This window comes from Elgaria multicarinata, chromosome 2, assembly GCF_023053635.1.
Source record: "Elgaria multicarinata webbii isolate HBS135686 ecotype San Diego chromosome 2, rElgMul1.1.pri, whole genome shotgun sequence".
In the NCBI taxonomy this organism is placed as follows: Eukaryota; Metazoa; Chordata; class Lepidosauria; order Squamata; family Anguidae; genus Elgaria; species Elgaria multicarinata.
This window is the reverse complement of record NC_086172.1, coordinates 166,405,264-166,542,381: the sequence shown is the minus strand read 5'-3', so window position 1 is coordinate 166,542,381 and position 137,118 is coordinate 166,405,264. Positions and strand designations below refer to the sequence as shown.

The following is a 137,118-nucleotide window of genomic DNA, read 5'->3' as shown; positions in this document are numbered from 1 at the left end:
TCCCGCTTAGGCCTTTCATTTGTCACCCTGATACAAGGATAGAATTATAGAACCATAGAATCAGAATAGTAGCGTTGGAAGGGGCCTATAAGGCCATCGAGTTCAACCCCCTGCTCTATGCAGGAATCCACCTTAAAGCATCCCTGACAGATGGTTGTCCAGCTGCCTCTTGAATGCCTCTAGCGTGGGAGAGCCCACGACCTCCATAGGGAATTGGTTCCATTGTTGTACTGCTCTAACAGTCAGGACGTTTTTCCTGATGTCCAGCCGGAATCTGACTTCTTGTAACTTGAGCCCATTATTCTGTGTCCTGCACTCTGGGATGATTGAGAAGAGATCCTGGCCCTCCTGTGTGTGGCAACCTTTTAAGTATTTGAAGAGTGCTACCACGTCTCCCCTCAATCTTCTCTTCTCCAGGCTAAACATGCCCAGTTCTTTCAGTCTCTCTTCATAGGGCTTTGTTTCCAGACCCCTGATCATCCCTGATCATCCTCATTGCCCTCCTCTGCACACGCTCCAGCTTGTCTGCATCCTTCTTGAAGTGTGGTGCCCAGAACTGGACGTAATACTCAAGATGAGGCCTAACCAGGGCTGAATAGTGGGGAACCAGTAACTCGCACGATTTGGAAGCTATAATTCTATTAATGCAGCCCAAAATAGCATTTGCTTTTTTTGCAGCTACATCACACTGTTGGCTCATATTCAGCTTGTGATCTACAACAATTCCAAGATCCTTCTCGTTTGTAGTATTGCTGAGCCAAGTATCCCCCATCTTGTAACTGTGCATTTGGTATCATTTTCCTAGATGTAGAACTTAGTATTTATCCCTATTAAATTTCATTCTGTTGTTTTCAGCCCAGCACTCCAGCCTATCAAGTTTGTTTCTGTCTTCCAGGGTATTCGCTATCCCACCCAATTTTGTGTCATCTGCAAATTTGATAAGCGTTCCCTGCACCTCCTTGTCCAAATCATTAATAAAAATGTTGAAGCGCACTGGGCCCAGGACTGAGCCCTGTGGTACCCCACTCGTTGCCTCTCCCCAGTTTGAGAAGGTACCGTTGATAAGCACTCTTTGAGTCTGATTCTGTAGCCAACTGTGAATCCACCTAATAGTTGTTCCATCTAGCCCACTTTTAGGTAGTTTGTTAATCAGAATATCATGGGACACTTTGTCAGAAGCTTTGCTGAAGTCAAGATGTATGACGTCCACAGCATTCCCACAGTCCACAAGGGATGTTACCGGATCAAAAAATGAGATCAGATTAGTCTGACAGGATTTGTTCTTGACAAAGCCATGTTGGCTTCTAATAATCACTGCATTGTTTTCAAGGTGCTTACAGATTGACTTCTTGGGGGCAGGGGCGTGGAATGCAGAGGATGTCAGGGGGGATGCAAATGTGGGAGCGGCTAGTAGGCATGTCCACACACACCCTATGCATAATTTGTACACATGAAAGAAGTTTGTTTGAACACTCCTGTGACTAGCATGGCAGTCAAATGATTACTTACACATTGGAGCATTTGGATTTGAGATGGGGAGCAGAGCCATTCCTCCAGCGCTGCTGAAAGACCACGTGCTTCTTTTTTCCTTTTCCCTCCTCATTCCTTTTTCCTTTTGCGTTGCATCTATTTAGAGTGTAAGTAGAAACTCTTGTTTTTATTGATTATAAAAACAATCAATCACAGGAGCCTTGTGAGCTGGCAAGCAGGATGAAAATGTTTTAAAACAACAAGAGCTGAATGTGTGAACGGAGTCCATTATTCCCCAGTTAGACATGATCAGTTTTATTTTTTGTGTTGCACCTTGTGGATTAAATTTTTGTATCTGCTCACAGAACTTTGGCAATTGGGCGGTATAGAAATGAAATGAAATAAATAAATGGGGGTGTGGTGTAGGGCGCAAGATTATGCACGCTCTCCCAGTTCCCGGTCTCCAAACATTCAGCTAAATGTTTGCATATGGACATCGGAAATCATAGAATCATAGAATAGCAGAGTTGGAAGGGGCCTACAAGGCCATCGAGTCCAACCCCCTGCTCAATGCAGGAATCCACCCTAAAGCATCCCTGACAGATGGTTGTCCAGCTGCCTGTTCATTAATCAGACACATGGTCCATCTAACCCAGTACTGTGTGCTTTGCCTGGCAGCAGATTTCCAGTGCTTGTTTACCTGCCCTCTTGAGCATGCACAGAGTGACAACGGCGAAGAGATGGAGCAACAGCAAGCACTTGCTTTGCACTCTCCCTCTGGATGGTTGTGCAGATGGAAAAGGCAAGCGAAAGGACTCTAGTGGCAGTGATATCAGCCTGCCGTCACTTTAAGATCACAAAGAGAGGCCCTTTTTGTTTGCCCATGCATGAGAGCAGTTACGTGGGTGATTACATGTGACAGAGCCTTCTCTGCAGTGGCCCCATACCTTTGGAACATGCTGCCATTGGAGTTCCATCATGCTCCATCATTGCTTTCAAGAAGGACTTGAAAACATATTTACTGTGACCTTCTCTTGATATGACTGCTGTTGCTGCTGATGTTGTTGTTGCTCCTGGTTTTATTGTTGGCTTTTATTGCCATTTTATAGCGTTAAAACATCACGTTTAATATTTGAACTGTTTTTATGGTTTCTATTGCTGTAAGATGCTTTGGAAGGGCTTCTGCTCTGAAAGGTGGCCAAGAAATATTTTAAATAAACAAATTTAAATAAAAATGAGGAGGAGAGGGAGCCATTCAGGCTGGGGCACTGAGGACAGGGGGTCATCCCATGAAGCTGATTGGTGGGAGATCCAGGACAAATAAAAGGAAGTACCTCTTCACACAGCACATAGTTAAATTATGGAACTCCATCACAAGATGTAGTGATGGCTTTCAAAGGGGGGTTGGATAAATTCCTGGAGGCAAAGGCTATCAATGGCTACTAGCCCTGATGGTTGTGTGCTATCTCCAGTATTTGAGGCAGTTAGCCTGGGTGCACCAGTTGCTGGGGAACATGGACGGGAGGGTGCTGTTGCACCATGTCCTGCTTGTTCATCCCTGGCCGATGGCTGGTTGGCCACCGTGTGAACAGAGTGCTGGACTAGATGGACCCTGTCCTCCTTTTCATATGGTCACCCTAATAGAAACATTGTACATAAATAAAATAAAGTGACAATCACATAGGGCTCATCTACACCTGCAGCCATTTGGGGAGTGGGGGCGGATGATCACAGAGTTTTCCACTTCTGGGATAATCTGTCAGTGGCCACACACCGGCGAGTTGTCCCATTAGTAAAGAGGGACATTCTAGAGCGACATTTGTGCAATTGTGCGGGCGCGATCCTGCGCGTAGATGATGTGTGTGTTTAAAAACACACACACAACGAACTCGGTGCTGGAAGACGCCGAACACCATCCCAAAGATGGAGAAAATGTTCTCCCCCTTATCCCCGATGCCCATGGACTCACCCCACGCAGCTCTGGGCCTGTTTCCTGAGCCCTGCTACTCGTGGGGAAGAGTGAGGACCCTGGGAGAGAGAGTCACACCGCCCGCAGAGCTCAGGATGGTCCCAAGATGGCAGGAAAAAATGGGGGAAAAGCAGTCCCAGCTATCCCAGGAGAACTGAGTTCTCGTCCCCAGTTCACCCCGGGATCAGCTGTGCACGACCTTATGACTACCCCGGGATAAGTGGCATGTGTAGATTAGGCCATTATTAGCAGTGGTCATTCACAGTGCAGTTGTTCCTGATAACACAAACATCCTGTTGTTAGGAATTTGTTAGTCTTTAAGGTGCTGCAAGACCCTTCCTTGAACTATTTAGAGTTCCTGGGGATGACAAACATGTAAGTAGATATGCTCAACTGGCAAGTTTCTCTTTACCAGTGACCACTGAGGTCTTGTAAGTCAGATTCGCTTGTGCCGTTTTATGTTCTGTGAAGCTTTGTTACTATGAGTTGGAAAGAAATTGAGCTGTCTTGTTTGCTCTGAAGTAGCAGGCTCATTTCTTGGGGTTGTTTACAAGTAACCGGGTTCAGGGAATTTTAAGGAAGGTGAAACTGATCAAAGCAATGTCAAAGCCATAATATGATTTCAAAGAGGGGGAAAGGGAGGCCAGTAGTAAAATACCTTTCCTCTCAAGTGATGCTCTGGGGAAAAGCTGTGCCCCGTCCCCGTCCCCCCTCCAGATGAGAAAGTAAGTCCAGGTTCATTCAGATTCCAACCATACGTTTGTGCCCAGTTGAAGAACTCTCACCGCAATGGATCAAAGCATTCAAGATACATTCTGTTTCTCCACATTTGCTAATAGTTTTCTGCTAGGTGTGGTATCCTGCTATTTCATGCCTCCCAGTTGCTCAGCTTCTAATGCCAGGATGTGATTGAATGCCATGGATATGGCAGCTGCCAGGGTTGCTTCCTCTCACCCTGCATTTCTTTTCCTTCTCAGGAGCAGTGGTTGAAGGAGCAGCACAGCAAATAGAGGTGGCAAAGCAGAATTATTAGAAATATTCATGAGTCACGTCATGCCTCCTATCATAGTTTAACCCTAATATGATTTATTAGGGAAGCTTGCAAGCTCACACAGCACGGGTGGTGGTGAGCCTTTTTTCAGCCCAAGGACCAAATTCCTTGGAAGGGGTAACAATCCAGCAATAGGTGGAGCTAAGGACAGGGCATGGCCAAGGCCAGAGAAAGTAAAGTGGGCAGGGCCAGTTGTAATTCTTTAGGCTGACCATATGAAAAGGAGGACAGGGCTCTTGTATCGTTAACAGTTGCATAGAAAAGGGAATTTCAGCAGGTGTCATTTGTATGCATGCAGCACCTGGTGCCATGCCCTCTTTTAAATCTGGTCACTCTCGTATAGCTCCTGCAGCTTTAACTGTGGTGATGAAGAGGGAATTTCACCAGGTTCTCCCTATATACAAATGACACCTGCTGAAGTTCCCTTTTCTATGCAACTGTTAAAGATACAGGAGCCCTGTCCTCCTTTTCATATGGTCACCCTAAATTCTTAACAATATGGACATTTTCCCACCAAGCATACAAAGCATATCTCCGTTCTAAGCAAATCTACTCAGGAGTAAGCCCCAGTGAAACAGCTCTCATTCCTGCAAAGCACAGCTCAATTCTAAGCAAGCCTATGCAAGTGTAAGGCCTGTACAACAGCCAGGGTGACCATGTGTAAAGGAGGACAGAGCTCCTGTATCTTTAACAGTTGCATAGCAAAGGGAATTTCAGCAAGTGTCCTTTGTATGCATATAGCACCTGGTGAAATTCCCTCTTCATCACAACAGTTAAAGCTGCATGAACCCTGCCCTCTTGACCAGATACAAAAGAGTGATGAAGAGGGAATTTCACCAGGTGCTGCCTGCATACAAAAGACACCTGCTGAAATCCCCTTTGCTATACAACTGTTAAAGATACAGGAGACCTAGCCTCTTTTCCATAGGGTCGCCCTAGTACAACAACTTTCATATTTGCAAAAGCACAGGTCAGTTCCATGCAGGGTATTTAAAGTTTAATTGCCTTTAAATAACCTGTTATCTCTTGTCGCTGATAGGAGATAACAGCAGAAGTTTGTGGTAGTCTAGGGAAGCCCATGGGCCAGACATTTCCTATCTTTGTCAGGGCATCAACCTAAATTGGTACAGTAAAAGATTTCATTTTACCAACACTGCATCTTCTATGAGAGAGTATTTAAGGCAGAAGATTGCTTGGTCATATGCGTGCCCATGGGTGGTGGTGGAGGTCTTGATTCTGCTTCTTCCTTTGGTGGCTATTTTCATTTTTTTTAAAAAAAAAAATGTGCATGTTAATTGCTTTCACCCAATGGCCCACGTCATTTGCCCTTTCCAGTGCAATCAGTTGATTCTTTTTTGTCCTTTTTAAAATTCCAGTTACACTGTCAGTAAGAAGTAGATTCCCAGCAATGAATTCCTAATTATCAAAGGGTGTATTGCATAGTTCAACTTTCCGAGATGGCAGTATGCTATTAGTTCTCTTTTTTTTTTTCAAACAAAAGGCTCCTCAACAAACTAATTATAAAATCGTAAGGGATTTCATAAACGCTGTCATTAATTCAAAATGCTTGTTCTTTTAATGGATTTAATTTGTTATATTTTAAAATGGCAATTGTGATTTTTCTGGGCAAGGTTTTTGCACCCAGTCTGGATATAAACCTCCATATCCCCCCTCCCAACACTTTGATAATAATCATAGTGGTTCTGTGAACTACAGTTTTAGAGAAACTGTTCTGGAATCTTCCTACCATTTCAGCACATTTCCTGAGTTTTACAATTTGTATATAACATACCTTTGGAGCTCATTGCGCACAAGCACAGCTTCCAGGCAATTCACAAATACTTATGACAGAGAGGCATGAGATTACACCACAAATATTAAAACCTACAACGAGGGAACTGTGGATTTAGTAAAATCCACACTGTCTCCATTTTGCAGAATATCAGGTGCCTTTCGTTCCATTGTCCCCTCGTTGATGGAATTGAGGTTTTTTTACAGTTTCCAAAATTGGCGCAAATTTACATTTGCAAAAATGCGCAAATCCCCCCAAATGTGCAGTTTCATACAAAGAGCTTTATCACACCAGCGTTATACTGTGCAATCACTGCGAATTGCATTCAAAGGGCTCAGAAGTTTTCCACCTTATAATCTGCTTTGATTGTGAAGTACTCCCATGCATCCTGCCTTAATTGTGCTATAAAGCCAAAAGATTCGCCATATTTAGTCCCTACATTTTGAGCGTATCTTTCGAGCCACCGCTGGGTCGCAGGAGCAGGATTTTAAAGAAATGCTTACATCTGTGTAAGCTTTAAAGATAAAGACACCAAAATTGGCACAGTAATAGATTTTGGGGAGAGCTTTAAGCATACCAAATTTGAATTGAATTGGGTCATCCATTGATTTTTTAATGATTTTTTACATTTCCCCCCTTAAACTCACTTCCTGGTATGCAAAGGATTGCTGTCGCCCAGTAGCAACAACAACCGCGAAAGCTTAGCGCTACGGGGATAATCCAAGGGAAGCAGGTACGTGGGATGAAGCTTAAATACTATGCGATATTCTTTGTGCTTGTATTTTAGCATAACATAACAAAGCATACTAGGCTATGTTTGTTTGTTTGTTTATTTATTTATTTAATTTTTATACCACCCCACAGCCGAAGCTCTTTGGGCGGTTTGCAACAGTTTAAAATTTGAAACATTAAAAAGTATACAAGATTTAAAAAACCATCAGAAACTTAAAAACAACAGTATCCATTTAAAAGACAACAATTCTGGGGTCCATTTAAAACAAACTTAATGTTAAATGCTGTTAAAATGTTAAAATGCCTGGGAGAAGAGAAAAGTCTTGACCTGGTGCCGAAAAGATAACAATGTTGGTGCCAGGCGAGCCTCATCGGGGAGATCATTCCACAGTTGAGAAGGCCCTTTCCTTGTTGCCATCCTCTGTGCTTCCCTCAGAGTAGGCACTCGGAGGAGGACCTTAGATGTTGAGCGCAGTATACAGGTAGGCTCATGTCGGGAGAGGCGTTCCATCAGGTATTGTGGTCTCAAGCCACGTAGGGCTTTATAGGTTAAAACCAGCACCAGCAATGTTAGGGTTTTGCTATCAGATTTCTGTGGTTAGGTTCATGTGTTTCCTTGCAACAGTGGTTCTTAAATGTCTAATTTCACTTGTTGCCTTGCAACAGTGGTTCTTAAACGTATTTTTCATGGACAAACTGGAAATTGCTGGAGGTCTTGCTGGGCTGATTAACAATCTTTTAGTTCTACATATCACAGCTGATATGTAACTCGTATGTTAATTACATTTCTTCCAGATACAAAAAAGAGCCCTGCCTTCTTTTGTATCTGGCCACTCTAGTGTAGCTCCTGCAGCTTGAACTGTTGTGATGAAGAGGGAACTTCATCAAGTGCTGCTTGCATACAAATGGCACCTGCTGAAATTCCCTGTTCTATGCAACTGTTAAAGATACAGGAGCCCTGTCTTCCTTCCCATATGGTCACCCTACACTCAATACAAAGAATGCCTTTGGGTGCTTGAAAAATGTCACCTTCCATCTGACGAAAAGCCCCCCTTGGCTGCCTGGAATGGACTGGCACTTGATGGGTGTGGATATCTACTAACCAAAGGAAGGGATTAATGTCGTCTTCCTCCTTGGGAAGACTGATAACCATCTGAAATGCAGACGTGGCTTCATCCGGAGTGGAGCAAAGTCCTGCCACAGGATAATGTGTAGATTGTTCTTAGTACGCCTTGCACTTCCAGTTTCTTGTCCCCTAAACAAGGAAGTCACTACAATAGGAGCCAGGGGTCACAGGGAAATGGCAGTCGGCTTTGGACTGTGACTGTGAGCATTTTTGCTAGGTATTGCGCAGCATTTTGTACTTGAGTTGTGTGATGATACTTGTATGTGTGTGATGTTGTTACTATGATACATGGCATTGTTAAGCACTCAAAAGGTTCTGGGCCTAGGCCCATCGGACACAAATCAGTGTAAAACCTGCATATGCTCATTTATACCTATGTTGATTTTACTATAAAATTTTGTTGAAATCCATCACCTTAACCTTTTTGGTTTTCTAGTATATTGTTTATGGTTAAGGCCAACACCTGTTTTTTGTGCACGTGTTATTTTTATCAGACCATCTCTGCTTATTTTAAAAAGTAGAAGCACCTTAAATAGTTCCTTTAGTCTTCCACCCCACTGGCATCAGAGCCACCAGCCTCCACTGGATCTTGGTTGTGTTAGGGGAAAAACACCTCCTTGGCAAAGCAGAGGCCTTCTAACATTTGCTCATGCCTGGAGTGTTTGTGGTAACATTTCAATCTCCACCAAAATATTTCCAGGCTTCTACCCACCCTGATGTAGAATGTGGGTATAGAATGTACAAATGTCGAGGCAATAATTGGGTTGCTCAGCCGTCCCGAAGCTGGCACCCTCCAGTTGTGTTGGACTACAGCTCCCATGATCCCCAGTTAGCATGGCCAATAGCCATGTTGGCTGCTGCTGAGAGTCATTGTAGTCTAACACAGGTTGGGAAAAGCTGAGCTGAAGACTGTGAAATCATGAGTGAGGAGGGATACATGGGCCTAATCTACACCAACCAGGATATTGCACAATGAAAGCGGTCTATAAAAGTCAGGAGCCACACTACTGCTTTATAGTGGTATTGAAGTGCACTGACAACTGTTGGGGCCCACTGAAACATACCATATATCACTTTCATAACACTATATCCTGCTTGGTGTGGCTCCTGCCTTTTATATACTGCTTTCATACCACTTTCATAGTGCAATATCCTGCTTGGTGTAGATTAGGCCATGGTTTTAAGCTCCTGGCAGTGTCAGGTTTCTTTTTACTCTGCTTGTATTTTTCGTACTCTTTCGATTCTCTTAGAAGCTGAATGCTCCCTAGCTGTATCCTTCGAGAGCATGGATGTTGATACAGCCCTTCAAACAATAAAACAAACAAAACAATGCCGATAACATCAGCCCTGCTATTTGTAGTCATCCCCTTTAAAAAAAACTTTTTTATATATTATGGGCCTAATAATTCTGGGCTACCTTACAGGGCTGTACCTCATAGGACTCAGTAAAAGATTACTGAGAGTATATAATTTTAACACCCCAATGCTCCAGGTGCTAAATATTATAATTATATTGACTCGACAGACCATGCTTCAGCTGCTTTTAAAAGAAAGAATTTACCCTCTGACTGAAATGTTACCTGAAGCCCTGCTAAAAATAGTTTTACACTAGAGGGCATATATCGCTGGGAAAGTGGAGGCATTTTAAGTGGCAACCTGCTTTTGGACTGGAAAGAAATGCTAAATTTACAGTGGTGACGTTTTGAAACCTCTATAACTTCCCCACACACAAACACACACGCTCTTTGAAATATTGCTGTTTATGTAACTATCAAAGCTTGGCTTGCACTCTGAGGACTGGGTTGAGGGTGGGGGGAACGACCTAAATTTAGAGCTGACAAAACACAAGCATTGATTCAGAAAGGTCATTGGATCCTGTGTAGGCTATAGCTAGATTGGGGAATCCCGCCAGATTCATGCAGGAATTCCTGGCAGAGACGTGATGGTTCTTTGGGAAGTGTGTATGTGTGTGTGCCTGTGTTTTGGTGGTGGTGATGGGGACAACAGTGAGAATTGATGAAAGGTAGCTGGCAAAGAATAAGGAGTTGCTTCACATGGAAAGGGAAACCAAGGGCTTGTTTAGAATATTTATTTGCAGAGCCTGGTGTAAGTGCCCACGTACTGTGGAGGGCGATCAACAGATTAATTATGTTTGTGCTGTGGAGAACCACTTGCACCAAGGTAGCGATAAAGCCCACTCTAGGCCGCTGAGCACCTCATGGAGTTGAAGTCAAGTCGCAGTCCTGATAAGGGCAGGTGCTGGTTTTGCAGGGGACGATGAAGCCCATCAACAGGAAGGCTGGTCTGGAGGCAGAGCTGATACTAGGCCAAGGCCTAAGCCGAGACTTCTGTCTGAGCCCGGGAAAGAGGGGTAAGAGACAGGGGGAGGAAGGCAGTGTCTAGGGTGACCATATCGAAAGAAGGACAGGGCTCCTGTAGCTTTAACAGTTGTTTAGAAAAGGGAATTTCAGTAGGTGTCGTTTGTATGCATGCAGCACCTGGTGAAATTCCCTCTTCATCACAACAGTTCAAGCTGCAGGAGTCCTAGTAAAGTGACCAGATATAAAAGGGGGCAGGGCTCCTGCAGCTTTAATAATGAAGAAGGAATTTCAGTTAAGCTCAGAGTTAAGCGTCAACTGTTGTGATGAAGAGGGAATTTCACCAGGTGCTGCATGCATACAAATAACCGCCCAGAGAGCTTCGGCTATTGGGCGGTATAAAAGTGTAATAAATAAATAAATAAATAAATAAACCCCCTGCTGAAACTCCCCTTTTCTATACAACTGTTAAAAGATACAGGAGCCCTGTCCGCCTTTCCATATGGTCACCCAAGGTAAGCTGGCTAAGCTGGCTGGTGGCCGAAGGGCCAAGGAAAGTCCCATTGGAGTGAAACCACGGCTGTTTACTGCTTTCCCCACATCACTATTTCTCTAGGACCGTCTTCACATGGGGGAAATATCATGTTTGCTTACTGTCACTTCTTCACCTGAGCTTTTGTCCCTCATTACTTCCTCTTATGAAAGAGGAAGTAAACAATGTGCATGTGGCCCATGGGGGTGTCTTTATCACGCTGCTTCTCCTGGACAAAGCAGAAGACAGCGGCAACTTCTTTAAAAATAAGTTGGACTTACTAGGGGTATTATTTTGTGGTGTGAAGAAGGCTACAAGGGGCAGGAGGCACACAGGAGGCAGATGACGTCCTGAGAGGGACCCGCAAAAATCTATGAGTGCCTTGCGATAAAACACTTATCTGATGGAGCTCTAGAAGTCGAACCTTTGAATGGGGTAGGTGTCCAGCAGTGCTGGCACTTGCTCATTAGCAGAGACACTGATGTCATCACCCACGGATACCCCTGAGACTTCCCTGTTTCCTCTGAGCTTAACTGCGATCCTCACAGTAGCTAGGAGGAAATGAATTTCCCAGCAATAAAATATTGTTCCCTGTTGTAATGCAAACTATTTTGAGGTAGCTTGGTCTTGAATGAGCAATCAAGACCCATTAGCTTTATCTGATGGAGATGAAAGTCCTGATGGAGATAAATATTGCTAGAACCGCTTTGTTGTTATGGATTTTTATTTTATTTTTTGTTTATTTATTGCATTTACACCCCACCTTTATTTCTCCAAGGAACTGAAGGTGTCATTCATAATCCTCCTCTCCATTTTTTTCCTCACGAAAACAACCCTGTGAGGTAGGTAGGGCTGAGAGTCTGTGACTGGCCCAAAGTCACCCAGTGGGTTTTCATGGCCGAGTGGGGACTGGAACCCGGATCTCCCGACTCCTAGTCCAACGCACTAACCCCTGCACCACCCTGGCTCTCAATACAGCTGTCTGAATTTTTGCACTCTTTTTGGGGATGTGGCTATGAGGACTGTCATGATGAGGGCTTGCACTTCAGAATTTACCATGATACCCCTGGTGGCTGGGCAGTAGGTGCATTATCACAAGCACACAAGAGTATCCCCATTTTCATCTGTGAAACAGACAGTATGTGTCTGACTGAGGCTGATTTGGGCTACGCTAAAGCATATGTTTATTCAACGGCACTTAATGGGAGGACTGTGGCTCAGTGCTAGAGCAGCTGCTTTGCATGCAGAAGGTCCCAGGTTCGATCCCCGGCATCTCCAGGTAGTGTTGGAAAAACTCCTGTCTGAAACCCTGGGGAGCCGCTGCCAGTCCGTGTCGACAATACCAGCTAGTGGAACATAGGAAGAACATAGGAAGTTGACTCAGGCCATTGCTAGATGAGGGTTTAGCCCGGACTGATACCCGGACTCACCCCTCTGCATCCAGATGACGCACAGGGGATCCTGGGGTCAGCCTGGGCTAAACCCTCCCTTGGCCCGGGATAACCGGCACCAGTTGTGGCTCGGTATTTCCGCAGCCCTGGGCTGAGCCCAGGGCTACGGAAGGTCTAGCCCGTTCCATAACTTTTCTCAGCTACGCGGCTTACTTGTGAGTAGCCAGGAGAAGGAGCGCTGTGCCCATCATGCTGGGGGGGGGAGAGATGGGGGCCGGGGGGGAATAGCGGACCCGGCGGGAGAGATGGGCTTGCAGGCATGGCGGGCGATTGAGCAGGGGGGCATCGGACATGGCGGGTGGGCAGGGGAAGGAGAACGGGGCCAGGGGGGGAGATCGAGGATGGGCGGAAGGAGAATGGGGCCGGGGGGGGGGAAGATAGCAGACGGGGGGGAAGGAGAACGGGGCCAGTGGGGGAGATCGCGGACGGGGGGGAAGCCCATTCCATAGCTTTTCCCAGCTAAGCGGCTTACTTGTGAGTAGCCAGGAGAAGCCGCGCACTGGGAGAAGCCATAGGAGCGCTGTGCCCATCATGCTAGGGGGGGAATTGTGGGTGGGGGGAGAGACAGGGAGAGATGGAGGCCAGGGGGGAAGAGCGGACCCAGCGGGAGAGAAGGGCTGGTGGGCGGGCGATCGAGTGGGCGGGCATGGCGGGCAATCGTGCAGGGGGGCATCAGACATGGCGGGTGGGCAGGGGAAGGAGAACGGGGCTGGGGGGGAGATCGAGGACGGGGGGAAAGAGAATGGGGCCAGGGGGGGGGAGATTGCGGATGGGGGGGGGAAGGAGAATTTAAAAACAAAACAAAACCCTACTTACTGTTCCTGGCTCCTACACTGCTGACACCACTTTAAAACTAAAACAAAATGGCGGCCGCGAAAGCTCTCCTCCAGAGCTCGTCGCAGCTCGTGTGTGAATAAGGGCGAGATCTCGCGTTATTCATAATGCGAGGTATCCCCTCCTATCCCCCGGATTTTCCACCAGGTCTAGCAAAGGCCTCAGTATAAGCCAGTTTCCTATGCTCTTCCTGTGTTCCACTTAGGGCTCATCTACACCAAGCAGGATATTCCACTCTGAAAGTGGTATGAAAGCTGTATATAAAAGGCAGGAGCCACACGACTGCTTTATAGCTGTACTGAAGTGCACTGCAGGATCTACACTACTGCTTTATAGTAGTACTGAAGTGCACTGGCAACTGTTGGGGCCCATGACACACATTTCTGTTCACCACTCTGCCGCAAAGATCATCTTCTTAGCACGCCGCTCCGACCATGTTACTCCGCTTCTGAAATCTCTTCATTGGCTTCCAATTCACTTCAGAATCCAATATAAACTTCTCCTGTTAACCTTCAAAGCTTTTCACGGTCTAGCTCCTTCCTATCTCTCCTCTCTCATCTCACACTATTGCCCCGCTCGTGCTCTTCGCTCCTCTGATGCCATGTTTCTCGCCTGCCCAAGGGCCTCTACTTCCCTTGCTCGGCTTCGTCCATTTTCGTCTGCTGCCCCTTACGCCTGGAACGCTCTACCAGAACATTTGAGAACTACAAGTTCAACCACAGCTTTTAAAGCTCAACTAAAAACTTTTCTTTTTCCTAAAGCTTTTAAAACTTGATGTTGTGCAGACTTCTACTGTTACTTTCTACTGTTAGTTTTTCCCTACCCTGTGCCTGCTTACCCTTCCCTGTACCTGTTGGCATTCTCTTCCCCTCCTTATTGTTTTACTATGATTTTATTAGATTGTAAGCCTATGCGGCAGAGTCTTGCTATTTACTGTTTTACTCTGTACAGCACCATGTACATTGATGGTGCTATATAAATAAATAATAATAATAATAATAATAATAATAATCTACACCAAGCAGGATATTCCACTATGAAAGTGATATGAAAGTGGTATATGGTCATGGGCCCCAACAGTTGTCATTGCACTTCAATACTGCTATAAAGCAGTAGTGTGGCTCTTGCATTTTATATACCGCTTTCATAGTGGAATATCCTGCTTAGTGTAGATGAGCCCTTACTGTAATTAGGGTGACCATATGAAAAGGAGGACAGGGCTCCTGTATCTTTAACAGTAGAATAGAAAAGGGAATTTCAGCAGGTACCATTTGTATATATGGAGAACCTGATGAAATTCCCTCTTCATCACAACAGTTAAAGGTGCAGGAGCTATACTGGAGTGACCAGATTTAACAGAGGCCAGGGCACCTGCAGCTTTAACTGTTGTGATGAAGAGGAAATTTCACCAGGTTCTCCATATATACAAATGACAGCTGCTGAAATTTCCTTTTCAGTGCAACTGTTAAAGATACAGGAGCCCTGTCCTCCTTTTCATATGGTCACCCTACCAGAATGGATGGGAAAATGTTAAGATCTTCCATCGAGGAACTTCTCAAAGTGCCACCACCATCCATGAACATAAGCAGGTGGCAAAAAAGGAAAGGGTGTTCTTACCTGTGGCACCTTGATTATGGAATTCCCTCCCCAAAGAGACTCACCTGGTGCCCACTTTTAGGGGTCAAGTGAAGTATTATCCCAGGGATTTTAACAGTTTGTACATTAAGTATTGAAAGAATGTTGTATTTTAAACACTGGGGTTTGACATTTTCACCTTGATGTTGTACCTGATATTTAACTATGTGGTTTGTTTATTGATTTGTTGTACAGTATAATCCTGTGCATATTTGCTTGGAAGTAAGACCCATTGTTTCCAATGGAACTTGGTTCCAGGTAAACGTACATAGTATTGCAACCCCAATGTATATCTTGTGGTTTTTGTTTTAATTTGTGTTGTAAACCACCTTGGGATCAATTTGAAGTGTTCCTGTATATAAACATCTTAAATACATACATACATATTTATTTATGGGGTGGTTGTACTTTAGTGGATGGTTGTCTTAGCTCTGTTAAATCGTGTATGTTTTAATTTGGTTGTTTGAGTCCTTTTTGGAGAAAGTTGTCTAAGAAATCTAATTAAAAATAAAAAAAATGTTTTTACAAAAAAATTGCCAGGAAAGCAGTCCTTGTGTGTAATGCATTTGAAATGGGGGCAGATTCCTGATCATTAATTACCAGCAGTACGAGTGAAAGTCATTCAGTCTGAATAGCAGGAAAACACTTTCATCACGAAGGGGTCTAGCACATGACTGCACACATAAACAAAAGCGCAGACTTCTCGGAAGTGTCTATGCAACCTTTTTTTTTTTTTTTTTAAATGATCTCTTACCCTTGATGAAAATGCCAAGAGTTCTACAAAACCCTGTCAGGAAATACTGTAAACGTGCCTTGCTGTGGTTTTACTTGCACGCAGATTTCCTTTGGATTATCAGGGGCTTTGTTTGCCTTGGCAGGATCTACACTACTGCTTATAACGGTTTATAATGTTTATGACAACTGTTCAGGCCCAGGACACTTTGGGCCGATCTACACCAAGCAGGATATAACACTTTAAACGATATGAAAACTGTATTTGTAATGTGCCCTGGGCCTGAACAGTTGTCATAAACATTATAAACCGTTATAAGCAGTAGTGTAGATCCTGCCACTACATATAACATTTTCATACCATTTTTAAAGTGTTATATCCTGCTTGGTGTAGATTGGGCCAAGGCGCCTCTGGCTGGGGCCACAGCTAGACCTAAGGTTTATCCTGGGATCATCCAGGGTTCGCCCCTGCCTGAGCACTGGATCCCCTGTGTATCACCTAGGTGAACAGGTTTGACCCCTGGACGATCCAGGGATAAACCTTAGGTCTAGCTATGGCCTGGGCTACAAACATTCCCCTGTACCTAGCAGGTAACTGTCTTAATCAGTAAGTCAGACGTAATTGTGTGTGTGGATAACTGTAACATTGCAGGTCTTTGGTGATGAATCACCAGGCAGCCGCTGCTGTGTAAGTGGATGCTTAATTGAGCATAAAGTCCTTTGGCTTAAGCACAGGCATAGCAATGTATTGCTCAGTGCTAGAGCATTTGCTTTGCATGCCAAAGGTCCCAGGTTGAATCTCCAGCATCTCCAGGTAGAGCTGGAAAAACTCCTGCCTGAAACCCTGGAGAGCTGCTGCTGCCAGTCAGTGTTGACAGTACTGGGCTAGATGGACCAATGGTCTGACTCAATATAAAGCAGCTTCCTATGTACTTATTTATGTACTTATTTTTGACATTTCTGTATTGCCTAGTAGCCAAAGCTCTCTGGGTTCTTGACAAAACAAAAATTTAAACCATTAAATAATTAAAAAAGAAGAAGATAAGACATAATATAAAAACCTGAAAGTCTAAAAGATGTGAATAAAACCAAAGTAAAAATCAAAGTAAAAGCCAGCAGCAGCAGAAAAATGATGTAAGGAACACACTCGCATAGTTTTTAAAGCCAAAGGACTTAAAAGTCTAGGAGAATGAGAAGGTCTTCACCTGGTGCTGAAAAGACCACAACTAGGGCCATAGCTAGACCTAAGGTTTATCCCTGGATCATCCAGGGGTCAAACCTGTTCATCTAGGTGACACACAGGGGATCCAGTATTCAGGCAGGGGCGAACCCTGGATGATCCCAGGATAAACCTTAGGTCTAGCTGTGGCCATGGGTTTCTAGGGTAGGCAAAATCCACACCAAAAAGGCCCCGTCCTTAGTAGTCAACTGCCTCAACATGTAATACAGAGAAAAGCCTGAAAACAAAATACATTTAAGGAAACTGATTAGAAGCAATGGGCTCATCTACACCAAGCAGGATATTCCACTATGAAAGCGGTATATAAAAGGCAGGAGCCACACAAGTGCTTTATAGCGGTATTGAAGTGCACTGACAACTGTTGGGGCCCATGACGCATCTACACCAAGCAAGATATAACACTATGAAAGTGGTATGAAAGCGGTATATGGTATGTGTTATCGGCCCCAACAGTTGTCAGGGCACTTCAGTACATGTATAAAGCAGTAGTGTGGCTCCTGCCTTTTATATACCGCTTTCATAGTGGAAAATACTGCTTGGTGTAGATGATTCCAATATGTCAAATTCTGGTGTGACTATGTCTGTTGAGCTCTGGCAATAAATATAGAAATGCAATAAATAAATAAATATAAATAAATAAAAAATCTTGTGTCCATAGAAAATATATTTAATCATAAAACAAATATGTACACTTAAATTGTGAACAGAACGGTCCACAAACATACAACAAACATAAAACCCAAACGCGTTCGATGTGGTGCATTGTATTACTGCAATTAGGTTGGATTACAGCAATGTGCTCTAGGTGGGACTTCCCTTGTGACTGGCACAGAAACTGCAAATTTTGACAGCTAGGATGCTGAATGAGGCAGCCTACTGTGAGCATAGAGACGTTTGGATTTTGAGAAATACATCCCATGTGTGTTTCCTGGACTGAGCAATGTCATTTGTTCTGGAGTCAATTCAGAGATGGATACTATTTTTCTTCTTATGTGGAAAAATAAGTAAGTAATTCCATAAGAGAATTTACAACAGTTTACATAACAATTTACAATATACAAAATTTAAGTTAGTATGTAACATTTAGCATATGCTAAATTATCCCAATTCCATTCAATTTTTCGCCACATATATTTTTCAGGATGGCACATGTCTCAGGACAGACAAACTTCTGTATTTTCTGGCAAATAAATTTGTGTAAATTTCAGAAAAGTTTTAAAAATAATAATCCAGAAGTCCATGGAGGAGGAAGCCAGTCTGCACAGGGGAAGAGGCCGGTCCACAGTGCATTCTGCAGGTTGGATTCTTAGAAATCCGAACTGATTTTAATGCATCTCAAATTTCTCAAATATCCCTATGTGAGCATGTTACACCCTTGTTCAAAGAATTGCACTGGCTGCCAATATATAACATGGCCAGTTTCAAGGCGATGCTATTGACATATGAGGTCTTAAATAACTTGGGACTTAGGTACTTGATGGAGCACCTCCTTCCATATCAACCTGCCAATTCGCTGAGATCCACAGATCAGGGCCTCCTGGTTGTCCCGTTGCTTGCACTGGTACCTCTGACAGCAACCCGTGGGAGGACCTTTTCTGTTGTGGCCCCTGCCTTTGGAATTCTCTCTCCCCTGCAATGCAACAGGCACCATTCTTGACGGTGTTTAGGTACACTGAGGCCTTAGCTAGACCTAAGGTTTATCCCGGGATCGTCCCAGGGTCGTCCCTGCCTGCTCCCGGGATATCCTGTGTGTCAGTTACATGAACAGGGATGACTGTGGGACGATCCTGGGATAAACCTTAGGTCTAGCTAAGGCCTTAGAAGACTTATCTGTACACCCAGGCATTTGCTGATTTTAATACCTAGCTTGGTAGATTTTCTTTGTTGCTGTTTTTTATCTTTGTATTTTATTTTAATTGTTTTTAATACATTTGGTACACTGCCCTGTGATTTAATAGTAAAGGATGGTGTGGTGTTATCCCACAATTGAGTATATTGTATATGTCTAGATTAGTATGTCTGGTAAGTATGGAAAGTTAGAATTGAGTGTGTGTGGTTTATGATGTAATAGGGAAGGAGTATATAAGGAGAGTGATGTGAGTTTGGGGGTTGAGTGAGTGTGTGAGAGAGTTGTTTATTGAAGAGTTTGGATTCTAGGGATTTAGGACTGGTGTAAAGAGAGTGAGGTGGTTGGTGTGTGGAGAGTTTAGATTAGGCAGGACTGAAAGTATTTTATTTTTATTTCAAGCTTTTAAATAAAAATAAACTTATTATTTTGTTAACTACCAAATACCACGTGCCAGCTTGGCATTATTTACCTGCCTTACAGTTATTAAACACCTACACCAGATTATACCCCACAGTATATTCAGAGAGATCCTATATTAAACTTCCCCCCCCCCCCCTCATAGCTGGGGAAAGGTTTTATTTAACCCTCCCTCAGGTTTTCAAGTGGTGCCGCTTGGCCTGAGAAGGGTTTATGCAGCGGGCCTAGTGTAAGGGTGTGTTACATCCCAGATGGTACACAAACATTTTAAATAAATAATGTGTGTGTGTGTGTGTGTGTGTATGTGTGAAATGCATCAAGGAAAGTGACGCAGGTAAAGTTGCTTCTGCTTGCAGAAGTTTCCCTTGCTGGATCGAAGAGCAGAACTATAAAGAAATGAACTTCCTCCATCACAGGGAAACTGTGGACATTCTTTTGGAAAGATTCATTCTTTTCTAGTTAACCGATGTGATTACACATTACACATAAACCCCGCTGTCCCCCTAGGACCTTTGCAGGCCAAAGAAGTGCTTTAGCAAATACACGTTCCTGTGCAATGATCAACAACACACATGCAGCTGGTGTTGAATATAGAGGCAGAGACGCATTGCTTTTTTTCAGTCCATTAAGTTTTCTTTAGTCCATTAAATTGCTGAGATCAGTGGGTGTGAGGTCTTTTTATTGGATTCCTGCACAGTAGTAGTAAACCAGATGGATCTGGCCGTGAGTTTATGTAGTTGGGAAGCTTTTGCAATCTCTGACGCCAGCCGTTTCTTGTTAATGCGATGAGTGTGTGTGTGTGTGTGTGTGTGTGTGTATGTAAGGCTATCACTGAGTACCCTAGTGAAATGCATGCAATGTATTGAAGTAAAAGGGAACATTCAAACTCATTCAATTGTCAGAGTCCTGTTCATTTTGATGTGGGAGAGTGAAAGTGCAATCCCAGACATCTCTGCTCAGAAGGAAGCCCTGTTGAGTTCAGTGAGACTTATTCGCAGGCAAGTGCATTTAGATAGGATTGCAGCCTTAAGCATGTGCTGAAATTAGCAGGATTTTAAAATGCACAACTTAGTGTCTTTGGTATTTTTTTTTATCTGACTAATTCTAGGCCGCCTATTTCTAATTCTAAGCTTGGCACCGACTCTGACATTTTTTTGGCATCAGGCAAAGGCTACCCTCTACTCCCAGGCATTTAATGGTGCATTATGAGAGCTTTATTTCTGCTGTTTTACAACAGGTCTATGAGGGGAAAAGTCATTTATTTAGCTGTTTACATTGTTTAATTTTTTCATTGTTAAAATTGAAGACTATTTTTATTATGCTGTTTTTTATTTTATTTTTATTAATGATTGCATTTATTTATTTATTCATTTATTTCATAGTTATACTGCCCAACAGCCTAAGCTCTCTGGGCAGTTTACAACTAAAACCGTAAAATCCAGACTAAAACTTTAAAATCACATAAAACCAGAATAAATTACAGTCCAGGGAAGGCTTGTTAATAAGATAGGTTTATAAGATATGTTTTTAGGAGGCGTTTAAAAGTTATTACATTTTCCGCCTCCTGAACCGCACGAGGGTGGGTTTTCCAGAGGGTGGGTGCTGCTACAGAGAAGTAGGTATGTGCTCCGCTCCGATTAGGAGCGTAGAAGCAGTAGCGGATTGGCCTGCTCCGCCTTACCCAGAGGCGGAGTAGGAGCAGACCGCGGACCCCTAGAAGCAAGGCGAAGAGAAGCGACCATTTTTCGGAGCTCCTAGTTCAGGCGGAGCGCTCCGGTCGCCATCTTGAAAACATTTCGCCCATAGGATTGCATTGCGGCAAATAATCGCGGTTAACTACGTTGTTTTTGAAGCTATCATTCTGGAAATTCTTGTGCACAGAGAGTCGTGGATGGGGGTCATTTTGAGACTACTCTCACCTCTCTGCGTCGTGCGGGTCGCGCGCTAGAATTTTTTTAAAATCGGGTCAACAGCGCGGCTCAAACGGTGATTTTCGGCTTTTCGCCCATAGGATTGCATTGCGGGAAAGAATCGGGGATAACTGGGGGGGGGTTTAAGCTATCGTTCTGAAAATTCTTGTGCTTAGACAGTCGTGGATGGGGGTCATTTTGAGACTACTCTCACCTCTCTGTGTCATTTGGTTTGCGTGCTATATTTTTTTAAAAATCGGGTAAACAAACATTACAAACAGGGACAGCGCGGGTCAAACGGAGGTTTTCGCCCATAGGATTGCATTGCGGAAAACAATCGGGGATAACTGGGTTGATTTTTAAGCTATCGTTCTGAAAATTCTTGTGCACAGAGAGTCGTGGATGGGGGTCATTTCGAGACTACTCTCACCTCTCTGCGTCGTGTGGGTCGCGCACTAGAATTTTTAAAAAAATCGGCGGGAAAAATACCTTTTTCAAAGGGCTGAGGGGCAGAGTCAGCTCCCAGTCATGATCATCACATGATCCCAAAGTTAGAGGAGGGCATAGGCAAAACGGGTAATTTGGGATTCTGGGAAACTTCTCTTTCTTCATCTGAACGGGCTTTTCCCAGTGTTTTTTAAAACAGTAGCCCCACCAAATGCACAAACACAACCTGAAATCATATACTAAGCCAAGAATAAGAGATAGAAACACAGCACTGCTACCCACCCTAACTTTGGGGAACAACTGAAAAGATGTGGTGCAAGGGGATGAGCTCCCCTAGGGCATCTCATCGTGGACGTGCCCCCACTCTCTCCTGCACTGGAAGGCCATTAGAGCCTTCCAAAGAGAGTAAAATGGTGGAGCAATGCCTATCATGAGTTGAAGTGAGCGTTTACTTCTTAGTGGTGGAGCGATGCCTATTATGAGTTGAAGTGAGCGTTTACTTCTCAATCTCAGAGCTGTTGGTGAAGCAATGGCTGTCTTGAGTTGAACTGGCAGCTACTTCCCCCTCCCCCGGGCACGTCCCCCTATTGCTGGTAAAAGACAGATATAGCCTTTTTAAAAAAAATCTTCTTGCTGTTTATTGAGCAACACTGCTGCTTTTAATTCCACCCCTCCTTTGTTTATTTATTGATTTATTCCATTTTATATGCATTACTGGCTTATCCTTGGCTCACTTCCTTATGCCCCCAGAAATGCCAGCTGCATGCCTACCTGCCTTCCCTCCCTCCTCCCCTGCCCACCTCGCAGGGATGTTGTGTGTGTGTGGCTTTGACTCAGGGGAGAAGTCCTTCCTGCACTCACTTGGAGTTTTGGAAGTTCCAAATTTTGCAGGTTTAAGCCCCGCCAAAAAACAGGGGGTGATGGGACTGCCTTGAGTCTCGGCGTGCGTATGTATCCCTGGATAAGCTGTCATGGTGGTGAGTTGAGGTTTTTTTTTAACGTGCAAAATTGACGGCGCTATGGAAAGGGGTGTTGGATTTTCATAAATTCCCCAAAAATCAGGGGATGATGGGACTGCCTTGAGTCTCGGCGTCCATGTGGACACATGGATAAGCTGTCATGGTGGCGAGTTTGAGGTTTCTAACGTGCAAATTGACGGAGCTATGGAAAGGGGTGTGAATGGGGTGCCCGATTTTCAAAAATTCCCCAAAAATCAGGGGATGATGGGATTGCTTTGAAACTTGGCGTGCATGTGTATACCCCCATGAGGTGTCATGGTGCCAAATGTGAGGTTTCTAACTTGAACAGAAAAAAAGTTGTTTACTTTTTTAGCTTTCAATGAAAGCCTATGGGGGGGGGAAAAACGGAGCTCCGATCCGGATCCGGAGCTCCGAGCGGAGCGGAGCGGAAGTGGGCGGAGCGGGGGCGGAGCGGCCCGATCCGAAAAATGGCGGATCTGCAAGTGAAGCGGAGCGGGGGGTCCGTGCACACCCCTACAGAGAAGGCCCGCCGTCGAGGTTCTTCATGGTGACATTCTCTTCGTGTTGGGATGACAAGCAGGGCCTCCTCTGAAGATCGCCTATGTCGCCTGGGTGTATATAAGGGAAGGTGGTCTGCTGGGTATCCTGGTCCCAAGTTGTTTAGGGCTTCGTAAAATAATAGCATAACCTACATGGCTCAGTAGTTAACAGGCACCCAGTGCAGTTCTTTTAACACTGGTTTTATGTGTGCAGAGCTAGGTGTCCCAGTGAGCACCCTAGCTGCTGCGTTCTGCACAAGTTGCAGCTTCCGAACCACATACATGGGTAGCCCCACATAGAGCACATTACAGTAGTCTAATTGTGAGGTTACCAGTGCATGAATTACCGTGGCTAGGCTATCCCTGCCCAGGAATGGGCGTAGCTGGCGTACCAACTGAAGTTGATCATGGGTGCTCTGGGCCGCCCAGGCCACCTGAATCTCCAGTGACAAAGATGGATCCAGAAGCACCCCTAAACTATGGACCTGCTCCTTTAGAGGGAGTGCAACCCCATCCAGAACAGGCAAACACCAATTCCCGGACCTAGGAACAACCAACCCACAAGGTCTCTGTCTTATCAGGATTCAGCCTCAGTTTATTGGCCCTCATCCAAGCCACAACTGTATCCAGGCACCGGTTCAGAACATGCACGGCCTCTCCCAATAAAGGTTTGTCCAAATCGACTAATTGTTGGAAGTGTCCCACACAGCTAATGCTTCTTTTGTTCATATGTTCCGGTAAATGTTCAATAGTCACTGCCTTTTGGGAGGAAATTATCAGATGCATAAATTTTGTAATAGAAAGCTCTTCAATATCTTCAGATGCACATGTCATCTTAAATTATGTACCGGCTTCTTGAAAAATAACATACGGTCAACGTAAATGGATTTTTTGTGTCCTTTTGACCGCCAAAAGAATTATTATACAACATTGGAAAGATAAAACCACACTCCCTATAATGCCATAGATTTAAGATTTAAGAACATTAACATTTGAAAGAGTGGTATACAGGCACCATTTACAAATGGTCTTCTACTCAGACATTTGGTCTGTCTTTACGGATGTTTATGTGTAACTTATGCTACTTTTCTTTTTTTAATTTAGAAATTGTGATATTTGAAACTAAGGCTTTTGAAGTATGTAGTTGTATATGTCAATTTTTTAATTTTTATTTTCTTTTATGGTTTTTGTTTTGTTTAAAAAGTCACAATAAATTTTTTTAAAAAAAAATATTGTAAAATTCCCAGAGAGCTTCAGCTATGGGCTGATACAGAAATAATAATAATAATAATAATAATAATAATAATAATAATAATTATTATTATTATTATTATTATTATTTGGGATGAACACCAAGAGGGAGGGATCTTCACAAGAGATTTTTTACCAGCATTGTCATGCCTGGCTCACTGGCTAGGGTGATGAGATGAAAAGGAGAGCTTTTTATTAAAGATACAGGAGCCCTGTCCTCCTTTTCATATGGTCACCCTAAAGTTATGGGTCACACATTAAGCCATAATGTTTAGCACAAAATGCTTAACATGTTGTTTAGCAGGTTGTCCGAAGAGAGTCATTATGTTCTTGTGTTTATTTATTTATTTATTATTGCATTTATATCCCACCTTTTTTTTTCCTCCAAGGAACCCAAGGTGTCATACACAAATTTTATCAATGGCTTTCCCCCCACCCCAGATTACTGCTAGAATTCTTCAATTTCTAGGTTACAGAAATCCACAGTCCTACTTCCTCCTCTGTGAAAAGGGCTTTTGTTGATCTGCATAGACTCCAATTCTTTGAAGGTTAGTTAATGTTTATGCAGTGTTTAAAAAATGGAAATTACAACACAGTGGCCTTTCCCCCCCTACTCTGTGGGACTTTTCAGAATATGTGGCAGTGTTGGATGGTTCATTTAGCAAAGGTCTATAAACACTCGCATTGCTTGCTGCTGCTTCCCCAAGGGCTTTCCCTGAATACCCATTTTGTAACATTCACTCATGAAACACTCATTCTCTTGAGCTCTCTGAAAATTCACCGATTGTTAAAGAAAGCTGTGAAAAGCACTCTACTTTATATTGGGCTTCTTCACACAAAATAAGGCACACTCGTGACTGGCCACTCAGGTTAGTTCACAGGTCCTTTTGACACATCGGCAACCTCCAGCACGTCTCCTGTGCCTTCTCCTGGTAATTCCGTGTTGTTGTTTTTTAAAAAGCTGGCTATCCCAATTCTGCTGAAATATCTTGGGATTTCCTATCATGTACAGGGGAAGTTGTGCTACAGATCACCCACTAGAGGGCGCTGTCCTATTCAGGGCCATGAGCAGTGAGAGGAGGGGAAGTGTTCCATTAAAGACCATGTGGTTGCCCTTCTCTGGCCATGTAATGCAGCCCCATTACAATTGCGCAAAGAAGCAGGAAGCAAAGCGCTGGTATGGAAACACAATTTCCACTTAATCAAAAGAAGCCCATTGTTTAATATCACTGTTTGTTAATATGGATTTCCCTCCCCAAAGAGGTGAGACCAGCCCAGGGTGAGACCAGGGTGGGGTGGGAGCGCAAGAAGTGAGAATATTCTTATTCTGCTTAGCTTTTAATAGTTTTTAATATACGATTGATGGTTTAACTCTGCCTCTTTTCATTTAAGGTTTGTTTTTATTTTTTGTTACTTGATGATGTTAGGTTTGGATTTTCTGGGGTTTCTTATTAGGGATGAAAAGCAGGCTAAACATGCTTTTATAATTAAATAAAAAATAATATCAAGCTCAAGGTGCTAAGAATGATTATTATGTCATAACACTATCCTTTATAGAGCTCATTTCACTGTTCAACGTGCTTTGCGTATATTCTTGCAGGATCATATTGGACTTCTATTTGCTGAGCTCTGCATAAGTGGGGTATCTGAAGAACTATCTTCTACGTTGAGATTGTCTGCACCCCTGCCTCTCCGTTATCCATCTTCCAACCCTATCTATATACCCCATTTACTGGGGAACGTGGGTGGGCGGAGGGTACTGTTGAATCGTATTCTGTTTAAAGATCCCTGGTCAACAGCTGGTTGGCCACTGTGGGAAGAGACTGCTAGACTAGATGGACCCTTTGTCTGATCCAGCATGGCTCTGCTTATGATGTTTTCGTTCTATGGAGAGCTTCGGGGAAAATGTACCAATTGTTGGAGACCCACCGTCTATGGCCAGATCTACACCAAGCAGGATGTAGCACTATGAAAGTGGTATGAAAGCAGTATATAAGAGGCAGGAGCCACACTACTGCTTTATTAGGGTGACCATATGAAAAGGAGGACAGGACTCCTGTATCTTTAACAGTTGTATTGAAAAGGGAATTTCTGCAGGTGTCATTTGTATATATGGAGAACCTGGTGAAATTCCCCCTTCATCACACCAGTTAAAGCTGCAGGAGCTATACTAGAGTGACCAGATGTAAAAGAGGGCAGGGCACCTGCAGCTTTAACTGTTGTGATGAAGAGGAAATTTCACCAGGTTCTCTATATATACAAATGACACCTGCTGAAATTCCCTTTTCAATACAACTGTTAAAGATACAGGAGCCCTGTCCTCCTTTCCATATGGTCACCCTAGATTTATAGCAGTATTGAAGTGCACTGACAACTGCTGGGGCCATCTGACTCGTACCATATACCTCTTTCATGCTGCTTTCATGGTGCCACACCGCTTTCATGGTGTGGCTCCTGCCTCTTATATATCACTTTCATACCACTTTCATAGTGCTATATCCTGCTTGGTGTAGATCTGGCCTGTGTCTCTGGGTCCTTCCAAATCCAAATTGTGGGGAAAAAAATCTTCAGGAGTGTTCCACTTTGGATTCAGGCTGCTGCAAAGGAGCCCTACTTCTTCAATTCGGATATCTTCTGAATCTGTCAAAATCAGCCCAATTTTGTTTGTGATTTTGCTTAATTTAGAAGGGCCCCCCTAGCATTTAGTAGCTGTGTTTCTACAATAGTGCCCCCCAAACCCAAGGAAATATTGCAAGTGAAGATAATTTGATGGGGAAATCTTCGATTGCTCCATTGCTATGTGTCAGGGTGCTCTTCAAGAGCAGTTATTGTTAAAATAAGCCCAAAACGAAACAAAACATACCGGGGGACTGTCGTTAATGTAACAACTTGCCAAGTTAAGCAAGTTAATGCTGCAAGACAAATGCTGCAATTCAGCCGGAACTGCTTCGCCTTCTGCTTTAGCGGTAAAATAAAGAGAGGGGAGTGTTTCTTTCTGATATACTTCTGCACACACAGCTCATGGTGGTTTCCAAATTGGTTTCCAAGGGCATTGGAGAGGAGTTACATATGGCCTTGGGAAAAGCGAGAAAGACAGTTTCTATAAGGGAATTTCCTCAACTCTTTCACAAGTCCTGGAAAAATCTCTTGCAATGCTGGTAATACCTTTGTATAAACAGGGCAATGTTTCCTGATGTTTCATCAGGTAATAGTTTGGTTACTATGGTGACCCAACGTGATGGAGGACAGGGGCATTCAGCAGCAGTAGATGGCTTTCCTCCCCACCCCCTTACATGACAAGCTGACCTAACTAAAATGTCTCCCCCCTTCACAAGTATTCAAGATAACAGGAGCCTTGTAATCCTCCATGGCATCTGGTCACCCAGAGAAGAACAAACCTAGCAAAATGAATGATGTTGCATATGCTCTCTAGTTGATTGATCCATTGATATGCTTTCTAGATTGATTGACTGCTTTGCTTTTTAGGTTGATCGATTTGTTACATTTATATCCTGCCTTTTCCTCCAAGGAGCTCAAGGTGATGTACATGATCCTCCTTCTCTCCCGAGAGGATAGTTAGGCAAAGGGGAATAAGCAACTGGCCTGAAGTCACTCCATGAGCTTCCTGGCCAAATAGAAACTTGAACCCAAGTTTCCCCAGGCCTTTGCTAGACCTACCTGAAAGTCCGGTCGGGAGGAGGGGCGAACTCGTGCTGCAGCTAGCGCGGGGTGTCACCCCAGTCTATACGTCAGACGCGATGGGCTAAAGGAAAGCCCTGTCATGTCCGCCATTTTTTTTCATTTTTAAAGGGTGGGGTGCGCAGGAGCGCACGATCAACAAAGGTAACTTTTTTTTAAAAAAAAAAGGTTCCCCCGCTCCCCCCTGCCCCCATCTTCCCCCCTGATTGTGATCTCCCCCCCCCAGCCGCGATCTCTCCCCTGCCCCATGCGTGGCTTCTCCTGGCTACGCGCGAGTAAGCCACGTAGCTGGGAAAAGCCGCAGAACAGGCTAGACCGTCCGCGGTCCCAGGCTCAGCCCGGGACTGCAGAAATACTGGGCTACAAGTGGAGCCCATTACCCCAGGGCAAGGGAGGGGTGACCCCTGCCTAAACCTGGGATCCCCTGTGCGTTATCTGGACGCACGGGGGCAATCCCAGGTATCAGCCCGGGCTAACCCCTCGTCTAGCAAAGCCCCCAGTCCCAGTCCAACACTGACCACACCACCACACTGGCCCTTGCTAAATCAGCATGATAAGAGGGCAGATCCCGATGGAAAAGTCACTTGTTTCTGAATTTCGTATAGTGTGGAGTTGGGCAAGAAATGGGTTGCACATCTTGTACTAAGCACTGAAATGACTACCAATATTCCTTAAGGGAACAATCCTATGGATGTTTAGAAGGGCTCTGCTTTTGTTTTATTAGACCCAGTTCCAGGATTGAGGGGGTCCTGGGCACCGTGCCCTTTGGTGAGCCCCCTCCAATGTACCTGTAGACAGTGCCCAGCAGTTGAGTCCATTTTGATTTTCCCCAATAGCCCCAAGGCTTTGTAGGGGAATAAAATGGCAGGTCTGTGATCCAGGCATTTTTTGTGTGCTGCCCTCAGGCCTGCTCTTCATTTGCAGTAAGGAAAGAGGTACGATACTTCTCATCACCAGGCAGGACTACTCAGTGACTCACTGGCTGACCCTTTGAACTTCCTCCCCTGAAATGTATGGCATGGGTGGAAATATTAAGTAAAACAAGAGCTCTCCCTGTAATCTTGTATGACTCTTTTCAGGTTCCACATCCCACCCTGGAATGCTGGTGTGACATTGGTTCAAATGAAAGCAAGGAAGTTAAGGAAACAGGTTAAAAATGCAATTTTATGAACTAAAATATCATGTTAAAAGTAACACACACAGAGCATTTCACATGTACAATAATACAACAAAACAATCAAACTGCTAGACAGAAAATGCTCAGTAGACTTAATCAATTTGGCCTGACGCGTTTTGACCCTTGGGGGGATTCTACACATCGTACTGAGGGCGCTTCCATGCGCCCCCAGTGCGGCCCCAAAGCGATCGTGTAACTTGCTTGGAGAAGAGACGAGGAAGAGGCGTCCTTGCCGCCGCCGCCACCACCCACCTACCTCCTCGCTGGCCGGGTCGGAGAGCTCGGCAGACCCCGCCTTCTTCCGCCGAGCTCTCCGACCCGGCGGGGTTGGAGGTAGGTGGGTAGCGGTGGCGGCAAGGACGCCTCTTCCTCGTCTCTTCTCCAGGCAAGTTACACAATCGTTTTGGGGCCGCACTGGGGGCGCATGGAAGCGTCCTCAGTACGACGTGTGGAATCCCCCTTGGTCTTCCTCAATGGCCAGTGTGCCAAGCTGATTAGTACCGTGGGCTAATTTTTCTTGGGACTGACTTAAAAGTTCCAAACAATATAGATAATCAGATATCACTTCACACAATATACATGTTGGAATCCTGGAACGGATCCTGGTTATGTTTCCATTGATTTGCTAATTGCTGAGGAGCTGGAAGAAACAGAAGACTTAGCAGAAAACTTAAAGGTCAACTTTGCACCTAGACATTGATGTCATAATTGAATAATTGGTAAACTGATTGTCTTCAATTAAGGGTTGCAAGAAGTTGCATCCGTGTACAGATAGTCTATAAAAGTAAATGTATTTCCATGTACATGTAGCACTCAGAATATATCACTCAGAATCACTCAGAGATGTATCAGAGCTGTATTGACTGACCGTGTGTAAGTATTTGTTATCTGTGATTGCCATAACTAAATTATATTTTTATATGCCAGTAAAGGTTTGTTTAAACCAATTCAAATCTCAGTCTTAATCTGTGTCTTTGCTGACTTGGCTGGAAACCGCTGTAATACTCTGCTACAAAGTTATTGACCAGAAGTCTAGTCTGTGCAATAACTAATGAGGTTGGAAAATCTCCCATAAACCTCAATCATAAAACCTCAACAATACAGTATAATTCCAAATATTCAAAGGAAGCCCATAGAAGGTATTCTAAACAGCCACTGTTCGCAAGCACGATAATGCCAGTTACCTTTTCAGTTTGGCAAATGTTTCTTTATTTTAAAATCAACAAGAAAACATGAAAGCACCTCTACCAACTTCTATTTACTTGTGGAAAGACACAAAATACTAGTCAGAATAGTAACAAAGAGGCCAGGCTGGAAGTTGGTCATTGGGCTATTGACATCTTTCTTTGCGGCAGTGAGCCTTCTATGAGCAAACGATATGAAAGAAACTCAAAACAGACACACGGAGAGAGTTACTGTTGCAGTGTTTATATAATTCTACGATTTATGAAAAAAGTAAAAGATTGCACATACACAAAAAGACTAAGCTGGGAAGCCCACATTTTAAACAGGATTATTTGTTTATTTTATGTCCTACCTTTCCTCCAAGTGTATACAGCTTTCTATGCATTTTATCCTCACAAGAACCCTGTGAGGAGATTAGGGTGAGAGAGATAGCAATGGGCCCAAGATTGCCCAGTGAGCCTCATGGCTAAGTGGGATTTGAACGTGGGTCTCCTCAATCCTAGTCCGACACTTTAATAGGGTGACCATATTTTGGAAACAAAAAAGGAGGACAACATGGTCGGCCCCCAAGGGGGCGTGTCCAGCACCAAGGGGGCGTGCCCACCTGAACATGGCCTTGGGCACATGTCTGATTTCACAGCACACAATTAAGCCAAACCTGTTCTACATAGCATCTTAATGTTAAAATCACTGAAATAAAGAACAAGTGAGAGATTTAATGTATCTGAAATTAACTTCACTCACTCCTACTTTTGTAGGTTTTGCAGTACTTTGAAGCTTTTGCTATGCTTTGTGTGATACAGTCTCCCCTTCCCTCAAATATATTTTCTGACTGTGTCTTCACTCATTGCAAGCTGCTATTGTTGTTAACAGGGTTTGCTACTGGCCAGCCGGTACTGGATGGCTGGCTTTTTAAAATTTCAATTTTTGAAAAAAGCTTGTGTATAATTGTCACAAGTTTCTCTACTCTAACATTAGGGTGGGTGTTGTGGCAGTTTACCTAAAGACTGGAGATCCCCTTAATGCCAAGAGCAGAAACTGCTCAATACGCAAAACTCCAAAGAGGAGGTTTGACAACCTGAGTTCAAAGGATATGGCTCCAGCAGTTTTAAAACACAATAATTTTAAAACTTTGAACTTTTAAAAAAATCCCCCCAAAAAACAATGGATGAACAGATCTGATTCAAACTTGGCATGGCTAAATCTCTCCTTAAGAGCTATCATGGTGCCAACTTTCGGCCCTTTATCTTTTAAAAATGTCATTTTAAAAAAATAATTTTAAAACCTCAATTTTTTTTAAAAAATCCTAAAACTTAGCTCTGCATTTCATAGCTGCAGATTTTTAAAAGCACAGGATGGTGTTTCCAAGCTCAATTTCAGCAAAGAGTGTTTGGTGAGATCCAGAGTCTAATTCTTCTGATGGCTGGTCCACATGGTGAGCGATGGAGTTTCTCCTTTTCCGCGATAATCCTCGGAGCGCAAGGACAGCTAAAATATGTTCCTTTCTGCAAAATGAGAGGAAAGGAATTCTTCATGGATCAAAAGGGAAAAAAATATGCTTGTAAAACAAGGGTGGAGAGCTCATCACCCTCCAGACGTTTTGGCCTACACCTCCCACCAGCTCTAGCCAGCAGAGGCAATGGTGAGGGATGTCAAATGGGGAAATCCACGGTCCTAGTTATCCTAGGGAAAGTCTCTGGTTGTCCCTGCTTGACCCCAGGATCCCCTGTGCATCATTTGGATGCATAGGGAGATGACCCCAGGATATATGCATGGTATAGACATGCCCTTGGACGGCAGACTGAGCAGGCACCCAGGTCATATGGTCCCAGTTTCACCATTATTTATTTATTTATATACTCATTGCATTTCTATACAGTCCAAATCAAAACCATAAGTACATATTTATGGTGAGATTGGATATATTTGATTGCTCTTTAAATTATAAAAGCATGCTGCGTTTTGTGAACCGCCCAGAGAACTTCGGCTATTGGGCGGTATAGAAATGCGCTAAATAAATAAATAAATTAAATCAATTATAGTCCTGTTTTCTAAATTTGCATCTATACCTATAAATTAGCATATGTATGCAGGGTACAACAATATTTGCCCCAAGCAATACAGAAACCCCACCCCCCTAAATTACAGCCATTTGTAACAGCACAAGCATACCTGATGTCTGGATAGTCTGAAGTCAACTTATCAATATAGTCTTTGATTCTGCTTTTCTTCTTCTCACCGATTATGTCAGCAATGTGTGGAATGGCAGGAAAGAGCCAGTCAGAAGTTGAACCCTAGAAAAGTGTTAGAATATATCATAGAATCATAGAATAGTACAGTTGGAAGGGGCCTATTAGCCCATCGAGTCCAACCCCCTGCTCAATGCAGGAATCCACCCTAAAGCATCCCTGACAGATGGTTGTCCAGCTGCCTCTTGAAGGCTTCTAGTGTGGGAGAGCCCACAACCTCCCTAGGTAACTGGTTCCATTGTCGTACTGCTCTAACTGTCAGGAAGTTTTTCCTGATGTCCAGCTGGAATCTGGCTTCCTTTAACTTGAGCCCGTTATTCCGCGTCCTGCACTCTGGGAGGATCGAGAAGAGATCCTGGCCCTCCTCTGTGTGACAACCTTTTAAGTATTTGAAGAGTGCTCTCATGTCTCCCCTCAATCTTCTCTTCTCCAGGCTAGACATGCCCTAAACATGTTTAGGCTCTTTTCTTTTATGACTTTCTTACCCGCCTCTCCGATTGGATGGAGGCGGGCAACAACAAGAAGCATAAAATACACAAAATGCTGATTAAAAACATAGCATAAACTGTTAAAAAAAATCCTAAAAACATCCTAAAAGCCTATTAAAAGTATCCTAAAATTCTACTGGATAGGTCTGCTGGAAAAGATAAGTCTTGATAGTTTTCTTGAAAGCTAAAAGACTGTTAAGAGGGAAATATTCAGTTTTCAAAAATCCAACTGTATCTCACTGTATTTTTTTTGTGTATTTTTAAAAAAGTCTTTGACACAACATGCTAACTGAATGTGAGTTGTTTGTTAAATGCAGGTTGTTTGTTGAACCATGGGTTAGCATGTTATCTGAACCTGAGCCATTTTCCAAAGGGTGTCTTGTTAACCATGCAGTGTGACTTATTTTTCTTCGAATAAGCCACCTTGAGAACCCATGGTTTGTTGTGGGGTCGTTAACAAGCCACACTGAGTGGTTAACACAACCAGAATGGCCACAAGCCTCGAAACTGCGTCTTTTGTGGGTTCTATTGTATTAAAATGGCTGTTGGCAATTTCACATCAATCCACCTCCACATGAGAGATACACATTGCAGAATTTACTCACTAGTAGGGATGTCAGAGAAATCCATTCATGGGGTAGAGTACCAGGAGTTTTCGTGAGCTCAACACCACCCCAGACTTTGTTTCAGTTCCAGCAGCCGCGCCCGGCTCAATCTGTAACGAGTCTGGCCACTTTGTGGATTTTCTGGGAATTTTGCATTTGGGGCAATTCAGCTGCAATTTGGGCCAATTACAGCTGAATTTGCATAATTTGCTCAAATTGGGCCACGATTTGCAGAAATTGCTTAGAACCCCCCCCCCCCGCAAAAATGTGCAAAAACGTCCCCAGAGTTTGGGGAGCAGCCTTCAGCTCAGCTCACAGATGCAAAGTGACTGTACACACAATGGAACTCCGTCCAGCCAAAAAAAAGACTGAATTTCCCAGTGGACGGGCATTCCTACTCACCAGATGTCGCATAGTATTGCTTATAGCGGTGGCTTCTTGAGTCATTATTTTGCTGATCTCTTTCCGTTTTCTACTTTTAATTTTGTATTTCGATTTGAGGGTTTGCGTGATGTATTCCTTGACCACATACTTATGGACTTCATTTAGAAAATCCTACATACAACAACAAGAAATGGTCGGTTGGACAGAACATGAAGTGTGTGTGTGTGTGTGTGTGTGTGTGTGTGTGTGTGTGTGAGGGTTGGTAGCCTGGCAAACCCCAAGAACTGCTTTGATTGTTTTTAAATTATATATTGTTTTAACTTGGTTCATGGTTTAATTTGTTTTTAACTGTGCATATTTGTTGTTTTATACTGTATGTTCTTAATGATATAGGGCGGGATATAAATGTTTTAAATAAATAAATAAATGAATAAATAAGATTCCCAGTTCAGCAGCACTCAGATTGGAGAGTGCCAATTTTCAAGCTGATGAGGAATGTAACATTTCTGTTCACTACGAACCCCGAAATTCAGCATGCCAAAGTTTTGCACTACTTTTGCAGTGTTTTGCACCACCCTTCCTGAGTTTTGCACCACCACTCAAAAGTGTGTAAATGGCATATCCAAACAGGGTTCCTAGTAAACGGTGCAAAACACATTGTCATTTCCACTCAAAACCGATGCCAGTAGTTTGTGTGTGGATGGCTCTGGGCAATCCTGTGTGGCGGACCGGTCCACTTTGGCTGTGGCTCTGCCCAGTGCTGGTGGCTCTGATGTCAGTGGGGCAGTGATTCTCCTCCGTGTTTCAATCAGAGGCAGTCAGAACTCTAAAGGAGCTCTCCAAAGTGCAAATCAAAGCACCTTGTATAGCTCCTTTAGAGTTCTGACTGAAACACGGAGCGGATTCACTGCCCCACTGACATTGGAGCCACCAGTCTCCACTGGGCCTGCCCCCATGTGTTCACCCAAAGCCAACACGCCCCTCAGTAAGTAGGTGCAATGTGATAGATTTAGGGGTTACCCCTCCCTAACATTTTCTCTTGTGTAATTTGGCGAACATCGGAATTCCTCAAGCCTCCTAATACTTCCCTCTTGTGTCTGGATGGTAGTTATTTATATATGACAAGGATAAATCATGCATACAAATCACACATCAAAGTCATGCAATGGGCCACAAATGGAATAAAAATAACAATGTGGTATTCAAGAGATAAACAATTATTGTTGTAGTTGTTATTATTATTAGTAGTAGTATATTTATATCCCGCCTTTTTCTCAATACTGGGTCTCAAGGGGGTTTACAAGCATAAAACATACAATTAAAACATATAAATATAAATGTACAAAAGTTAAAATAGAATTAAACCCCTATAATATTAAAAACATTTTAAAAATATTTAAAAGCAAATCACAGTTAAAAAATCCAATTCATTACGACCGGTCCAGAGTATTCCCAAAGGCCTGCTGGAACAAAAACGTTTTGGCCTGCCTTCAAAAGTGTAACAAGGAGGGAGCCAGCCTAGCCTCCCTGGGAGGGGCGTTCCAGAGCCTTGGAGCAGCCACTGAGAAGGCTGTCCCCCATCAGGCGTGTCTGAGATGATGGTGGGACAGAGAAAAAGGCCTCCCCAGGAGCTCTCAGAGCCTGGGCAGGCTCATAAGGGAGAATATGGCCATTCTGATAACCTGGGCCTGAGCCTGGGAGGAGTGTGGGAGGAGCCAAAGATGCTGCTTACATCAGAGGCCATTTGGTCTCAGGCTGGCTGTGATGATACGATAGGAAAGAAAGGGTTTATTTCAACAGGGGGATGAGGCGTTGTAGCTGTCCAGATGTTGTGGGGCTGCTACTCTCCTCACCCGTCACCATGGACTATGCAGGTCCACAAATTATCCACCCTTGGAATAAGGGATCAGCGTTACCAAGGTGTGCTTGTATGTGTGTGTTTTACTGGGCTCTGTGGCTTGAACAGCAGGTGGATAATAGTTTTATATCCATGCCATGAAAAGCTGCAATTGCTGTTTTCTACAGACCAGGTTGCTGCTAAAGGCAGAGGAGCCGTTTCCCCCCCGGTGCGTTGGCACTCTTATAAGCTACTGATCTTGTACACTCCAGTTCCTCAACTGGAAGCTTAGAGTGAAACCAAGTTATAGTAATAGTGATATGAAACTATGATCCACGAATCATTGCATTCACTCCGATCGTTCCTCTTTTTTGTGACCTGGCCTGACCTTGACAAAATACTGTTGCTATTATTTTCTTTTGCTGGGGGCTGTTGGTGTTTTTTGCTTTTTTTGGGGGGGGGGTAAAAAAAAAAAGGTGTCATTATGCACACACAGCCAATAGAGTTCTTCAGCTTTCAGGGTCTCTAGAAGTTAAATATTTAGCAGGGAGTGGGGGAACCAAAGCAGATTTATTCCACTGCACCTGCATCCTGAATGCGAAAAGGCCAATGAAGTGTTTCCGTTCTGGACTCCTTCATAAGTCTCTGTATATAAATAGTAAGGCAGCAAATGTTGCACAACCTTTCCCAACCTTGGGTCCCCAGTTGTGGTTGGACTACACTTCCCATATTCCCTGGCCATGGCTGCTGGCTGGGGATAATGGGAGTTGCCTCTGGCAACATGTGGGGATCCCAAGTTGGGGAAGTCTGGCTGGGGATGATGGAAATTCGGAAAAGGTTGCCAGCATAGCCAATTGTAAGGGGCCCTAGGCCAAAATATCTGGAGGGCCACAAGTGGGCAACTCCTGATTTAAACTTTTAGAGCGAAGTAGGAACTTTATAAAAGGAAACTAAAGAAGTATCCAGTTCCTTCTTGACCATTTTCCGCATTCTCTTTCCTACATGCTGTCACCTCCGTAAAACTTTAAAGCCTCAGAGCTTTTCTGTGACCTTGTTCAGATGATACGCTAAGCCACAGTGGTTAAGCATTTTAAGCTAAACATTATGGGTTAGCGTTTTGTGTGAACCATGACTTAGCGTGTCATGTGAACCATTTCTAACCATGGCGGCTACATAACCATGTTTTAAACCCACTCACTAAACATTTGCTGCAGAAGGGTTAGTGGCCTAACCATGGCTTATTGTGTTGTCTGAACAGACCCTATATGAAGCTGTTTAACCCACTGCTTCCAAGATTTTTTCGGAATTAAGAATGGATCTCTACACAACATTTCCCCGGCCCTGTCCTGCCTTTCTTATTTTCTGCTACATAACCTCTAGGGGGTGTTGTGGTATGGTGGAACAAAGCTGAACAACACAACTACACTGGTGGAGAGTTGTGCTTTGTTTTGGGATCCCAAAAAAACCCACCACATTTTCCTCACCCCCCCCCCAAATCCACAGAGGTGTTGGGAAAGCACAAGAGCGAAACTGGAAAATGATGTCATTGTCTAAAGATTCTGTAAACAGCCATGAGTGGTAATGGCAAGTGCACAGTAAAAGCTTTGTCTAGAAAAGCTCTCACTTGTCAGAGCAAGGAGGGTCTGATACCACCACTCCAACTCTGAAAACATTTCCAGGGCAATGCTCCCTTGTGTTCCCCCTCTACAACACTGCAGACGGTGATCACTATGTTAATTTTTGTGAACCGCCCAGAGAGCTTCGGCAATTGGGCAGTATAAAAATGCAATAAATGAATAAATAAATAAATAATATGATGTACATTCAAGGTACTGCTTAAAACAGCCTTCTCCAACCTGGACCCCCACCGAGGTATCATGAACTGCAGTTCCCATCATTCCATGCAACATGGACATGCTGGCTAAGGTTGATGAGGGTTGTAGTCCAACACATCTGGAGAATACATGTTTGGAAGCTGAATGGGTGACTTTGGGCCAGTCACAGACTCTCAGTCCATCCTATCTCACAGGGTTATTGTTAGGATAAAATGGAGAGGAGGAGGAGGATTATGTATGTTGTCTTGGGTTCCTTGGAGGAAAAAAGGCAGGATAAAAATGTAATAAATAAAGAAGTAAATAAATAAAACGCTTAGGCAAAAAAAGTCCTGCAACCTTTTTGGTAGGACTTTTTTCTGTCTTATCATGTATAGGATTGCATAATAATAATAATAATAATAATAATAATAATAATAATAATAATAATAATAATAATAATAGCCGGTTCTAACTTTTGAAAATTGTTATTCATCTCTCTCTCTAATCAACAGCACTAGCATTACCGTGCAAATGGGCTTCTTCAGATGTATTAGGTGATTAGAAAAATTCTCAATGTCTAACAATATTTTCATGATGAGCGAGTCGAGAGTTCCACCATTTAAAATCCACGCTTGGCTTAGAATCTTCTTAAACATTGGCTGCATGGGGCAGAAGGGGGGGGGGAACATACAAAGAGAAACAAACATTCTACAATCAACAGTGTTATTAAAGCACCTCCTTTTGATTTTATTGTGTAACCTACTTATGGCCAGGTGCCAAAAGTTTGCATATACCAAGTTGATTTTTTAAAAAACCTCCCACCCACCTCCACTTTGAACTGAAGAAACCCCACGCCACAACAGAAATATTTATTTCCGTGGAATTTACATAGCTTCTGACAAATGGTCATTGAAGTACTCTAATCAATTGTCTCAAAAAATCCCTTTCCAAGTTCTTGGGTAATGATCAAAGGGATAGTCAGATTTATTATTCTCTCTCTTTCCTGCTTGTGGTGGTTTTTCTAGATGGATGTGACAGGCTTTGCCAAGTCATGCTGTCTTTTACTGATTCAGGAATTTCTTGACTATTGAGCATGTTTTAAGTATGACTGCTTTCTGGATGCTGGTGTGGATGTATTTTGGTAGGCCCAGTTTCTGAACGTTTTCTGTATAGTTTTTTGATGGGATGCCAGTGACTGATGTGACTAATGGGATAATTGTGACCTTTTCCTCTTGCCATAGTTCTTTAACTTCCATAGCCAATGGTGTATATTTCCTCTCTTTTCCACAACATTTTCGTCATTAAGTATTGCTATGTCGATGAGGTATGTGTTTTTTTCTTTTTTGTCTATAACTGTTATGTCTGCTTGAATGCAAGGTATTGAGTTGTCTATGAATTGTTCTGTCCCAGTATATTTTATGAACTGCATTTTCAGGTGAGTATGTATAGTATGGTGTAGGCTGTTTGATGAGCTTGAGTCTGATGGTCAGTTGTTGGTGAATTATTTCTGCAGCTGTATTGCGGCTGTCCGTTTAGTCCATTCCTGCTAGAATTTTACAACCTCCTGTTACATGGTCTATTTCTTGGAATTCATGACATTTCCTACATAAATTTGTTGTTGTTGTTGTTAATATTATTTGCTTTAGGCTCGTGAGAGTTATGTTTTCCTCCCTATCTTGTTTCTTCAGAATTAGGTGTGATGTCTTAGAGGAATACAGTCTGGCTACATATTGTTTACACATAAAAAGTAGTTCCATTCTTCTGATAAAGTACAGAAACAACATTAAGTTCCAGAGTTAGCGTCAGATAACTTACTATTGTTCACACTTATTATCATTTGTTCAAAAGTGATACTTATGAACTGAATCCATTCTTGTATGACCATATTTACTGCAGTTAACCATTATTATCATGAGACATTTTGGAATTGTAATTATACTTGCAGGGTAGATGTAAATTATGGATGTTTACTACAATTATTATTTGTTAAATGACACATTTTTTCAACAGTATTCATTTCTGTATGACTGCTCCAGACTCCTTCCCTCTTGTGGATGGGTGAAAATGTCTGTCTAGCTGAAATGAAGAGCAGGCAGCAGGAGATGTCTCCTGTCCTGCATAGGATATCCATAAGCCTCTGAGTCCAGGGTCTTACGAGCACCCAGGGCACAACCTATAGGACTGTGCCCTTAATTGTATTGGATGTTAGCAGCAAGTACAATTGAATGTACTGATTGTGTTTTCAAGACACGAATGGTCCTGTGTCAGCCTGAGACATGGTGCTTTCACTTGCTACAGCGAGTTCACTTTGGCCTGCATGTACCTGCATTTTTAGTATATAAAACATATTCTTATCCTGAGTTTCATCTGCTTTTTGCTACAATTGAGGGTCCATTGATTCCTCTGGTGGTTCTTACAGACAGCTCCCCTCCTCCTTGCTTCAGCTGATTTGGGGGTATCTAGGGTGCAGTTAAAGTTGCAGGAGCCCTGCCCTCTTTTGTATCTGGTCACTCTAGTATAGCTCCTGCAGCTTTAACTGTTGTGATGAAGAGGGGATTCCACCAGGTGCTGCATGCCTACCAAGGACACCTGCTGAAATTCCCTTTTCTATGCAACTGTTAAAGGTACCGGAGCCCGATCCTCCTTTCCACATGGTCACCCTAGGGTATCTCAAAAGGGCAGCAACCAGTTAGTTATTTGATTTATCATTGTTGTCTGTTTACTCTCAGGGTGAGGCACTTGTGGGATATGCTTTCTCAAGTGCCAGAATTATTTGGCTGGCCTTGGGTAACATTTGCAGCTCTGCCTCAGGCAGCAAAATGTCTTGGGCCAGCCCTGAATGACTTAGTTTGTTAGTGAGGACAGGCCTCTGCAAGCCAGCCCTGGGCTTTGTGAACCTCTTGCACACCAACACATGTAGCACAACCCAAACCATACTTGTTTTTAAAGGAAAAGCAAATTTGGGTGGGGTGATGGTGAGACCGTGCTTAACCCTTTCCCTCCCTAATTCTAAATCACTCTTCTCCCTCTCAGATTGGCCTTCACAACCACTTCACTTGGAGTGCTGGGGGGGGGGAGCAGGGGGAGAAGACAAATTTGAATGGATACATGGTGAGGAGAAAGGGTTAAGTACTTCTCCCCCACCACTTCTTGGCTCCACGTTGCCACCTCCCAAAGCTGTTTGTCAATTTGACAGTCTATTAGCATTCAAGAAAGCTATCAAGACTGATCTCTTCCAGCAGGCCTATCCAGTGGAATTTTAGGATGTTTTTAGAATGTTTTTAGGATGTTTTAACATTTATTATGTTTTTAGGATGTTTTAACATTTATTATGTTCCTAATTCAGTTAGATGTATTTTATATTTACTGTTGTTCCCTGGAGAGCCGGGTAAGAAATTATTATCTCTCTATATAAAATGCTTAGGTATGTTTCCATAAAGGCTTCAGCTGATACAGGTTGCTAAGCAACAGTAACAACGTGTAACGTCAGCTGATACAGATTGCTAAGCGCCTCGCCCAACTCCTCTGGGCTTTCCAAGGTAATCCTACCCTCCTTTCTGCCTCTTCACTCCCCCCCCACGAAGGGGGCAGTGCCACAGTCTGGAGCATGAGCGAGGCACGGCCGGGGCCCTTGGTGGCCGGGTGGGAGGCCGCTCGCCTGCTGCGAGCCCCGGCCTAATCTCATGCGAGCTGGGCGGGCGGCCCAAGGCTGACAGGAACCCCGGGGAGAGGGGGACAGCTGCTCCCCCTCCCCCTCCAGGTCTGCCAGACGGTGCTGTATCGGCGGCCACCAAGCAGCCCGCGCCCTCGCGATATTTAATTAATAAACTTTAAGATATGCTAGAACAGCGTATGTTATGCCGAGTACAGCTAGTTATTATTATTTATAAAAAAAGCTGTCAAGGTACTAGTCCTTACCTGTGCATGTTGTATGTCATGGTCCAAACGGGGAACCTCCGCGGGCCAGATAAAGACCATGCGCCGGAGGTTCCCCATCCCTGTCATATGCGGCTAGGCTTTGTGTGTGTCCCCTAGGCCTTTGCTGGTAGTAGAAGCAGCACTACAAATCTGTGGAGTGCAAGGAATGCAAGACTACCGTGACAGACCAGGAGAAGAGGAGGAGGACGGCTTAAACCGGGAGCCCTGCAGAACTGTCTGGTAATTGTCACGGGTGGCGTGCACGCATTTACAGTAAATGCTTCGTTTCATGAAAGGATTATACATGGCTGGAAAAACGGCTTCCTGTATTCTGGCTGCTTCTAATCCCCAAACTGTATTTCCTTAGATAAACAGAAGCCCTTTCTACCAGCTGTCAACTGCATTAAGGAGGCAGGAACAAATTAAAATGTAAATCAGAGGGAAACTAAGTGGAATCAGAGAGCAGGTCATAGAGCTGTGGTAAATCACTCGGAGATGCACAGTGTCTTGATATTCTGTCCCAGACCCTCAGCTTCTTCAAACTAGCAGGAGACTGTTTCTGTTATGATGACAAGGAGATGCTGTGATATACTAAACTAGCAAAAAAGCCCATCATACGACAGGTGTAAAGGAGCAGTCTGGTGAGGAGGTTAGTGGGTTTTGGTCCCTCTGCTAAGCCAGAAGTTCCTGGCAGTTATCTTTGGAACTTGGAACTTCCATAGAAGGCCGCAGTTCCGAGAAACGTCGCTAGATGGCGCCAGAGGGCAAAACCTAGAAGTGGCTTGGAGGCGCCCTCTGGCCTTCTATCTTGGAACTTCCCTAGATGGCAGTTATTTTTCTTGGAACTTCCATAGAAAGCCCTGTGAGCTCAGAATTTTTAAACATGCAAATAGGAGAGAATGCAGATGCAGTGGATTGGCCTATAAATGCAAATAGGAGAGAACATGCAAATGGCCTATAAATGCAAATAGGAGAGAACATGCAAATAGGAGGGAAAGCAGAGGCAGTGGATTGGCCTACTGGTTGGTGATGTCTCTGCCTTCTTTCCTATTTGCATAAGTGGCTTGGAGGAGGCCTTTGGGCTTTTATATATATAGATAAGCCAGCATTCGAAAGCTCATCAGGGTGGAAACGTTTGCCCCAAATTAATCTTTTCCATTAACCCACATTTACCAAGAAAGGAATCAAGATGTGTTGGTGCAAAAGCCTCCCGTCTGACAGACCCACAGAACACCCTCAATTTTGGGCAGTCTTCGGCAAGTATATTGCAGTGCCTGAAGTAAGCCATCATGGCGCTTGAGATAATGCAATGGTGCTGCTGTTCACATGCAGTCCGCCATTCCAGATAGATTCAGATAATTTTTGTAAACCGCCCAGAGAGCTTTGGCTATTGGGTGGTATGAAAATGCAATAAATAAATAAATTCAGGCCCATGCAAAAAAACTTAATATCAGGGATGCAGAAAACAGGCCATTGGGGAGATCCTTGTGCCCCTCCCCCTTGGAATTAAGTGTGGCCAGTGGCCACCCCCACCCCAGAATTTGGTGTGGTTGGAGTGGCAGCAGCAAAACAACCAGTGGTTCACTGCCAAATTTTGTTTAGCTTTCAAACAAGGCAAGTGCTGAAATTCAGTGATGTGGCCTCCAGCGGGTTCCAGGGGTTGAAATTGACCCCCTGAAGTTACCTACCCCTTGACCTTCAAAGGTTGGGTGAGTGGCTGCTGGGCGTTTTTAGTGGAGGGACCCAAATATGGAAACTCTCTCTTCTTAGAAGTTTCTCCTGGTGTAATCTGTGTTACGTTTCGGGGCCAGATTACACATTGCATTATTCACATTTCTTTTAAAAGTACAAAACATGCTTAAGCTAGCCAGTTTTTATTTTGAAGAAAAACAGCAGTGGGGCTCTGATCCAGAATGTGATTCCTATTGGATCAGGACCCTGCATCAGCTACCTTTTACAATCACAGCACCTTCAAAGGCTAATAGCAGCTATGGGGTGGGGTGGGGAGGGGGTTAACCAGGAAACTGGTGCAGGCCCCAATCTGGATTGGGAGCACATCCTTGCTGGCTAATTTAAGCATACATTTTAATAAGCTTGAATAACGCAAAGATCAGTTTTCTCCAGAGCTGCCAGGTGAAGGTCCATTCTGCTCCCTGTTTGATGATGATGATGATTGCACTTATATCCCACCCTTTTTTCCTGCAAGGAACCCAAGGCAGCGTACATAATCCTCCTCCTCCTCCTCCTCCTCCTCCTCCTCCCCACTTTGTCCTCGCAACAACAACCCTGTGAGGTAGGTTGGGCTGAGAGCCTGTGACTGGCCCAAAGTCACCCAGTGCCATTTATGGACTAATAGACATTAAGAAATTAATTCGCCACAAAGGGATTTTAAATCAGTTTCTTAAGTGTATGAATGATAACCCTCCTTTTAATTTCACTCTGATTTGTAATTTGTATGCTTTGAAACTTCAGCAAATTGTCTTCAACGTTGGTCTGATTTATGATTGAAAGCCTGTTGAGATGCGTTGGTGCAAAACTGTGGTGACCATATAGAAAGGAGGACAGGGCTACTGTATCTTTAACAGATGTATAGGAAAGGGAATTTAGAAGGTATCATTCTTATGCAGGCAGCACTAGGGCCAGATCTACACCAAGCAGGACATAACATTTTGAAAACATTTTGAAAACGGTATATGGAATGTGTCCTGGGCCTGAACAGTTATCAAAATCATTATAAACTATTATAAAGCAGTAGTGTAAATCCTGCCCTGGTGAAATTCCCTCTTCATCTCAACAATTAAGATCTTTTTGTCTGGTCACTCTAGCATAGCTCCTGCAGCTTTAACTGTTGTGATGGAGAGGGAATTTCACCAGGTGCTGCATGCATACAAATGATACCTGCTGGAATTCCCTTTTCTGTACAACAACTGTTCAAGATACAGGAGCCCTGTCCTCCTTTTCCATATGGTCACCCTAGCAAAACCTTAGGCCTGGGGAACAAATCTACTCCTCCTGTGGCCCCAATGAAACCTTTTAGGGTTCCCACTTCCCCATTCCCATCACCTTTCCCTGACCTCCAATTGTTGGTCATTTCTTGGCTTTTGTACAGGTCCCCCCACCCTTTAAAAGTGTGAAATGCCTCTCCTAGGCCTTATTTACTGGAAGCACAAGCTTTCAGCTACAGTAAACTATGCTGGCATTTGTGGCTTTTCTTGTATTTTTGCACCGCCCCTTTGCTTTGGATCCTGCCTCCTTTTGCTCTGCCCGCCACTAGAATTTATACTGTATTTTGAATTTGTGCTTTTAACCTGTTGGTTGTTTTATTATGGTTTTAATTTTTGTGAACCGCCAAGAGAGCTTCGGCTATTGGGCGGTATAAAAATGTAATAAATAAATAAAATAAATATGGTCCCTGAAAGCTTCTCTGAAATAGAATTCAGACCGCGGGCTGAAAGAGGTTCTGTATCTCTGACTTATAGACTGGGAAGTGGGCACATACTCCAAGCCTCCAGAAGCCACCATCCCTGCGCAACTATTTGTACAGCTGCCACAGAGTGGATACTATACAGCGCAAATAATGGCTTCCCTGTTAGTCAAGGTTCCTGCCCCCTCCTTTACACCCCAGTTGTTGCTCAGCAACAGCATCCCTCCAAAACCATCGACCACTGCTGATGAAACTCAACCAGTACTGCATCCTACCAGAGTCCCGCAAATATCCCTCTTACCTTTGTGTTCAGCCTTAATTTATTTAAAAAATATTTCCTCCATCTCAGCGTCTCATTAGCCACGGTCTTCTCCAGTTCTTTACAGCTGACGTTAAGATTTTCTCGTAAACCTATCCTGTAGTGAAGAAGCCAATAACGTGTAGCTGGTTAAGTTGTAATGGTATGGACTTATCAACAGATCCAGGGTCCCAAAGGATCCCTACATTTGGATAAAGGAACGCACCCCTTTTCTCCAGCTATGGCCATCATAAAGCATTGTTACATTATGCAGAATATTACACCGTCTAGGAAATCAGAGCTGAATAATACTGTTCTGCTTCCTGATGAAGATAAAAAAGGACCAAATCTTATTCAGGTTTTTCTTTTGGGACAGGTCTCCTTCTTAATTTTCCATTGATTATCCAAATAAATTGCTATATATTGCCTCTAGTTGTTAGGGAACATGGATGGAAGGATGCACTCATAACCTGCTTGTGGCTTCCCACAGGCAGGTAGTTGAATGCTGTGGTAAACAGAATGCTGGCCTAGATCACAGAATCATAGAATAGTAGAGTTGGAAGGGGCCTATAAGGCCATCAAATCCAACCCCCTGCTCATTGCAGGAATCTCCCTTAAAACATAACTGACAGATAGCTGTCCAGCTACATCTTGAATGCCTTTAAGTGTGGGAGAGCCTACAACCTCCCTAGATCATTGGTTCCATTGTCGTACTGCTCTAACAGTCAGGAAGTTTTTCCTGATGTCCAGCTGGAATCTGGCTTCCTGTAACTTGAGCCCATTATTCCGTGTCCTGCACTATGAGATGATCGGGAAGAGATCTTGGTCCTCCTCTGTTTGACAACCTTTCAAGGACTTGAAGAGTGCTATCATGTCTCCTCTCAGCCTTCTCTTCTCAGGGCTAAACATGCCCAGTTCTTATAGGCCTTAGCTAGACCTAAGGTTTATCCCGGAGTCGTCCCAGGGTCGTCCCTGCCTGCTCCCGGGATATTGTTTGTGTCATTTACATGAACAGGGATGACCCTGGGACGATCCCGGGATAAACCTTAGGTCTAGCTAAAGCCTCAATCTCTCCTCGTAGGGCTTTGTTTCCAGACCCCTGATCATCCTCGTTGCTCTCCTCTGAACCTCCTCCATCCCTTGAGGGATGTCTATATGTCCTATTTACCCGAAGGTGGCTGTGAAGTGGCGTTGCATTGGTTAAAGGATGCAGCAGTCAACTCATGGCCACCACAGGGCTTTCCCCCAAAACTGCACCTTAAAAAGTCACGAACTTGCCATGACTTTTTCCTTTCGTCCAAGGTCACCACCATATTCCCACCATCTGATGGTGGTGACCTTGGCTTGCAGTGATGCTGGGGGTGGATCAAGTCCCATAGCAGATTGCCTGGAGTGTGGGAAGGTGGGTGGAGGGCAGGGGGGCATGCTCCATGGGTCCAATGTCTGCCAGAAAGCCCGCACTCCCTCCTGCTGTGGGGATTGCGATACTGTGGGGTTTCTAAGGATCGCATGGCCAAAGCCCTGCCATAAAGACACCCCATCCGTCTGATCCAGTATGGCTCTTCCTATGTTCTTACATTTTTACATAAATGACACTTCCTAAATATCTAAACTGATTTTGCCACTTCTGTCTTAATTAGAACCAATAATGTGCAGCTAAGAACAGAAGTGAAGGTGAAATTTAAAGCCCTTGTTAAATTGCATACCCACTTACTAGTTGGCATCTTGCCAACTGTATACCAGGGATAATTAGCACGAAGCAGTGGGAAATAGATGCGTTGTCAGTAGAGCTGTGCACCAATTAAAGATCCCCCTCTATTAATGATTTGGCTTTAATGGATTAATTAATTGATTATAGGTGTATAAAGCTGCATATCATTAGAGGTGCATTTTTACTCATATTGAACTCGTATACCAAGTGCCAACCCTTAGATAGTCAAAATTAGGGTGACTATATGGAAAGGAGGACAGGGCTCCTGTGCCTTGAACAGCTGCATAGAGAAGGGAATTTCAGCAGATGTTATTTATATGCATGCAGAACCCTCTTCATCACAACAGTTAAAGCTGCAGGAGCTCTGCCCTCTTTTGTATCTGGTCACTCTATTTTAGCTAGGGCAGGTCTCCTGCAGCTTGAAACTCTAATCCCTCCCACCAAAACCCAACCCAATGAGGACTGAGCATGTTCAGAAGATGCCTTTAGATAGAACTGTCCTCTGACAGCCATTCTATTAGAGGATTGTCCTCTGTAAAGTAGGACAAATGGCCACCCTAGATCTGACTCAGGCAGCTTCAGATATCCATAGGCGACGTTTGGGAAATCATTTTAAATCCAGAGGCAGAAATCCAATCTGGGAAAATTCATGGGTGGGGTGGGGGCATTGTATCTGTGGGTGGGCCCAAAAGCCAAGTGGGCGGTGACGAAATGAGATTCTTACCCATTTTAAGTCTACTCAGATGTAAGCAGGACTGAATCACTGAATAATACCCCAAACTCCACATCTGTGCTTATCTGCTCAGCATGCCTACTCAGAAGTAAGCCAATGGCATAAGAATTACGAGAAAGGCATTGGCAGGAGACATATTTCAGCCACAGCTCCACATTTCACATAATGTCTCGTTAGTCCTTCACACACCAGAACCAAAATATCCACGGAATACCACTGAATGTGCCCTGAACTCTCAGCCAAACTGACTACTCCACATTGATAGGGTAACCATATTTGGAAAACCAAAATAGAGGACACTCAGTGGGGGGGGGAGTGAATTTTCTAGGGCCTCTAGAAAGCATGTCATTCCTGCCCGCTACACTAATGGCACCCGCCATTAGTGTGGCGGGGTGAATGACGTCCTTTCTGGAGGCCCCAGAAACTTTGCTTTCCCCTCCTGTGCTCCAATCAGGGCCTTAAAGGGCAAAGCATATCATTCCCAGACATTATAGAAAATTACAGAAAATCCCTCCTGACACCAAGGATAGAACAAAAACCTAGACAAATACAGGGAAATCCTGACAGTTGGTCACCCTACACATTGATTAACCACACTAGCTGATTAAAGATTGAAGCCCTGAGTTCAACCTGCACAGATGATTGGGGAAACATCCAACTTGAAGCACATGGTTCATCATAGCTTTAAAACACAGATGTCAGCATTTGCCAAATGGAGGTGTGTGTGACAGCCACAAGCCACAGAGGAGCTGCTATAGAAAGCCCTCGTGCTAGGAGGGACTTCTTCCGGTAATGTTTCCATTTTAGTATGACAACACAAAACCACCCAGAGAAGATCTGCCCATGCATAAAATACAAGATCTGGCCTTTCCTAAGAAACAAGAGGAAGCATTTGATTCACATGACAGAACCCACATGGGTTGTTATTTCCCTTCCTCTCTAACCTTCCTTTCTATAGCTATAATAATAAACACAGATGTGTGACTGTCTGTCCATCCATCTGTAAGTGTTATAGCTCCAAGACTGAAACCCGGGGCTTGCCTATACGGTCTATATATCTCATCAAAGCTGTGCATTTGTACCCCATTGTTTATATAATGCAGCTGCCAACTTGCAGCCACAGCCTACTATTCCCTGCAAAACTGTGCTTTTTTGATGTGTCGTTTTCCCTTGATTTTTTACATTGCTCTGATGTCACCACTGTTGCGATGGCTTCAGTTGAGATTAAGAGATGGGTGTAGTTAGGGGCAGGTCCCAATGTAGGATTCTGGCTAGACATCAGGAAAAACTTCCTGACTGTTAGAGCAGTACGACAATGGAATCAGTTACCTAGGGGGGTTGTGGGCTCACCCACACTAGAGGCCTTCAAGAGGCAGCTGGACAACCATCTGTCAGGGATGCTTTAGGGTGGATTCCTGCATTGAGCAGGGGGTTGGACTCGATGGCCTTGTAGGCCCCTTCCAACTCTGCTATTCTATGATTCTATGATAGGCGCAGGAATGCAGGGTAGTAGGTGGTCTCAACAAGCCTAGTAAAGGCTGCCATGGTGATATTAAAGTCTGGGAAGTGAAACTAAAGTTCTTCTCATCTTCAGGGGTCCTTCTCCATGAGCCCCAGCCAAAGGCAGGTGGCTACCAGGAGGAGGGCTTCTCTGCTGTGGCACCCCGGCTGTGGAATGAGCACCCTAAGGAGGTTTGCCTGGCACCTACACTATATTCTTTTAGACGCCAGGTGAAGACCTTTTTATTCTCCCAGTATTAATTTTAAATTAATTTTAACTTTGCTGTTTTAAATTTGTATTTTTGCATTGCTGCTGTTTTTATCTTGGTTGTGCATTTAGATTGTATTTTATATTATGGTTTTATACTGTTGTTTTATACTTTGAATGGTCTTAATTTTGTGTACCGCCTAGAGAGCTTCGGCTATTGGGCGGTATAGAAATGAAATAAATAAATAAATAAATAAATTATGAATATTGCATTAATTAAATGAATTTTCAAAGTTGCGCAGAGTTGCCAGAAAACAAACAAACATGAAGAGTTTTGTGGTTTTCAGTCCCTCGATATTTGCTGCCTGTTACTGTTGTATAACAACATCATTGCAATTTTTCCTGGGTGGAAAGCCCAGGCTCACTCCTGCTATATAACCATATTATTATTATTATTATTATTATTATTATTATTATTATTATTATACAAAGGGTTGCACTATTTGCAGTGAAAGCTAATAGATGTAGAGCAAAGTTTTTAGATACAATTGGAGTGTGTTGTTATAAAGATTCAGAGACATAAATGAAATGTCATTGAGAAGGAATTAAAGGTTTCTGTATGTCCGCTGTGCTCCTATCTTACTATCCTTTTAGCAATGCATGTTACGTTTTTGATAGCTGTCATTTTTAACCATATGTCATTTTTAACCATATGTAATTTTTATCATGTATAGTATAGCAAAATGTCAAGTTTGTATGTGTTGCAATGAACTGTGGATTGAGCAATAAACATATTGATTATTATTATTATTATTATTATTATTTATTTATTTAGCACCAACAATGTACTTGGTGCTGTACAAAATATACAAATAAAACAGCGATACCCTGCCTAGAGGCTTACAATCTAAAATCACTGATGTCGCTTCACAGCAGTGACACTGTAGGGGTTTGGGAAATGAGTAGGCAAGGCAGCATCGTATAGACACCCGCCCTAGACACCTGATTTTATCACAATAAACAACGGGGCCTTTTAAATATTTTCTGTTATTGTTCTCTCCAGGTAGTTCCCCAAACCTCTAGAAGGCCCCATGATTTTCAAAAGCCCATAAATAAAATAGTCGTCAAAGGGCATGAGAAACAAATTAGTCATGTGCATTGTCAGGGGGAACACTTGAATAAGGAAGTAGAACTGAGAAAAGTTTTTTTGTCTAAAAACGGGAAGTTTAGTAAATAGACGAGAAATAAATTGAGAAGTTCAAAGAAACGGGTACAGACTTCTGGGTGAGGTGAATAAAATTAATCCACCTCAAATTTCAGTGGATTAAAGACATTCCTGTTACTATACTGATTGTTCCACAAATGCAAATGTGACTAATAGTGAGCTTTAAGAAGCTTTGCAAAAGTAGTTGTTGAAGCCGAGGCAGGGCAATGCCCAAATCTAGATTTAAGAGGCATTTGTTATGGGGTTTGCAGCCTAGTACAGCAACTCAATTGTGCACATTGTGCCGTAAAGATGACCAACAAGCTACATTTGACAGTTGTAGCGTTCTGTAGTGGAGGGGGAAGGAGGAAAGGAACGGGGCTGTTTCTTCCATCCTGTTTTTAATTTTTAAAAATACATAAAATACTGATTAAAAACATGGTATACACTGTTTAAAAACATCCTAAAAGCATCCTAAAAACATACTAAAATATCCTAAAATTCTACTGGATAGGCCTGCCGGAAGAGATCAGTCTTGACAGCCTTCTTGAATGTTAAAGACTGTCAAGCTGATGAGTCTCCTCCAGCAGGCTATTCCGTAGTCTGGAAGCAGCAGAAGAGAAGGTCCTCTGGGTTATGGTTGTCAGCCTAGTCTGCAGCCTAGGGTGCAATTAATTTCGGGTGACCATATGGAAAAGAGGACAGGGCTCCTGTATCTTTAACAGTTGTATTGAAAAGGGAATTTCAGCAGGTGTCCTTTGTATGCATGCAGCATCTGGTGAAATTCCCTCTTTGAAGCGACCAGATACAAAAGAGGGCAGGGCTCCTGCAGCTTTAATTGTTGTGATGAAAAGGGAATTTCACCAGGTTCCCCGTATATACAAATGACACCTGCTGAAAATCCCTTTTCAATACAATTGTGAAAAATACAGGAGCCCTGTCCTCCTTTCCATAGGGTCACCCTATGCAAATTAAGTGAGGTATTTGTTTTATTTGGGGGGTATTTCAGTGAGAAATTAATTGGCTGGCTTGGTCTTCTAAAAATGTAAACAAATCCTAGTAAATATTTCTATATTTTCATATATAGATATAAATTAGCATATGAAACGTGTACACAGTTTGTGTCCTCTGGGCCTGGGGCCAGAATCTTTTAAGTGCTTAGCACTGTCCCTGGGAGTGCCTGCTTTGTATGCAGAAGGCCCCAGGTTCACTCCCTGGCCGCTGACAATCAGAGAATGCAATCACTAAACTAGATTGACCAGTGGTTTGGTTCTATGTAAAACAGCTTCCTATAATCCTGATCCATTCGGACTGTGCTAGCTGGAACAGCCCACTAGAGGCCACTAGCGGCCTGTTCTGTATGGTTGCTCTATATGCAGCTGAGGGCCAGATCACCCTTTTTTGGATAGTCCGGACCACAGGAGGCTGGTGGCTCCGGTATTGATGGGGCTGTGGATCCATTCTGAGTCTTAGTAAGAACCAGCCATAACTCTAAAGGAGCTATCCAAGGTGCTGAACTTTTTTGGGGGGAGAAATAGGGTTCAGCACTTTGGATAGCTCCTTCAGAATTCTGGCTGGTTCTGGGTGAAACCCAGAATGGATTTACAGCCCCACTAAAATCCGAGCCACCAGCCTCCAGTGGTCCAGAAATGTATGTACCCCCCCCCCGCCCCTGCTCCTTGGCTACTGTCTGTAGACAAATACCCCAGTGTGCACGGCTCTGTTGGATGGTACATACACCTCCTGGTCATATGGACTGGCAGGTGACTCCTATGGATTGAAGCAGCATAGAATCATGGAATAGCAGAGTTGGAAGGGGCCTATAATGCCATCGAGTCCAACCCCCTGCTCAATGCAGGAATCCACCGTATAGCATCCCTGACAGAGGGCTGTCCAGCTGCCTCTTGAATGCCTCTAGTGTGGGAGAGCCCACAACCTCCCTAGGGAACTGATTCTATTGTCGTACTGCTCTAACAGTCAGGAAGTTCATCTAGTCTACCCCCCTGTTCAATGCAATTCATCTAGTCCACCCCCCTGTTCAATGCAGCATGCAGCTGCCCTGGGCGGGCAATGGCCGTTCTGCCCCTGCTCACATCCCTCCAGTGAAGGACAGCCCGCTACTGCTCAGGGCAATCTGCTCTGCTGCCAAAGAGCCCATCCGTGCTGCTTCCCTGCAGAACCCTCATTAAAAGAAGGTACATTTGGTACCCCTATGGCATAGATGTAAACCACATCAGGGGTAGAATGGGCCCTGTACACTACTGCCAGTACCAGTCTTTAAAGCAGAACATTCAAGATTTTCAAAATAAGAAGAAATTTTTAAAGTTTTGCCTGCTTGGATTGTTCTCAAGAAAAATAAGCTAGTAAGAAGCTGGGTCCCCTCCCCCTCTTACTCCTTTCCCCCACTTGTTAATTATTGGGGGCACCATGCCATCTAGAGGTGGCATAACATTACTGTTTAAAATAAATTCCGAAAGCAAAGCTCAAAGAGTGGGATGCAGAAGCAACGTCGGGCAGCTAACAGTACATTTACTGCAATTTTGCTGCAAGCCAAGAACCATGTAGGGGGGAAAAGTTTCCCAACTGGCTCTGAAGATAGAATCATAGAGTTGTCCACTGTTTGAAAATCCAGCCCTTTGGGGGCCCAACGGATCTCCACTGCCCGCCGGGCTCGGCTTGCATCCAGGAACTTTTTGCATTTATTTCTCTCTCGTCAAAAGGAAGTGCCACAAACCGCAGGTGCCTTTTGTGAAATTTCTGCAAATTGCAGACGCAATTTGTGCAAATTATGCTAATTGCCCCTGCAATTTACACAACTTTCTATTGACGAGAAGGAGGAGGAGGGGGGGGGAACCATGTACTGGCCCAATAAAGTTGGGCCAGCTCACAGGGAAACAAGCCAAAGTCTGGGGTGGGGGGTGGGATTTGCCTGAAAGTTTGGTGAATACCCGCCATGGATTCCTCCAAGATTCCTAGATGAAAGAGACCTTGGAGATCATCTAAGGCCAGATCTACACCTTGTGTCAAATCATTACCAATGTGGAACAAAAAACAGGATAAAACAGTATGAAAGTGGTATATGGAACATGGATTGTGCCCCGACAGTTATCAGTGCACTTCAGTACCACTATAAAGCAGTAGTGTAGATCTAGCCTTAGTAAAAACAACAAAACAACAACAAAACCCTGCTCAATTATGTATCAAATCACTACAATCCCATCATGGTAACGCTATATCCATCTTAATAACATAAGAAGAGCCCTGCTGGATCAGACCAAGGATCCATCTAGTCCAGCACTCTGTTCACACAGTGGCCAACCAGCCATTGGCCAGGGACCAACGAAGCAGGACATGGTGCAACAGCACCCTCCCACCCCTGTTCCCCAGCAACTGGTGCACACAGGCTTACTGCCTCTGTTCCTGGAGGTAGCACACATAGCCATCAGGACTAGTAGCCCTCGATAGCCTTCTTGATAGCCTTCTCCTCCAGGAATTTATCCAACCCCCTTTTAAAGCCATCCAAATTGGTGGCCATCACCACATCATATGCAGCTCTTGCACATTTATAATGACATGTGTTGGGTAATGTGGAATACAAAGCAGGAAATAACATCATGGAAGCAGTATATAGAATGTCTAATTTGCCCCGATAGTTATCTCTTCACTTCCATACCGCTACAAAGCAGTAATGTAGATCTAGCCCCTGACAGATGGTCATCCAACCGCTACTTAAATACCTCCAGTAAAAGAGAGCCCACTATCATCTCCTTAGGCAGTCTGTTCCACTGCTGAATAGCCCTCAGTGTTCAGAAGTGTCTCCTAATGTTCAGCCAAATTCTGCTTCCCTGCATTTTCTACCCACAGGTCAATGGCATTTCCACATATCTAGTGCTGTCCTCTGGAGCAGCAGAAAACAACTCTGCACCATCTTTTTCAGATATTTAAAGTCCTCTATCATGTCTTCCCATAATCTTTTCTCCTCCAGGTGGAATATACCCTTATCTTCCAACCATTCCTCATAGGATTTGGTTTCTGGACCCATCACCAACCTGACTGGTCTTCTCCGGATGCCCTGTAGTTTGTCAATATCTTCCTTAAAATGTGGTGCCCAGAACTGGACACAGCATTCCAAAAGCAGCCTGACTAATTCAAAACAGAGTGGAAATATCACTGGCCGAGGTCTGGATGCTTCTGTTAATGCAGCCCAAGATTGCACTAGGTTTTGTAGCAGCTGCAGTACACTGTTGGCTCCTATGTAGCTGGTGATCCATCACACGTACTGTCAAAACAGGTCTGCCCTGTTTTATATTCATGCCTTTTGGTTGGTTGGTTTTTCTACTTATATGAAACACATCTTTGTTGGGTTTTGGCCCAGTGTCCCAGCCTATCCATATTCTTTTGGATTGATCTGAGGCATTAATTAACACTCATTAATTATCACTCAACCAGCTGTGGATGCACATAAGGGAGGCGCCAACTGTAGCATGCATTTGGCAGGAATTAAAGACCCATTTCTTTACCCAGGTCTTCCCTGAGTGAATGTGCTGCCCAGTTGGTGTGTTTGTAAGTATGGTGTTGCATTACTTTTCATGTTTTTATTAATGTTTTATATGAATATTTTAGCAGTTGTTATGTATTTTAATGTATATCATAATGTATTTTTAATGTATTTAACGTTTGTTTGTAAACTGCTTAGAGATATTTTTGGATCTCCAACCCATGTGGTACTGCTGGTGCCTCTTCAGAAGATCTTGGTGATCGGGCAGGATGATAAGGGAAAAGACATGCCCTTGTCTGAAGTTGTTCCGGGCTTTATAGAGTGGAACTAGAACCTTAACCCTGGCCTGAATGCAGATGGGCAGCCAGTGCAGAGCAGAGGTGTGCCATGGAGTGATTCTTGACAAGAGCTGGGCAGCCTCATTCTGCACCGGCTGCAGCTTCCAGACCAGTCTCAAGGGCAGCCTACCATAGAGTGCATTGCAGTAATCCAGTCCTGATGGCTTTTAACATCAAGGCCGGCACCATTTGGATTCACACAGTGGATCCCCTCCCTCCACGGGGTTAACCAATATCAACTGCCTTGTGTAGAAATAAAACAGGAGTGGGGGAGACAGGAGCAAGCAGACAGAACATCTGGGCCTGCTCCAGTTGGACTGTCAACAAGAGGAGAGATGGGAAGCAGGGCCATTCCAAGCCTTTCCACATGAGGCCTTTATTGTGCACTTGTGATTCCTCACTTACAGTGGTTTGCAGATCCTTTACACAATGTCATCCTCCTCCAAGGCCTCTTGCAACCATTTTAGCAGTGCGGTTTTTTCCCCTTCTGCCGGGGGAAGTCTGAAATTATTTGTGAATGGCAGGATAAAGCCTAGTGTAATTGCGCAATTCTGCTATACCACAGTGCCACCTAGTGCTTGTGGAACGGAACATAAGGAAAGGAAGAGAAAGACACCTGCCCACCCCGAAAAATCTTGCAAAGAATTTGGAAACAGAAGCCTCATTAAAGCGGTGGGTTAAAAGCCTCTATTTGGCACAGGTTAGGCCTTATCTTGAATATTGCATCCAGTTCTGGGCACCACACTTCATGAAGGATGCAGACAAGAGGGAGGGGGTTCAGAGGAGGGCAACCAGGATGATCAGGGGTCTGGAAACAAAGCCCTATGAGGAGAGACTGAAAGAACTGGGCATGTTTAACCCTGAGAAGAGAAGGCTGAGGGGAGACATGATAGCATTCTTCAAATACTTGAAAAGTTGTCACACAGAGGAGAGCCAGGATCTCTTCTCGATCATCCCAGAATGCAGGACACAGAATAATGGGGTCAAGTTACAGGAAGCCAGATTCTGGCTGGACATCAGGAAAAGCTTCTTGATGGTTAGAGCAGTACGACAATGGAACCAATTCCCTAGGGAGGTTGTGGGCTCTCCCACACTAGAGGCCTTAAAGATGCAGCTGGACAACATCTGCCAGGAATGCTTTAAGGTGGATCCCTGCATTGAGCAGGGAGTTGGACTCCATGGCCTTATAGGCCCCTTCCAACTCTACTATTGTATGATTCTATGGAAAGCCTTACACCAGTCCTGCTACTTGTTTTTTCCTCTTTCCTCCCCATCCCATTTTCCTTGTTTCGGTTTAGATTGTAATCCTGTGAGCAAGGGCTGTATATTTTGCTGATCAATTGTAGACAGCTCCAGGAGTCTTTTATGGTTTTTGCTGAGAAGCAGGATAAAAATAATATGAATGAATGAATGAATATGTTGGTGAGCCGTAACCACATCTTGTGGAAGTGGATTCTACTGTTTTGCTCAAACGAGAGGCTCTGCAGCATAAAGAGAGTCCTGCACTTCTTACTGGACGACATGCAAAGGAGAAGTGTGTAGCAGCATGGGAAGGCATCTGCTTGCACACCATTTGTAGTGACAGGCCTGCCCTGGGGTCCCTCCCTACAAACTCATCTCCTTGGAAGGAAGCCAGATAGCTTGATGGTCCTCACAGCAGGTGTAGCAACTTTGGCCACAGCTAGACCTAAGGTTCATCCTGGAATCATCCAGGGTTCGCCCCTGCCTGAGCACTGGATCCCCTGTGTGTCACCTAGATGAACAAGTTTGACCCCTGGACGATCCAGGGATAAACCTTGGGTCTAGCTATGGCCTTCCTTGCAGGGAGATGCTGAGCAATAGAGTTACTGGCAGGGTAGAGCACAGCTTCATCTACACAAATAATTTAAAACTGCTTATTAAAAAGAAATCACAAGATAGCAGAATACGCAAGGGAATCGTGTATTACTCATCACTTGAATCAGACAGGTTCCCACAACACTGGTACAGCCACAGTCCACTCAGCAGGACAGAATTTTATTTATTTATTGCATTTCTATACCACCCAATAGCCGAAGCAATAGTTGTAACAGGGAAGACTAAGGAATCAGAGTCAACAGGTGTTGCAGGGAGGGCAATTAATTTATCTGTTAAATCTGCATACATCTTCACATGAGTAAAACAATAACTCACGGGGGAGGGGAGGTAATTCCAAAAACGTTATTTGTTTTTGGAGGATGCACATCTAGGGAGGTTGTGGGCTCTCCCACACTAGAGGCATTCAAGAGGCAGCTGGACAACTATCTGTCAGGGATGCTTTAGGGTGGATTCCTGCATTGAGCAGGGGGTTGGACTCGATGGCCTTGTAGGCCCCTTCCAACTCTGCTATTCTATGATTCTATGATTCTATGTTGTAGCGGATGCTATCTGGTAAAGAGGCATGCCCTGCTGAGTGAGAAAGAAGGGGCAATGCCTTTTCTAAGATGGCTTTTCTAATTTGCCGTTTTAAAACTACTTCTGTGTGTGTTTCTTTAAAAGTCTTTTTTTTTTTTAAGGAAAGAAAAGTGTGGTGCCCAATTAATCGGGGGCACTCATTTCTTGATGGCTTGAATGATTTTTGAGCAATTCATTTAACTGATTGTTTAATCAAATGTTGCCCCCTTGATTTTCCCAGTGACACGATGTAGTGTTTTGAGCCTGGGGAGCATGCGATTTCCCTGTAGAAAATAATAATAATAATAATAATAATAATTATTATTATTATTATTATTATTATTATTATTATTATTATTATTTGTTACCCGCCTCTCCCTCTGGATCGAGGCGGGGTACAACACAAATAAAAACACCATATAATCCCTAAAGTTAGGATGACCATATGAAAAGGAGGACAGGGCTCTTGTATCTTCAATAGTTGTACTGAAAATGGAATTTCAACGGGTGTCATTTGGATGCATACAGACCTGGTGAAATTAACTGTTATCGTGAAGAGGGAATTTCACCAGGTGCTGCACACATCCAAATGAACAGGAGGTTGGACTCGATGGCCTTATAGGCCCCTTCCAACTCTACTATTCTATGATTCTATGATGATTCTTTGACACCTGCTGAAATTCCCTTTTCAAAACAACTGTTAAAGTTACAGGAGCCCTGTCCTCCTTTCCGTATGGTCACCCTACCTGAAGTGCCTTCTACACTCCGAAAGGACGCAATCAATTGCCACCTGAGCGAACCCCTAGAGAAAAGTGTCCAGCAGAGAGCTTTGTCTATCGGGCAGAATAGAAATGCCATAAGCAAAATTTTGGATGGGGAGCGGTATATAAATATTGTAAACAAACAAACAAACAAGGAAGCAGACAGACATGCATCTCTTCTTTGAAAACAAGATTCAAAAAGCAAGATTACCTTAAGTCATGGAAGCTGTTAATGTAGGCCACCATAAACGGCACAGACTGGGGGTGATCTTTCATTTTGTCCCATTCCAGAAATGCTTTCCCAAAGCTGCAATATAACGGTTTATTAAAAATTGCTTGCAACAACCCACAAGCAGTACAAACATAAACAATGCAAGCACTAGCTGTCTTCAGTGTAACAATAATCCCGAGTTAACTTTGGAGTGTGGTGGGCAACTAGGGTTGGAGAAATCTCTCAGGGGCCACCGCTCAGTGTGATAGAGCACCTGCTTTGCACACTGAAGGTCCCAGGTTCGATTCCCGACTTCTCTAGATAGGGCAAGGAAAGAATCCTGCCTGAAACCCTGGAGAGCTGTTGCTGACAGTCAGTGTATCCAATACTGGGCTCGATGGACCAATGGCCTGACTCAGTATAAGGCAGCGTCCTGTGTTCCTGTGTACATTCCTGTGTATAGATTCTATAGGGATGCTTTAGGGTGGATTCCTGCATTGAGCAGGGGGTTGGACTTGATGGCCTTGTAGGCCCCTTCCAACTCTGCTATTCTATGATTCTATGATTCCTTAGTATTGGTCTCTCTCCATTTCTCATTTTTCCCAGTCTTAAGTTCAGTTCATCCAGAACACTGAGATTAAAAAAACAGTCTGCATGAACATTTTTTAGGCATTTTTGAGTACATTTTCCGAATACATGTGTTTTTATACACCGTTCAGCCCAATATACACATTTTTGTAAGCAATTTTTCTAACATAATGCATTTTTAAAAAATATTGGGCCGTATACAACTGTCTCATCCTGTTAGCACAAACGATGTAGCGCTAGTGGAAAGTAGATTCTGAACTATGCGCTACAGAAGAATCCATCTGCGCAAGCCCGGTTGCACAAGTGGTTGGGTGTTATGCTTGAGCAACCTGTTGCCAACTTGTCGTATGACCTCTTGCGTATATCTCTTGTGCATCCTGTTGCGCAATGGGTTGCACAATGCCTTGCACAACAGGTGACACAAACATGATGCACGACTGCTTGCGCAAATGTAACTTTAGTTGTTTTACAACTGTTCGCGCAAGGGTAATGTGCAACTGCTGGAAAGATTCAGCAAAGCCCAACTAGCGCTATTTGAGTTTACAAAATGGCCCCATTGCATATTGCCCATTATTTTCGTCAGTACATGCAGTTTTGTGTGTGCTTTGCCCTCATATACAATTTTTGGTATGCACTTTCTTTGGAATGAACTCAGAAGGACTTCACAGCTCCTTGACAACCATAGATCTGTGCCAAATAATGAGCCGTATGTATGTGATAAAGCACAGATTAGATCTGATGTTTTGTACAGGCCTGGTTACCACAGCTAAAAAAGGATAGCATAGAGTTGGAAAAAGTGCAGGAACGGGCAACTAAAATTGATCAAGGCCCTGGAGCAATCCCCTATGAGGTAAGACAACAACATCTGGGATTGTTTAGCTTAGAAAAAAAAGACAACTAAGGGGCGATATAATAATAATGGTATATAAAATCATACATCATATAGGGAAAGTGGATAGGGAGACATTTTTCTCCCTTGTTCATAATATTAGAACGCTATGGGATCATCTCATGGTGGGATGATTGGTGGGAGATTAAGGGACATAAAAGGAAGTTCTTCTTTACCCAGTGGAATTCACTAACACAAGATGTAGTGATGGCCACCAATTTGGATGTCTTTAAAAGGGGATTGGAACATTCACGGAGGAGGCTATCAATGGCTACTAGTCCTGATAGCTATATGCTACCTTCAGTATTGGAGGAGGTATGCCTACGTATGCCAGTTGGTAGGCCACTGGGTGAACAGAATGCTGGATTAGATGGACCCTTGGTCTGATCCAGCATGGTCCTTCTTATGTTCTTATGTACGGGCTCGGCAATGGGTGATAGGACTCTAGCTCTGTTCAGGAGTTATTCAATGCTGGTCCCACCCCCACATGCATCAGCCCCTGCTTCTCTGACCCTGACATTCCCTGATTGAACAGGAAGGTCCGAAGGAGGCTTCGGTGTGCATTTGCTTGAATGCAAATCCTGATAAAAGCAGGGAATTCGGTGTATTGCTGATTCACAACCTCTGGAAATTGGCTAAAATAAGTTTTTTTTAATTCTACTCCATCTTCTCCAAGTTTTAAACCATATTGTTATATTATTGTGTTGGAGAACTATAAACTTTAAATACTGTGTTTGCTTGAGCAACCTTTAGCAGGAAATATTCCAACCAGAATTTTATTATACCACCACATATAACTGTGAATGTGGATTTCTCTGAGGCTCTTTGAATGTGTCAGGGGTTAATCATATCTAAAATCTAAATTAAAAGTAGAATTCAAGACCTGGAAATTCAGTTTGACCTGTCAAGTTAATTATGCAGTTGTAACCCTACTCACATTTCAGAAATGATATAAGTTCACAATCTAGACAAGTAATTTTTCCTTCCATTCTGTCATGCATGTTAAGGTAGAGTATTTAATAGCAAGCTACTCACTCTGCTCATCTCGTGTGGGTGAAATTTCAAAGGTTAAGACAAAATTGAGTTTAGTCACCTTTTGCATTGATTCAAACTGAAAACTCATCCTTTGCTTTAAAATATTTTGAGCACACCGGTAGGTGTGATGAGTAGAGATGTCGGTGAAATAAAAAAAAGGTGGATTCAATGAGCTTGCGTTTCTGTGACTCCGACCTGTGGGTTCTGCAATGGACTGGCTGTTTTTGAGTCATGCAGATTCTGTAGACTTGAGGACAAGATTTCATTTTGGGGGGAGGGCAATTTGCACTGAAAGCACACTTGCACAAATTCTGTAATCTGCCTTAGTTAACAGAAATCACTTCTAATATGCATTAACTAATACGGATGAGTGCTTTTGTGCAGGTGCAAGTGAACTAAAAAACAAATTGGTTTAAAAAAACCCAATTCCATTAATGAGTGGATGATAAGAACATAAGAAAAGCCATGCTGGATCAGACCTAGGGTCCATCTAGTCCAGCACTCTGTTCTCCCAGTGGCCAACCACCTGTTGACCAGGGACCCACAAGCAGGACACGGGTGCAACAACACTCTCCCACCCATGTTCCCCCGCAACTGGTGTACACAGTCTTGCTATTTCTGATACTGGAATGAAATATAGGATGGATTTAACAAAACATCCATACATTTCTAGTGATCAGAGATCCGTTTAAAAAAACAGTGAAATGAGAGTGGGAAGGGAGGAGAACAGAAAGAGAGAGAGAGAAAGAGAAAGAAGTAGGAGGAAAAGAGAAAAGGGATGGTTCCGCCGACTTTAGTTCTGTCCCCAGCTGCTAATAGCATGCAGACCCTGACAGAGTGACCCTGAAGGAATGCGCCCCTCAATGGAAAAAAGGTTCTCCAGTCTGGGTGTAAGTGGAGGAAGTGTATAGCCATTACATCATTCACACACATCTCCTGCCTTCCATCCTGGGATGTATGGATTCTGTAATGTCTGTTCCATCTGCGTTTTCAGGTGACTTTCATTCCATCGTCCGCTCATTGATAACGAACTCAGATTTTTCCCAATTTCCCATATTTGCACAAATTCGCATTTGTGCAAATTTACAGTTGCAAAAATGCACAAATCCCATCCCATCTGAGGAAATATGGAAGAACGACAGAGAAAATACAGGGTGGCCATTTGTGTGTTACATTTATATCCTGCCTTTTTCTCCGAGAAAACTAAGGGAGTGTTCATTATCCTCTTCCTCTTCTCCATTTCTTCCTCACAACAACCCTGTGAGGTAGGTTAGGCTGAGAGTCAGTGACTGGGCCAAAGTCACACAGTGAGCTTCCATGGCCAAGTGGGGACTAGAACTCAGATCTCACAAAGTCCCAGTCCAACACCCTAACCACTACACCACACTGTCTCTCAATGGATAATAGCAAGGCATGGGTGCCCCATAAAAGCACCCTAGGACTTTACAAATGTGGTCCATGGGGCCTCTCCATCCTGCTTAAAGTCTCTCTCCTCACCCCACAGGTCCCCCACCCCAATGCAGCAATTAGGGTTGTTTTTAAAAAGCGTCTATTCACTGGAGGCGGGTGGCTTTGATTTCAGTGGGGCTGTAAATCTGCTCTTGGTTTCAGTCAGAACTCTAAAGGAACTATTCAAGTTGCTGAACCCAATCCCCAGAATGGGTTCAGAGCCTTGGACAGCTCCTTTAGAGTCCTGACTAGGGCCGGATCTACACTACTGCTTTAAAGTGCTTTATAACAGTTATAAAGCACTTTAACTGCTTTAAAGCACTATAAAACTGTTATAAAGCACTTTAAAGCAATAGTGTAGATCCGGCCTAGCTCTGACTGAAACCCAGAGCAGATTTACAGGCTCACTGAAATTGGAGCCACCAGCCTCCACTGCTTCCACTGATGCCAGGGGGCTATTTTGGTGAGGAAGCCATAGCTGGGGAGGGAAGGGTTAAGCACTTCTCTCGCCACTTGCTTTGCCCCCACCCTCCACCTCCCTGCCATGAATCTTCATGGATAATGTAGCAGGGGAGGGAAGGGTCGTCCCCTCCCCTCCCCTCCCCACATACAGCAGTCTCCGTGAAGATCATGCTGCCACCCAGCAATTAAGCCTGAACAGAAAACTCCCACTGGCTCCAGCAAGAGGCTTCCCCCCCTCCCCCCTAACTGCTGCGCGGGCGTGCAAGTGAGAGTGAGAGCCTGGGTGTGTGGGGGAGGGACTCCACCCATGACCTCATGCACTGCAAACATGTGCTCTCCCACCGAACTACCGTATTTCTTCGATTGTAAGACACCATCGGTTGTAAGACGCACACTAATTTCAGTACCACCAACAGAAAAAAAGCTTTGATTCTAAGATTCTAAGATGCACCCGCGATTCTAAGACGTACCCTGTTTTTAGAGATGTTTATATGGGGGGGAAAATGCATCTTAGAATTGAAGAAATATGGTAGGTTCCCATCCTCTGAGATTTGGGAGAGAAGCCAGAGGAGGCTGGTGGCTCTGATGTCAGCGGGGCAGCGAACTCTGGGTTTCAGTCAGGAGCTCCCCAAGGTGCTGGACTGATTTCAGAGGTAGGGTTCAGCACCTCGGATAGCTCCCTCAAAGCTCTGGCTGAAACCCAGAGTGGACGTACAGCCCCACTGTCACCGGAGACGCCGCCCTCCACGGCTTGTCACACAAAGTTTTCTGGCCTGTTCATGTTCTAATTGCTGGTTCAAAAGTGCGAAATTGGGTAAATTCCACAACAACGTGCAAAGTGAATGAAATCCCTGGCTGTCAGGCCCCAGAATTAGAATCATAGAATTGTGAAGTTGGAAGGTATCCCAAGGGTCATCTAGTCCAACCCTCTGCAATGTGTAGGGAAACCAGTTAAACCATTCATGATTGGTGGCTGCCCAGACTCTTCTTAAAAACCTCCAGAGATGGAGAACCCACAACCTCCGTAGGTAGACTGTTCCAGTGTTGTACAGATCTTACCGTCAGAAAATTTCCCCTTAAATTTAATTGGAATCTAAGGGCTCATCTACACCAATGGGATATTGCACTATGAAAGCGCTATATAAAAGGCAGAAGCCACACTACTGCTTTATAGTGGTGTTGAAGTGCACTGGCAACTGTTGGGGGCCGGTAACACATACCATATACCGCTTTCCTACCACTTTCATAGTGCTATATCCTGCTTGGTGTAGATGTGCCATGGGCCCCAACCATTGTCAATGCACTTCAGTATCACTATAAAGCAGTAGTGTAGATCCTGCAGTGCACTTCAGTATCACTATAAAGCAGTAGTGGGGCTCCTGCCTTTTATATACCTCTTTCATACCACTTTCATAGTGGAATATCCCGCTTGGTGTAGATGAGCCCTAAGTAGCTGCAAGTTATACACATTATTTCAGGTCCTAATTTCTGTGGCAATGGAGAATAGTTCTTGACTATCTTCCCGTGGCACCCTTTTATGTACCTGAATACTGCTAACATGTCTAACCTCAGTCTGCTTTTCTCCAGACTGAACATCCCAAGTTCCTTCAGCCTGTCTTCATAGGGCATGTCCTCAAATCCCTGTACCCTCTTTGTTGCAACCCACTATAGGCTCATATCCTAATTAGGGAAGTCACGAGAGTCCATGGAGTGCAGGGTGGAGTCTGCCAGACTCCCCCACACTTGCCCTCCTGGACCCTGTTTGCCAAGCCACAGGCAGCTCACAGTCCACCTTATAGTGTGCTCAGCGATCACCTGGCAGCCACCAACCCCCTTATTGAGCTGCCATTTTCTGCTACAATGGTGGCTCTGTGGTTTCCCGGAAGGTGGAGCATTCATGCCTGTAATGTTGCATCAGTGGCCTCTTTACGGCCATCATTTATGTAACTTTAACTCCTGGAAACCCCCGAGCTGCCATTGTTGTGGAAAATGGCGGCTCGCTGAGAGGATGGACGGCCCCGCAGCTTGTCAAGTGCTCTCTGGGTCATCCAGAGGTTTGCGTGGCGCCGTGAGCAGTGGCGGGCGGTGACAGAGGGCCAGCGAGCATTCAATGAATCTGGATGCAGGTGAGTCCACCTTTCCCTAATTCTGACATTTACCTCCATGGCCCTTTTCAGTGGTTTTAAAAATAGAGTAAACATCTTAACTTTTCCTCCAGATGTCACATAAACTTGCCTAACATTTGAGTCAAGTGATTGATCCATCTCCCCCAGCAGTGTCTATTCTGATTGACAGTGATGGTCAAGGTCCCACACAGAGGACTCTTTCAGGCCTTTGTGACTGAAGATGCCAGGGCAGAATCTGGGACTTTCTGCATATGAAGCTGTAGGAAATTTTGCAATCTCATCTGCAAGTTAGTGGAAGGGGGCTGTGCTGCAGATGGTTCATGGGAATTTTGACCACAGCTAGACTTAGAATCTCATAAGAACATAAGAAGAGCCCTGCTGGATCAGACCAAGGGTCCATCTAGTCCAACACTCTGTTCACACACTGGACAACCAGCCATCGGCTAGGGATGAACAAGCAGGACGTGGTGCAACAGCACCCTCCCGCCCATGTTCCCCAGCAACTGGTGTACACAGGCATACTGCCTCGAATACTGGAGATAGCACACCACCATCAGGGCTAGTAGCCTTCTCCTCCAGGAATTTATCCAACCCCCCTTTTAAAGCCATCCCAATTAATCCCAATTTTAAAGCCATCGCTACATCCTGTGGTAGTGAGTTCCATAATTTAACTATGTGCTGTGTGAAAAATTGCTTCCGTTTATTTGTCCTGGATCTCCCACCAATCAGCTTCATGGGATGACCCCGGGTTCTAGTATTTTGAGAGGGGGAGAAAACTATAGCCTACAATGTGATTTCCTGTTATTTCTTCCTTTTGCTCTTCCCCTTCTTTCCCCCACCCTGTCTCTTCTCCTCCATTGCTGGGAGCAGTTGTATTTGCTCTCTCACTCCTGCCAGTGTTATAGACCACAAATGGACTAAACAAATGGTTTTTATTTTTTTAAAAAATGTATGCTGTATACATTTTATGTGCAAGAATATTGTGAGTAAACTACGTTATCTTTCCTTCTGGTGTGGTCTTCTTTTTAGACTTGTGTGCATGTGGGACTGGTAAATGCTCATTCTGTTCTTCCTTTTGTTTTTCTCTGCTAACTGCCTTTCTAACAGGGGGCATCAATACTAAATAACTCCCATCAGAAGCATGTGTTTTAGCACTGGAGCTAGAGGCCTCACCCCAGTACTGGCTCCAGGTTTTGGGGGGCCTTTGGCCAAGACACCCTCCATGCCCCCACTCTCTCACTGAATCTAACTCCACTGCCATTGTCACCAGCTGTTATTGTTCCATGGCCTCTATCCCATCATTGCTACCAGTGAGCCAGTGAGCAAAGAGGCATTGGCATCTACCACTGCTCCTCCTCTGCACCAGAGCCAGAGCAAGAGGAAGGTGAACAAGCAGGTTGCAATGATGATGAGGAGGAACACGTGCAGGGGGCTCTTGTCAGGGGACCCCTGCAATGGTGTGGGCCCTTGGCATGTGCCCAACCATCCCTACCCTTGATGTGAGCCCAGTTCTATGATCTCAGGATGGCTGATGCCTTTCAATCACGAGTCTACGTCTGAAGCATAATGGGATGCAATTCTTGATTCTGGACCTAGATACGAATATTTGGAATGAAACAGAATTTACCGTGGTATGAATTCAATCACTTCTTTTAAGCTGTTTTCCAGAACGGCAGTCTCTAGCTTTTTGCAAATGCTGCCAGATGCCTTCATATGTTGTCCAATGATCTAGACAAAGGGGATATGATGGAATGTTACAAAAGCAGAAGCAAAGGTGTGTTACTAGAGTCCTGGCTGGCACAAGTACAGTGGGCAGCCCGGCAATCCTCTTTCTGGATATAGCTGTCATGGAGCGAGCGGAAGCTTCTGTAGCAAGACAGACATCATGCATGAGATACTTGCCGCTACATATAAAGAGAAACCACTCAGCAAGGGTGGGGTGGGGAGTGGGGCGGAAAGCACACTTAACCTGTGAGGAAAGGCTAAAGAGTTTGGAGATTCTTAATCCGGGGGTGGGGGGACACAAATAAGAGAGAACATAGGAAGAGCCATGCTGGATCAGACCAAGTGTCCATCTAGCCCAGCACTCTGTTCACAGTGGCCAACCAGCTGTTGACCAGGGACCAACAAAGTAGAGTGTGGTGCAACAGCACCCTCCCACCCATGTTCCCCAGCAACTGGTGCACCCAGGCTTACTGCCTCGAATACTGGAGATAGCACCAGTATGTATGAATAGGGGAAGTGTGCAGATGAATGTGTGTGAATAGGGCATGTAGGCAGATTGCTAGAAGGTAGATCTATCAGAGGTGACAGCTAACTGGAATGCCCAGGTTTAGAAGGAGTTTGCCACTGAAGAACAATTGCTGGGAACAGGCAACAGGAAAGGACTGTTGTGTGACTGGATCATGGGCATTCCAGAAGCATTGGTTTTATGTTTTGAGCCATTTATGAGCCATTTATGATAGCTTGTTTAGAGTTCTGACTGAAACCGGGAGTGGATTCACCGCCCCACTGACATCAGAGCCGCCAGCCTCCACCGCCGGGGGATGAAGGCAGTTGCTGTATCACCCTGTAAAATCCCCAACAGGGGTGGGGAATGTGTGGCCCTCCAGATGCTAGTAGACTACAGCTCCCATCAGCCTTAGCAAGCATGGCCAATAGCAGGGAATGATGGGAGTTGCAGTCCAGGAACACCTAGGACACACGGACACACACACAGACACACACACACACTCCTCTCCTGACCCATTTCGTAACTGCCTTCTTGGTTATTGAAAACATATTATAATCTGATGGAAGAAGAACAAAACACACGCACCAAATCCCCACCTTATTTTTTCTTTTCTCCCAAGATCCTTAAAAAAAAAAAACTAAATTGAAATGACTCAGCCCATTGAAAATTGTGAAAATGAAGTCCTCCAGGTTTCATTATTTTTCAATCCCTAAAGCTAGCAGGAACTTTTATTTCTTTATCACTGTAAATGCAGGTGGTTGTCGTCTCCTCCCACCCCCACGCCCTGTTCCTTCTCTCTCTCTCTCTCTCTCTCTCTCTCTCTCTCTCTCTCTCTCTCTCTCTCTCTCTCTCTCTCTCTTTGAGGCTGCTATAGGCCTGGAAGCAAGTGGCTTTTTCCACTAAGTGCCTTTTCAAATAAACCTGTTCTTTCAACCCCTTCCCCTTTATTTCTGAAAGTACTCAAAGAAAAATCAGTTGCCTATTATGTCTGTGACACAATTGACAGCAGGATTAATTTGTAGCTAGGAAGCAAGTGGTGGCACTGTTCAAAAATTGTAACCAACTCCATTTTGCTAATACATCTCCAGAGGACGTGACTAACATAAATTAGCACAGTAGGCGACACCTACATACCAGAAGGTAATACTTCAGTTTCCTTGGAATCAAAGGAAAAGCATCTACGATGCACCATCTAAGCACATACCGTTTGAATATCAAAGGACAGGGATGAGTGATATTGGCTTTGCAGAGCTTCCGGCTCTTCTTCTGAATCCCACTTTTCGTTGGTCTCCAGCAGCAGAATATTCTCAAAGCAGCTCTTGGTTTTCAACTAAATATCAAGATAAAGGGAGGGAATGTAGCCCAAACTTCACATATTCATACACATTTTCATACACATGCATATCAGTTTCTCGTCTGGTTCCATCTCTGTCTTGCACCACTGTGCACAGTGCTTTTCACACGCGTGTTCAAAAGAACACTGGAATTCATGGGAACCCAGGGACCTGCCTTGTATTGTGTCAGATCATCGTTCCATCTAGCCCAGTGTTCTTGACACTGGCTGGCAGAAGCAGGAGTTTTCCAGCCCTAGGCAGATGCTCTAGCACTGAGCTATGGTCCCTTCCCATTCCTTGAAAGTCAAGGGTTCCTAACTGAGAAAATCAGTAAAGGTAGATACTCTTCCCTGGAAAACAGACTGGCCACCGCTGCTGATCTTCCTCTGCATTACGCAGCTATCAGGGTTTTCAGTTAAAAAGGAATGGTGGTGATGCCTAGCAGTCCCAGCTTTGTGCTAACTGACTCAGCTAGCACCCACATCCTCACTTGGCTGGCCCAGGCATTCCACAGGGAGAACATAACGCAAGAAGAGCCATGCTGGATGAGACCAAGGGTCCATCTAGTCAGCATTCTGTTCACACAGTCGTCAACCAGCTGCCCACAGGAAATCCAACAACACCCTCCCGCCCATGTTCCCCACCTATTGGTGCACACGGGCTTACTGCCCTGATACTGGAGGTAGCATAAAGGCATCAGCACTAGTAGCCATTGATTCCTTTTCCTCCAGGAGTTGTCTAGCCCCTATTTAAAGACGTCAAAATTGCTTTTTCGGGAGTGGGAGCACCACACAGGGAAATCCCCCCATTAGCTCTGATCTGAGATCAGAGATAACAGCAGGGATTTCTCCAGGGAAATTCCTCCTGGAAGAATCCAAGGAGGCTCCGTGGGCCAGAGATTCCACATCCCTAGCCAGGTGCATTCTCAGAAGCCCATTCCCATATTTGTTACCCAAGGATACAGAGCCCATGAACAGGGCTAAGGTTAGCAGGCTAAAAAAATGAGAGAGAGAGAGAGAGAGAGAGAGAGAGAGAGAGAGAGAGAGAGAGAGAGAGAGAGAGAGAGAGAGAGCATGTGTGCAACTGTGTGCATCCATTTTGCCACAGATTCGTAGAGCACTAATGTCCGCATGTATTCTCTCCCACATCACTGGTGGCCACCAATTGCAGCCAGCTTCTTTCATGTAAGGCCTCAGCTAGATGAGGGGGTCAGAGGGAGGCGATCTTGCGATTTTATGATCGCGAGATCGTTGCCCTGGTTTACATGTGGTGCGCAACATTGCAGCCGCCATTTTAAAAAAGGGACAGAGCGCTTGGCCGCAAATGGTGAGTTGTTGTTGTTGTTGTTTTTTAAAAAACATCTCCCCTCCCCCACCCCACCCCCGCTGGGCACAGAGGTGCTCTGTGCTCCATGCCCAGCTCCTCGTGGTTACTCCTGAGGAGCCGGGACAAACCACGATGCCTGCCCACACGTTCTGCGTTCTCGGGATCATCCCGAGACCACGGAAAAAGCGGGCTAGAACTGTAGGGCAATATTCTGGGAAAAGGGAGCGATCATCCCTCCCTGCTCCTGGGATCTCCTGTGTGTCATGTGAACGCACAGGGATGATCCTGGGGTGATCCCTGGGATATCGCCCCATCTAGCTATGGCCTCAGTCAATGATTCCATTTGTTCATACAGACCAAGATAAAGTAAAATCCTTTATTTTATTTTTTTTATTTATTACATTTCTATACCGCCCAATAGCCGGAGCTCTCTGGGTGGTTCACAAAAACTCTCTGATAATAGGATATTTTTACTCGAGGCCTCTCTTATAACATTTTAGGGATGTACAGAGTGTGTAAAGTCCATTCTATCTACATTTCGCAGATTGTCAACTGCCTCTCGTTGCATCGTCTGCTCATTGACAAAATCAGATTTGTTTCAATTTCCCAGCTTTGCACAACTTTGCATTTGCGGAAATTTGCACTTGCGAGAATGTGAAAAAAAACAACCCATGCACAATTCCCCCCAAAATGTGCATTTTCATGCTTTAGACTATGGGGGAAATGTGCATTTTAATGTTTTTTTTTAATTTTATGAATTTTTCTGACAAAATTAGCATAAAATTCCAGAAAGTAAAAAACAAAAATGGCCCACAAGTCCACAGAATCCGTGTGACTCAGGAAAAGCCTACTCACTGTGGAATCCGTGGGTCAGATTCATAGAAATCTGAACTCACTTGATTCTGTTCTGGATTTCTCTGACATCCCTCTGGCATTTATGTTGATGACTGATCGTTGTTTATATTCCAGAGAAAAGCAGAGGTGGGATGGGGGAGACACAGGCATTTGTCCGGGCCAGTCCAGGTCCGGGCCCGATTCAAAGTGCTGGTATTGACATTTAAAGCCCTAAACGGTTTGGGGCCAGGTTATTTGAAGGAACGCCTCCTCCCATATGTACCTGCCCAGACCTTAAGATCATCTACAGGGGCCCTTCTCCGTGAGCCCCTGCCAAAGGAAGTGAGGCAGGTGGCTACTAGGAGGAGGGCTTTCTCTGCTGTGGCACCCCGGCTGTGGAATGAGCTCCCCAGAGAGGTCCGCTTGGCGCCTACATTGTACTCCTTTCGTCGCCAGCTGAAGACCTTTTTATTCACTCAGTATTTTAACACTTAATTTTAACTTAAATTTAAATCTACTGTTTTAACTCTGTATTTTAATCTTATATCAATTTTGCTGCGTGGTTTTATCCTGGTTGTGCTTTTTATACTGTATTTTGTATTTGTGCTTTTAACCTGTTGGTTGTTTTATTATGGTTTTAATTTTTGTGAACCGCCCAGAGAGCTTCGGCTTTTGGGCGGTATTAAAATGTAATAAATAAATAAATAAATAAATTGCAATGCAGTTGATCTTTTTGACCAAAGTAGGTTCTACCTTTGCTTTAAAAAAATGTTTCAACAAGATCCACTTTCAAATCTCGCGTGTAAAAATGCCCAAACACTTTGACAGATCTGCCAACTGTGCCAAATCTGGTCCAGTGAAGTCATCGAATTGATGGAAGAGGTGTTACATGAGGTCAATATCAGTGTGAGTGTAAACAAAATCTGATCCTAAATATGGATGTAAACCATGCTTCCCACCTGTTCCTCTCATTAGCAGCCTCTGGAAGCAGAGGGATCGATTCAGAAGCCTGCTCCCTACAGTGAAAATGGTCCTCAGCATGAATGGTCCCACAGAAATCAATTTAGTTTCAAAAACGATGCCGCCGAGTTATGTTAAGGAGAGCAATTCTCAGTGGGAATGAGCAGATGTGGTTACAAGCAAGTTCCCTTATGAATCAACAGTTTCTGACTGAAACCTGATCAGCTTGATGTACAAATAGTTCTGTTTTGCAAAGAACACAAGGGCAAACAGATTGCCCATGTTTTACATGTTTGCACCTTCTAATTTCTACATTTGGCAAAGTGGTTTTAAATGTAACCATTCTAAGGCAATGTGGGGGGCACAGGATAAGTCAGTGGTCACATCCTGGAGACGGCCCCCAAGGTGGTACAGAAAAGGAGAACATTTCACAGCTGTTGGAAGTTACAGGGGTGCCATTTTGATCTGGTTTTAGAGTGAGATTTGTTTATTTATTGTATTTGTATCCCACCTTTTTTCCTCCAAGGACCCCAAGGTCCTTTCCTCTCCATTTTGTTCTCACAACAACCACCTTGTGATTTAGGTTGGGCTGAGAGTCTGTGACTGGCCCAAAGTCACCCAGTGGGTTTGCATGGCCGAGTGGGGACTAAAACCCGGATCTCCCGACTCTCAGTCCAACACTCTAACCACTACACCACACTGGCGAACTGCAGCACAGCTACGCATGACTGCTTATCCTTTTAGCAGATGTGTGTCTCAAGAACCAGTGTGGTGTAGCAGTTACAGTGTTCAACTTGGGCCCTGGAAGACCCAGGTTCAAATCCCCACTCAGCTATAAAGCTGACAAGATGACCATGGGCCGGTCATTATCCCTTACCCTAATCTACCTCATAGGGTTGTTGTGAGGATAAAATGGCAGAGGAGAACCATGTACATTGCCTTGTGTTCTTTGGAGGAATAGAACCCCCCAGTCTAATCACAAATTCAGGTGGCAAATGCCAAGAGGGGATATCCAAATAGGGGCCACTGAGAAACAAGAGAGAGATACCAGCATGCTTAGGAGGTGAACCCACCCCCCAAATCCTTTGGAGTGGTTGGGAATGCCTTCCAACAAGCTGACCTCTCCCTGCAACTGCCCAATGAGAACATGCTCAATAGCTGTAGAGCACTCAGTATATCTGGTGGAGGGGTAAATGGAAAACGTGGAGGGAGGGGGAGATGGAATGGAATGGAGTAGAAAAGGGCAACTCAAGTGATCAAGGGGCTGGAACATCTCCCCTATGAAGGAAGTGTGCAGCCACTGTAAAGAAGGCAAACTCCATGTTAGGCATTATAAGAAAAGGAATTGAGAAGAATAAAACTGCCAGTATCATACTACCTTTATGCAAATCTATGGTGCGAACACACTTAGAATCCTGTGTACAGTTCTCACCACCACACCTAAAAGGGGATATTATAGAGCTGGAAAAAGTACAGAAAAGGGCAACTAAAATGATTAAGGGGCTGGAGCATCTCCTCTATGACGGAAGGTTACATCAACTGGGATTGTTTAGCTTGGAAAAAAGGAGGCTAAGGGGAGACATGATAGAGGTGTACAAAATAGTGCATGGTGTGGAGAATGTGGATAGGGAGACATTTTTCTCCCTTTCTCAAAATACCCTTCTCAAAATACCTGTGAAGCTGATTGGTGGGAGATCCAGGACAAATTAAAGGAAGGACTTCTTCACACAGTACATAATTAAACTCTGGAACTCACTACCACAAGATGTAGTGATGGCCACCAATTTGGATGGCTTTAAAAGGGGGTTGGACAAATTCCTAGAGGAGAAGGCTATCAAAGGCTACTAGCCCTGATAGTTGTGTGCTACCTCCAGTATCCAGGCAGTAAGACTATATAGTCTTACTGCCTCGGATGCTGGGGTACATGGGTGGGAGGGTGGTGTTGCACCATGTCCTGCTTTGTTGGTCCTTGGCCGATGGCTGGTTGGCCACTGTGTGAACAGAGTGCTGGACTAGATGGAGCCTTGGTCTGATCCAGCATGGCACTTCGTATGTTCTTAAGGAAGGTTACAACAGCTGGGATTTTTCAGTTTGAAAAAAAGGAGGCTGAGGGGAGACATGAGAGAGGTGTATAAAAATATGGATGGTGTGGAGAATGTGGATAGAGAGACATTTTTCTCCCTCTTCCATAATACTAGAACCCGGTGGGGTCCTCTCATGAAGCTGAATGGTGGGAGATCCAGGACAAATAAAAGGAAGGACCTCTTCACACAGTACATACTTAAACTCTGGAACTCACTACCACAAGATGTAGTGATGGCCACCAATTTGGACGGCTTTAAAAGGGGGTTGGATAAATTCCTGGAGGAGAAGGCTATCAATGGCTTTTAGCCCTGATGGCTAAGTGCAACTTCCTTTATCAGAGGTAGCAAGCCGGTATACACTAGTTGTTGGGGAACAACGGTAGGAAGGTGCTGGTGCACTCATGTCTTGCTTTGTGGATCCCTGGTCAACAGCTGGTTGGCCTCTGGGTGAACAGAGTGTTGGACTAGATGGACCCTTGGTCTGATCCAGCATGGCACTTCTTACGTTCTTATGAGATCCTAAGGCTAGCTGTGGTCAAAATTCCCATGGCTCTCCTTATGTTCTTGTGTTTTTATGAGTATGACTGGATATCTGGACCCCTGAACAGGAGTATTCCATTCTGCAACATTTTGTCGCAGGTCTCACATGTCTTTATTTATTTAGAGTATTTTTATCCCGCACCTCAGCCAGAAAAGCTCTTGGGGCGGCTTACAATTGATCATGTAAATAAATAAATCTGGAGAGACATAGTTTTCCCATCCCTAGTCTAAAGGGACCTTTAGATCCCAGCCCACTCTATATAATAATGCATGCATGTCTATTCAGAAGTAATCTCATTGAGTTCATTACGGCGCTCCCAGGTATGTGTGTACAGGACTGCAACCTAAATATATTTTCTACGGCTCTAACTTCATTTCAAAAGGAGTTGGAGCAACTTGCAGCATTATACTTTGGAAGAGAATCAACTAATATTCTGTTTTAACAGTTAGTAGCCCAAAGTTTTCTGCCTTCTCCTTTGATTGATATGAGACAGAACATGGAAGCTTACCTTGATAGAATTAATGTAGTCATTTTTCAGTTTATCCAAAGCTTGTGGAGTTAACAAGTTGGGCAGGTCTTCCGTTTTCATTTCTGGTTTAAGATCTGGATGTCCTAGGAAATCTTCACTGAAATAAATAAAAATAAATAAAATCATGTTCTTTGGTGTATCAACATCAGGGACCTGCCACTGGCATTCCAAATTGGTACCATCCAGTCCACCCCTGTTTCTGCTGAATGGGTAGGCCCTTATATAAAGAATTGGAAGTGAACTACGAGAGGATACAGTTCAGTCCACCCTATTCCAGGAACAGATTTACCCAGTGCCATCTCAAGCCATTTTGCTGCCTGAGGTTTGCCCTGACAGAGAGAGGGGGGGGGCGGGCTTATGATTATGTAACACCACAGCGATGGAAGTGTGGGTGGGAGGGGGTTCTGTGGCGTTACCCCCACAATTTAGTATCTTATATATGTCTAGATTAGTATGTCTGGTAAGTATGGAATGTTAGAACTAAGTGTGTGTGGTTTATGATGTAATAGGTAGGGGGAAAGGAGTATATAAGGGGAGTTTGTGATGTATGTGAGTTTGAGTTCATGTGAGGAGAGTTGTTTATCTGTAGAGTAAGAAGAGTTTGGATTCTAGGGATTTAGGATTGGTGTAAAGAGAGTGAGGTGGTTGGTGTGAAGAGAGTTTAGATTAGGCAGGACTGAAAGTATTTTATTTTTATTTCAAGCTTTTAAATACAAATAAACTTATTAGTATTTTGCTAGCTACCAAATAGCACATGTCAGCTTGGCATTATTTACCTGCCTTACAGTTATTAAACACCTACACCAGATTATACCCACAGTATATTCAGAGAGATATCCAACATTAAACCTGTTTCCCTCATAGCTAGGGGAAAGGTTTTATTTAACCCTCCTCAGGTTTTCGTGTGATGGCGCTTGGCCTGAGGAGGGTTTATGCGACGGGCCTAGTGTAAGGGTCGATGACGGTGCAGGTTCCCCTCCCGCTCTTCCACTACTTCACTGCCACTGCCTTGGTGAAAAGTAGAAGGGGAATGCTCCCTTCCTGCTCTTCTGCTGTCATGTGGCAGTGCAACATTCCAGTCAGATGGAGAAAACGTTGTACCGTGCCACCCACCGCGGCAGCGGAAGAATAGTAGGGGAGCGTTCCCCCAAAATCCCTGCCACTGGCAGAAACAGAAGGAATGTGATGTTGTGGCAGCTCAACACTCAAATGTGACATCCCATGTCTGTGCACATCGAGTTTATGCTTATAAATGTGTCTTCTGGTTAAAGATCTATGATTTGGTAAGTATCTCTATAGTGAGAATGGTGGATTTGCACGTGGGAGCCGATCGGTTGAGAGAGTGAGAAGGAGGGGGTGAAATGTGTGGGTGTGCTGTCTCAACTGGACACTGTGCCTGTGGGTGGAGGGCAGACAGTGATAAAATGACAGAGGGTTTAGACCAGAGACTGGGAAGTGGTAGGGTTAGAGGGGAAGAAAAGAGAGGGTGAGGAGGATTCAGTGAAGGTCTGTGGTGGTTGTGAGAGGATTGTTTGAGAGGGATGATAGAGTACATGCTGAGAGCGATGACATATTTATAGAGCCATTAAGAGTTATTCCTTTATTATTCAACAATTTATTATTGTTATCTTTGTTGCCTAAGGTAGACTTAATACATGAAGAATTAAACATGTAGTCTGTTTGTCCTCACAAAGAGAGGACTGAGTAAAGGTCTTGGTGGCAGTGAAGCTAAGTGTGTGTGAGAGAAGATGGTTTTTGCTGGGGGTGAAAAAGGCCTTGGAGGAGGGTAATTCTCACTGGGATAGGGCAGGAACACCACAGGAAGGGTAAGCTGAGCCGAGGGAATTGTGGGAATCCAACAGGCCCGAAAAGAGTCAGATTCCCACACAAGGGCCATCCCTAAATGTCCTGCAGCTGAGCTCTGGGTGAGGCTCTATAGGCTCTGATGTTAAAAGCCTTCAGTCTCATTTTACCCAATGCGGGGAACAACGCCATTCTTCCAGCTCCAGTGTTTACAACCTTGCCTCCTGGACTTTGCCCTGTGCTTAATGTTCCATGCTACTGACCCTTGGACTCCTTCTTGACTCTGTTTCTGTACTGTGTAATGAATCTAACTGTGTTTTGACCTATGCCTGGTAATTCAACCATTCCTGCCTTAGCCTGAAGCATATATCTTACTGCTTACCTGGGCTTTGACCTTTGCCTGTTTCATTAACTGCATGTTGCAGTCCTATTCCTAATCCCCCCCCATCATTGCTATTTTTATGAAGCACAGACATGTTAATATTAACATTAGAAACTTTTCTGCCTTTCTCATAATTTTTTTAAAAACCATGCCAACCCATTAGATGAGATCGCACATTAACGTCTCCTTTTGTTAGGCTCTGTGATAGAACTTCCCCTTCCCTTCTCATCTACTGTCTGTATTGAGATGATGCCCGATTGAGATGGGGACGTGTTTTCCCAGCCCGCATCACGACTTAATAATTAACGGGATCGAAGTGTGAGGCTTCGCCACATGCTTCTAATTTGGCCTGGAAATATTTCCTAACAGATGCTGTGCTTTGCAAAATGTCTCTATGTAGCGGGGGGGAGGGGGGAGGGAGGGAGGGAGGAGAGGACTTGGTTGGAATGGAATTGGAAAGTGGTAGTTAATGACAGATCAGCAGAACAATTCTATAAGAATGGAGGAAATGAGCTCGTGAACTCTGCTGCAGAAATGCATGGCAATGGCGCTCTTATTGGGGCTTTTCTTTCCCCTTTACGAAAATGCCGCATTCTGCTGGCATCCTGGGAGGTATTTTATTGGCCTTGTTTCATCTCAGGAACCAAAGATAGCCAAATGTTATCCAAAGCTTCCCACTGCTAATTCATGACAAGCAATTTTCTTTTTTTCTTTCTTTCTTTCTTTCTTCCTTTCCTTTGGAAACAATGCAGCCCTTTTAAATCAGCCCTCCCCAACCTGGTGCCCGCCAGATATTTTTGGACCACAATTCTTATCAGCCCCAGTCATCTTGGCCAGTGGTCAGGGATGATGGGGTCAGTGAGGGCTGGTGGATCTGATTTGGGCAGGGCTGTGAATTCATTCTGGATTTCAGTGAGAAACAGCCAGAACCCTAAAAATTGCTATCCAAGGTGCTGAACCTAGTTTGGGTTTAGGATTCAGCACCTTGGATAGCCTGTTCTGGCTGGTTCTGACTAAGGCCTAATGTACACCAAGCAGGATATTGTACTATGAAAGTGGTATGAAAACAGTATATAAAAGGCAGGAGCCACACGACTGCTTTATAGCGGTATTGAACTGCACTGTCAACTGTTGGGCCCCATTGACACATACCAAATACTGCTTTCATAGTGCTGTATCCTGCTTGGTGTGGCTCCTGCCTTTTATATACTACTTTCATAGTGCAATATCCTGCTTGGTGTAGATTAGGCCTAAAACTCAGAATGGATTCACAGCCCCACAGAAATTGGAGCCACCAGTATCCACTAGATAGAGTTGAAGTCCAAAACCTTCTGGAGAGCATCACATTGGGGAGGAATGTTTTAAATTAAAGGTGGGGAAATTCCTGGGTCGGGGGCTGCATTGCATCCACTGGGGGCTACACCCATCCCCTTCTGCAGTCGTAGAGGGGCGGGGCTGTAGCTCAGTGGTAGAACATGTGCTTTGCATGCAGGAGGTCTCAGGTTCAATCCCCGACTTCTCCTGGTAGGGCCAGGAAAGAATCCTGCCTGAAATCTTCAAGAGCTGCTGCCAGTCAGTGTTGACAATACTGGGCTAGATGGACCAATGACTCAGTTTAAGGCAGCTTCCTATGTTCCTATGCTGCAGTGGTGATGGCAAACCTCCCTCCATATTTTAAAAAGAAACAAGATAGATGGGGAACATGCAGAATTGCTCTCTTTGGAGGCTTCTGGGAGGACAATTCTGATTCCAAAGAAACCACATGCTCTTTGAGTGCCTTGTTTTCCTGCAAACGGGGGGGGGAATGGGGGGATTGCCACTATTGCAGATTCAGTGGTGATGAGGGCAGCCCCCCCTCCACAAAAATGACTATAGGGGGCACATGTGGCCTTGCAAGACACGTGTTGCCCAGCCTTGTTTTAAATAATAGGTACAGATGAGTATACTGGTATCTGCTGTCCCATGTCTCAGGTGGTCGACTTTCTTAGTTCTGCACCCAGAGATTCTTTTCGCTGTTTGTACTTGGGATTGTCCCTGGGACGTTCAGCATGGAAAGTGTGTGGTCCACCATTGAGCTATGGCCTTTCCCGCACCAATGCTACAGCAGATGCTTTTTATGATCTCTTGCTCTCTGAATACTTGGGAGACCCGCTGCTTGTCACAGCTGACAATAATGGATCCATTGGCCCAATGGTCTGATTTGGAACCAGGCTGTTTATCCTGAAGGACTTAGTCCATACTTTGCATGCAGTTCCTCAATCTCTACAGACACATCCCTGAAAAACATGTATGCTCCACAGCACCCTCACTGGAAAGACCTCCCCAAACCTGGAGAACTGTTATCAGTCAGAGTGAGCCATACTGGGCTGGCTGGACAAATAATTTGACCTGGCAAGAGACAGCTTCCGAGGACTGCTCAACCTCATTCTGTGGCTTCTCTACCCCTTCGCATGTTATTCACAAGAGGAACTTCGCATGATGTTCATGTGCAGTGGGGCTGCACGGCTGCCCCCTGTCCAAGGTTACATGGCTTCTTTGTCTTACCCCTGACATCTACACGTTGGCATGGATAGCAAGCCTATGAACGTAGATCTCTATGCCCATGTTCTGGAAGTCCTGCATAATCATTTGAAAGCCCACCATGTAGAGATGAATGTTCATAGAGTTCCCCGCCACAGACGTCTACAACCAACATTTCTTAGGGGGCTTCTGCGATTTCAGCAACAAAGGGAAGGGGGAAAACCACCCAGCCAAAATCAGACAAAAAGAGACAGCCTCACCAATGTTTTGTAGTTCCTAACACCTCTTTATCAAGGGGAATTCTTGACCTCCTACAAAACATCCAAATGATTGTTTAGAATGCCTTGCTTCTAACTCACTCAAGGCAGACTCTACAAAACACTGGCACAACAATCTCTTTCTTTGGTCTTATTTTGGCTTCTGTGATGCCATGGAATTGTGGTGCCTAGACGGCACTCTGGGGAGCAGTAACTTACCTGTGGTATACGTTTGTGACCCAGTCTAGTACCGCATAGTATTCATTGAATTCCAGGCTGCTATTTTCTTCCAGGATGCTTTGTAAGTGTGGGGAGAGGGCTCCGTGGAAGGCCTTCAAGTACGTATTGCACACATCATAATCCGGTGGGTAGCACTGATGCGCCCAAAGCTTGATTGTCAACAAATCTCCTCTTATCACGTTTTTGAGATACCCTAAGTGCACAGAGAGCCAAGATGGCTCCTCCTTTAATGGAATAGGTACCTTAAGCACCCTGGCTTTCACACTTTCTGTGACTGTTTTTCCCCAAAGTTCTCTCCAATTTCTGGCTAACCCCAGGAGGGACCCAGGCTCGGAAGGGACGGTGGTGTTGGCAGCCCCAGCATGAGTTTTTTCTTCCTCTTCAATTAAAGCCACCAGAGAGGTTAATACATCTTCCCTGGGCTGATCCAGTGTTTCTTCCACAATACATTGGATTTCCTTAGAAATGGAATCGTAGAGCAAGGTAACATCCTTGACCTTCACATTGTATTCTTTGGGGTTGTCTTCATATTTCTTGGCATCTCTTTCAGCCAGAAGCTCCGTTTCCAAAGCCGTGATGTTTTTGAATGCCTTCAAAAGCTGCCTCTTTTGAATAAGTTCATGCATTTCCATTACTGGAACATGAGAACGGAACACAAGAGTGAGTCACATCTACCATACATCTCCCATTACAATGTACTACAATGTCTACAGGAATGATTTGGAATGGTGCTGCTAGAGGAATACAGGTAGCAAAGGCGACACTGGTGTCGTGTTTCTCAGAAAACTCCTGCTTTCGATGGGAGGCAAATGTCGAGGCTTGCTAAGTAATCCACAAAGCTTTTATTAAGCAACAAACATCTCTTCTACCTGAAGAGACTCTAACCTCTTGGAAATGTCCCCCTAGGAAAAACTATGCAAACTAAGCAAGACAATTGTCCGCTCAAGAAGAATAAGAAGCCACTTCCCAAATGCCCGTAACTTCAGAGAACCTGGTGCGGAGGATGGTTCTGGTGTAATCGAACTGACTTTCTCACGCCTTCCTTCCACCCCATGCTTTTGAGCTTCTGGCGGACCCTAGCATCAGCTAGCTTGTCGGGACGCTCACCTCCGGAAGAAACCTCACTTCCCTCTGAATGTGTAGGATTTGGCCTTGAGGAGATAAGCTCTGGAGAGGGCTGACTCCCAGCTGGGGAATCGCCCATGAGAGCTTCCTCCCCCACTGGTACAGGCTGGCTGGTGTCTGGCACTGCATCTTCTCGTTCTGATTCTGATTCTGTTTGATTACCTGAAACATCTTCTCCCAAAACAAGGGCAGTAGGGTTAGACATGACACCTGGAATGAAAACTTCACAGCTTCCCCCATTCCATTTTGAAATAGTTTTTCACATTCCTCTGTGGGAATTGTTCCAAAATAGTTCTGCTCCAAAGCAAACAGTTAATTTAAGGGAGATTGCCAACCCTAACCAATGTACCAAAGAGCCACTGTGGTGTAGTAGTTAGAGTGTTGGTCTAGGACTGGCGAGATGTGAGTTCTAGTCCACACATCTCTGTGAAGCTCCCTGAGTGACTTTGGGCCAGTCATTGACTTTCAGCCTAACCCACCTCACAAGGTTGTTGTGGAGATAAAATAGAGAGGAGGAGGAGGAGGACTATGTAAGCGACCATGGCTCCTTGAAAGAGGAAAAAAAGATGGGATGTAAATGTAATAAACAATAAAAGTAATAAACACCACCAGCGCATAAGCGCATGTGAAGCGCCTTGCTGGATCATACCTATCCAAGGTCCATCTAGTTCATCATCCCGCAGTGATGTGAAGGCACACACCGCTGCCACCAGCCACTGGCCTACTGCATTGGATCATGGAGGATCCCATTTAGTTTTCCTAAGTGGAAACTGCCACAAAATGTTGCAGTGTGGAATGCACCAGCCAGCCATGCCCCTTTCAAGGATGCTCCATTCTACTCCCTCCCCCTCCAACAGACACTTATCATTCTGTGGCCAAACCTGCCCCCCCCCACCCCGAGGGTCTCCATCCTCTGAGGTTCTCCAGAGAGCCACACACCTTTTCCCTTGACTAGGAATTGTTTGGTGGTTTTCCTGGCTTTTGTAAAACATTGACATGCCTCTCCTAAGGCTTAATTCCTGGAAGCAAGAGCTTTAAGTTAAAATGCGCTGGTGTTTTTTGAGTGCGTTTTGGACCCACCCCTTTGGCCCTGCCCCTAATTTGCCTTTGCCCTGCCCACTCCTGGAATGCAGCCACTAGGGATCGACAAGCGCTCGCCCCTCTGTCAATCATCCCACCGACGCTGACACCTGCCCCCGGGAACCAGGTCCCATGAGCCTCTGCTGAACGCTCTCAAGGCTCATGAGCACTCGGCAACCAACCATGCTGGCTGGCTGCATTAATGGCAGCTGCCATTAACACAGCAGCAGGAAACACGCCATTTCCAGAGGCTCTAGAAATTGTGCATTTCCCCCTGTTGTGTTAATGGCGTCGCATGGAAGGGCGGAAATGCGCAATTTCTGGAGGCTCCAGAAATTGTGCTTTCCTTCCCCTGCTCCAACGGGAGCCTTAAAGGACCTATTAATGCAAAGGTTAATAGGGACTTTAAGGCCCTGATTGGCATAGGGGTGGGGGTAGGGAAGTGCAGTTTCCCTCTGCTGCATTATTATTATTATTATTATTATTATTATTATTATTATTATTATTAATTGCATTTATATCTTGCCTTTTTTCCTCCTAAGAATCCAAGGCGGTGTACATAATTATCCTCCTCTCCATTTTATCCTCACAACAACAACCCTGTGAGGTAGGTTGGGCTGAGAGTCTGTGACTGGCCCAAAGTCGCCCAGTGGGTTTCCATGGCTGAGTGGGGTCTAGAACCCGGATCTCCCGACTCCCAGTCCAACACTTTAGCCATTACACCACACTGGCTCTCATGGTGGATGCCATGAATGCAGCAGGGGTAAAGGGCATTATGCCAGAAGCCAGGGTGGGGTGTTGCTGAGTGCTCACAGGGGGCTGCCTAGCACTCAGGTGCAGGTCTGTACTCACACCAAACACATCCAGCCGGATCCGTGAAGGCTGCTGCCCTCCCAGACCCAGTCAGATGCTCACAACACCCCTAGCAGCCACCGAAAGCTTCTCTGAAATGGAATTCAACCTTTGCACTGAAAGAAGTTAATTCTCCTGATATAAATCAATGCTGCAGCTACTTCGAGAATACTGTGTTAGGGTTACAGATATGAGGCCTGCAGGATGGACCTGTTTTTCACTAGAACCCCCGCCCCCATGGACACCAATCAGAACTGGCTACAAAATTGTGTCTCAAAAAGAGACAGGATTGCAAAACAAGGTCCCTCTGAGCCAGGAAAGTGCGGATTTTTGTCAAATGCATTCTGTTTGTGTTTTGTGTATTGTCAGGTACCTTTCATTCTGTCATCTGCTCATTGATGGAATTTGATTTCCACCCCAATTTTCTGAATTTGTGCAAATTTGCATTTGTGGAAATGCGCAAATCGCCTCGCCCTTCAAATTTTCACACTCCAGCCTATAAGGGAAGTGTGCATTTTTGGATGGTGTTTCTTTTTATTTCATGTATTTTTCTACAATGAAATTTGTGTAAAATTCTGGGATTTTTTAAAAAAAACGTTCACAAGTCTGTAGAATCTGTACGACTTGGGAAAAGTCGGTCCATTGCAGAATCTGCAGGCTGGATTCATAGAAATACAAACTCAGCTAATTTCTTTGAGCATATCTACTCCTGCTTTCCAGCTTCCCTGATTTCAGCAGCCTTATTTAGGAGGGGGAAAGGCTTTTTGTTGTTGCTACTGTTAATCAGAATCAGATACCCTTGCTGATGTACTGCAAATCACACCAATCATACCTTCTGTTCACTCTTGATGTACAGCTCTGGTTGCCCCATAACAAGTAGGATAAAAGTTTATGGGTTGGAAAACTGGCCTGCATTGAGATTTGCTGAAAGAATTGCACACTCGTTTTTCCAGCCCCACACCCTGCTTTTCAAAGCTAAAGAGGCCTGGACAAGTAAAAGTATAGTTCATTCCTTACCAGACAGTGGCTCTTTGTGAACACAATCTTCTCCTCCAAGTTCGTCATCCTTCTTCGGAACTTTGCCATTTTCTTTACCGGCGTGGTCAACTTCTTCTCTCAATTTGAAGCTTCTCAGTGAAAACCTCCTGCTGACTCTGGAGATGACCGACTCTTCCAGTGATTTCCGTTCAGATTTTGAGGAAACTCTCCTGCTGACTCTGGAGATGATCGACTCATCCATCGATTTCCGCTCAGATCTTGATGGAGTTCTCCGCAAGCTCAGCTTTGAGATGAAACCCCGGTTGAAGGTTTTGGTTTCGTTTTCACTTTGATTCTTTGAGGGTGGAGCATCTTTGGGAAGACGCCCATCTTGACCCATCACGCATGTCACTGGAGATGCCAGCTCTGACGACAAGCTGGTTTTTCCATCAGCTTCCCTTGGTTCTGTTAGATTTTCATTCATGTTAGCTTTGCTGTGGTCAACGCAGATGTCGGGACTGCAACTACTGTGGGGGAAAGTGTGCCAAGAAGGAGAGGAAGGGTTAAACACTGTTGGTTCAGGACCAGGCTGAGACATTGGGCATGGCTAGAGGAGGGCTTATGCCAGGGATCACCCTGGGAACATCCCTGTGCATCCACACGACACACAGGGCATCCCGGGAGCAGGGAGGGATGATCCCTCCCTTGTCCCGGGATATCACCCTTCCCATTTCCTCGATTTTTCCACAGTCTCAGGATGATACTGCAGAACGTGTGGTATGTCCTGGCTCCTTGTGAATAACCGCAAGGGCCCGGGATCCGGGCACAGGACCCGGAGCTCCTCAGGAGCTCTGTGCCCATCAGGGGTGAGGTGGGGGGAGCGGGAGGTTTTTTTTCCTTAAAAAACTCACATTTTGTGCAGGAGTACTCCTGTGCTTCTCTCCGATTCAAGAACAAAACAAAATGGTGGGCGTGACATTCTCTTCTCCCTGGGATATTGTGCGCCACGTGTAGATGAGGGCAACGATCTTGTGATCATAAAATTGCGAGATTATTGCCCTCCACCCCTCTCGTCTAGCCATGCCCATTGTCATATTGGAGGCTTCCATGTGGAGGGGTCCTAGGACTACCCATCAAAAGGGACCCTCTAGTTAGTATTGTCTAATACAGACTGTCAGCCACTCTACATGTTTCAGACGGTGGCCTTTTTACAACTGAACCTGGTGCCATTTACAAGCAGAGCTACGCAGCTGCAGCCATTCTCCAAACACTGGAAGGGACTGGAAGGCACAGATGTGTCAGGCACTATAATGAAGTGTACATTGCCTGGCAGTTAGGTTCTGCCGGGTATGTAGCACATGGGATCCCAAAGCATAAGACAGAGGGTTTTCAAACATTCTGCCAAGGCCAGCATTTCCTTATCCAGCTCAATCCTCTCCAAATTTGAGTCAGAACCAGTATGAACTCTAAAGAAGCCATCCAAGGTGTTTCACACTAATAAAATAAACTGATATGCGCGTGATGCAGCACTCCAAAAATGAAATAAATGAACACAAGTAGCACGTCTAATTTACCTTGGAGGGCTCCTTTCGAGTTCTGACTGAAACCCGGAGTGGATTCACTGCCCCTCTGACAGTCTAGAAATGATACTGAGTGAGCTGACTTGGGTAAAACAGATTGACCCTGTTCAAATGACACACTAAGCAGTGGTGGTTAAGCATTTTGAGCTAAACAGAGAGCCAGTGTGGTGCAGTAGCTAAAATACTGGACTGGAAATTTGGAGATCTGGGTTCTAGTCCCCACTTGGCCATGGAAGCTCACTGGGTGACTTTGGACCAGTTAAAGACTCTCAGCCTAATCTACCTCACAGGGTTGTTGTTGTGAGGATGAAGAGGAGGCGGATTATGTACACCGCCTTGGGTTCTTTGGAGGAAAGAAGGCAGGATATAAATGTAATAAATAAACATTATGGCTTAGCATGTTTTGTGAACCATGACTTAGTGTGCCATGTGAACCATTCCTAGTCATGGTGGCGACATAACCACCATTTAAACACACTCACTAACCATTTACTGCAAAAGGGTTAGCGGCCTAACCATGGCTTAGCGTGTTGTCTGAACTGGCCCTTTACAACATTCTTAGAAAAGATAGCAGTCCCTCAGCCTACAGAAGCTAGCCATCTCCACTTGAACCCATGGAAGTTATACAGCAGTATTCAACCTTCTCCTGGGCCAAACGTATTCATTGCTCCACCCAAGCATGTCGCTAACCTGCTAAAATGATGGCATTCCTGATGGCACAGAGTAAGATACAGGCAATATGACTCTCTTCCTCTCTGCCAATGGGTTTGAGTGAAGCTGATGATAGAAAATCTTCAAGGGTATCAAACAGGCCGAGGCAAGTCCAGGATAGATTTTTTTTGCTACACCGCTTTTGGCTCTGATCTTGAGAGTCAAGCCCATACTTGTGTCTGACCCATAACTTGAACCTTCATTTGTACACTGTGCCTTGTTTAAGGTGGGGCCGGGGATGGACCTGCAGCTACTCTATTGCTTAAGTTTCTGAAATCAGAAATGCTTAGGTTGCTATGGTTACTACTCTATAGGTTCAAAACGTGCATTGCAGTCCTTTCTCATGATGTTGCATTTGCTAGGCCGGACGCAAAAGCAGATGGGGCTCCTGTATATTCAATACTTGTGTTGAAGAAGGAATTTCAGAAGGCATTTTAGAATTTCGGAAGTCATGCTACCAACATTGTCTACCAACATTTCCTACACAAGGCACAGGAGGTGTGTCCTTTACTTAGGGTGACCATATGAAAAGGAGGACAGGGCTCCTGTATCTTTAACCGTTGTATTGAAAAGGGAATTTCAGCAGATATCATTTGTATATATGGAGAACCTGGTGAAATTTCCTCTTCATCACACCAGTTAAAGCTGCAGGTGCCTCTAATCACTCTAGCTCCTGCAGCTTTAACTGTTGTAATGAAGAGGGAATTTCACCAGGTTCTCCATATATACAAATGACACCTGCTGAAATTCCTTTTTCTATGCAACTGTTAAGGATACAGGAGCCCTGTCCTCCTTGTCATATGGTCACCCTACTTTATTGCATCTGGCCACCCTACCCTCCTCTCCCCAATCTGCTTTCCATCTCCTCCCCTCCCTGACACAGTATCTGTGTTTTTTAGCATTTGCATGGTAGGCTAAAATCCAACAGGTAAAGCTTCCCACCTCCCACTGCCATGGAAAGCTTCACCTCTACATTTTTACCTGAGAGTTATTAAAGGCACAGGTGCCCTGCCGGGATAGGTTTTTTTGGCAACCTTAGTCACAATACACCCAGAGGAGAAGCGGAGGCATGTGGGGAGAGAAGCGAAGCACGTTACATCTTTTTAAAAGTGATCTCAAGATACATTTGGAAGGAAAGGCATCCGAGAAACTCTTGGCTGCAGAGGTGGGAGTAAGTGCTGAGCGGGGTAAGAAAGTTCCCCTTCTCCACGGAACAGAGGTAGGTCTGAGAACCCAGCACATATATCACCCCGCCATGATTATTCTCCAGGGGGGCCTTTGAATGGGTTAAAGCAAACCCTGGCCAATGTTAATCCTGGTTCTTCTGCCTGTGCAACCCTTAACCATAATTCCAGCAGAGAAAATTTGTATATGAGAGGAAGGGGCTGGATGGGGGAGAGGAGAACACAACCCCATGATCCACTGCCAGTCCCTTAATCATGGTAAAGGGATCAGAAGAGTTCCATCTCTGCCAACTTCATGTGACTAATATAAATCATTAAACAGGCACATGTAGTAGATTTAAGAAGAGCCCTGCTGGATCAGACCAAGTGTCCATCCGTTCCAGCACTCTGGTCACACAGTGGCCTACCAGCTGTTGACCAGGGACCCACAAGCAGGACACGGGTACAACCACATGCTCCCACCCATGTTCCCCAGCAACTGGTGTGCATAGGCTTACTGCCTATAAAAGCACAAATCCCTTTGGATTTGTGTTCTTTTCGGCATGATTGCTTGTCTTATGCCGATGAAACATTGCTATGGTAATAAAACTAACCACACAGATTATTTTGAAATATGCTCCCCCTCCTCGCTCCATCCAATTTGATTTGAATATATCTAACAGGAAGAGCGGGTGGCTCGTATCCATTGAGCTGAGTAAACAAGCACTCCCCAACTCAAACAAACATTGCAAGACACAATATCACACCAAAGTGTATTTAGAAAAGTACAAATATACACAACTCTAAGGAGGTTCGCCTGACACCTACACTATCTCCTTTGAGACGCCAGGTGAAGACCTTTTTTATTCTCTCAGCATTTTAACAGTCTAGAAACTTAATTTTAACTTTGCTGTTTTAAATTTGCATTTTAAATTTGTATTTCTGCACTGCTGCTGATTTTATTCTGGTTGTGCTTTTATATTGCATTTTATATTTTATATCATGCTTTTATGCTGTTTGTTTTTTACTTTGAATGGTTTTAATTTTTGTGAACTGCCCAGAGAGCTTTGGCTATTGGGCGGTATAAAAATGCAATAAATAAATAAATAAATACAATAAGCAAAAAATATTCTACAAAAATGGGCACGCACAAACAAACCAAACAAAGTACTGTATACAAATGAGCATATATAGACAGAATGCTGGCTGTTATATGTTTGGAATCTTCCCCAGTAAAAAGAAAGAAAGAAAATGAAAAAAGATTCACAAATTTAGGGTGACCATGTGAAAAGGAGGACAGGGCTCCTGTATCTTTAACAGTTGTATTGAAAAGGGAATTTCAGCAGGTGTCATTTGTATACATGCAGCACCTGCTGAAATTCCCTCTTCATCACAACAGTTAAAGTTGCAGGAGCCCTGCCCTCTTTTGTATGTGGTCACTCTCACTATACTTTAGCAGCTTTAACTGTTGTGATGAAGAGGGAATTTCACCAGCTGCTGCATGCATACAAATGACACCTGCTGAAATTCCATTTTCTGTTCAACTGTTAAAGGTACAGGAGTTCTGTCCTCCTTTTCACATGGTCACCCGAACAAATTGTCCCACATTGACTATACAAATTGGCATTGTCCACCCATAACAACAACTTATTGGTTTAAAAATTGGTGCCTCCATAGGTTGTAGTCCATGATGTCCAAACATGGACCACTGGGTAAACAACCTAGAGGTGAGCTCAAAAACAAGCCATGATTTAACCACTGGGTTGTTCAGGCCCTAAACAAGCCAGAGGTCCAGGTTCGGATGCCATGCTCTACAACCCACAAAGGATCTTTCTGTAAAATGTGGTGTCTTTAGAGGGTGCCATCTGCAGTAAGGAGGTGTCCCCCTTGAAAAAGGGGTGGCCCTGGAGATTGCCCATAGTACAGGTGTTCTCCAGGGACACACTTCCCACAATGCCTGGTTCTTAGGAAGGACCACTCAGAGCTAGATATTTGGGTGTGGCATCCTTTCTGAAGAACCGTGCTGGCTGCCTTTCTGGACGCTGTGGCTCTTCAGAGAGATCTCCTGCCTGCTCTGAGAGGATCTGCAGAGCAGGAATCAGCAATAGGTGTTGGTGGCAGGTCCTCCTGGAAAGGAGGGGGGGAGTTCCAATTTGCCACTCCTCCCGTTCCACTGCCTGAGATGGGTGCTTCATTTCATCCTGCTTCATGAAAGGGCCAGTCCCAGTCCTGGGTTTTTAAATCAATGGGTTGTTTTTACATGTGAACTAGATCATTGTCTTGGTTACATACAGTCACAAAAGTCAGAAATATCCCCAAAACAGGCTTTGTATGAGTTTGCAATAACTAAGGCCAAATAATAGAAAAGCCCAATACTTCATTTTCTAAGACATAAATTGGTCTCTTCTAAGATACTGAAGACAGTTCAGTCCACTATGGGCAAGGACTTAATGGTCTTATGAAGTCCTCTTTAGAAGGCTATGTGCATTAGCTCAGTTGTGAAGCCCACAACTCACATTTCTCTTCCACCCCTCCATCTGCTTTAAATAGCTTCCTTGTTCCTAATACGTTAGACAGGAGAGAATGGTGGCTCCGATGTCAGTGGGGTGGTGAATCCACTCCAGGTTTCAGTCAGAACCAGTCAGAACTCTAAAGGAGCCATCCAAGGTGCTTCACAACTTGAGTAGCTCCTTTAGAATTCTGAATGGTTCTGATTGAAACCTGGAGTGGATTTACCACCCCACTGACATCGGAGTCACCACCCTCCACTGATGTTAGAACAACAACAACACTATTTGCCAAATATAATTTCATCATCATCATCATCATCATCATCATCATCATCATCATCATCGTCTACGCAGTTTTGCTTTTTAAACTCACTTAAATCATAGCACCATCACGAGCGCAAGAATAAAATGGAGTTTGCTAGTGCTGCTCTCATCACCTGCCACTTTCCGGCTGGTAATTTGTAGGACCCCTGGAGTTTTAGGGCCTGGTCTCTTGTCCCATTGCAAATCAGTACCTTGTTTTGCTGGTAGATCAAGCTCTCAGGCTGCAAAGCTCAGAGACGCTCACCTGGCTTTAACTGGCAATTTCTCTAACTCTCCTTAGTTGTCAGGATACCTTCTCCACAGAGGCAAGATGAGATCCCATTCTTCTTTGGCTTTACAAAAGAAAAAAAAAAGACAGAAACCTGTGAGTCACATAGCGAAGAAAGATGGAATGTATTAGGCCAAAACGAAATCTCTTTTCCCCCTTTGGAAGTCCTTTTTGTGTTCCCTAGATGAGGAAGGAAAAGAAAATACTCATATTTTACTTTCTCTTTCTTAAGAAGATGGAAGGCCAAAGAACGCGTACAAAGGTCCTGCTGGGGAAATTCCAGCTGTGAGTGATTAATGATTTACCAAGCGTGGCAGAAGAAATGCTCAGAATCTCTTTGCATAAAGGCTTATCACTCGGCGCCAGGTATGTTTTGATTTAAGTTCAATGTTGGAAAATTTAGCCAACTGCATTGGAGGGGATGACTCTCCAACAGGGTCAGCCCTATCATTGAGCAGAGGGAGGCCGTGGCTGCTGGTGGTGGGGCAGCAGAGAACAGGAGTGAATTGTTGTAGGATGGAGCTGTGTGTGGATTACGGCCACTTCTGAATCACCAAAAAAGAGGAAATGCATCACCAAAATGAAGACAAAGGAGGTAGTGGTTTGCATATGCTAATTGATATGTTTAGTAGGGGTGTGCACAGACCCCCCACTCCGCTTCACTTTAAGATCTGCCATTTTCGGATCGGCCCGCTCCGCCCTGCCCCCATTCCGCCTGTGCCCACTCCGCTCCGCTCGGAGCTCCGGATCCGGATCGGAGCTCCGGTCCCCCCCATAGGGGGGGTTACCGGGCCCTGCCGTCATCGCCGCCCATGCGGCGACAGCGGCAGAGCCCGGTAAGGAGGAGGGGGGCCTTACCTGCCTCCATCCGTGGTCCGTCACCGTCTTCAATTGAGCCCGTGGTTCCACCAGGAAGTCTGGGCCGCAAGTGCGGCCCAGACTTCCTGCTGGAACCACGGGCTCAATTGGAGATGCTGACGGACCGTGGACAGAGGCAGGTAAGGGAGAGGAGGGCGGGGGGCGTTACCGGGCCCTGCTGCTGTTGCCGCATGGGCAACAGCGACAGCGGCAGGGCCCAGTAAACCCCACTTACCTTTCCGGCGGAGCTCCGGATCGAGGCGAAGGATCCGCCTTCACCTCGATCTTCTTCGCCACGCTCCGCCGGCCCCCCAATCCTCTTCGCCTCCGCCTTAAGGGCCGGCGAAGCCCCCCGCTCCGCTACTGCTTCTCCGGTCCAATTAGAAGCGGAGCACATCCCTAATGCTTAGGTGCCAGTTTAGAGATCATTCTTATGAGTTGGAAGACTGTGACCAGGGGGGGGATCTACACTACTGCTTTTAAAGCGCTTTAAAGCACTTTGAAAACGTTTTGAAACCTGTATATGCAGTGTGTCCTGGGCCCCAACAGTTGTCAAAACTGTTATAAAGCGCTTTAAAGCAGTAGTGTAGATCCCCCCCCTGCCTCTCCAATCTGCTGTCTGAGTGCTAACTGGTCATGGGGCACATTTCTTATGGTTCTTTAACTTTAAACCAAACTTGAACTGGACAGTCTTTCAAATAGAGGAGACCTTCAAATTCAGGGTGATCCTCTGGTGGCCCTTTAGATAGAGGACTGCCTCTGTAAAGTAGATGGCATGGTAACCCTAATACACTCATACCCATTTTCTGTCACATAATGCTATGAGGCTTCTATGGCAGGAACCATAGAGTGCATTCCCAGAACGTTTCTTTTTTTCAGCAGTGGAAGGAAGGAAAGGGTTAAAGCTATGAGTGAGTGAGGACGTTTCTACACCTGCCTTTCCCCCCCAGGATTGTCCCGGGAACATCCTTATGCATCCAAATGACACATGGGATCCTGGGAGCAGGCAGGGACGATCCCTACATTTTCCTGGGATAATCCTTTGTTGTAGAAAGGGCCTGAGTGACTGAGTAAGTGACTGAGTGGTGGGGGAGAGGGGGAAGAAGTGACTGGAAGTGCTTTGGCTATTGCTTTGGCGGTATAAAAATGCAATAAATAAATATGTGAGAGGAGGTAGTTCACATGTGCGAGGGGAGAGCATAGTGTCCCTTGGCCCCTGCCACATTGCCCCAAGGAAATGCAGCTTAAGTTGGCCGTCCCTGTTTTAAACTTAAGTTTTTAATGTCTGCAAGACAAGCACAATGTGTGTGTGAGTGAATGAGTGACTGGTGTGTGTGTGTGTGTGTGTGTGTGTGAGTGAGAGAGAGAGAGAGAGAGAGAAGCCCTGTTCAGAAGTCACCTTAAACCATGGCTTTAACTACAGTGAATAAGGCTTTTTGCATTATTCACTGTGGTTAAAGCCATGGTTTAAGGTGTCTTCTGAACAGGGCCAGAGAGTGTGTGTGTCTGTATCAGTGGTGACTCCACTCCAGGTTTCAGTCCGCACCAGTCAGAACTCTAAAAGAGCTATCCAATCACATCTTGCATAGCTCAGTTAGAGTTCTGCCTGGTTCTGCCTGAAATCTGGAGTAGATTCACCACTCCACTGAAATCGGAGCCACCTGCCTCCACTGGAGAGGGTTGTATGTGAAAGTGTGTGTGTGTGTGTGTGTGTGTGTGTGTGTGTGTGTGTCCATCACCCTAGCAGACACCCAATGTGTGTGTCAACTGATGCTGCCCTCAGGGCTGAAAAAGTTGTGTAAGAACATAAGCACATAAGAAGAGCCCTGCCGGATCAGACCAAAGGTCCAGCTAGTCCAGCACTCTGTTCTCACAGTGGCCAACCAGCTGTCGACCAGGGACCTACAAACAAGACACGGTGCAACAGCACCCTCCCGCCCATGTTCCCCAGCAATTGGTGCATACAGGCTTACTGTGTACCCCTGCTCTAGACCAAGGGAGTGCAACTGTGACAAAAGCTGAGAATGCCTGCAGATGTACATTGAGAGGTGCCAGTTCTCCACTGGCAAAGTACCTCAGTCGTATGCACGAGGCATGTGAGAGAAGCCGGGTGCTGCTGCTGGCATACTAGAACTCCTGACGCTCATAGAGGTGTATGCTGTGGATGCTGTGGGAGGCGAGAGATGACACGTTCCGTGCACCCCTGCAAAGGAAGAGACTGCCCTTTACCCACAAGCCCCTTTCATCTGCGCTTATGTGGGTGGAAGAAGTTTGCAAAGTAAAAGGACGCCGTTCCTCTTGATGCGATGACTCTCGCGTTTCATTGTACCGTGTCAATGAGATGGGCTCACCTATGGTTCTCCCACTGCTTCTGTTTCTTCAACTGGGTCTCTCCTCTCCCCTCCTTCTGCGATGGGGAAAAAAAAGGTTCGTGCTGCAAAAACGGCCTTGTGAGGTTTCCATAGAGACTGTGCCTGGATCCCGATCAAATATGTTCATTTTCATAGAGGGAACTGAAGAAAGAAAGAAAGAAAGAAAGAAAGAAAGAAAGAAAGAAAGAAAGAAAGAAAGAAAGAAGTTCCTCTAGATGCAGATTCACCCTCGGCAGGAAGATGAGTTCTCTTCTGAGTTCATGTTATCATCGCTGCAGGAAGGGTCTAGCGAACCCAATATTATCTCTCATTATCCCCCCCACAATGCCACAGGCTCAACAATATCCTCACCGTTATCCCTCCATGCCTCCAGCAGGGCTGCCATGGGCAGAGCTTTAATCCACACTTAGTAAACAAGTATTATGATTATTTTTATAATTTCCCCTAGATGCGTCTCCTGCTACCACCCACTTAAGTGCCATTCTTTTAGTAAAACGACAATTGCATCGATATGCCGAAGGTCGTTTCGTCCATGCTAGGCAAACAATAAATAAATGTTGTGTTTGCAATGCCTGCCGTATGCAATTATGTACAGCAAAAAGGACGTCGGTGGAGGTAGGTAATTTTAGACCCCAGATTTAATGATCTTACAGGGGAGGGGGGGCTTTCGATAGCCATATGTATGACCATATGTGTGACCATATGTGAGAAGCACACAACAGACATTTCTGTTGTCTCCCCTGCTGCCATCCCATAGCTCCTTAACCACCTTAAACCACACTTTAATCATCTTGGTTAAGCCAGAAAGCCGGGCTGTGTTCAGAAGACACCTTAAACCACGGCCTTATTCACCATGGTTAAAGCCATGGTTTAAGATGTCTTCTGAACACAGCCCAGCTTTCTGGCTTAACCAACATGGTTAAAACCATGGTTTAAGGTGTCTTCTGAACACAGCCCGGTTTTCTGGCTTAACCAACATGGTTAAAGCCATGGTTTAAGGTCTCTTCTGAACATAGCCCGGCTTTCTGGCTTAACCCACATGGTTAAAGCCATGGTTTAAGGTGTATTCTGAACAGGGCCAATGTTTTACAACTAATTCTACCTGGGGTTACCTCACGGATCTGCCTTCATTGAGAGGCAGGCACCGTCCACAAGCTCCACTCACAGAAAGTCCCTGTGCCCGATATTTGGGTATCCCCTTCCCTTATACTGCAACTCACCCCATTCAGCAGGGTCTCCTGATTCTCTGGGCTTCTTCACACAACAGAAATAAGGCAGACTCATGACTGGTCATTCATGGAAGTTTGCAGGTCCTTTTGACAATGTTGACAACCTCCGATATGTCTCCCATGTCTTCCTCCAGTAATTTTAAACAGAAATCCTGATTCTGCTGAAATATCTCAGGATTCCCTACTGTGTACAGGGGAAGTTGCACTACAAATCACCCACCAGAGGGCTCTGTCCCATTCAGGATTTTGAGTAGCGAGAGGAAGGAAAGTTTTCCATTATAGACCACATGATCACCCCTCTCCAGCCATGTAGTGCAGCCCCATTACGATCGCACAAGCGGGAAGCAAAGCCCTGGTAAGGAAACATGATGTCCCCTTCATCTAAAGAAGCATTTTTAGGGGACTGGGAAGACTTCTTTGAGAAGGAGGGAGCAGGGAAGTCCATTTCCATCAATGCAGTTGAGCCAGCATCAATCTTAAGCTCACTTAAAACTTAGCATCATCATGACTCCAGTAATCAAGAATTTGCTTCTGATGCCTTGACGCTAAACTGCACACTGACTTTTGCATGTCCTCCATTTACTCTCCTTTTCATTTTTGCAGTTCCCCACTTTCTAACAGTGGCAACACTTGGGGGTGGGGGAAAACACAGGGCAAAAATAAGCACTACACGATTTGGGGGAAGCAAACAGTGCCTCATATGTGTGAACAGTAGTGGGAGAAAATGTTCGCTAGCTTGTTGGGTGATCAAACATCCACTTCAGTTCACCCACTCCGCCTTAAGACTGGTAAAATATGGCATAACTGGGTAGAATTCGGTGAACCCATTGATCCTCCCCCTTATTTTATTTCTGAATACCCAGCCTGAAGAAGAGATCTGTGTGACGCAAAGCTTGCATCCATCATTTTAAACACTACTCAACTTTAATAGAGCTATTGCCATGGATACAAATGTGTTTGAGGGAAATTAGTAGGGTGAAAAATTCATCACAAGCAACAGACTAGAATTTGGCTTGTCTCCATCAGTGCACTGATCGTATTTACAGCTGGATTGATCACTTTGAATTAACTTAGGGACTGTCTATATGCCTTATTTGCCCTGTGGTGGCTGCACAGTGGTGCTGCATCAGTTATATGATGCAGCCACCAAGTAGCTTTTACCTGAAACTGCAATTTTAAAAAGTCAGGGACTTACCCCAACTTTTAGCTGTGAAGCAATGTCACCATAGTCTTCTGGGCACCACACTTCAAGAAGGATGCAGACAAGCTGGAGCATGTTCAGAGGAGAGCAACCAGGATGATCAGGGGTCTGGAAACAAAGCCCTATGAAGAGAGACTGAAACAACTGGGCTTGTTTAGCCTGGAGAAGAGAAGATTGATAGCACTCTTCAAATACTTAAAAGGTTGTCACACAGAGGAGGGCCAGGATCTCTTCTCGATCCTCCCAAAGTTGTTGTTGTTTATTCGTTCAGTCGCTTCTGACTCTTCGTGACTTCATGGACCAGCCCATGCCAGAGCTTTCTGTTGGCCGTTGCCACCCCTAGCTCCCCCAAGGTCAAGTCTGTCACCTCCAGAATATCATCCATCCATCTTGCCCTTGGTCGGCCCCTCTTCCTTTTGCCTTCCACTTTCCCTAGCATCAGCCTCTTCTCCAGGGTATCCCGTCTTCTCATTATGTGGCCAAAGTACTTCAGTTTTGCCTTTAATACCATTCCCTCAAGTGAGTACAAGACATGAAATAATGGGCTCAAGTTACAGGAAGCCAGCTGGACATCAAGAAAAACTTCCTGACTGTTAGAGCAGTATGACAATGGAACCAGTTACCTAGGGAGGTTGTGGTCTCTCCCACACTAGAGGCATTCAAGAGGCAGCTGGATGACCCTCTGTCAGGTATGCTTTAGGGTGGATTCCTGCACTGAGCAGGGGGTTGGACTCAATGGCCTTGTAGGCCCCTTCCAACTCTACTATTGTATGATTCTATGATTCTATGTGACCTCACTTTGGCGTTGACCTGGGGGCATTCCAAGGTAGATGGCATCTGTTGATAGGTTGCCGGAAGAGTGGGAATCCCAATTCTCTTCTGTACTAGCATTGTCCAGAACATGTATAGTCCCACAAAGTTCATTAAACTTTGTTTGCCTAAGTCAACTCAACCCATGATGTCACCGGTTCTGGGCAAGGGACCCATCCCAAACCCAGTGGAGTAGTCCTAATTTGTTCCATACCTTCATATCCTAGCCTACATCCAAGGAGTTCAGGCTGGCATGCATGGTTCTCCCTCCCCTATTTTATCCTCACAACAACCCTGTGAGGTGGGCTAAGGTGAGAGAAGGTGAATAGCTCATGACCACCCAATAAGCTTCATGAGTGGGGATTTGAACCTGGGTCTCATTAGTCATAGTCCAAAACTCTAACCTCTATATCATACTCGTTCCCAATATGGCATTTCACACGGTACTAAACTGAATGCAACCATACTACTAACAGCCAATGCTTGCACCATAGAGAAGAGAGGATAAGGTAACTCTATAGGTTTAGATACCCATTCACACAGTGCATAGTTAACCTATTGGATTTGCTTCTACAAGGCATAGTGATGGACACCAATTTGGATGGTTTTAAAAGGGGGTTAGACAAATTCCTAGAGGAGACGTTCATCAGCACCTAATAGTCCTTATAGCTATGTGCTACTTAGAGTATCAGAGGCGGTATGCCTATGTAAACCAGCTGCTGGGGAACATGGGTGGGATGATACTGTGGCACCCGTGTTCTGCTTGTAGGTTCCTGGTCAACAGCTAGTTGGCCACTGTGTGAGCGGAATGCTGGACTAGATAGGCCCTTGGACTGATCCAATACGGCTGTTGTTGTGTTCATTTCCTCACACTGGACACTGGAAGATCAAACTGTGATATGTGTTCATAGTTCATTATCTCTTTCTCACAAACAGTTATTGCCAATCTCTAAGGAACTAGAACTGAGCAAACAAGTGGACACCATCTTGGAGCTCATTTGAACAGGGAAAGTGCACATTTTGAATGGGGAAAATGTATATTTTTAAAAAAATCTGCACCATAGAGGAAATTGTGAAAATGCACACTTTTTAAAATGCACACTTTTTAAAGTTTGGTAATTTGCAAGCTTTTTTTTTTTAAAGGTTGGAATTGCAAATGGGACATGTTTGTATGTTTTGGGAATATTTTTTTTTCCAATTATCCCTACCAGTGACCAAGGAAAAAGCAAACCTTAAATAGTGGTTATTAAACACTAATGATCACATCCAATGGCCTTGATTTATACTACATGGATTTTGTTGAAGGTCCTTTTTTTAAAAAAAAGACAGGAAGGCTAATATCTAGCACCTTTTTGTCAGTGAGTGAGGATCGTATCTTTCATTGTCTATAGGTGTTGACAGGTGATTAACATTCTGGGACCCTGCAGGCCTCTAACATCCTTTTATAGCAGGTCCCAAGAAATCAAGCGTGTTAAGTAGCCATTGCCATCCATGCCATGGAAACAATTCTGATGATGACCTGTAATTTGCTTGGTTCTTTGAACATGTAGCCACAGTGACAGAGAAAAATAATGATTTGTTGTTGCAATGTGAAGAGATAAATCATCTTTCAGAAAACTTTGCTCTCAGGCTTTAAAAGCATATTGCGCCTACTGTGTGCCCTGCTTTATTCTTTGGTGGCAGGACTGGCTCCAAGTTGGGCTCTGTTCTCTGACCATGGGATCCTGTTGGGCTTACCTGGCTATAGTGGTACTGCTCCAAGCAGAGTTGGCTGACTGGGTCCGTCCATTCTTTTAATTTCCTGCGATGGGTCTGTTCACACATAACACCATCAAGCCATGGCTTAATGAACCATTATTTGCTGTGGTATGTCCCTGGCATGTGCTGTGGCCATTTTACATATTCATCCTCCAATTGAACCAATCAGAGATTTCTCCATGATGTCCAAATCCAGACACAGTAGGTTAGTTGTGGGTTAAACCACCCGCAGTTATCCGAACTACTAATTGTAAGGTTAATTAACTCAGTGCCATTATGTATGAACTGGGTCAATGCCTTGAAGCATCGCTAGGTCAAGAGCATTGTGGGAAATCAAAAGGAATTGCTCATGCTACTGGCCAGGAAAAATAAATGGCCCTGTCAGCTGTCTAAGGATGCCAGCTGCTGACATCAGCCCTGTTGGCATCTGGTAGTTTTGATCATACAAATCCAGGGATGTTTTTAGAAAATACTTTTGAGACTTGACTTTCAGTTCCTTCATCAATTCTTGACATCAATTTCTCACAAGCAGGATGTGAGGGCAATACCTCTCCCCCACCATTTCCCCTCAGGGACTGGTATTCTGAGGCATGCTGCTTCTGATACTTGAGGTAATATACAGCCATTATGATGAGTAGTTATTGATAGCTTTATCCTCCATGAATTATGTGAACCGCCCAGAGAGCTTGGGCTATGGGGCGGTATACAAATGCAATAAATAAATAAATAAATAAATAAATAAATAAATTTGTTTAATCCCCCTTTCCAAGCTGTAGGGTAGATCTATATCACTGGTTTATGGTGGTAATGAAGTGCATTGATAACTGTTGGGGCACAATCCACATTCCTTATACTGTTTTCATAGTATTGTATCCTGCTTTTTATCCCACATTCATAATGATTTGATGCATTACATCTGGCCTAAGTTGGTGGCCATGACCACATCTTGTGGTAATGAATTCCATAGCTTAACTGTGCACTTTTGCTTGCTGCTTCTAAATGAGTTGTTAGTTTTGAAATAGTTCATGAATGATCTAGTAACTATGAATTTATTTGTTCTGTGATTGGCTTTATTGACTCTTCTTATGTTTCCTTATGTTTTGATGAATTGTTTAATAGGTTGTCATTCTGTGTCTTAATATTTATGTATTTATTATCAATCAACCTTTATTAACAGAACATTAGTACAACATATTTAAAAAACACGTTAATACATATTGATAAAATGAAAGATACAAAATCATTAAGGAACTGACCAGTAAATTTGTCTCCACAAGGAGTATGACCAACCAATCGAAAGTGGTCTAGTGAGGATAACCAGGTTCATTAATTTGGCCCTTTGATTGGTAATTAACTTATTGGTACCCTGGAGTAAAATGATCATAAAAGACACCTTCCCTCATAGGGAAGATGCTCCAAAATTATCATATGTAAATTAAATGCAAATTTGGGTTCTCCTTTGTCCTCTTTTTTGGTGATGCATTTTCTCTCTTTTTTTCTTTTTGCAATTCCTAAGTGATCACTCTAGACCCCAGCAGGTCCAGCAGATCTTCCGTACAGTCTATGCATGGAATGTGCATAAACTATTCAAAGAAGAAAATCAGCTCAACATTCAGAGATCCAGGAAAAGGGGCAGTTAGTGCAACCCTTCTGTTTTCCAGGTAGTCACTGGATGTGTGAGCAGAACCATGATTGTCCTGTAAACAAAGTGGGGTCATGCTAATCCCTTTCTGATAAGTGGTCTGTACAAAACTTGAGGCTTCTTGTTCTTTTGTTTCATGTTTCAAAGTCACTCACTGTTGCAGAATGAACGTGACTGATGGAGGAGGCGGGTGGTAACAATATCCTATCTCTCCTCTCTCATCTCACACTATTGCCCTGCTCGTGCTCTTCGCTCCTCTGATGCCATGTTTCTCGCCTGCCCAAGGGTCTCTACTTCCCTTGCTCGGCTTTGTCCATTTTCTTCTGCTGCCCCTTATGCCTGGAACGCTCTTCCAGAATATTTGAGAACTATAAGTTCAATCTCAGCTTTTAAAGCTCAGCTAAAAACTTTTCTTTTTCCTAAAGCTTTTAAAACTTGATTTTGTTCTGACTTTATACTGCTAGTTTTACCCTACCCTGTGCCTGTTTGGTGCATTCTCTTCCCCTCCTTATTGTTTTATTATGATTTTATTAGAATGTAAGCCTATGCGGCAGGGTCTTGCTATTTACTGTTTTACTCTGTACAGCACCATGTACATTGATGGTGCTATATAAATAAATAAATAAATAAATAAATAAATAAATAATAATAACAAAGGTGTCCAGGAATAGAGCCTGCAGTTTCACACCTGTTCATCCACCAGTGCAATTAATCCCAAAGTTCAATGGCTGCTCAAATGAGCTTTTCCAAAGCTGGTCAGAAGGCGCTGTCAGGTGGTTTAAATAAGTGTGCTCTCTAATACCGTTGGTACTCTCAATCATCTGGAAATCAAAAGCCCAGCTGAGAAACTGCACACTTACAAGTCTTTTTAAAACAATCTCTTGCAAGATCTTAGAGGGCACTGGTGCTCTTGCAAAAATGGTCTCTCTTTCTCCACGAGAGACATCCCAGAATGAGTTTTAAAGGAATGCGTTTAAAGCATTTAAGGAATGGGTTGTGTTTTTTTTGGCAAAGGGGAATCCTGTGAACTGCAATGTGTGTGTGTGTGTGTGTGTGTAAGTGTACGTGCATGCTACATTCTATAAATGAAATGCCCATCAAATAGAAGGGATATGTATGGAACCCTTGCCAAAAAAGATGAGCTGTAGCTGAGTGATGGATAAATGCTCATTGGTTGTTGCCCACTTCTGAAACCTATCCAATTCTAATCTAGGTCATATTTATTACTTTCCTATGAATGGATCCTTGAGATCCACAGATGAAAAGCAAAATCCCTGCTGTTGCAGCAGCATCACCCTGGTGCAAAATACCATTCGTTCCCCCATCTGTGATGTGGTATTAGCTTACAAAATCATCATTGTCGTCATCAATAGTTAAAGTGACATTATTAATAGGACTGACCGTTGTTAATGAAATTGTGCGTAAGCTTTCAGGCACCTGTCTTTATGCAGAAATGCATTACCAGGAGGCGCACCGAATAAAAGCAGTTTAAACCTGAGCTTATGCACTCCACAAGTGCACTAACAATGAAAATACTTGCATCACTTCAGCTTCTACAGCCAGGTTTTAGAACATCAAAGGAGAGTAAACAGTGGTTCGAGCCACAGGAAGCCTCACAGGAGCTGATGATGGCTCAAACCACCATGCATGTGTCACACTTTGTACTAGTTTTGCCAGCAGATGACCTCCTATTGCCCATTATCCCTCAATACGACCCTTGGCATATTGTTTGCAATGGGAATATGTGTCATCGGTTCTCCCCTCTCCCTATGTTTTCACTTTTTTTCCTGCCTTTAATCATGCTTAGTTAATAAGTTCCATACATATATAATTAGTGCATTTGAAATGCTCAGGGCACTTCACAGATGTTATCTCAGTGGTCTTCACAACAGCCTCCATATCCTGTTCTAGGTGGAGCCTAGTCTGCAGGGAGTCCTGGGAAGGTGGGGCAAGGCAGAGCTGGCATCAAGGGTCAGCATGGTCAGGCACCTGCTGAGGGTCCACACCCCAGCAGGGGTCCACTGACAAGAGCTCCCTGGAGTCACACCTCCTCTTCACCCTTGAAATCAGATTGTTCACCTGCCTCTTGCTCTGGTCCAGACAATGGTGGTGGGGAGAAGGAGGCTGAGCAAATGCTATTGCCTACTTGCGCAATCAACTGAGTGGTAGCAATGATGAGAAAGAGGAGCAGGAGCAATAGCAGCAGGTGACAATGGTGCTGAGAAGGTAGACTCACTGAGGGAAAGGGCTCATTGAGGGTGCCTTGCCCAAGAGCCCTCAAAAACCTGGAGTTGGCACTGGGTTGAAGGTTCAGCAAAGGATGCAGGACCATGGACAGCTCCAGCAATGAAGGATTTAGGGTGGATACAGGTGAGTAAGAGACTAGATGATGCTCCAGCAAAGGTCTACAGCCAGTTGAAGGTTTAAATAGGCTGTAGGTGATGGGTGATCAACTTCCTCTGTACCTGAGGGCAGCAGGCTGAGTAGACCACATGGTACACACAGCTCAGTCTTCCAACAGCTCACCATCACTCTCTGCCACCCAGCATTTGTTACCTGAGACCGCCATCTCACTGTCTCTACTGGTTGGGCCAGCTTTGCTTAACATGAGTTTACATTGGATTGCCTATCTAGTGAAGTTGTAGCTGAGACAAGGTCTGAACTGGGACTTCCTACTCTCCTATCTTTATTTCTTGCGGAATCAAGGAATTTAAAGGTATCTGCATGTGCTGGGTGTTGCAACCCGGCAATCATTACGATAAACTAGTAATTGCAGTGATGTAGTAGAAGAAAAATAAGTGTGCCATTTAAAATATATATAAAATAACCCAAAAAAGCACTTTCTCTTCCCATTCCTCTACCTAATGGAGCAGCACACCGTGCCGCTTCCAAGCCATGTTGATGAGCGAACGACCCGGAATGGCTTTTTATGTGGTAACCAAAATGAATTGTTTGGGCTTTGCATTTGTCAAGCCGCCCATTTGCCAGGACAGCATCACTTAAAGGTTTGCTGCTTTTCAAAACATGACCTTCCTGCCTTTCCCATCCCAACGATTTTGACAGAACGGTTAACACACTCTGCCACTTTACATCCCACCGGGAAAAGTGCTTTGATTGCATCCGCTTGACAAGCTGGTGAAACAGATCTTAAAGATGTGGGCATTTTATGCATTAAGGAGATTGTGCATGTTCCATGTTCTGGCACTTTCATCAGTTGCTTCTTCTACCGGCTGAGGAAGTTGTCTCTGTTCTCCATCACTTTCAATCAGGGTGCAAACAAAGTGGATTTTTGGACCAATCTAAAACTACTCATTGCTGTTCATTTTTGTACTCCACTAAATCAGCTTTTATTTTTAGGAGGGGGATGTTTTCGGTTTTCCTCTCAAAGTGTTTGTTCATGTTCATTTGGAAATGACCATATAGACCTGCCCTAATGCATAGTGACATCATTACAGAGTTGCATACTTCCATAATAGCAAGCATTATCCCCCCCCACCTTCCATTTAGTGGTTCCATTCGTTTTCATTGTTAAAAGTTGCATTCATTTCAGTACGAATTCCTTAGAATTATATTTGTTTTGTACTGATTCCGGCAGGCCTATCCAGTGGAGTTTTAGGATGTTTTTAGAATGTTTTTAGGATGTTTTAACAATGTACATTACGTTCTTAATTCAGTTTTATGAATTTTATATTGACTGTTGTTCCCCTCCTTGATCAAAATGGAGAGGCGGGTAATAAATAAATAAATAATAATAATAATAATAATAATAATAATAATAATAATAATAATTTAGTTTATTTGTTTCTGTAATCCCCATTCATTTACAAGTGATTTCAATGGGAGACCCAGCCAGTGTTCGGATGCCTGTAACTTCAGTGTTTTCAATCCCGTTGGCATGAATATTTTCCTTCAAGGCAATGGACTAGCAACAAGTGTCCCCATTCTATAGTCAGTGTTAAAAGGTACACATCCTATATGCTTTCCATTGCTTCTCCTCCTCCAATGGACATGATATTTTCCAGCATTCTACTACCCTTCCATAGGATTTTAGATGGATGTAGGGTAAAGGGCCCCTTTTCGGTAGTGATACCAACCCTCTGGAAAGCTGCTCCACATATGAACAGGGAGGCAGGAACTATGTTAAACTCTTGAAGACGCACCTGTTTAGTCGGATTTTGCCTGCCATGTAATTGCCCTGCTCTGTTTTACTGTTTCTGCGATGTTTTAATGTATTTATTATTTTATATTGGCTTTTATGTATTTCTTATGTAAATCACTTAGAAATGGCATCAAGTGGTACATAAGTTCAAACAAACAAACAAACATTTTGATAGGCAAATTAAAAAGGCACATAGATGGAACCTACCTGCTCTCTCGCTCTCTCTCTCTCTCTCTCTCTCTCTCTCTCTCTCTCTTTCTCTCTCTAACCTTACCCTGTAACCTTTCTGTGACCTGTGCAGGCTGTTATAGCAGGAATCCAATTAAAACCAATGACAAACAAATGACTAATGAGTTTATTTTCATTCAGAACTCATCCATTTGAATTCTCATTCCTTTCTGTAACTATAGACAACTGAAATGACATTGGTTTAGTTTTTCATTATTATTATTATTTTAAAAAATGAATGCATACCTCTTAAGTGATTTGTGGCATTGCCCCTCGTGACTTTATGCACCAATGCTCAGTGACATAAGCACCCTTTAAGCATATAATATTTGGCACTGTATAAAGAAGAAAGAATAACAGTGATTCATTCGGCCCTTTTCAAAAAGACATTTTGGGATGGGGAGGGGGAGTCCAGCACTGCAAGTGTTTACATGAGCCACCAAGGTTGCTGATTCTGTAGGAAAGACCCAAGGAATTTAGATGTTTTCAAAAGAGTCATTTAGATGTTTTCCAAGCTGCATGGGATCTGCTAGTGAATAAGCAGGGCCGGATCTACACTATTGCTTTAAAGCGCTTTATAACAGTTTTATAGCGCTTTAAAGCAGTTAAAGCGCTTTATAACTGTGATAAAGCACTTTAAAGCAGTAGTGTAGATCCGGCCCAGGTCCCACACAGCGGAGAGGATGTGTACAGAACTTCATCACCCCATAACGTAGTGCTCTAGCATCAGATGTGATGTAGGAAGAACCAACATTCTTGGGCATGGTACTTTGCTTATGGCCTTCCAAGAGAGCATGGCCTTCTTTGCTAAGCATTAGGTGCCATGTTACAACAAGAGCTGCGTGCAAAGGGCCTCTTAAAATATTCCACCCAATATGTGGGCAGAGGCATTAGGTGGATCATTTCACTGGATCTCTCAAGGGGCAACAGCAGCACCTCCAACACCATTTTGCAATGTATTAGATCTAGCAAGTTTCTGGAACATTGTGTGTGTTGTTGGGAGGAGAATGGGAACCTCCACCCGAGAATGGTGGAGAATACTTGGAGACAATTCAGCAATGTGCCCTTCTTTTTCTAGGGAGGGTGAGAAAAAGATCTCATCCAATGTCTCTGGGGGGGGGGGGGAAAGTCTTCTGAGACATTTCAACAGGGGCCCTTCTCCGTGAGCCCCTGCCAAAGGAAGTGAGGCAGGTGGCTACTAGGAGGAGGGCTTTCTCTGCTGTGGCACCCCGGCTGTGGAACGAGCTCCCCAGAGAGGTCTGCCAGGCACCTACACTGTATTCTTTTCGTCGCCAGCTGAAGACCTTTTTATTTTCTCAGTATTTTAACACCTAAATTTAAACTTTGCTGTTTTAATTCTGTATTTTAATCCTATATCAATTTCTGCTGTGTGGTTTTATCCTGGTTGTGCTTTTTATATTGTTTTTTGTATTTGGGTTTTTAGATTTTTGGATGTTTTATTATGTTCTTAATGGTTTTAATTTCTGTGAACCGCCCAGAGAGCTTCGGCTATTGGGCGGTATAAAAATGTAATAAATAAATAAATAATTTCAGCTCAGGTCTAAAAAACCTTGTTTGCTTGAAGGGGTGTGTGATGTTTAGTGGGGTTTTTTTTTAAACTGCTAATAATCATTTTTGCACAAACTGTTTTATTGTTCTCTCTGATGCTTTTATTAACGTTTTTGCAGAAGCTGCTCTTGATTCTGTGCCTGCTGCTATGCCAGTTTAATTTATTGTTTCTTATATTTAAATATGTACTGCTATTTGTTGTCAACCGCTCTGGGAATTCATTTCTAAATTTAAAAGTGAAATATACATTTTCTAAAAGAAAGAAAGAAAGAAAGAAAGAAAGAAAGAAAGAAAGAAAGAAAGAAAACACCAGATCTCTCTAGTAAGGGCCTTTTTAGGTGTAGTTTTTAGACTCCATCTAAGGTACACTCTCCCCAGAGAGGCTCACCTTGGAATAGGGATGTACAAATTCCATTGAATCAGTTACATCTGTGTTTTGTGGATTGTGAGGTGGCTTTCATTCTATTGTCTGCTCATTGATTGAATCTGGGGCCTTAGCTAGACGTACCTGTTACCCCGCGACGGAGGAGGGAAGATCTCGTGTTATGTTTAACGCAAGATCCCGCCTCTGTTTACACGTGACGCGCTATGACCTCAGAAGGAGAGGCGTCGCGCCTGCCATTTTCTTATTATTATTAAAGGGCCAGCAGCGCACGAACGCTCGTGCACATAAGGTAAGTGGTTTTTTAAATTTAAATTACTTTTCCTGCTCCCCCCACCCTACCCCTGATGGGTGCAGTGCTCCTGAGGAATGCTGCGCCCCATGCGCAGCTCCTGGCTCCTCACGAGGAATCGCGCGGAGCCAGGACAACCTGCGGCACCCGACCACACATTCCGCAGTCTCAGGCTCAGCCCGGGACCTTGGAGAAACCAGGGCCAAAGGGGAGGGTGAGATCCTGGGGCAAGGGAGGGATCATCCCTCTCTGATCCCAGGATCTCATGTGCATCATGTGGATGCACAGGGACGATCGCAGGGATCACCCTGGGATAAAGCCCCGTCTAGCTATGACCTGGGTTTCATTTCACTTGCACAAGTGAGCATTTACATTCATAGAAATCCAAACTCATTTAAATCCTTCGTGGATTCCTGTTAGGGGTGTACACGGACCCCCCGCTCCGCTTCCAGATCCGTGATTTGCGGATCGGGCCGCTTCGCTCCGCCCCCGCTCCGCCCATGCCCGCTCCGCTCCGCTGCGGAGCTCCGGATCCGGATCGGAGCTCCGTTTCCCCCCCCCATAGGCTTGCATTAAGCTTAAAAAGTATACAACTTTTTTTCTATGAAAGTTAGAAACCTCACGTTTGGCACCATGACACCTCATGGAGGTATACACATGCACGCCCAGACTCAAGACAGTCCCATCATCCCCTGATTTTTGGGGAATTTATGAAAATCGGGCACCCCATTCACACCCCTTTCGATAGCTCCGTCAATTTGCACGTTAAAAACCTCAAACTCGTCACCATGATAGCTTATCCAGGGACACACATGCACGCCCAGACTCAAGGCAGTCCCATCATCCCCTGATTTTTGAGGAATTTATGAAAATCGGGCACCCCATTCACACCCCTTTCAATAACTCCGTCAATTTGCACGTTAAAAACCTCAAACTCACCACCATGACAGCTTATCCAGGGACACACACGCACACCCAGACTCAAGGCAGTCCCATCATCCCCTGATTTTTGGGGAATTTATGAAAATCGGGCACCCCATTCACACCCCTTTCGATAGCTCCGTCAATTTGCACGTTAAAAACCTCAAACTCACCACCATGATAGCTTATCCAGGGATACACACGCACACCCAGACTCAAGGCAGTCCCATCATCCCCTGTTTTTTGGCGGGGCTTAAACCTGCAGACATCTCAATGGGGCCATTTCAAAGGAAATCCCAAGATGCCATGAATTGGGGAGTAGAGATAAACCTATGAATCTTCTTCCACACTTGAAAAATGGATTTGGAACTTCCAAAAGTCTAACTGAGCGCAGGAAGGACTTCTCCCCTGAGTCAAAGCCAGACACACACAACCTCCCTGCGAGGCGGGCAGGGGAGGAGGGAGGGAAGGCAGGCAGGCAGCAGACATTTCTGGGGGCATAAGGAAGTGAGCCAAGGATAAGCCAGTAATGCATATAAAATGGAATAAATAAATAAATAAATAAATAAACGAAGGAGGGGTGGAATTAAAAGCAGCAGTGTTGCTGAATAAACAACAAGAACTTTTTTAAAAAGGCTATATCTGTCTTTCACCAGCAATAGGGGGACGTGCCCAGGGGAGGGGGAAGCAGCTGTCAATTTGACTGGTCCTAGTGACCAGTCTTTTAAGAAGCAGCGCTGTCAGTTCAACTCATGAAAGCCATTGCTTCACCACGAGAGCTCTGAGGAGTAGAACTCTCACTTCAACTCATGATAGGCATTGCTCCACCGGGTTACTCTCTTTGGAGGGCTCTGATGGCCCTCCAAGTACAGGAGAGAGTGGGGGCATGTCCACATGGGATGCCCTAGGGGAGCTCATCCCCTTGCACCACATCTTTTCAGTTGTTCCCCAAAGTTAGGGTGGGTAGCAGTGCTCTCTTATTATTGGCTTAGTATATGATTTAAGGTTGTGTTTGTGCATTTGCTGGGGCTACTGTTTTAAAAAACACTGGGAAAAGTCCGTTCAGACTAAGAAAGAGAAGTTCCCAGAATCCCAAGTTACCCATTTTGCCTATCCCCTCCTCTAACTTTGGGATCATGTGATCATGACCGGGAGTTGACTCTGCCCCTCAGCCCTTCGGAAAAGGTATTTTTCCCGCCGGTTTTTAAAAAAATTCTAGCACACGAACCGCAGCACGCAGAGAGCTGAGAGTAGGCTCAAAATGACCCCCATCCACGACTCTCTAAGCACAAGAATTTTCAGAAAGATAGCTTCAAAAACAACACAGTTATCCCCCTTTCTTTTCCGCAATGCAATCCTATGGGCGAAATGTTTCAAGATGGCGATCGGATCGGACCGCGGAAACCGGAGCGCTCTGAAAATGGGCGCTTCTCTTCACCTTGCTTCTAGGGATCCACGGTCCGCTTCTACTCCACCTCTGGGCAAGGCGGAGCAGGCCAATTCACTCCTGCTTAATTCCTGTGATATTCCTACCTAGCAAAAGGACATACATCTTTCAGCACCTGGTCAAGACCTCCCCCCCCCCAACGTTTTAATTCACTAGATCATGGTACCACACTTTTTTTGTTGTTCTGCCGCTTTTATTGTATTTTTATTTCTTTTCTTTTTTTGCATTTTTTTAAAAAAAACCTCTTTGCATTTTTGACAGTTTTAAGCAGTGTTGTACACTGTCTTGAAAGTTTTTCTTGAAAGCACAGGATATCAAATATTTTGAATGACTTATAATGTTATTCACTGTCTATTGTGCAAAGAGGAAGTGCTGGCAGATCTGTTTACAGTTTCAATAAGCATTCACTATTAGAAGCATCTCTTGTGCTAGAAATCTTGCCCTCGGATTTAATCTCAAATTCTTTCCATATAACCATAAAGGATTATTCCAAAGCAAGCAAAGGTCTTTTAAGTTTTGGGAGAACTGCAATTTTTTTTTAAAAAAAAAAATCTAGCAAAGCCGGCTCATCTGTTCCACTCTCTTATTCAAATTAAGCCACTCTAAGTAATGGCATCAACAGGAAAGCCATTTCACTGCGGCAAGATGGCTGGAGTTGAATATCAGGCACCTCAAAGATGGAAAAAAAGCACATTGCAGGAAAACCTGATGGAAATTCCAGTGGGAAAATGTCTCTTTATTGCTTGCATATATTTTTAGTACTGAACATTCTACATCTTTGTTTTTTTGGGTTTTTTTTTAAATTAATTTTATTGTAAAATGTCAACAAAGGGTAAAAGGGAAAAAATTGTAGCAACACAGATTTAACTATATCAACTTCAATGCATGCATATAAAATGCATGCAAATGAAATATTGCTGAATATATATTTTCATACATTTCATTTGTTTTGTTGGAATCTTACAATAAAAATGAATTAAAATGAAAATACTGCTTTCCAAGAATTATACATAAACTTCAACAAAAGCAGACCAAATATCCGTATAAGTATCCATTCACAAGTATACCACCTGTTCAACTATTGAAAGCGTTGTTAGGTCCTCAATCCATTGCACTATAGGAGGTGAATGTTTATCCTTTCAACATTGTAATATCAGTATTTAGCTGTGAAAATGGTGCAGATAATCCATTTGCGCTGACTGTGCATTAACTTCCAGGAAGCAGGTAGACAATATTAAAGAGTGTTCCAATGCAAGGTTTATCCATATAATAACCTCCAAAAAAAGAGGCAACTGTTGGGCATTGCCAAAACATGGTTAAAAAAAGCATTAGCTGCATCGCACCACCAGAAATTAACCAATTAACCTTATTAAAGCGATATTGTGGCATCCAACAGACACAGAACAATCATTTTTGCTGAATAATGGGTACCCTAAGATCCATAGATACCTCAGTTAGAGATGCTAAAGCAGCAATCCATTGATAAGCAAATTGGGACAATCTAGCTTCCTATTCTATTCCTGCTTAAGTCCCTGTATATCACATTTATTTACCAATAATAAATATTTATAAACATGGATTATGGTTGATATAACTGATCTTCCTCGATAAGTGCTTCCAATAGCGAGGGAGACTCTGAACCTGTAAAAGCGCAGCACCAAATTTTGACCCTAAGAAATGTTCCAATTGCAAGTATTGTCATTCAGCTAGCAGGCAAGTCATATTCGGCATGGGAAGCTTAGAATAACAAAAACTGATCATCAGCACCCAGTATCTGATCAAAGGTAAAAACAACAACAACAACAACAACAACAACAACACTTTATTTGCCCAAGGCTGCCATAAAAACATTTTCTTGCCCATTTTAAAATCTGGAATCTCCCATAGAGTCAATTTCTCATGAGAAAATGGATCAAAATGCAATTGACGTATCATTATATGCTACATATTTTGCCTGGGATGGGTGAGAATTCGGTTTGGTTCATTTTACGATAAGAACGTACCCAAATTTACAAATGTTTTTGCAAATGTACCCAAATTTGCAAATGAATTTGAATGGGGTAGAAAGTGAAACAGACAGATTTCCAGACTCAGGCCTTTGACTGCTTAGCTCTTGTCTGAATCCCTGTGTATTCAATCATGCATGGGGTGCCGAATTAGGGGTTGCTACCTCTTTTTTCTGACAGGCTCCTCATCTGGCAGGTATCATAGAATCATAGATTAGTAGGATTGGAAGGGGCCTACAAGGCCATCGAGTCCAACCCCCTGCTCAATGCAGGAATCCACCCTAAAGCATACCTGACAGAGAGTTGTCCAGCTGCCTCTTGAAGGCCTCTAGTGTGGCAGAGGCCACAACCTCCCTAGGTAACTGGTTCCATTGTCGTACTGCTCTAACTGTCAGGAAGTTTTTCCTGATGTCCAGCCGGAATCCCTCTGGGAGGATTGAGAAGAGATCCTGGCCCTGCTCTGTGTGAGAACCTTTCAAGTACTTGAAGAGTGGTCTCATGTCTCCCCTCAATCTTCTCTTCTCCAGGCTAAACATGCCCACTTGTTTCAGTCTCTCCTCATATGACTTTGTTTCCGGACCCCTGATCATCCTGGTTGTCCTCCTCTGAACACGCTCCAGCTTGTCTGCATCTGAATTGTGGAGCCCAGAACTGGACGCAATACTCTAGATGGGGTAGATACATGGTCCTCTCCAAGCTGGAAATGGCTGTTCCTACTGAATTTGGCCCATGCTGATGGCTGAGAAGTTTTTTTTTTTTCACATAAGGGTTTACCAATATTTGCAGAATTTCTTTATATGCAGGATGAAAAGAACCCGAGAGTTTTTAAAAAATTGAATGCAGTGGGCTGTCTATACATCTTCTAAACATGGCTGCACGGTGGGGTTGTGTCGGCTACACGACGCAGCCGCTGACGCGCAGCCACCTCAGAGCTTTTCCACGAAGCTGTGCTTTTAAAAAGTTGTGGACTTACCCCACTTTTCTCTTCAAAGCAAAGTCACCACAGACCTTCCTCCATGTGTCCTCACTCTTGCATTGAGCTGGGGACGTTCCAGGGCAGATGATCGTTCACTGGAAGCCCAGTAGAGGGCAGGGGCAGACCCGGCAAGTCAATTGGCTGCCGGAAATTCCACTCTACCTCCTACCACTGAGATTACCTACCACCATGCTGCAGCAGTAAAACCGTGGGGTTAGTGGCAACATGGCAGCAATGCGGCACCATGAATGCAGGGAACAGGAAAAAGCAAAACTGATAAATTCTTCCATTTCTAAGCACTTTAGCATGCTGTGACTTTATGGCTGGAGAATTTGGTGTGCTGCAGAAGAGGATATTTGAACCAGGCCACTGAGCTAGGTTTCTTACCTCCTGCGCCACCAGGGCAGCTGAACCCTATCCATGTTTACTCAGAAGTAAGTCCTGGTGAGTTCAATGGGGCTTACTTCCAGGTAGATAGGTAGATTTTAGAATGTTTTAAGGATGTTTTCATAGAATCATAGAATAGCAGTTGGAAGGGGCCTACAAGGCCATCGAGTCCAACCCCCTGCTCAATGCAGGAATCCACCCTAAAGCATCCCTGACAGATGGTTGTCCAGCTGCCTCTTGAAGGCCTCTAGTGTGGGATAGACCACGACATCCCTAGGTAACTGGTTCCATTGTCGTACTGCTCTAACAGTCAGGAGGTTTTCCCTGATGTCCAGCTGGAATCTGGCTTCCTGTAACTTGAGCCCATTATTCCGTGTCCTGCACTCTGGAATGATCAAGAAGAGATCCTGGCCCTCCTCTGTATGACAACCTTTTAAGTATTTGAAGAGTGCTCTCATGTCTCCCCTCAATCTTCTCTTCTCCAGGCTAAACATGCCCAGTTCTTTCAGTCTCTCTTCATAGGGCTTTGTTTCCAGACCCCTGATCATGTATGCTATGTATTTAAACAGTTTTTAATGTGTTTTATATTCATTGTTGTTCCCCGCCTCGATCCAAGTGGAGAGGCAAGTAAGAAATATATTATTATTATTATTATTATTATTATTATTATTGGGTTGCAGCCTTAATGTGCTATTAGTCCCAGATAAAAATACTACAGACATTATTGTGATGCAATATGATACCATAGATATTATATTCTCTGATATACTGGTAATGTCCAGCACATCAACCATACTCTCCTCAGACTTTTCAGAACTGGACAGGTCATGTGCCAATTCCTCAGCCAAAAAAGATATAAACATTCCTGTTTTTAGAACACTGTATTTAGGGGCTATAATCGAACCTTGATTACAGGAGCCATAACAGGTGCAATTATCATGATACACATTTTCCTGTTCTGGGAGTTGAGTTTGATTGTAAGAAATGACAGGGACACAATGAATCGCCCACACATGGGTGGATGTGGCCCGTCCCTCTGGTGTCTTCAGGAAAACTACACCTGACAGCTGACTGAAAAGAGCCCTATCCATCAGGAACGTAAGGCAGCAGAGAGAATTCCCCCCTCCCACCCGCTGATATCTGATACATGTGATGACGATAGCATCTAAAACCACAAGCACATCATTCCTAGAATACCATTTAGAAGTGGTGCACAACACATAAAATAAGCTAGGCCTTGCCCTCACGTGTATATCACTGTGTACACACATGCATCGCAATGAAGTGAGCCTTTGCTGACATGGAGCTCCGGCAGGCACCCAGAGGAATCCCAACCACAAGGAGTTTCCCAGTCACTTCAGCGGGTTACAGAGGAGGGTTCAGGTAAGTCCTGCCGGTGGGGAGGGGGCAGCGGCTTATCATTGGGCTGAATCATCCCACAGCACTTCGACTGTTGCATGTGTCATTCTCTTGCATATGTAGACCAGGCTTATCCTACATAGGAAAGTGGAGACGCAAGATCAGAGTGTGCCAGTGAAAGAAGAGATCCTGGGCCAGATCTACACCAAGCAGTATACAACATCTTGGAAACGGTTTGGAAACAATATATGGAATCTGTCCTGGGCCCAAACAGTTGTCAAAGCCATGATAAACTGTTACAAGGCAGTAGTGTAGATCCTGCCCCCGGTGCCATCTGGTCTCCATTTTCTTTCCCACTCTCAGATCAGGGATATAATAATAATAATAATAATAATAATAATAATAATAATAATAATAATAATAATAATAATAAATTCCTTACCCACCTCTCCACTTGGATCGAGGCGGGGAACAACACTGAATATAAAACACATTAAAAACTGATTAAAAACATAGCATACATGATTAAAACATCCTAAAAACATTCTAAAATTTCACTGGATAGGCCTGTGGAATAGATCAGTCATTATTATTATTATTATTATTATTATTATTATTATTATTATTATTATTTATCTGTCAACATATGGAGGGCTTGTACCTTGTAGCCACACAGAAGCCCTCTCCCCTTCCCCTCCCCCCTTCCTCCACACCTGTTTAGGAAAATGGGCATAAGAGAGGGTGGGGGCTGCTGGAAAGGGGGCAGATGCACCAGTAGGGTGACCTTATGGAAAGGAAGACAGGGCTCCTGTTTCTTTAACAGTTGCATAGAAAAGGGAATTTCACCAGGTGTTATTTATACGCATGCAGCACCTGGTGAAATGCCCTCTTCATCACTGTAGTTACAGCTGCAGTAGCCCCACCTCCTTGACTAGATTCAAAAGAGGGCAGGGCTCCTGCAGCTTTAATTGTTGTGATGCAGAGGGAATTTCTGCATGCATACAAATGACACGTGCTGAAAATCCCTTTTCTATGCAACTGTTACAGATACAGGAGCCCTGTCCTCCTTTTCATAGGGCCACGCTATGTACCGCTGGGCAGATTCAGCACGTCGGTCATCAGCTGCTAACTCCTATGATATGTCTAAGCTTCTGCAGTCCGTCTCACACATGACACCTTCCTAAACGTAGCCTGAGAATGTGGACTAGAAGAAACTACCAGGAGATGAAAGAGGTAATTGAATGGGCTGAAGAAATTCGGTTGGAAATAAGCACCTACTAACTTTCCACGAGAATCAGCGCAGGGCCTGGTACTGTTCAACATGTTTCTTAACACTGAACACAGCGCTGGCAAAATGATTTGTTTGCAATGCTCACGCATGGCAGCTCTTATGAATTGGTGCTCTTCTTCTAACCAGCTGCTGTTTAGTCCACAGGATGGCAGCATATTGGTTCCTTCAAGGACAGCTCTGGAATGAAATACAGAATTAAGAATACACTTTCTCTAACTCCCCGACCCCCCAAGCTTTTTGGCATCATTAAAAGTTCAGCTAGTGCTGGGTTAGCCTGTAGTTTGCCATTGAGTTTGGAAAGTCATGGGGGGTGGGGGGCATTAAAAAAAAGAAGAAGTAGAAGCTGGCAGCTCCAATATCAGTGGGGCAGTGAATCCGCTCCAGGTTTCAATCAGAACCAGCCACATCTCTAAAGGAGCTATCCAAGAACTGATAAATGCTTTAGAGATCTGACTGGTTCTGACTGAAACCCGGAGCGGATTCACTGCCCCAATGACATTGGAGCCACCAGCCCCGACTAGTACCTTATAGTGAGCCGCCAGCCCATGAAAATTAACTCTTTTTTCCCCCCAACAGGTTTTGTCAGGGGAGGCTGGTGGCTCTAACGTCAGTGGGGAAGTGAATCCACCCTGCTGACATCAGAGGTCACTGGGGGTGGGGGTCTGCTTTTTTCTTTAGCATATCTTTCTTACACATCACCAAAAAGGAGTACCCCCAAAAGGTAGAGAGTTGAATTAAAGTTGCACATGTTCGTTTATACGCATCTATGCAAATGTAGAAATAATTACTATAATTTAAACAGAAATATAATGCATCTCAGTGTAGTGAGGAAGACTGTAACTGTGTGCTGGTTGCTGAGTCTGGTGCCCGGGGTGCTAACTGTGGCAGGGCAACTTCAAGGTCAGGGCCGGCGCTACCATTAGGCCAACTAGGCAGCCACCTAGGGCGCAGACCTCAGAGGGGTGCAGTACTGACCTTTAAGGGTCACAATTTTATACAAATTAGCTCTTTTAAGAAAAAACATAATAAGCAGTTTTGTGCTTTTTATTTTTTCTACAAAACTTCTGTTCCTAGAAATCAAAGTTGACAATTTTGGTGTGTGTGTGTGTGTGTGTGTGTGTGTGTGTGTGTGTGTGTGTGCAAGTAGCTTGCCTTGCTTAGGGTGCAAAATAGTCTGGCACCAGCCCTGTTCAAGGTTCCTGCTCTCCCTTCTGATGTTAACTGGGCTTGGACTGGACACCCCTTCCAACAGAGGGTACCTTCAAATTGATGACTGCCAGCCCTTCCAATGGAGGACTGTAAAGCAGGGTGCACGGCCACCCCACCTCTCACTATACAGCAGGGACACAGAAGCTCAGGCCTACAGGCCTGATCAGGCTCTCTGGGTTCCCAAATGGCCCTGCCCCCTTCCCATGGCCCTGCCCCTTCCCCCGACCACCAATCGTTGGGTGTTGTCTCTGGTTTGTGCAGTTTCTTCCCCATTCTAAAAGTCTGAGATGCCGCTCCTAAGGCGTAGTTCCCGGCAGTGAGAGCGTTACGGTAAACTATGGTTAGGGTGACCATATGAAAAGGAGGACAGGGCGCCTGTATCTTTAACAGTTAAATAGAAAAGGGAACTTCAGCAGGTGTCATTTGTATTTATGGAGAACCTGGTGAAATTCCCTCTTCATCGCAACAGTTAGAGCTGCAGGACCTATGCTAGAGTGACTAGATTTAAAAGAGGGCAGGGCACCTGCAGCTTTAACTGTTGTGATGAAGAGGAAATTTCACCAGGTTCTCCGATTATACAAATGACACCTGCTGAAATTCCCTTTTCAATACAACTGTTAAAGATACAGGAGCCCTGTCCTCCTTTTCATATGGTCACCCTAACTATGGTGGCATTCTGACTCCGCCCCTTTGGCCCTACCCACCACTGCAATGCAGCCCCTGAAAGCTTCTCCCAAAAGGGCTTTGACACGTAGGCTGAAGGAAGTTCAACACCCCTGTTATTCAGTCTTCCGTGCAGCCGTTGCTAGAGCAGTGCAGACCCCAGTGTCGAAGACTGAAAAGAACCCCGCAACTCATTCTGCATTCTGGGGTGGGGCAGGTTGGTGTATCTCAAGCAGGCTGGTGTATCCCATAGCAAACCCCCTTTCGAAAGTTTGTGAATGTGCAATTGTGAAATTGCACTCAGGGGAGAGATTTGCAGCTCAAAGGAAAAAAAAGAGTCACTAATTCAACGGGGAATGCCAAAGTCCTTTGACACACCTCAAGTAGGGCGACCATATGGAAAGGAGGACAGGGCTACTGTATTCTTAACGGTTGTACAGAAAAAGGAATTTCAGCTGGTGACATTTGGATGCTTTTAATTTTTGTGAACTGCCCAGAGAGCTTTGGCTATTGGGCGGTATAAAAATGCAACAAATAAATACAATAAGCAAAAAATATTCTCCAAAAATGGGCATGCACATACAAACCAAACAAAGTACTGTATACAAATGAGCATATATAGACAGAATGCTGGCTGTTATATGTTTGGAATCTTCCCCAGTAAAAAGAAAGAAGGAAAATGAAAAAAGATTCACAAGTTTAGGGTGACCATGTGAAAAGGAGGACAGGGCTCCTGTATCTTTAACAGTTGTATTGAAAAGGGAATTTCAGCAGGTGTCATTTGTATACATGCAGCACCTGGTGAAATTCCCTCTTCATCACAACAGTTAGAGCTGCAGGAGCCCTGCCCTCTTTTGTATCTGGTCATGCTAGTATAGCTCTACAAAAGAGGACAGGGCTCCTGCAGCTCTAACTGTTGTGATGAATAGGGGATTTATTTGTTTATTAATATTTATTTACAATATTTATATAACACTCAATTAACTAACACAGATTCCAGGGCAGTGAACATAGGTATAAACAGTAAAAGATGGAAGATTTAAAAAGCAAATTAAAATTGTTCAGTTTAAGAATAAAGGAACCAGAAAAACAGTGGCTAGTCAGTTGGGGAAGGCTTCCCGAAATAGAGTTGTTTTCAGGAGTCGCCGGAAGCCTGCCAGACTTCCAGGGGCACAGAGTTCCACAGAGAAGGGGCCACCACACTAAAGGCTCTTCTCCTGATGGATTCCAGTCATGCCACAGGTTCATGTGGAATCACCAGGAGCAAATGACACCTGCTGAAACTCCCTTTTCTATACAACTGCTAAAGCTACAGGAGCCCTGTCCTTCTTTTCATAAGGTCACCCTGCCTTACGTAGCAGTTTGTTTTTGGGCTCCCAGTCAACGTCTAAAAACTGCAGCCACATTTGGGGGGAAATCAACTTCATCCCTCAAGCAAGATGCTCAGAGATGGAAGACCTCTCCCACCGCAACCCACACAGTCTCTCCACCTCCTGCTAGTCAAGTTAACAATACTACTGCAGGCTAGCTAGGTGGCAAAACGAAATGTGACAATATACAGACGGTGCCATCTCAGAGGGAAACTATTGAGAGCCCAAATGAAAATCTGTAGTGGGCTGTGCAATTAATACTGAACAGAGGCTGCTGAACTCCTATGGGTTTGTGCGTGGGCTGAAAAGATGGTGTTTATATAGCACTTTAATCTCCCCATTGTTTAGGTTTTGACATAAAACATTAGAACATTAATACAGATCCAGGGTGTAAAAACGAAACAAAACAAAAAATATGGCCCCAAATTTTCCACAAAGTATTATTTATTATTATTATTTATTACATTTATATACCGCCCCATAGCCAAAGCTCTCTGGGCGGTTCACAAAAGTTAAAAACAGTAAACATTAAAAAAAAGTATACAAAATTTTAAAAACATCAGAAACATAAAAAACAGTATAAAAACAATAGTATCCATTTAAAAACAACAGTTCTGGGGTCCGTTAAAAAACAAACTTAGCATTGTTAAATGCTGTTAAATGCCTGGGAGAAGAGAAAAGTCTTGACCTGGCACCTAAAAGATAACAACGTTGGCGCCAGGCGAGCCTCATCAGGGAGATCATTCCACAGTCGGGGAGCCACCACCGAAAAGGCCCTCTTCCTTGTTGGCATCCTCCGAGCTTCCCTCGGAGTAGGCACTCAGAGGAGGACCTTAGATGTTGAGCGCAGTGTATGGGTAGGTTCATGTCGGGAGAGGCGTTCCATCAGATATTGCGGTCCCAAGCCATGTAGGGCTTTATAGGTTAAAACTAGCACCTTGAATTGGGCTTGGAAACGTATAGGCAGCCAATGCAAGCGGGCCAGAATCGGTGTTATATGCTCAAGCCTCCCTGTTCCAGCTATCAATCTGGCCACTGCATTTTGCACAAGCTGCAGCTTCCGAAACATTTTTCTAGACTGGGGATTTGAGGTTGGTGTGATGAGGATTCTGGTTTAGAGGTATAAGGGCTAGGAAGATGAGTGCATCCATGTATTTTTCATTATTCCACAATGAAAGAAAGCAAGACAAGATAATATAGCAATGTGCTGAATTCATAGAATCATAGAATCATAGAACAGTAGAGTTGGAAGGGGCCTATAAGGCCATTGAGTCCAACCCCCCCACTCAATGCAGGAATCCACCTTAAAGCATACCTGACAGATGGTTGTCCAGCTGCCTCTTGAATGCCTCTAGTGTGGGAGAGCCCACAACCTCCCTAGGGAACTGGTTCCATTGTCATACTGCTCTAACAGTCAGGAAGTTTTTTCTGATGTCCAGCCGAAATCTGGCTTCCTGTAACTTGAGCCTGTTATTCCATGTCCTGCACTCTGAGATGATCGAGAAGAGATCCTGGCCCAGAGTGCAGGACACGGAAAAACGGTGAGCCGTACTCTTCCTTTAACCAGACTGTTCATTACAGTATTTCTTAAGTAAAAAAACAACAACCATGTTGGTAGTTAATGAAATGGGTATGTACTGTAGTGCATCGCAGGTCACTTTGGTGATGTTTAATGAAGTTCAGTTCACTTTAATTAAAACAACTGAGAATATGTTAAGGGCGCAGGAGAATGAGTCAATAACTGCTAAAGCAAACATAAAGGCTATATGTTATATACAGAGGAGATGAGCAAAATTGGAATGAATGTTCCAATATGCACTTGTCTACCTCAGTGTGTGGGAAGTAGGACTGGCTCAAGACATTTTTCTGCCTGAGGGTAAAGTATAAAAATGCCCCCCTATCCCACAGCCCATTCCATGTACATTGGCCAACTGGACTGGTAGTGGAACCTTATTTCAACACAGTAGCAACAGGGCAGTGTCCTCCACCACACCAGAGGGCAGTAGGCTAGCTTAGGGTGTCAGAACATGGAATATACAGTTCTGTCCTCCAACAACACTTAAGTGCCAGTCTGTACTTTCGAGCAGCTACCGCCTGAGGCAGCCGCCTCCCTCTACTTCATTGTAGGGCTGGCCTTGGGGAAATCATTGCTTCCTTGGGAACCTATACAATTATTTGTGTCTCAGGTTCCCACCAGGCCCCAACTGGGCTCTGAGAGAAATGTCTCCACTATTTTGCTGGGGGGGGGGGGGGATTGTAAAAATAAATAAATAATTTTTTTTAAAAAAAAAAACCACTGGTGACTTTGGTAGTAGACATTATTACAGGAATTCTGGTAGATGTTTTTATAACCCCTTGAAAAAAGCTTTAAAATAAAAATGGGCCAAAACACGCTGGGCTTTTTAATAATAATAATAATAATAATAATAATAATAATAATAATAATAATAATAATCATCATCCCCCATCTCTTCAGCTTATTTAAAATTATTATTATTTTCTTTTTAATTTTTTTAATTTATTTTTATATTGTAACCAAAAGGTGATCAGTCCCCTAACAATTGATGTCAAAACAGCTGTTATATAAGAATAAGAATATATATATATATATATATATATATATATATATATATATATATGAAAAAATTCAGGAATGGAAGAGATGTTTCCATTCCTGAGTCTATTTTGGATGCTCTCTCACCTTTGAACCTTTTTGGGGACCTTTAATAGTCTGAAAAGAAGTTAGAAAGCTGCTGCATCCACATTTACAACAACTGTTCCCATCAATGTTCCAGGCGGCTAAAAGAGAAGAGAGGGCCCTCAAATCAGTCATGTTCCCTAGAATATATGGAAAGTCTCCCAATCAAGTTGAAGCCGATTGCATTCTGCTAAGTGCACATGTGAAGTGTGTGAGGGTCATTGTTAACAATGTAAACTAGAGTCTACTGGAATGTGATTCTCCATCAATGTATTGTTCATTAGAAACACTTGTTTTTTTGGAGTTCTTCTATGCCTCTTGGAGCTGTCATGTGCCAGATATTATTCAGGTATGACTGTAAGATGACCCCCAGTCTTCAGGCATTCCAATGTGCAGCAGAGGATTCTGGGGAGGACAAGGCACAAGCTACATCTTAAGTGAAGAACAATCAGTGCCTTATTCCGGGCCCTCCCAGCTAGAGGATGATGGTAGGGCTGAGTCTCTAGTAGAAACTCCACCCACCCAGCCCCATAGACATGTCAGGCTACAAAAACAGGTGACGGCTTTTTAACAATCCATTCAGCTCCTCCAGGAGATGGAGGGTGGAGCTGACCACATCACAAGGTCTTGTCAGCTTACCTGCCCGGACCCTAAGGTCATCCTCAGGGGTCCTTCTCCGCGAGCCCCTCCCAAAGGAAGTGAGGCAGGTGGCTAGCAGGAGGAGGGCCTTCTCTGCTGTGGCTGAGGAATGAGCTCCCTAAGGAGGTTCGCTTGGCACCTACATTACATGCTTTTAGACGCCAGGTGAAGACCTTTTTATTCTCCCAGCATTTTAACAGTCTATAAATAAATTTTAACTTGGTGTTTTAAATTTGTAATTTTGCATTGCTGCTGTTTTTATCTGGTTGAGCTTTTATATTGTATTTTATATTATGGTTTTATACTGTTGTTTTATATTTTGAATGTTTTTCATTTTTGTGAACTGCCCAGAGAGCTCCGGCTATTGGGCGGTATAGAAATGTAATAAATAAATAAATAAATAAATAAATACATTAGGCTTCATTTGGCTTTAGCTTGCTGCTGAAACAACATCATCCTATTGTCTTAGTAGGAGAGCGTTCCAGCTAGCAGGACTCACTTGGAGCTGTCTAAGTCCTACTTTCTTCCTGCCTTGATCTGTCTTCCTGCCCTGATCTTGCAACCAGCTTCCCCCGTGAGCCCCAATAGATTTCAGAATAGGACAGGTCAGGCCAGCTCCACATTATTTGCTTCCATTTTAAAGCGGCAGAACTCAGTTTTTGCAACCAGCAAAGTAGTCAGCCATAAGCGTTATGAGTATTGCTTTGCTTGTCACCTAGAGTGAGGGGAAACCTAGTTATCTTTCTTTCCATCTTGACTAATTAATGATCTCCTAATCTTAATCTAAGAGACCATAAATATACTCTGGAGGGTCTGTCTAGCCTGGAGAGCTGTAAATTAGAAATTCTATACTTCCTGAACAAACTAATAGCTCAACACTTGGGCATTTAATTTGAATCTAACTTCATTACCTTGAAGAATGGAGACCACATCTTAATAAGCTTTCTCAATTGGTTTGTCACATTTGATGTGCATGAGAAGGGCCTCTACTCATGTGCCTACCTATGAACGTAGACTTACTCCATGTAAAGAGGGTCCCTGGGTGAATTAGGGTCCTCCCTCACATGGAGGAGCCCTGTGTGTATCCTCTGGTTTGCTTGTAGACCTTGCTGTCATGTATGTTGAACGTGCAGAAGGTGGAAATATGGCATGAAGTGGGTTGTTAGTACTCTCCTTTGCTCCATGCCTTAAGGCAGGGGTTCCCAACCCCCGGGCCATGGACTGGTACCAGTCCGTGGCCTGTTAGTAACCGGGCCATGCAGGTGAGCTGCTTTCACCCACCCACTTCCGGGCACGTCGTTCTGAAGCCGCCCGCCCGCTCCAGCGTCCTGGCTTCACTTCGGCTGGGCGCCCACCCAGCTGAAGTGAAGCCAGGATGCTGGAGTGGGGGTGAGCTCTTAGAGCCGCTGTGGGAGAGCGGCTTCCGGGTGCGGCGGCGGGGGTGGAGAGGCTGCCGCTGCTGCAGGAACTCTGCTCCTCCGTCTCAAGGACCAGGGGGGCGTGACCCTGGCCACCGCCACTTGCAGGCAGGGACCCAACCTCCTCCCCTGGTCCCACCCCCTGGGCCGGCTCTCTCCACAGCTCTTCTCCACCTCAGGGTAGGTCCAGGCCGGCCGCCACGAGGTAGTTCCCGCCCATATCTCAGCGAGCGCAACAACAGCAAGCAGCGGCCTGACTGCTTGTTTTCTTTTATTTGAACAAAATGAAAAATGTTTCCTGTGATATTTTTCATCTTAAAAACACACTTTTTTCAATTATCATTGAGAGTCTAGCTGCATTTCCTGTTTCTAATACAAAAACCCGGTATTAAAGGGGTTTGATTATGTGAAGACATCCCCTCAAACACCTCCCCCCCGGTCCATGGAAAAATTATCTTCCATGAAACTGGTCCCTAGTGCCAAAAAGGTTGGGAACCGCTGCCTTAAGGGATGGAGTGACAGGGTTGAGCACAGGCCCAGCTCAACTCAGGTCACTGCTTGAAGTGAAAACCCGCTTGCCCCTCCCCTCCTTTCCCTCAGTCCCCCTACAGCCTCGTCCCCCCTCCCACAATCTCCTCCCGCGTGTGATCTGTCTCCTATCTACCTTCAGGCAGCTTACTTTCCCTAGCATGGACAGGTGCACCTACATCACCAGCATGCTGCCTTTAAGGTCTTTCTGCCTTCAGGAACCGTAACTGCCTAAATGTCCATCCTGTGTGGCTCCTGAAGGCAGAAAGATCTTATAGAGGCAGTGTGCTGGAGACACAGGTACACATGTCCCCATTAGGGAAAGTAAGCCATCTGACCTGGCTGGCAGGGTTGGGAGGTGCCGCGTGGCTGGAGGCACGCAGCTCATGGGCGTGCAAGTGGCTGCTGTTTCTTGGGCCTACCGGCTGCCTGCATACCCAGCAAAAAGTGGTATTCCCTTTGGAGAGGGAGAGTGCAGCTTTTCCTCTCCTCTGCCGCCTGTTGCATCCACTTCCTACTGCTTCATGGTAGGGCCGGCCCTGGTTGAGCATATGAATAACAAAACTGTGTGAATGGGGCCAGTAAACCAGGCCAATGAACAGGGGATCTTCCCCACCCCATTGGCGCACCACAATCACGTAGGAAAAGTCCAAGAGATTGGCCCTGCTGATGTGACCATATTATTAGCACATTAATCGCGCACGTGCCTTTCACCTTGCACCATGGGCCACACGTAAGTGGCTCCTATGCAGTTGCATACACATGCGGAGAGTTGCCATTTCAGAAATGCTCCTAGAAATAGTGTTTTGTATTTGTTAAAATCTCTTGCATTTGGCTTTCCTTCCAGCTTTATTTATTTATTTAATTAGATAAAATTATATAATATAAAACAATAAATATACACAGCTAAAAACAAATTAAAGTATTAATAAAGCTAAAACCAGTATAGAGTAAATCAAGCTAAAACCAGTAAAAACAATTAAAACAGTTAAAACAATGTGCAAGCTTGGTGAATTTAGTAAATGGACACTGAGAGAAATGTCCGTCTCCTGTGACCCATTAAGCTAACCTTCCCCAACCTGACATCCTCCAGATGTGGACTACAATGGATGCTAGGATTTGTAGTCCAACACATCTGGAGGGCACCAGGTTGGGGAAGGCTACATGAAACCCCCCCGTTATAAATAAATGCTTTACTTTCTTTCAGTGTGTACCACACCCCAAGAGTAGACAGATTTTTTTACATTAAAAAAGTCTATTTTTATTTATATATTTTCTTTGTAATTTTTTGGTAAAAGAAATACACGCACCCAAGATCTTGCTTGTCATATATTTCTAACAATCCGTTCACATTTTTCTAAAGCTGTGATTACAGGCTTTTGGTTGTTGGGTACATAGCTTCAAGATTATTACACAGCACATATCGTATGGCTAATCACAACATGACGGGGTACCTTGTGAAGATGTGAAAAAGGCTCTGCAGCACTGTGTACTATTAAAGTAATTGCTTTGACACTGGTGGGTACCCTGGGGGGGGGGGGGGCAGCAACGTTTTTTAAAAATTATTTATTGTTGTTGTTCCTTGCTGGATTTTGGGGAGTTTTGGTTTTTTGGAACTGTTTCCAATGTTGGGGCAATGGCGTTCCTACCAAAAGACAAGGCACCCCATGTGAAAAGTCATTTTCTGCCTTGTACAGTGCTCAGTGAGATCTCTCCACTTGCCTTGGCAATGGCCCAGCCTAGAGAAAGGAAGGGATCTGACTGTGCCTTGCATTGAAGATTGCCTCCTTTGGAAAGAAGTAATCAGGAATGGGATCAGCACTCCACCCCCACTGTTGGGAAGCTCTTTCGCAATAGAGGTGGAGAGCAGGGCTGGCCCAAGACATTGGCTAAGGTAAAGGACAAGATTTCCCCACCACCACTACCACCACCACGATTTCACTTACAGAAGCAGACTGGCAGCTGAATCTTACTTCAATCCTGGCAACAGGAGACCATCTACCGCTACATCTGAGAGCAGCAAGCTAGCTTAAGAGGTAAAGGGCAGGCTACTCCAGCGCCTTGTCACTGCTCTGCATCTCCCACCACTGAATATGCAGCCAGTGTCAGCTCTAGTTTTTTAGAGCCCTTGGCAAGACAGTTTCAATGGGCCCAATCCGTCAGGAGTCCATCTTCTCACCATCCTTGAGAGTCTACCTTCTGCTTCTCACCATCCTTGAGACTCTAACTTCTCTACCTTCTACCTTCCCACCATCCTTGAGAGTCTACCTTCTACATCTCACCATCCTTTAGACTCTACCTTCGCTATCTTCTACCTTCTCACCATCCTTGAGACTCTACCTTCTCACCATCCTTCAGAATCTACCTTCACTATCTTCTACCTTCTCACCATCCTTCAGACTCTACCTTCTACCTTCTCACCATCCTTCAGACTCTACCTTCTCTATCTTCTGTCTTCTCACTATCCTTGAGAGTCTATCTTCTACTTCTCACCATCCTTGAGACTCTACCTCTATCTTCTACCTTCTCACCATCATTGAGAGTTTGCCTTCTCACCATCATTGTCACCAGTGCTTATTGCTCCTGCTCCTCTTTCTCACCTTTGCTACCACTCGCTTGATTGACATGCAGAAAGCCAGTGAGCAAGCAGGCAGGGACATCTCCTGGTCCTCCTTCTCACCACCACGATTGTCTGGGTCAGAGCAAGGGGCAGGTGAACAAGCAGGTTGCAATGGTGAAAAGGAGGAACAGCTTCAAGGTTTCTTTTGTCAATAGGCCGCCTGCATTGGAAGTGTGGGTGCAACTCATTTAGCTTCAAAAGGAACAGTATAGAGAATAGATAGAAGACTTCCAAGCTTCCTAGACTGTCCCCTGAAATGTGCTGACCCTTCTGTTGCTAGACTGGTATTCTTAGGCTGCTAACCTCTCTTCCTACTTCATGCTCTTGCCTCTCACAGAGAAGTCTTTTTGGGTCTCACTCCATCCGGGGTTGTATTTCCTGCAATACAACTCAAGCTTTCTTATTCCCTTTACCCAGAGTCTCCAGTGCAATTTATCCAGGGCAAAGGGTGTTTCTTAAGAACATAAGAAGTGCCCTGATGCTGGATCAGACCAAGGGCCCATCTAGTCCAGCGCTCTGTTCACACAGTGGCCAACCAGCTGTTGACCAGGAACACACAAGCAAGACCCAGGGGCAACAGCATGTTCCCCAGCAACTGGTGCACACAGGCTTATTGCCTCGAATACCGGAGATAGCACACAACCATCAGGGCTAGTAGCCATTGATAGCCTTTGCCTCCAGGAATTTATCCAAACCTCATTTGAAGCCATCCAGATTGGTGGCCATCACCACATCTTGTGGTAGTGAGTTCCATAATTTAACTATGAGCTGTGTGAAGAACTCCTTCCTTTTAGTTGTCCTGGATCTCCCACCAATCAGCTTCACAGGTTCTAGTATTTTGAGAGAGGGAGAAAAATGTCTCCCTATCCACATTCTCCACACCATGCATCATTTTGTATACCTCTATCATGTCTCCCCTTAGCCTCCTTTTCTCCAAGCTAAACAATCCCAGCTGTTGTAACCTTCCCTCATCGGGGAGATGCTCCAGCCCCTTGATAATTTTCGTTGCCCTTCTCTGCACTTTTCCCAGCTCAGCCTCGTGACGTTCTTGCTGTTCTGCTAGCCTCCTGCTAGGGTGTGGGCTGACAGCCGGTGCCCAAGTATGCCTACTCTTGATGCCAGCCCTGAATGCAGCCCCAACAGAGCTTCTCTGATATTAAACTCAGTCCTTTAGCTGAAAGAGGTTCAACACCCCTGGATTACAGCATGGACGGCTGCAAAAAGTTCAAATCCAGAAACTCTTTGCAGTATAATTAGTTAAAATAGCTTTATTCTTAGGAAATCAGGTCACTGGGAATGCAAAACATAAGAGTGCCTTGAACCCTGTTTTCGAGTGGAAAGGCATGTCATAAATTTAATAAAGACAGAAAGGAAAGGAAAGGAGAATTCCTACCCAAAGCAAAGCTCCCAGTTCCACTGGGAAGGGTCTATACATGTATTATTTACAAGGCTCTTAAGGCTGCAGTCCTGTAGTGAGTCCCACTGAATGCAGATTCCATAGTTCTTCTTGGTCAGAATTCACTGAGTAGAGATGGAGATGCTTTCTAAGTACTACTCGCATATGAGTAATCTAGTAATTTTAGTGCAGGCTGTGCTATTTTTATCAGCGCAGAGGCTGAAACTTTAGAGTTATGTTTATTATATTTATCTTCTGGGTTCTTTATCTTTAAATTGCCTGTTCATGTTTATGCTTTTGTCTCTGTGTATGTTTGCTAATAAAAAAAAAATCTTATTTTGGTCAAATGTTCTAAACGGGTGTAGTTCTGCAAGCACCGTAATATACATAGAGATCTATGTAGCCCCATCTTCTGATTGATCTAATCTTGCAAATTTCCCACTCTGATTTCTGAAATGTTGCCAGGTATAGCCCCACATTCTGTCCAGCCTTTCACAGCCATAAGAACTAGATACTTGTTTTTTTTAAAACAAACAAACAAACAGAATTTAAGATTCTCAGATTGCAGAATTCTATATGGCAACACACTTATTTCCAGTCCCATCTCTGTGCCTTAACCAAAACCTCTCTTCCACCGTGAAGGACAGTACAGAACATGCCGTTTCATTTACACATACACCTTATGAACAAACACCAATATTGATACCATTTATTGCCTGACTTAGAGGCACAAGCCACTTCTGCAGCGTTCAAGCTCCGTGGAGTGCCAGGAATGTGAGGGTCACGGCCAAAATAGAGGCCATGCCAGTGTTTCATTGAATAGAGCTACTAGTTTGCAGTCTCTTACAAGCTAGCGGTGTGAAAAGCCGAGCTCAACGCAGAGATAGGTGTCTAGTCTATAGCGCTGGTCAAAATTCCCCAGGGACAAATTCTGGTACTTTGTAAGTTATTTATAGGGGCAAACGGTCATGAAATGAACATGTTTGTGATGGTATTGAGGGAGGTGTTAGGAGGTTTCACAGCCCCGCTGAAATCAGAGCCACCAGCCTTCGCTGCCGCAAGCCATCCTCCCCAAGGAAATCCCCCTCCCCACAGCACCACCAAACAGCTGGACATCAGGCTTGGAGGAGAGCAATTTGCAGGAGAATTCAGTGGCCCTGTTCAGACAACACGCTAAACCATGCTGCTTAACCACAAAATGGTTCACGGAATGCCGTGAACCATTTTGTGGTTAAGCAGCATGGTTTAGCGTGTTGTCTGAACGGGGCCAATGTGTGTTTGTGTGTGTGGGGTGGTGGTGGTTAAATGTTGGCTTGGGCACCTGTGCAGACCATACTGAAGTACCCCAAGAATCACATGTGGTTATTATTAATAATATTATTATTATTTCTTGCCTTTTACCCAATGCTGGGCTAAGTTCCAATATTAAAACATTTCAACATTTAAAATACATTTTAAAAGTCTAAGACATAGATGGAGGTCCACATTATTCAGCAAAGGCCTGCCGAAATAAGAAAGTTTTCGCCTCTCTAGGGCAGATTATCCACTGAGGATGGGAGAGCCTGGAAGCAGTAGTCAAGGTGCGAGGCTTGCGTTGTTGTTAATTAATCTTTGGCCCCATGTAGCTAGCAAGCAGTGAAGTAGGACATCAAAGTTGACATCGTTTCCCCCCCTCACCTGTTCTCAGCTCGTGAGGGAATGCTACCTGCTCTTGCACGCACAACACACACATTCCCCAAAGGGAGCCTGTGAGTTGGCATGGTAACATCATCATGCCAAGTGACTAGTGTGCACGTTGCAGGTCCTGATCAGCAATTACGATGTCAAAAGCCCCCAGGAAGAACTTGCCTGTACATCGTTGCTATTTAAGTTTCCTTATCATTTTTAAACCAAGGTGGGCATTTGGAGAAGGACACCTTGTATAGCTGTTTCTAGGCTAATGCGTCTGCTGGCAAAATGGCAAGTTCCATGTTAGGGAATAGGGATTATTAGGAAAGGAATCGAACATAATACTGCCCTGATACAAATCTACGGCATGATCATCCTTGGAATAATGCGTACCGTTGTGGTCACTGCTTCAGAAAATGGATATTATATTCCTGGAGAAGGTGTTGAAGGGGGCAAGCAAAATTATCAAGAGCTAGAATCAACTCTCCTGTGAGGAAGAGTACAGCACTGGTGGGCTTTTTAACTTAGAAAAAAAGGTGAGTAAGAGGGGAACATGATAGAGGGGTGTATGAAATTATGCATGGTGTAGAGAAAGTGGACAGGAAGAAGTTGTTTCCCTTTCTCATCATATTAGAACCCAGGGTGATCCAATGGAGCTGAATGGTAGGTGATTCGAGACAGATAGGAGGAAGGACTTCTTCACACAGCGCACATTTACGGCTGCCATTAACACAGTGGGGGGACGTGCACAATTACAGAGGCATGGGCTTGTTTAGCCTGGAGAAGAGAAGACTGGGGGGGAGACATGATAGCACTCTTCAAATACTTGAAAGGTTGTCACACAGAGGAGGGCCAGGATCTCTTCTCGATCCTCCCAGAGTGTAGGACATGGAACAATGGGCTCAAGTTACAGGAAGCCAGATGCCAGCTGAATATCAGGCAAAACCTCCTGACTGTTAGAGCAGTACAACAATGGAACCAATTCTCTTGGAAGGTCATGGGCTCTCTCACAGCTGCATTCAAGAGGCAGCTGGACAGCCATCTATCAGGTATGCTTTAAGGTGGATTCCTGCATTGAGCAGGGTTTTGGACTCGATGGCCTTATAGGCCCCTTCCAACTCTACTATTCTATGATTCTATGTCTGTTGAGCATTGACCAGGGTCTTACAAGTGCTTGAGCACAGGTCCACACTTGCACCACAGGCAGCCAACTGGGTTGGAGGGCATGGACGTGGAAGAGTCCATCGGACTCCCGGACTCAGTCAGGTGCTCCAGACATCCCTACCTAAAACTTAGTTACAAATTCACATGGGAGTAGCCTTAAAGACTAACACTGTTTTAGTAAGGTGTGAGCTTTCGTGGACTAAAGCCACTTCGTCAGATGCAGGAATGCATAGAGACAAGATGGAAGTCAGTTACAGGCAAATAGAAAGCAAACATTCCACTTCAGTTTAAAGAGACATCTACAATATTAGAATAAACTACAAGATGAGACTCGAACTCTGCAGATTGTGAGCTCCATCATACAAGCATTTTATTGCATGCTTGTTACTGGGCACTCACAGATTTTTGCGGGTCCCTCTCACGACATCATCTGCCTCCTGTACGCCTCCTGCCCCCTTCTAGCCTTCTTCACACAACAAAAAGACACCCCAGTAAGTCTGACTTATTTTTAAAGACGGAAGTTACCGCTTTTTCCTGCTCTTTGAATGGGCCATGGGCAGATTGTTTACTTCCTCTTTCAAAAGAGGAAGTAATGGGGACAAAAGCCGGGGGAGGGGAAGCGACGGTAAGCAAACATGATTTTCCCGTGTGATGATGCTCTGTAATGGCTAAGCCATTCAAATGATTTATTGGTTCAAGCCAAGTTCCAAGGTGTTAAATTTAACAATGAATGTCAACTCTGAGGTCTCTCTAAATTCTGTCCCTAAAGTTTAAGCTACAATATTTTTACCCAGAACCCATTGTTTTCAGCCCCACCCCTGAGAGCTTCTCTGAAATTGAACTCAGTTCTGGGGCTGAAAGAGACCCAACACCTCAGATGTTAACCTATGGGTGGAGAAGAGGTACCCAAGACCTTTCCTGCTGTACTGCTTTTCTAAATCATAGATAGGAATGTGTGCATGTGTGGTTTTGGAGTGAGATGTATAACCTGCAGCTTCTGTGGGCTTTATCTCCTTGGAGAAAATACTATAGAGGTTTTTTTTTGGGGGGGGGGTGTAAAAATGAAAAAGACCATTTATTCTCTCCTCTCTCTCTCTCTCTTTTTTTTTTTTTTTTTTGCACAAACCACATCTTGTAATGCCAGGCGAACGCTTGATTTTTCTCTGATTCATCTGATTAATGGTGCCTCCTCCTGCCTGTTCTGAATGGTTCGTATTTAATCCTATTTAACTCCCAGGACTTGGTGTGTCATTAGAGGCCTAAAAGGCATGATGCGCCAACCAGATGGTGATTCAAAGCGCTCATGTGGGAGGCAAACAAAAGCGTACTTGCCTTTCTCTCCACTTAATGATTATTCCATTTCAAAACGCCGGGGACTAGACCGCAAAGGAACGCAGGGCAAGGACACCCTCCCGCTGCACCAGAAACAGCAAAGTTTCAAGGGACTCCATGGTGTGAGTCTTGGGTGCTGTGAATGCAGGGATCTGCTTAGGTGGCACAGATGCCATCCACACTGCCAAAGAATAGAAGCGGGGCGGATGGGGAAACGTTGTGACAAAATCGTACGTGTTAATACCCATTCAAGCAGGAAAACCGGAGGAGGAAATTGGAAGAAAGAAACAGTTGCTTCTGGGTCTTTGGAATACGAGCGTCCCAGTACATGAGGCCTCTCTGAGTTAATAGCAAGTTCGTGCGGGTATTCTGTATGCTACCCACATTCAATTTGTTCTCTGTTAGAATCAGTTAGGGGGTTCCAATGAGCTTGTACATTCCTTTACCAGACTTGGAGCAGAAAAGGTAAATGGGATCAACCTCAAAATGTTGTAGTGTGGAGTGACCCTGTTCAGGGTTCCAGCCACATAGCCAGCCATGCCCCTCCCCAAAATATTCCATTCCATTCCCCTCCCCTACTGGTTTTCAATTCCAACCATCAGCCAATGTTCCATAGCCACTAAGCATGCTCAGACTGCATTAGAGTGTTTGGGTTTTGTTTGTTTTTACCCCCTGCTTAGGGTGTGTGTCCAGCCCCCAACAAAGGGTCTTTGTACTCCTGAAAATCTTGGGCTTTCTCTGAGGCATCTGATACCTCTGTCTTGTATGTGGGTTGTACCGTTTTGGCTACATAAGGATCCACACTTGGAGAATGAGTTTGCTATTAGTAGGGTCCCAGCTCTCAGCTCTTGGGCAAAACACCAAATTGAGCAATTGGTCAGAGGAAAGCAGGCAGATCTTTGTAAGAGAAACAATCCTTGCCCACCTGAGAAAGGGAAACAGAAAGAGAAGGAGAGATGAGCTGACTGGCCCTACCGTTAGGCAGATGGAAGCTTATTTGGGATTCATAAAAGAGCAGCTATTTATTTATTTATTTATTTATTAGCTTGACTCATGTAGACCATCTGCATGCTAGTAGAATCATAGAATAGTGAGTGTCTTTTCTGGTTTTTCTGTGGGTTCCCCAAAAAGCAAGGTGCAAGACTGACTGAGAGTCCATTGGACTCCCCTCCATTCCTTTCCAGCCATTCCCACCACCACCACCACTCACCTGCCCACTGACTAGTGGGACTTACCTGAGGCCTCTGCGCATGCCAGAGAGCCACTCGGCTTTCTTTCTGCCCCCCCCCCCCGTTCCTAGGCACTCCACCCCATTCCCTCGCACCTGCTCTCCCCCACTCCCACCTATGTTTATACAGCCTGTTGTGTAGCCACACAAAGTTCTTCTCATAGCTTGGAACCTCTAGCATGCAAAGTTCTTCTCATAGCTTGGAACCTCTAGTGTGTTATAGCCCAGGACCTTTGTGCTCTGTGTTGCCACGCATCACCTTAGCAGAGAGAGAGAGAGTTATTGTAGGATTTTTATTGCCAGAGAAGGAGAGAGGCACTTGTGGGATTTTCTGCCTCTGGTGCCAAAATAATGTGACTGGCATTGGATATTATGTACCTTTTTACATGCTGTGTGACTTGCAGGGCATTCATTTGGCCAAGGGAGAGAAAACCGAAAGCGCTCCTATTTGCACTCAGCACACACCCGGCGCTTATCTATAACAATTTGACAGCCAGACTTCTATTTAAGGATGGGTGCTGAATAGCACTGCTCCTCTGGAGAATCTCTCTAAATGGGTCACGCTTGAGCAAAAAAAATATGCTGGAGTTGTCACCACTGTCTCTGGCAAAAACACACACACACAACCAACAACCCTGAGCAAGAAGTTGGATATCCAGCTGTGTGGAACATGTTGCAGATTTTCAAGGGGAACATGAAGCAGGTTGTTCCAGGGAGGTCATCATCTGATGGAGGCCTCACTGGCCTTTTTAGAGACCTATAGGCATCTCCAGGTTTCTGAGGGACTTTGGGCAAGGCACCATCAATGAGCCTCCTCCCTCAGTGAGTCTACCTTCTTATCACCTTGGTCACCAGCTTCTCTTGCTCCTCCTCCTCTTTCTCATCATTGCTACCACTTGCTGGCTTGACAGGCAGAGAGGGAGGGGCTCTGTTGGGCAGCAGCTGAGCCTGGGTGGGGCTCAGCAGTTCTTGTGGCTAAAAGCCTCCAGTCAGTGCTTGCTAGTTGCTGGAAACAACGATCCTGTTCAGATGATACTCAAAGCCACAGTGGTTAAGCATTTTGAGCTAAACATCATGGCTTAGAATGACCTGTGAACCATGACTGAGTGTGATGTGTGAACCATGCCTAATCATGGTGGCTACATAGCCATGGTTTAAACACATTTACTAACTGTTTGCTGCAAAAGGGTTAGCGGCCTAATCATGGCTTAGTGTGTTCTCTGAACAGGCCCAATGTCTCACCGGATTGTCCTGCCTTGTCTTCTAGTTTCCTGATCCTACCTTGTGCTTGAACCTCTGTGCTACAGACCTTGGGCTTCTGCTTGACTCCCACTGGATTGTGTATGTATCTGACCGCCCAACTGTGCTTTGACCCTTTGCCTGTTTGACTACTTTGGCCTTTGCCTGAACACTCTTGAACTGAAGACTATCTGCTAGAACGTTGGCCTGGGTGGGTTAGTGCTTTGCCTTGTGGTCAACCCAGTCACTGAGACTGCTACAGCCTACACTGGACACTTATTATCTTCCAGTAGTAAACCTCCTGTGTTTTCCCATTGTTTCTTCCATCTTTTTTTTCTTGCTGCAAAATATCCACTAAGGAGAAAAAGGCAGAATAACTGCATAATGTCTTTTGACTGTTAGCTCTAGGAGTCCTCTGTCTAGAAGTACCCCGGTCTCTCGGATTAAATCTATTATTAGTGTTGTCAGTGCTTCTGCTCATTTATTTTTTCTTTCTTCATGCTTTAATCATGTTACACCTTCATACGTTTCCCTTCACTAGTTTCTACTATTGCTTTTATTAAGTTTAAACCTAACGTCTAAACGTTTCTCTTAATGTTTAAATCTCAGCATGGTCTCGTTACTTTTCATTGCTTCATTGCTTTCTCTCTCCATGCATTAAACACTTAACCTCCTTTGTGCTATGCCTTGATTTCTCTTTTGGTCTTGAAAAATCTCTCAAGCATTTTTGACTCCCAATTGTCTAGCAATAGCAATGCCTACAATTGAAACAACTTTCCAGTTCCCCTGAATTAGATTGCTTAAAAAAAAAAAAAAAAAACACCTGGCATGGATTTTTGTGTGACAGGATTGTTAAACTTGGTTCTGGTTGTTGTTGTTTATTCGTTCAGTCGTTTCCGACTCTTCGTGACTTCATGGACCAGCCCATGCCAGAGCTTTCTGTCGGCTGTTGCCACCCCCAGCTCCCCCAAGGTCAAGTCTGTCCCCTCCAGAATATCATCCATCCATCTTGCCCTTGGTCGGCCCCTCTTCCTTTTGCCTTCCACTTTCCCTAGCATCAGCCTCTTCTCCAGGGTGTCCTGTCTTCTCATTATGTGGCCAAAGTACTTCAGTCTTGCCTTTAATACCATTCCCTCAAGTGAGCAGTCTGGCTTTATTTCCTGGAGTATGGACTGCTTTGATCTTCTTGCAGTCCAAGGCACTCTCAGGATTTTCCTCCAACACCACAGTTCAAAAGCATCTATCTTCCTTCGCTCAGCCTTCCTTATGGTCCAGCTCTCGCAGGACCATAAGGAAAGCTGAGCGAAGGAAGATAGATGCTTTTGAACTGGGCTGAGTGTGCTTTCAGAGACATCTTGCTCTTTAATTCTTGGCAGCAGTTGAGGCTGGTGGTTCCAATGTAAGTGGAGCAGTAAATCCGCTCCAGGCTTCGCACCTTGGATAACGCCTAAAAAGTTCTGACTGAAACCCAGAGTGGATTCACACAAGCTTGGTATCAGTTCACCTGTCTGAACCACTTTTCTTCTCCTGGCTCCAGTTGGTGGACTTCAAGAATTCTAGTAAAAAACAAAATAGATCCCAGAAGCCTGAAGTCTACCTACCTGTGAGCTAAACAATCTATCATCTAGGACAGCCTTCCTCAACCTGGGGCGCTCCAGATGTGTTGGACTGCATCTCCCAGAATGCCCCAGCCTGGCTGGGGCATTCTGGGAGTTGTAGTCCAACACATCTGGAGCGCCCCAGATTGAGGAAGACTGATCTAGGAGACCCTGATGCTAACCCTACCACCCCTGACTTAACTCTCCCACTGAAAACAATGTAGCTTAAGAGTACTTGAATCTGGTTTGGATGGTGGCCTTTGTCTTTTCTTACTGTATAATGTGGATTACTTTTGAAGAGGATTCAGTTATTTCAGGACTCCCAATCTATACAGCTCTGCCATTGGTG

General features: G+C 44.4%; 1 protein-coding gene across 1 annotated transcript; it reads right to left on the bottom strand.

Moving 5' to 3' along the window:
* Nucleotides 1-31,578: 31,578 nt before the first annotated feature.
* EXOC3L4 (exocyst complex component 3 like 4) lies at nucleotides 31,579-85,003 on the bottom strand. The gene is made up of 11 exons (XM_063118097.1): nucleotides 84,596-85,003; nucleotides 80,501-81,155; nucleotides 75,299-75,416; nucleotides 68,916-69,041; nucleotides 67,106-67,206; nucleotides 58,930-59,025; nucleotides 45,357-45,471; nucleotides 38,238-38,372; nucleotides 34,081-34,233; nucleotides 32,509-32,630; nucleotides 31,579-31,841 (listed from the first exon to the last, which is right to left on the bottom strand). Exons 1-11 carry the CDS (start codon nucleotides 84,954-84,956, stop codon nucleotides 31,679-31,681), a joined length of 2,145 nt encoding a protein of 714 aa, XP_062974167.1. The 5' UTR covers nucleotides 84,957-85,003; the 3' UTR covers nucleotides 31,579-31,678.
* Between the last annotated feature and the right edge of the window lie 52,115 nt (nucleotides 85,004-137,118).

Bases quoted from the DNA above. Each gene is read 5' to 3' on its own strand.
- EXOC3L4 (XM_063118097.1), bottom strand. From the start codon at position 84,956: ATGGGTCAAGATGGGCGTCTTCCCAAAGATGCTCCACCCTCAAAGAAT. The intron at 81,156-84,595 runs GTAAGGAATGAA...CTCATGTTCCAG, and splicing joins TCACAAAGAGCCACTGTCTG to TAATGGAAATGCATGAACTT. The intron at 34,234-38,237 runs GTAATGCTAGTG...TGTTGTATGTAG, and splicing joins TGAAGAAGCCCATTTGCACG to GATTTTCTAAATGAAGTCCA.